The 142655-nt window shown below is 46.0% G+C and overlaps 4 protein-coding genes across 6 annotated transcripts; 3 read left to right on the forward strand and 1 right to left on the reverse strand.

The window, feature by feature from the left end:
• Positions 1–21177: 21177 nt before the first annotated feature.
• fam180a (family with sequence similarity 180 member A) lies at positions 21178–28958 on the forward strand. 2 transcript variants are annotated; one of them, XM_030113689.1, is made up of 4 exons: positions 21178–21404; positions 27410–27507; positions 27618–27964; positions 28822–28958. In XM_030113689.1, the coding sequence occupies exons 1-3, from the start codon at positions 21326–21328 to the stop codon at positions 27942–27944; spliced, it is 504 nt and encodes a 167-aa protein (XP_029969549.1). In that variant the 5' UTR covers positions 21178–21325; the 3' UTR covers positions 27945–27964; positions 28822–28958. The 2 variants fall into 2 exon arrangements, with proteins under 2 accessions (XP_029969549.1, XP_029969548.1); XM_030113688.1 differs by lacking the exon at positions 28822–28958 and having other exon boundaries at positions 27618–28085.
• A 23918-nt stretch (positions 28959–52876) lies between these two features.
• Positions 52877–94629, forward strand: sema3c (sema domain, immunoglobulin domain (Ig), short basic domain, secreted, (semaphorin) 3C). Its single transcript, XM_030113423.1, has 18 exons — positions 52877–53067; positions 57671–57829; positions 71823–71983; positions 72553–72615; positions 75577–75696; positions 77715–77805; positions 80173–80292; positions 80380–80522; positions 80596–80710; positions 81141–81210; positions 82304–82448; positions 83577–83799; positions 85857–85945; positions 86521–86562; positions 86794–86951; positions 88763–88830; positions 89885–90015; positions 91915–94629. The coding sequence occupies exons 2-18, from the start codon at positions 57709–57711 to the stop codon at positions 92335–92337; spliced, it is 2283 nt and encodes a 760-aa protein (XP_029969283.1). The 5' UTR covers positions 52877–53067; positions 57671–57708; the 3' UTR covers positions 92338–94629.
• A 957-nt stretch (positions 94630–95586) lies between these two features.
• cd36 (CD36 molecule (CD36 blood group)) lies at positions 95587–102019 on the reverse strand. The gene is made up of 12 exons (XM_030114030.1): positions 101829–102019; positions 101280–101440; positions 100561–100705; positions 99453–99608; positions 99275–99364; positions 98962–99013; positions 98800–98869; positions 98502–98689; positions 98279–98397; positions 98122–98195; positions 97894–97948; positions 95587–95793 (listed from the first exon to the last, which is right to left on the reverse strand). The coding sequence occupies exons 1-12, from the start codon at positions 101949–101951 to the stop codon at positions 95587–95589; spliced, it is 1440 nt and encodes a 479-aa protein (XP_029969890.1). The 5' UTR covers positions 101952–102019.
• A 2623-nt stretch (positions 102020–104642) lies between these two features.
• On the forward strand, positions 104643–117756 carry gnai1 (guanine nucleotide binding protein (G protein), alpha inhibiting activity polypeptide 1). Of its 2 annotated transcripts, none has more exons than XM_030113353.1 (9): positions 104643–105119; positions 112119–112161; positions 112859–113000; positions 113112–113269; positions 114432–114560; positions 115350–115479; positions 115551–115704; positions 115794–116028; positions 116627–117756. In XM_030113353.1, exons 1-8 carry the CDS (start codon positions 105002–105004, stop codon positions 115982–115984), a joined length of 1065 nt encoding a protein of 354 aa, XP_029969213.1. In that variant the 5' UTR covers positions 104643–105001; the 3' UTR covers positions 115985–116028; positions 116627–117756. The 2 variants fall into 2 exon arrangements, with proteins under 2 accessions (XP_029969213.1, XP_029969212.1); XM_030113352.1 differs by having other exon boundaries at positions 115794–116022; positions 116620–117756.
• The last annotated feature ends 24899 nt before the right edge of the window (positions 117757–142655 follow it).

Genomic DNA, 142655 nt, shown 5'->3' on the forward strand with positions numbered 1-142655 from the left:
GGAGTTTCCTGTTATTTATTTTTTTAATTGCATCTTTATCTTGAGGCTCTTCAACAAACCTGCGATCGCTGGAATCGATATTGGAAAGTTGACCTCATGATAAATCCTCATTTATTTATAGAGAGCAGACGACTGAAAGTAACACACACTTTTAACCCGAGCCGTAATTAGCTCTCCGATCACTGAAGTACAGAAACGAATCTCACTCGACGCTTCCATATAACTCGGCACGAAGAGAAACGGCTCCTATATAAGAGGAGGGCGGCGACGTGTGAGCTTTAATTCGAGCGGCGGGTGGCGGAAAGATGAATTTCACCCCCCCGCCCCCCCCTCTCCGCTCGCTCCGGAGGCCGGCGGCTCCCCGGGCGGAAATGGAGACTGCTTTCAATCTCCTGGTCCTGATCACTGCTCGGCGCTTTAAGATGAGATAACATACAGCAGGGAGGCAGACGGCTGCAGCAGCAGGAGGAAGAGGAGGAGGAAGAGAGCCAGTCTGGTAAAAATAGAATTTCAGCTTTAATAACACCTCCTCCAGAGTCAACCAAAGATTTGGGGTAAATTGCACCAGTTGCATAAAGTGGGACTTCAGTATCTGGCAGAAGCTGCCGCAGTTCAATTTGTGCACAGAAAGTGGAAATAGCCCGCCGCTCGGAGAGCGCCTGAAGCGACTTGTCTCCGTAACACCTCTACGTTTGGACGCAGCCGAGGAACAAAATCCACAGACGGTTCCGGAACAGCAGCTGCTGGCTGAGACTCCAAACAGAGCAGAGACAAACAGGCGTCTCCCTCTTCGTGACACAAACTCCCGATCGGGTGAACTCCTTCTCGCCCCAAACTGACGACTGGCAGTGAAAAGTCACGTCGCTGCAGATTAGAACTCGATGGCGAACGAACTCGCACGCGGTTTTGTTTTTTCCGGAGCCGCACAGATGTTCTGCAGCCTCCCGAAACAATCTGGCGCTCTGACCGAGGACGGGGAAAGGTCGGAGAGGAAACATGCTGACGGAGGAGCAGGTGGCGAGCGAACAGGTGGCCGAACGGGAGGATGAGTCACCGGCAGCGGGCGGAGGGAGGGGCGGAGTCAGGTCCAGACGACTCGGCTGTAGAAACCAGTGACAGAGACCAGAAGATGTTCTGGAACCAGGGGCTTTACATGTTTATTTACACTGGAAATCGGCTTTTTTCAATGTGTTCCAATGAGACCCGGGCTCTTTTTGAAACAAACATCATCACCCCCTGCTGGAATTTTCCCGTAATTACAGCTGTTCCGCACTTCAGCGTTCTCTTCATGTTTCACCGGTGGAGGTCGGCGCCTGGTTCAAGAGAATCCACGACGCAACAAAAGTTTTCCGTTTCCTCCTGAAAATGTTCTCTTGTAAAGTCAGATGGACTGAGAGGAGTTGGACTGGGACTCAGAACAGCTGCATTGTGGGTTTCTGAGAAGTTTCAAGCAGAAGTCGTGTTAAATCCTGATTATTTTTTTTTTTTAAGATTTCTGTAATTTTTCTCTCCAGCAACTTGAGCTTTTCCGATCATGTCCACTAAATTATCACAACTTTTATCTTTCTTTCTGACCAACAACATACAGAAATGCTGATTTCTGATGAAATCTGGGTCAGTATCCATAAATTGCACTGTTCCATCGAACATGGAAACATTAACCGTTTATTTCCTGAAATGAGCTCATCACTGGTGTAAAAGGATTATTTTATTTTAATCTCTCAACACTGCGATCGTGTTCTTCTAGTTCAGTCATTCTTCTTTTCTCCCTCCACTTGTCATTTTTCGCCATAGATAAAGTTCTCGTCGTTTTCTTCCTGAAAGTTTTTGTGTCTCACTTTCTGACGAACAAGTTTCTGTAATTTTTTTTTTTTTATGAGCACCGGGAAGCTTTTTGAGATTTGCTGCATTAATGAATGCTAAAACAAAGGACAAGCTGATGTTTTCATCGAGGGCAGGTACAGTAAAGCATAAACAGCCAAGAGGTGGGATATAAATAAGCAAGTATAGGTCAGGTTTAACATAGGCAACGCGCCCTTTTATCTCATTATGTATATGTTCTTGTTTCCGTTTGACATTTCATCCCTTTCGGTTAATTCCTTGTGCACGGCTCCGCTGCCCACCTTCACCTCTCACCAGACTTCCATTAACTCTGCACGGCCGGTGATTTATTGCCGTTTGCGTCTGGAGCGCCGCCGAACTCTGGGGATTGCGTGCGGAGACGGCGGGCGGTGGCGCGAGCGGTGCAGCCGGGATTCGATCTCTCCAAGCTTCCAAACTCAGGACGATGTTGAAGATTAGCTGGTGTGTCCACATGTGTGAACATCGGGGATTATGTGTCTTACTTTCGGTACTGAAGGACTGGTAACCTTTCCAGGACGGGACCCGTCTCCGTCCTCCGTCAGCAGGATCCGGAGCTCCGTGACCTTAAGTCGGATAAAGCAGGATAAAGCCGGCATTGTGTTCGGCTCGGCCTGTTTTCCTCTTTTCTAAGTCATAAAATGCTCCGACGTCAGCTTTTTAAATAGCACATCAGGGTGTCTGTGGTTCAGTCGGTGGAGTTCGTCTCCCAGTCGCGGGGTCGTGGGTTCAGTTCCCCATCCTACCCCGACCATATGTTGAAGTGTCAATGAGCAAGTCGCTCAGCTCCCGGTGGAGATGGAGGCAGCTGTTGTCATTGCTGTGAGAGAGAGAGTGTGTATCGGTGAGTGAGAGCAACTCTGAGACTGCTGAAGCAGGAAAATATTTCAAACAGGACCAAGAGTCCACTGGTAGAAAGAAGAGCGAGAGATTACTGGTAAATTAAGGGTTAAACGAGGCACCTTCACCCAGTTAGAGATGACTGGCTCAGTGAAGAGTTTAGAAAGTGTAGAAGATGTATGGATGGAGCCCTGGCGACATGATTGGTATTAAAATCACGTAGTAAAATTAAAGATGTGATGTTGAGTTTAATGTCACAAGTTTGACTGAATAGCAAATAATGAAACACTCGACTTGTCGTCAAGACCAAGACCGGTTTAGCTCGACACCGAGACCAAAAAAAATGTGTTTTTCTGCCATCTTGCATGAGTTGTAGACCAAGACCGGTCTCAAGAACTACAAGTCTATCAGTCGCGTTACTATTTCCAAACCAGCAATCAGATTAACGTTACTCTGCATTACTGTTTTTGTTGTTCACTTTATGCTGGTGACAAAGTATTATCTTGTTCCACAAAACATCTGGAGTCGCAGCTCAGTTCAGTTAAACTCAGAGAGAAGGTTCCATCTGATGCTGCGACTCGTTCAGGAAGTCACCAAAGACTGTCTTCATTTTATTTTCCAGAAAACATGTTAGTTTTTGTAGGAAATAATGTTCAGGTTCAATTTAAAGTGTCAGGAGATAAATTGTTGACGTTACTGTGAAAAACGCAAACTGCAATCTAATTAGTGATTTTTAAAATCAAGCAACCAGTGAAGCAACTAAGTTACTTTTTACAAAATTAATCAGTAATCAGTCTTCAGATTTGTTTTTCAAGTTAACGGTGAAATGCTACCAAGCTACCAGCTTGTTTTGTTGATGTGTGTCGCTCAGAGGCTGAGCCTCGGGTTTAATCTGGATTTAATTGCTGTTTAATCCGGGTCCTGAGGATGGATACATCAACACCGACGGGTTTAAATCACCAGCTGGGTTTAGCGTAGACGTTGGAAGTATCAGAAAACGGTCAGATTGTGAGATTTAAGGTGGAAGTGTCAGTTTCCACAGCTCATGCTGTGAAGAGACAACTTTTAATTACTGGTTAGAGCTGGTTCCCATTCTGTGCTTTTTCATTATGAAACTAACTCGGTGTCTCCGTCAATACTGGAAACAAACAAACACCACGTCGTCGCTCCTCTCCGCTCACCTCCAGCGGCGAAATATTAGAATTTATATGTATGTCAGAGCTCGTCGTTCTGTGAAAATCTGCAACGTATTGAACAAAAACCGCTCCAGGCGTCCAAACTGTATGAGAGAAATAGCACAAATATTCTAATGAAGCAGCACCTCATGCATAAACGGCTTTGTAATCGGAGAATAGCAGAATAAATCTGCCGATGATGAGTGCGGCGTGGAGTCTGCGGCTCACAAACTGTCCATAAACGCTTCCAGGATTTCCCTCATTTCTATTTCCTCGTTCGACTGCAAACGAAAAAAAGAGAAAAGAGCCGAGCCGGAGAGTATTTAAATCATTTGTTAAGACCGACTCCGCTGGCAGGAAACGCCTGATTAATCTGCAGAGTTTAGCAGAACGGCGCAAAGTTTGGAACAGTTGAACGCCGCCGCTGCCGCCGAGAAACCCGACAAGTATTGATTGCGTGTGATGGAGAGCTCGTTTGGAAAGGCTGGAGCCATGTCGCCCAACGGGAACTCCAGTCATTCTGTTTGTCTAACAAGCTGTGCAGCCACAAGTTGGTAATTTTTCTTCATTAAAAAAGCAAACGGTGGAAGGAAGGAAAAAAAGAAAAATCACAGTTTTGATTCATGTAGTATTCGCAGAAGGGGTTGAACAGATTTTCCATAAAAATAGATGCGGGGAGACAATTAGTCAGACTTAAAGCAGCATTACAGGTGACCATTATTCCCCCTGGGCCAGTGTGTGTGTGTGTGTGTGTGTGTGTGTGTGTGTGTGTGTGTGTGTGTGTGTGTGTGTGAGAGAGCCTCCCACCCCGAGGGGGGCTTCTATGTTCTGGTAACTGAGTCAACTGACCTGCTCCTGGTTTAAGCGGCGCTGTTACGTAACGCCGTCGCTTCGTCACACGTCAGCGCCTGAAGGTGTCTGAAGACCGAACGTCATCGAGGTTCGCTGCGTCTGAAGGACACCGGCGGCGTCCCGCCGTCCTCTGCACCGCTTTATCCTGCAGCCGACCCCAGACAAGCGATGGGCGGAGTCTGGAAACGCCCCGGATGGCTCTCAAAAACACACACTTTTCTTTGAGTTTTCATTTGTTTCACAAACAATAACTCCATGAGAGACACCGTGCACATTGAAATGCTTGGCTTGGATAAGTTTCCATGAAGAACTTGGAGATTATTGGTGACAAAGTCAAAAATTTTCGTGCAAATCAGGAGTCATCCTGCAACAAAGTCTACAAAGAAAAGTTGTGGCGAGCCAGTAGAGAAAATGCCTTTCACCACAAAAACATGAGACTGATCCAGACTCACATCACTTTTTCATATGAAGCAATAATAACGCAGGCATGCTCAGTGTTCATCTATGACCATAAACTCCTTAAAGTCTCAGACTGGCTGGATGAAACCGATCCAACGGGATGCAGGATTTGCCCCTTTTTTTTTTTTTTCTAATTTTCCAGAAGGTTTATTGTGAAGTCTGCCATTTACATGAGCAAGTAGGGAGATGAAAAGTCTTTTTGTGGCCTTTAGGTTGCAGTGAATCATACAGTAAGTACAACTTTAATATATAATTAGCTGTAAAAGGAGTAGCAGTGAACATTAAAGTTTAGTATTTCCATCGTCTAAAGGTTATTTAATGCGGTGCAGGTAGGAGAGCGCACTGGGTTTCTACTGGAACCAGCTGCCTCCTCTGCTGATGGAAATAAGGTGAAAACGGTGCGAGCAAACCAAAAATAGGAACGTTGACAGCTGAGAAAGCCCAAACCAGTGAGCTGAAAGATGCTCCGGCACTTGGTGGAGCCGAGCTGAGAGCAGCTGCAGAGCAGCCTGATGATCCGCTGTGGGCTCCTCGGGAGGAGTGGAGCTGGATTCACAGCTCACACACTGAGAGGGAGGGAAGGTTGATTTATCAGCCATCAATCCAATCTCATGCTCTCCCATGTCGCTGAGGGATGGAGCCCACAGCCCAGGCCATTAAAGAGGCAGACAGCAACCTGCAGCGGGGGTCTCCGGCGCCTCTGCTCGAAATCACGCATAAATAAACTTTGTTATCTCGTTTCGCCTTGCTGCGCAGCGGAAGATCTTTCAAAGGGACCCTCAAAGTTTATTCTTCGATTATTTGTCGACTAAAACGTCACTAGCTCTTCAGCGTTCCAGTGGCAGACGGTTAAATGTCGAGTTTTCACTGCTGGATGTGTGGAAACGTTTGGAAGCCGAACGCCATGACGAAGGCACGCGGTGAGAAAAGCAAATACAGGAATATCTGCAGCTGGACAAAGGACCAAAAATGAAAACCAAGTATAAAAAACTGTTACAGTATAGAAAACTTACAGTGGGATGAATATCTGGAATTATGGAAATTGCCTAAAAAGAAGAAATAAATAATTGAAAACAATTTCTGAATTGTTGTCATAAAATGTCAATTCTTTAAAGCTAGGGTTGGCGATCTTGGAAAGCTAGCGTTAGCACGTAGCATCTCCCCAAGGCTCCGCCAAGCTAGCTCCGCCCAGCTCCCACCCCATTGGAGGAGCTCCCGTTGGGAGCGGAGACGTTCGCGGCGCGCACGGCGCTTCCGCGTTCCTGGCGTAACCTGTCCTCAGCGCTTCGTTTCTGCGTTTTTCTTTATTTGCACTCAACGGTAAGTCAACCCCCAACACATTCGTCTCCGCTATTCTGCAACGACGTTCCGTCCTTCTACGCGCGCACTGAACCAGGGTCAGTGCACGCCATTGACATGTACGCGCAGGGGGCAGGTCGAACGGCGAAGGGATTTGATTGGTTTTAAAAAAGGTGTCCCGTCAAGACGATTGGTTGCTGTTTTTCCCGTTTTACTCCTGCTGTAGATAGCGGATATTTTCCAAACTACTTTAAAAACACGCTATGAATATTTTCCCATCGGGTCATAAAGATCATTTTAACCAGTATTTAGAAAAATGTATCTCATTCAAATCGCCAACCCTAGCTTTAAATTGTAGTCTTTATAATAAAGAAAAAAACAAGATATCTTCATTTTTACATCAAACGTATTTTCGGGTTTGAACAGTATGTTCAAATTCGTTACAGCAGTATCGCTGCACACCTTGAACCCTCGAGCCCCCGAAGCAGAAAGTCTCCACCTCCTCTCCAAGGATTTTACTTCACTTTAAAAATGCAGGTAAACTTAAAATTAGCGTCTGAGGGAATTAAACGGTGTCTGACGAGAAGCGTCTGGATCCATGGAGGCTTCGACCATCTGGCTCCAGACGCTCGGCTGACGGTCCTTCAGACACAAACTGTTGAAAAAGTTGCTGCAGCCTCCTGTAAACCGACCCTCTTTAGTCTGCGTCCTCCGTTTCCCTGCGCTGACACCAGCGGATAATGAGGGTTCAGCGTGAGAGGGGTTTTATTTCGGGACCGCCGGGTCGTTGTTGGAAGTTCTACGGAGACGGTGAGAGTTTATGGCGCTCTCCGCCCTGCCAGAGCACCTTCGTCTCCGCCGCGTTCCCCCTACTGCAGCCCTCGCTGTCAGAAACCGCTTTTAATTGTGCGGGGCCTCGGCTTTGGTAATTATGTTGTCAAACTAAAAAAAAAAAAGAGAGAGAGAGAGAGAGAGAGAGAGAGAGAGAGAGAGAGAGAGAGAGAGAAGTGAGAGCGAATAATGCGAGCGCCTGGCGTCTCGCTGCAAGGCTGATCCATCTTGATTGCGGGGAGACGTCACGGCGAGAGGAGGGAAAACGCAACCCGGGGAGCAATTGAGCATACAAAGAACACTGTCACCTCATTTGCAATCAGGAAACTGTGGAAAATAAAGAAGCCATATTTTCCTCCGTGTGCCAGAAATAGAGGCGGTGGAAGTCTGGCATTGTGCCGTCACCCCCCTCCCAAACATAAAAGGTCCGTATCAAGTCGTCAAGGAAAGCCGATCGTCCGGGTCTTAATTGCCGCGGAGCGGCTCGGACTTTAATTATACGGCACGCTTTGTTTATCTGGAGTTCTCCTCCGATCCGGTTTGAACGGAGAAAGTTTTTGCGCCGATGCTAATTCGTCCTCCCGGGTAGCGGCGCTCAGAGCGGCGGGCTGCTGGAGGAGGAGGAGGCGCTGCCTTTGTGCTCCACGCCGTTAAATATTTATGTCACGGGCAAAGTTCTGCGCCTTCAGGGAGGCTGTTTGCCTACCTGTAAAGTCAGAGGGTTGAATCGATGCAAGGCGCAGAAACCCAGAGGAGCCCGTCGGTAAGATCACTGGAATCTCACCGTTACGTCATGAGGTTAGATTTTCAGTTTGCAAAAATTTCAAGTTTTTTCCTGACAGAAAACTGCTTTAAATTTTCCATAAAATCGTAGAAAAGAGACAATTTTACCCTTAAACTTGTCTGGTGTTAGTGCAGCAGATTAAGCAACCAAAGAACACGCTAATCGGGTGTTTTTGACTGTATAACTATTGAAATGAATGGAATGATAAAGAAATTACATTAATTGCACATATCGGTATTCAAATTTAAACTTATTTTACATTATTTCTTTCATACTTGGAAGGAACGTTCCAGATTTCCTCATTTCAGGCTCCACTGCTTTGCTTCCCTGTGTCTGATTGCTGCTCTGGACCCTGATGTGTTTCACCTGTGCCTGATTGTCGTCACCTGGCGGCGTTGCTTCATCCTGGCCGTCTCCTGTGTTTTTTTATTTACTCCCTTATCTCAAAAGAATCAAACACAGAAACTGCATTTTGCAGTATTACAGGCATTCTGTTTTCTCTTCCGTTCTATAGAAAAAACCAGTTGTTCAAAATAATCATCACCGGCTGAATTTCACACCAACATGGGGAAGTTTGATTTGTTACAATGATCAGAAACGTATTCATTCATCTAAATACTCCACCTCAGTGTTTTGTGGGGTTTTTTTGTTCCGTTTTATTGCCTGTAAAATGGCTGTTATGTGGAATTTTCATCATAACACAAGCCGTAAAGCTCAAAGTTTATGCCCGTGCCTCCCAGTCGAAGTTGCTCCTGAGATATTTTCCGGATCTTTCTCGCCCACAACGTTGACATAAAACCCCCGCCCTTGCATGCAGCCCATGATAAGGAACACATTTGACTCAAGACGCATCATCAACATTATAAACTTCATTGACCGGAACATATAAAGAAAAAAATAAATGAAGAAAAAAACTCCTGTGCTCCATTTCAAACCCAATATCTTTCCTCTTCTATTGCGAAGGAATCCTGCTGGGACTCCGACGCCGTGGGAGCTGATAATGCCCACGGATTTAATAAATATTCTTTGTGTGATTTATTTTATATACTGTAGTAAAGTTTTATCAGCGTGAAGCAAACCCCAGTCGGGTGATTCAGGATTATGGGCCCGGCGCTGCCTGCATGCCCGAACATGAGCCTGGGAGTCCATCATGAGCCGAGAGACACTGCAGAGGACGACAGGGTGGCGGAGTGTGTGTGTGTGTGTGTGTGTGTGTGTGTGTGTGTGTGGGTTTGTTTGTTTACTGTGAGGGAGGTGATCAATGGGGATCCGTCAGGGTCAGTGTTCCCCGGAGCGCCGTTGAGTATCAGCAGTGGAGAGAGATCCATACCGCCCCGCTGGTGGCCTCATTCTCGCTCCACTCAAAACATGAATTCATAGACAATGCCTGCAAATCCCTCGCCGGCGGCATGTGGCAACGTGCACGCTCATGCAAATGAGGGACGAGCGTGCACAATGTGTGCCTGCCTGATGGCGGCGGGCAGAGAAAACAAGGACCCCGGGACCCGGAGGGGTCGTGGCGGTGGAGGAGAGACGACCTCAGGGTCGACCTGGGACAGAGCCTCTTGGTGGCTGCCGTGCAGCGACATCTAGTGGTCACAGGTGGTATGAACTGGGATATTTTTCATTTATGACGCTCCTCTTCGTCCAAATCAACGACAAAAATGAATAAAATGGTTGAGAATACTATCCACTGAAACCAGATCTGCAGGGTTTCCCCACATCTGGATCCAGGTGCGCACGGCGTCCGTCGGCAGCTATTGCGCCATGTGGCGAGGCGTCGCCTCTGACCTTCAGGCTGCAGTGGAGGAACATCCTCACGACGCCGGGAGGAACGATTAAAGGGACGGGAAACTGACAGAAAATGAAAGAAAAGATAAAGGCGGCGTTTCGGGGGGGAGGGGAGAAAAACAGAGGGACATAATGGAATAACTTATGAGTCGGCAAGATGGACAGATAGAGAGCAAGGAGAGATAAATAACAGGAACAGAGGAGAGACACATCTAGGGCATTGCCTCCTGAGCGCCGATAAGAAAAGTGAGGGCAGAGAAAGACTGAAATGAATTCAGGAGATTATCCTGACAAAGAAAATATGTGGCTTCATTACTTTGAGGACTTTTAGGGGATACATCTCTGCATTTCTGTGTGAATTTGGCTTCTCCTGATAACAGTAGGACGTCTTCCTGGACAGGAAGTGATACGTTAAAGTTAGAAACAAGCTTTTAGTTCAAGCGTGCCGTTAAAATCCATTCCGATCGATGGCAAAAGAAGCAGATTGGTTTTATATTTTGATGGAGGAGAAGCAGTTTGATTTGGCAGGCATGATTTTTTTTTTTTTTTTAAAGAGAAAAGGAAAGAGCAAATTTCAAGTTGTAAAACTGAAATCCTTAAAATCTTGGAACACCAAGTTTAACAAGAGATGAAAATGCAGTGAAAGTTTGGAAAACGACAGATAAGAGCCGATACTGTGGGCCACAGAGGATGACCTTTGACCCCATCTGCTCTGTCTGGTCATATTTTAACTGAGCTGAATGCTTCCGTTCATCCATCCAGTGTTTAACATGGACTGTGTCAGTTCTGTATGATATGTTTTTAAAACCTTGTTGTTATTGGAAGCAAGCTTTGCCTAAACAGACGTATCCAAATGAAATCAGCAATATTTCAACAATTATTTGCACACTGTGCATAATCTTGGTCTCAAATGACAGCTAAGACCTCACAGAAAATAATTCCATTGTCAGACACACGTATTTTCACATGGCTGAGCAAATCTTGATAAGTTAAAGGAGAGAAACTAAAATTTCTATTCTTGCCTAATTGTTTTTTCCCCCCTAAGGTTACAGAGTGGAAAACACCATGACAGCAATGAACAATTCCTAAAGATGCTACTGCCTGCATTCAGCAACTTCTTAACTACAAATGTACCAAGTCACATGAGAACAGAACAAACTACATGGACTTTATAAAGTTTTTAGTTTGGATAGTAACAGGCGAAATCTCTATTTGGCCACTTGGAGACCCAAACTGTGCCAAATGGGTTTTTCACCTCTCTGAAGGGAATCTGGCTATAAATACTTTTAATTTCCATCACAGGAGTCTGTATGTATACTACACACCATTTGACCCTGGCATTTAACCACTAGATTATCAGTTTCTACCATTGTGAACAATATAAAATCAATTTTAAAAACTAAGGAAAGGGAAAAGAAGCAAAGAAGTAAAATGTACTGAACTGAGCTGGAAATGTTTTGACTCTCTTGTTCTGCCATCTGCGTTTGTAACATAACGTGACGTCTCATCAGCATAAAGAGGAACATGAATGTGGCTGATTTGTTGAACTCAACATGAGAATGAAAGGAACTTCATTTCTGATGCTTCTGAACGGTTGTCTTGGTCCAGCTACTCGCGCCCGGGCCTCACGAGCCGTTTCCATGTAAACGGACACTCAAAACGCAAAAGAAGCTTTTCATTTGAAAAATGTCCAAAATGTCGGAAGCTTGGCTCATATATTTAAAATAAGATTCGACACGTTTTGGAAGTTTGGTTTGGAGGTTTCAGTTGAATCAAAACTGATAAAAATGGAAAAACTGGGATCATGTTTTGCAAACTTTGTTGGCAGAGCGGCTCTGAATGAGATGTGATTCCAAAATGTTCTATCTTTTACAGAAATCCAGTGATAAGTTTGATCCATTATGGAAAAAATATCACCAATTAATTATGAAATATGTGCTGTTTGGCCAGTTATACACCTTCACTACAGACTTTGAACGAATAAAAGGTCAATACGGCCAGTTTGTGGTGTGTTGTGCTTTCATCAAAGCTCCAAAAACTTCCAAAAACAGGACTTTTCTCATTGTTTAACCCAACATTTTCTTGGATTCGATGAAATACCGGATCTGGTCGCCACCTTTATAAAAAGTTCAGCAGAATCCGTCCAATTTGGACAAACTCAAAAAGAAGAGAAGACATTTGAAGTTTGATGAACTTTGAAGCAGAGATCTAAGCGCCTCCCCTCGGCGGTGTTTGATTGCGTCTGTCTCCGTGTGTGAAAAAGGCTCCCGAACTCCTGGGCGGAACAGAAATCGGCTCAGCTGCTGGTGTTCAAAACCCCCTGAAGACCGCCGCCTCCTCTGGGCTGTGGAGCCAGCTCCAGTCTGTCTGGACCAGGGAACCAGATTCACCTCCAAGCTGCTCCAAAAACCCCAGACCAGCTCCTATCGTCCACAGCCCTGTGTATAATCCTTATTTTGTCTCATGTTTGGAATAAAATCCATTCATTTTAGGTTATGTTTGTTGTTTGTTTTCCATCCTTAATTGTGAACTTGAATGGATTACCAGATTCACACTGGCACGAAGAATCATGACGTCTTCCACAAACAGCATATTTGAATTAGCTGGTGGGTGGCCGTTCTAACAAAAGAGACGTTTTTGTAATTTTCAACCAAATAAAAGTGATCTGGAGTTGCAAAACATTTTTTTTTTTTTTTTTTTTGCAATTCCAAACAGAAAGACGAATAAAAACAAATGAATGAATTCATTGAAAAGCTGAATGCAGGTTGAAAAGGAGCAGGAAGAAGCAGAAGCTAATTAAATCCTCCTCCAGTCAGTCTGTTTGCTTTTCAGTTTTTTAATTTGCAAAAAAAAAAAAAAAAAAAAAAAAAAAAGAAAATCAAATTGAAAGCCGTGTATCATTTTCCTTCCAGTCCACAATCAGGCGGCGCGCTGCGTTGGGTGAAAAGCCAGTAAAATAAAGATTACATTTGTTGTTGTAAAGTGACAGAATTTGCTGTAAAAAAGATGTTTTTGTTTTCAGATCTCGATTTTCTGGAGTGTTTTTCTGCGTTTTTGGCCGCCTCTCCTCCACTTTGACTCTTTCTGCTGATGCAGTTCGGCTCAAACCATCGAAATTCATTTTCTATCTGCACTGATCCGATAAGACAATGATAAATATTTAACCATTAAGGGACAGAATGACGTGTTTATAACTAGAAGATGATTTATTATATTTTTACGTTTTCTCTTCAACGATCCGTGTGCTCCTCCTAAAGAACATTTTTCTATAGAACAACCGCAAATGTAAACTTCTGCTCAGAGGGATTAAATCCTAAATCATCTCTGCATGTTTTTAGTTTTGACTCCACAGCAGAGAGAGTCGCTCTGAGCCATTGATTTGTTGGCAAGGAGACTTTTTTCTTATTATTTCTGAAAAGAGACGCTGCTGCTGAGGTTCTAATCGAGGTTTTATATTCCTGGCGCTGGGAGCACAACGGGCCGAGCGTCGTTCTCTTTGTTTTTATGGACGGAAGGCGGAGCTGGCCGTGTTTGACGGCAGTCTGCACCCCGGACTGATCAGCAGTTCATCACAGGACCGACGCAAAACTCACAGCCACGGCCGATTCTGGTCCTGTTTTTTAATCTAAGACGTTTACAGATTAGAAACGGCACCTCATACTGTTAAAAAGTCAAGCTGCATGAAGAGGAGGACGTGTTTGTTGAGTCTCTAGTAGCCTTCATAGCAAAACCATATCGACAGCCAGAGAGAAAATTACATTTTTAATCGTGTTCGGTTCATTTCCAGTCACTTCTGACACACACTGTCTGAGGTTTTGCCTTTCATTGCAGTAATTCTCTGCGGTGCATCAGATGTGAACTTCTGTCTAAAGGGACGGAGCCCTGAATCATCTTGGCACATCTCTTCATTTTGACATTTGGATGTGATCCCGGTCCTCTGGGTGGTCCCGCTTCCCGCTTCCTCCTCCTTCCCTAACATCCACCAGACAGAACTTTTGGACGTGAAGTAAAGTGTGCCGCCGCCGCCGCCGCCGCCGGTGGCTGAGAGGCGGATCCCCGGCCGCTCGCCGTCGCCGGCTGCGGTCTGGAGGATGCGAAGGAATCAGCAGAGCGCGGCTGCTTCAGAGGGAGGAAGCTCTGAGAGCTAATGAGACGGATGAGCGAGCCGGCGGAGGAGAGGAACCATCACATCCGCAGAAAACAACCCGAAAACAGGACAACAGAGAACCAGAGGGATGAACCTCGACGTGTTCCTCCACACGTTCACAGCGCTTCAACTTCTTCCTGCTCTTTGTTCCCGTCGTTCGTTCTCATAATTCCGCCTGTTGTTTGTGCTTTGATGAAGGGCTTAAAGCTTTGTGAAATGCAAAACTGGAGAGTTTAATTGTATAATCCAGACTTGGCTGGCAGGATAAAGGGCAACAGATCTGATCTAACAAGGCACTTTGCACCGCGGCCGACGGCTTTGAGAGGATTGCAGGAGCAGGAAAAAAAAAAAGAAGGAAAAATCGGAGTGTGAGATTTTAACAAGGGAGAGATTTGGATTTGCTCGGCTTTGTGACTGGCTGACTGTCACAAGGATGTAAGCAGAATAAAGAGAGAGAGGCAGGTTCAAGCGGAGCTCGCTCCCTCCAGATGTTGTTTTGAAATCAGATACGGAAAAAAAAAAAAAAAAAAAGATCTAAATCCAGTCGCAAGCCCCGGGATGAGACGTATCCGGAGGACAAACACATCAGATCCACACTTATTTCTTCTCGCTGTCACTATATTGACAGTTTCTAATGAAACACGGCGTATTGGTCGAATCCGACGTCCTGCGTTTGGATTCTGAGGAACGCCTCTTCGTGGAGACTCGATGGTTTATTCTCCCCTCTGCTGCTCCCATCACGCTTTATCTACAGCCGCCTGTCCTGACTGCAGATGAACGTCTCTGAGTGTGTGTGTGGGTGTGGGTGTGGTTTCACTTTGAAAACAGACAACAGCACCCACTAGTGGCCCAACGTAAAAATCACACGGTTTTCAGCGCTTCGGACATCTACTCCTCCTTCACTTACTTTCATCACCTTCTCGAAACCCTAACGCCCTGCGTCGTTTCTGTGTGTTCTGACAGCCGTTACAGAGTCTTTTGAGGGTCTGCGTCTGGACGGAGAAGCTACAGACGTGGGTCATCAGGCTAGCCTGACGTTAGCTTAGCTGCTAACGAGGCAAGGCATGCAGCAATGCAGCCCCGCTAAGATAACTCCAGCACTGCTAAACGTCAGAGGTAACATACGATTAAAGAGAATTAAAAGGCGTGAGTTGGAATTAGTGAGTTATTAAAAGGTAATTAAATGCGCTAAAAGGCCGAAGCTAGCAGTTGACCTGCGGTCCGTCAGAGCTAGCAGCACGCTGGATACACAGAGCTCCGAGCCAGCCGCTATAAAACTTTTTTTTATACTTATGTCTGTCTATTGCTCCAAAATATGCATTTTATCCCAAGTAAAATATACATTTACAAAAAGTTAATTTCGTAAAAACACTCTAAATAAAATGCCTTATATTACAATGACTTTGCCTCGACGTGTTTACAACTCTGTTTACAACTCTGACACAACCGATGATGTCATTAGGAACGCCCTATTTTTTTTTGGGGGGGGGGGGGGCAGATGGCCGCTACGCTTTCATTTTTTCCTGGGGGAAACCCTGATATTGTACGTCTCTCCTCCACCTGTTGATATGTGCGTCTCCATCAGCAGACCTGACCTCCTTCAGGGTCGTCGCTTCGGCATTTCCCCCAGCATCCACCTCTCCACCGTCTCCACCTTCCCTCTCTGTGATTGGTTAATCCATCCCCTCCCCGTCCGGCTGTCAGTAATCTGCATTCTTTACTCTTTTCTTTCTCCCCGTTGGGAAGGCGTTCTCTCCGTTCCCGGTTTTCACGCGGCTCCCGGCCACCTGCGGTCCGCTTTGATGTTTCCCTCCATCTAAAGGCCGAGAGCGAAGACCTCAGTCCGGCTCCTCCGCCTCACCTCCCACCTCGGTCAGCACACACACACACACACACACACACACACACACGTCGGGCCATCTGCGCTCCATTTCCCAGCCGTCCGCCCCGCAGCCTGGCCGGACGGCGGCTTTGTTCTGTGCAGGTGCAGGAGCATCTCCGGCCGTAAAGGTTGCAGAAGTCGCCGCAGGTGAGAGCCGGCCTCCGGTCCCGTTGTTTCAACTGTCTGAGATACAGTCGGCTTTTATTTTGGCGTTTATTCCTTCCAGTGAAGCACGCAAAGCAAAGCCCCGCCTCTCACGAAAAGCGCGAGTCAAGCCTTTGTTTAATATTCCAGAAGAGGGAAAGGCCTTCTGGGTAATCTGACGGGTCGTCTGGGGTCCTTCCAAACCGAGTTTTCTCGCTGCGCCGTTCTCGGCGCTCTTTGTTTTCCTGAACAGCTCAATAACTCAGAACTCGCCTGCACTTTAATCCCTGTTCATATTCAGAAACTTCTCCAGGTTTTTTCGCGTCCCTGTGCTGAGTTTATATGAAAATATCCCGCGCTGATCTCTTCAGAGCAGAACCAACAGAGCAATATCATCAGCAACGCAGACTGGAACATCTCAAATCAAGTTTCAGAGATGGATCTTATTTACCTTGAGAAAATAAAAATATAAAAAAGAGTAGTTTTCTCAACTTGTCCGTGTTTACACTCAAGTTTTCGTCCAAACTTTCAAAGAAGATTCGATTGGTTCTGAGGAGTTTCAGCTTCTCGTAGGTTCCACATGAACCCAAACACCTTTTGGTGTGGACAGCTGGGGTCAGGCGGCGCTCCGCTCGTCTCCGGGGTTCGTCCGCCACCAGGCGGCTGAAAACCCGTCCTGATCAGTCGTTGGCGGCTCGTGATCGTCGCCGGGAATTATGAGTCCGGTTCGCAAGTCAGTCCTGACGGATGTCGGCCTGCCTGCTCGTTTGCCTCGTGCCATCACTCCACGAGCGCCGCTCATTAGCGTTTAGAGGACCGCCGACACACACACACACACACACACACACACACACACACACACACACACACACGCACACACTCGAGCGAGAGCGCTGCGCTGATTATCCAGGAAATGAGCTACACGTATCCATCATTATTCCAGTTATTATTCAGCGGCTGCAGGAAGACGAGAATCTTTCCTCGGGCGGAACCTGCCGGCTCTGGTGACCCGGAGCTCTTTAAAACGTCACGTTAATTGTCCCTGCAGCTCCCGGTTTAACCCCGGAGGGCGTAAAGGTTGCTTTCTCAGCTTAACTTCAGCGTCATTATGGGAGGAAACCCGAAACAACAACAGAAAAAACAACTTTCACAACCCTCTTTAATCCAGTTTTAACTAATATTTAGAGTCATAAGTCAACTTATTAGAGTTTTATTGCTTTTTACATAACCAAATAATGAAATTGGATGTATATTTAAGTGATCCCTTAGGCCATGAAATTAAATAAAATATACTGGAGGTGAGTTGTGGTAGAAGAAGGTTTGGTTCCTGCAACTGAGAGGGAAATGTGAATACAGATGCAATAAAACAAAATTTTTAAATGAAAATGGAAAACTTTCTGCATGTTTCTTCCTGTAAAAAAAGTAAAATAAAATGTTTTCTTTCCCTCTGCTCGCTCATTAGGAATTATTGTTTTTTTCTTAATAAAACTGCCTTCAGGCAACCGTGTGTTTTATCTGGTGCTTTACAAATAAAACTGAAATGAACTGAATTGAATTCATGCAAACATTTGGTGAACAAGCCTTTGTTTATCCGTGCACAAACTGCATGACGTTTGCAATCATGAATAATGATTTTTTTTTTTTTTTTTCCAGTTCTGCCTTACCTTTCGGGTTAATTCTGATCATTATTTTCATGTTTCATCTCCTGTTGATCACCGAGCGCGGAACGCAGGAGACGTTTCTGAGCCGTCAGGATGAATGAAGTGAAATTAAATCTGACCTTTGTCTCCAAATCAGCCCGACGTGTGAATCCGCACTCATTCAGCACCGCGACAGTCATTAGCGTTGTTTTTCACTACAAATCGGCCCCCTTTAACGGATTAATTAGCGAAAACGGCGCGGGAGGAGAACCGAGCGGAATATTAGCGACGCGAACTTTGACGACAGCGATTCGTTCCTCGGCTGTCGAGAGCTTTGTTATTTATTCTGACGACTGATGGCGGCGTTGTCGCGGTGAGGCAGGTGGCCTCGTTGGATGAATCCGTCAGGCAGGTTTTCTTTTTGAGGCGTGGAGACGCTCCGGGGCCGAGAGTAAAACAAGACAGAGAATGAACACATGAACAACAGCATCCGTTCAGAAGGCTGAGTTGGATGTGATGCTCCAGCTCCTCACATTACTCGCTTAATCCGCTGTATAATGAAGAGTGTGTGCCAATTAAACATGTGTTAAATTCACTCTTCACGAGCACAAACACTCTGATTTACAGTAATAGTCTGAAGAAATTAAGCAGAACTTTGCTTGGAAATCAGCAGTCATTTTCAAAAACGCTGCCGGCGCGGCAGATGTGGAGCCGCCGTACGCATCTTACCGATACTGAGCGGCTCGGTTCGTAGCTGGAGGCCCTCTTTCTGGAGGAAGTGTGTTTTACATGAGCGCGCTCGGCCCCCTGCCGGGCTCGCCGGGCGGCCGCCGTCTCAGTCTGTCAGCAGCAGTATGCAGTATAACGCCAGTTTTAACGGCGAGACGTTTCTTTGCATGAGTCGCATTACCTTCACCGGGAGGAAACGCCCGAACCGCCAGGAGTGCAAATCACGGCGTTTTGCATATTTGCGCATGCAGATGAGGCGTTTACTTACCATCGTGACTCTCAGCATTGTGAGATAACGCAGCAGCTGCAGACTTTGAGCTTGATAGCAGTTTTCTGTTCCTCAAGGAAGCCCCGTGAAAGTTCATGCACGCGCCGCTCTCGCATCATTTAGCATATTAGAGGCATTCCACTGATTTACGGCTCAGAAGCAATTAAACTGCAGGATGTCTGGAGGGTCAGCACCTGGTTTGAACCCAGAGAACCCTTTGATCTGTGCTAAGTAGCTGCGTTTATGTTCCCAGACCTTATCTGAATTGGATTCAGTTATTTCTGAATTCAGGAAACAGTTGAGGAGCAGCAGGAATCTCTGTGTCCAAACACTGCCCCCTTATGGCCGCTGAGCGTCTGAGGTGGGTGTTTGTGTCTTATCACACACAGAGGTCAGCTCCATCATTCTTGTTTTACAGTAGTTGAATCTCCGCACCTTGCAGGCAAACACAGAGGACACCGGGCGCCCGGACGAATGTTTATGACTTCTGCTCTGCCCTTCAAAACGCCATCTGCCGTCACCTTCCCCGCGCGAATCACACACGCAGACAAGAGTTACGGCTCGTCCGCCCCGACTTTCTTCCGCGGTTCCCGTGCAATAGGGTGGGTGGGGGGGGGGGGAACGCCATCGGGGCCTGATTGCCCATCTGCTGCGAGCAAATCTCCAATCAGACGTACAGCAGCAATAAAGCAAAGTCATAAACCGGAGGCGCGGAGCGATCCGCGGATTAATCACACCTGTGAATGTCACTGGATTAACAAGATTAAGGCCGGTGTTTCATAACGAAGTCCATAGTGTTGTTAATCATCGCTATTGATGCACTCTTCACATTGTGCGTGTGTGTGTGTGTGTACGGTTGGTTGCATGAAGGGGTCGGTTGCAGAGGACGGTTGCATGCAGGGACGGGTGAACGTGTGGAAAAGTAGATTGTTGCATGAATGGATTGCTGCATGGGTCACTGGATCTCCAGATGGACCAATCAATGAATGAATGATTGGACACACTAACGTATGGATGGATGGATGTTTACCTGCATGGAGAGAGAGATGAAAACAGAACACACGGAACAGATTGCTGCACAGCATGTAGATGTTTAAAAAAAAACTTCACTCAGTATTCAAACAGCGCAGTGTTGATCAGGAAAGTCTTATCAATGTTATATTCTTAGAATAAACATTTCAGTTTGATATCATCAGCATCTATTTGAATAGTTAATTGCTGCTCTTTAATCTAATCTGCTGCCGGAGCATGAATGCCTTTCTTTTTAACTTTTTTCCCACCCAGAAACCATCCCTGGAATATTATTTCCATCCTATTTTAGCACGTAGATCCTCTGAGATTCAGGCAAGAATGCGAAGCATGTGAAAACTGGAGTCCCCAAACACACACACACACACACACAGGTGCCCAGAAGTGTGGCAGCGTGTTTGTTTTTGCAGAGAATGAGCAATATTGAGCAGAAAGTGAAATGGAGGACAAAAACAAGAGTTTGGACGCGGCGCTCTTATTGTTGTTGACACTGGCCGACTGCCGTCTGGATCTCATGTTTGTCTGCTTGATTCAGGCAACCTGCAATCAAACAGTCACTGTGAAGACGGGCCGATCGTCGGAGTTCCTCTCAGTCAACCCGGGATTTCAGTAAAAATCGGCAAGACTGAAATTGAACAACGGGACGGACGTCGGACCGATGGGTGGACGGGTAGTTAGGAAAAAGTTCAGTGAAGGCTTGTCAACGATTAAATAAGTTGTGTGAAGAGTTTAAATAGCGTCTGCTGTTGTTTCCATCTGTCTGAATGTCTTTAAAAAAGACCGTCTGCAATCAAGCCGTCGATTTGACGGACAGGACCTCGTTTGATGAACTGTCCTGGAATTGAGGGAACTGAAGCTGAGAAACTACATGAGGACGAGGTTAGAGGACTCCGACTTTGTCTGGATCCACATCTGGCAGGAGGAAAGCCAGGCCAGTGTGACATGAATGCTCATTTGGATCAGCTTTGTTCCTCAGGACGACATACGGAAGAAGTTTAGTTCACAGGCAAACGTCCGAATAAAAGACCACTGGAGTACCTGATGTTTGGACCATCAAGGCATCGACGCCCTCTGCCAGGACACTTGTTTGGTTCTGGCTCACCGGACGCCATCACGCCGGGTCAGTCTGCGGGCCGTTCAGCCGCTCGGTCTCTCGGCCAGTTGTTCAATCAGCCAGTTATCCAGCCGACTGAACAGTTACCGAGTTACCGAAGCAGCGGAGCAGTCATCCAGTAGCTGAGATGAGAGTCCGGCCAAGAGGGCAGGCATTCCCCCACGCTGACGACTTCCAGATGAGGCTGGCTGGCCTGAGAGGAGAATGTGCACACACACACACACACACACACACACACACACACACACAGGGAGGGTGGAGGCTACTGAATACTGTAAATCAAGGAATGATCCTTGACTTGAAGCCATTGTGTGTGTGAGAGATGAGGAGAGGAGGGCTCTCACCCACGTTAGCGATGCTCATTTCTGACTGTGATTGCATCCCTTGAGGCACTTGTCGGGAGGAGAGTGTGTGTGTGTGTGTTGATTCGTGTGAAGGACATGAGTGTGTGTGTGTGAGTGTGTGCGGGGGGATCGACACCATGCAGTGGCGGGCTCTCCTGGTCTTTGCGTACCTGTCTGCGAGCATCCATGAGGCAGGAAGTCAGCACTACGGGAAAGGTAGGTGGACGCACCTGTTCCGGCCACTTCTCCATAAATTTTACTGCACCAAGAAAAAATCAGCAACTTTAAGCACAGAGAGGAGCAGGAATAAAGACTTTACTTACAGGCTATGAGCTTCGGGGGAGAGAGAAAAGGACCGTGGAGTTGGTTTTGCTGCGTGCCGCCGTGAAAGAATGTGTTTATCAGGAACTTTTTAACATACCGAGCAGCAGAGTGTGAGTTCCAGTGAAGAGAGGGACCGGCTCAGGAAATTCCTCTCTGTTTTCACATAGCAAGAAATCCTTGGACAAGTCACAAGGCGATAAAACCAGTCGCACGGAGGAGCTGGGAGATTATTGATTTGTTTTATACCGTACTAGCTTTCTGCTCCGGTTTTCTAAAAGCAGCGTGCCGATGGGGTTCATGGATGCGGCGGCTCGGAGGGAGCAGAACAAACTCCGAGCTTAACTCCATCCATCCGTCTTCCAAATACATCCAGACAATGATGATCTGGAATCGAGCGTCTCTCAGGGGCGTTGAGCAGAAAAACAGGGTCCATCGTCCACAGTTTGAACTCAGAACGTCTTCCATCCGTCTTCTAAGCGGCTTTATCCAGATTCCGAACCGGTGGATGACTTCTGGGCCAGAACTCCACAGAAAGCCACAGCCTGGCACCAACTCACAAATCTGAGAAAATCGTTGCTGTTTTCCAAGAGAACAGTCGCTCCAATGCACGATTCGGTCTGTGTGAGGAAACCAGACCATCCAAGGAAAACTGACGGTTTCATCGGTAAAATATTCAAATATGGCGCCTAAAGAGCCCAACCTGGCCTCGAACTGGGGAAGTTATGAGCCGAGGGTGTTAATCACCGAGCCATCCCCATTACCCCCCATCTCACCCTCAATCCGTTCCTTCTGGGAAACCATAACTCCATCCATCTTCTTTATCCTTAGCATTGGCTAAAGGCTAAAACACTCCGGACTTGTCACCAGTTTATCATGTTAGATTCCATAAAATCCAGTGGAAAGCACATAATGAGTCAGCTTGTCTTGCTATTTGCGTGTCTTTCGTGAGAAGCCTGCCTGTAGAATCCGGGATTCACTCCTTTTCACAAACTCCCTCTAATTTCTCGAAGTACCTGCCACTTCACAGGCTCGCTCCTCCAACTCACACGCCGTCTCTCCTGCCTCAAACTTTCTGTTGACGGCAGCCGCCTGCCGCCGGAGTGGATGAGAACCGAAAATAAAACAAAAACAATGTGCTGATTGAAGCTGATTGAAGCGCAGAAACTCCGCAGAGATGCCAGGAAGTGTATACTTGGGTAATTATTCCGTGTTTGCTTTGTCACCATCAGCAGCTTCTTTCACATTACCGTTTGTCATTTGATCCACGCACAAAAAAACAGAGACGAAGAGCACAACAAATACTGATGAGCTCAGCTTGAATTGAGAAACCAGCTAATGAGACCAGCTATGAAACTGTATTATTCAAAGTAGTCCTCACACAGGAAGTACAGCGTCAGGAGGGCGGTTCTGGTCCGCCACAGTGCCGAAGCATCGCCGTCTTTCTGTAAACGGACGTCAGAAGTTATTTCAGCTGAAATGCTAACTTTCCTCTCTTTGTGATTCCTGCAAATCGTCTCCCGTCTCGATTCTTCCATTCGTCCGACATGCAGCGTTTGGTCGGCTTCGGCTTCGCTGCAGTTCATCTCCTCTCGGCTCGCAGTCCCGGCGGGGGCAGCGGTGCTGAGATTTCTCTCTTTACACAACAAATACTCAATGATTGTAATTTGTTTGAATTAACCGACATGAGGAGGCGAATTACATTTGAAATGTTGTGAATATTTTCCTCCTCCGTGTCCTTTTCACCCCCTTTATGCAATACGCCCGCGGCGTCGGCAGATCTGTTGTGTTTTTGTTGGTTTTTTATCTCCTGTTTCTCCCATCAAGACGTCCCTCCAGCCAGCACGGCCATTTAGCCCGGCTAATTAATGGATCGTTGTTGTTCCCTCATCTCCTCGCGAGCAGTTAGCAGGAGATTACAAGTTCCCTGCCTCGGCGTAACGACGCCGGGGGAAGCCTGCCCATCCAAACATTGATTGTATGAAGCAGCGGAGGAGCGAGGGGGGGGGGGGGGGGCATGGCAAATGGAGGCACTCAGAACGAGCAGCAGGGAAAGCTGAGATGTTCTGATAGACGACGTCTAAATCTAAAAAAAAAGCTCAGCTTCAAAGAGAAAATATAAACAGCGGGAAAAACCATGAATTGTGTCTCGGCTCATTTCATGTGTAAAAAAATAATAAATCTGCGTCACATGTGTGCTGCGTAAGCCTGAGCAGCGGGACATAAATGTATTGTGTTTACAGGCAGAAGTCGACTGAACGCTGCATTCGCCGCTCGTCTTTGCACAGAATTTGGCCATTTCCATAAGTTCCTCTCTCTTTATTTGCAGCCTCGCGTTTGAAATTCAAGTCAGGCCACTTCCACGTTTCGAACTCCTTGAATCTGAATAAGTTGTGTTGAAAAGGGTGAAGTTGACGGGGAGAAAAAAAAAAATCAACATATCGTCTTTTCAAATCAATTCCTTTTTATTTATACAGCAGCAAAAACAAAGAAGAGGGGGTATCGGAAAGGAGGAGCTTCTGCAGAACCAGGCCCAGAGGAGGAGAGGACTTTGGAAAAGACAGCGGCTGTTTGCGTTCCCCGTGAAATCAGCAGCGCCTGCAGGGTCTTTCCGCTGCTCGGGCTGGAGATGTCGTCGTTTCAGCCAAACTGTCTCGGGTCCCCTGACTTTATGTGCCGTCGCTGCGACAGCCACTTCCTTTTCTGCACCATTAACCTCCTGTAATTAGGCCGCCGGCCGTATTGTAAAGCGACTCCGTGTTTACTCTGTAATCCTGCTCTGTCGGGGCGTCCAGAGTCTCATCCAGCCTGAGTCCAACGCGTCTCCTTCACCGGCCGTTAGCATAGAAGATCATGACTATGCTGGTGTACAGAGGTTAATGCCCGAGGAAGAAGGTGATGTTTGGGACCAGAGCCTGGTTTTCCTGTCAGTCCTGACCTTGTTATCCTGCGGGCTTCACTTTATTTCCTGCCTCCCATCATTACTCGACCTGGAGCGGCACCTGTGCACCTGCTCCTAATCTCCCCATCAGCTGCTCTGCAGATGTTCCCGCCGCCTCCTCTCGCCTTCCTGCCAGAAGGCGTTGCGTAACGCAGCGGTCTATCACCATTTTTTTGTACCGTGGATCACGGGCGAATTTCCCCGCGACCCACTGGGAATATAACCATTTAATTGTCCATCTGATTTTCCTTTCAAGAAATTGCTTCGTCTCCACGAAGCACAGCAGTTTCGAGGGTTTCGCGGCGCCATTAGCGGATCTTTCTCCATTTAGAAGATTAATGCAGAGAGTGGGCGTGCAGGATGAGGAAGCCTGTCGAGATAAACCGGTGATTTCTGGAGGAATCCCAGTTTTTTTCTTTTAAAAAGCAGATTTGTTCAGATTGGCCCATCCTTGTAGCAAAGACGTTTTCCAGGAATATCAGCTGTTGGGACATTTGCTTTGTTTTTTTTTTCAAGATGAAAACCATCAAACATGTTGATTAAAGTCAGATTATTTAATCCTTTAGATTACATAATTCTCATATACGTTCCTGACGTACAGGCGAGACTTTAAAATACCCTGAAAGACGCACACAAAAGTAAGCGATCGACCGTCTTTACATCTGGCCCCGTAAAAAGCAAAACACACCCCGGTTGTCTTCCTCTCCGGCGGTGACAGAACGCTCCCGCCGTCTGAGCGTTAAGCAACAATCGCATTTTTATTCCAAACGGCTCTCGCCGGTGCCGCTAACATAAACCGGAGATCTCCTCCAAAACGCCAGAGGACGGCTGTGTCACGGCAAACAATGACAGAGAGTGGAGGACGGCCTTTTTTATGTAAATTGCAGATTATTAATTTTGGATGTAAATGGGCGCCGGGCGGGCCCCGGAGCCGCTCCGCCATCCTTTAACAGCCTAACCCCGGCTGTAATGAGCGCCGCTCTTCCCCCCCGAGTGCCGTTCTGTTTACTTCGGCGACGGCCCATTGAAGTCGCGGCGCCTGTCGGTTCAGTATCTAATCTAATGTTTGCTCAGGCAGTCCTCCTCCTCCTCCTCCTCCTCCTCCTCCTCCTCCTCCTGATAATAAAGCCTCCAGGAGTGGCTCAGTCAATGAGGAGTGTAACATCCTCAGCCGCAAGTTTACACGGCGGCTCTCAGGTGCACGTCAGCGTTGGATCAAGGGAAATAAATGTCAGTGCCGCTGTTTGGAAGTCACGACAGCTGCAGCAAAGTAAAGAGAGTTGATGTTGCATGTCAGGCTTTTTTGCAAATGAAGTTTATTTATTTAATTATTTTGGCTCATTAGAAAGAAAATATTCCTCTTGTGCAGAAGTCATTATAAAACTGGACCCGTTTAACCGTCTTCCATTCTGAAAGTATAGAAATCTGCATTTTGGGAGTGTGTGATTTAGCTGAACGAGGCTGTGACGGCGTGTTGGCTCAACGTGACCCGGCGCCCTCCGCAGCCTCGTTAAGCCACTTTGAAAACACTGATTCTGACGCTGAAAGTTCTGGATTTGCTGGATGTTTCCACGATGTGGTGAAAAGACTCATTTCATCATTTCATCTTCGGCGGCCGACGAAAAAGCAAAGGATCGTGGGAAAAAAGCTCAGACCGTATCGCTTTGAAGGGACACACGCTTCCTTCGGGATCAGGAGTCTGAAGAGCGAAGGCATCAAACCAAGAACGCATGAAAACCGTCCAATGAAAACATGAACTTATGTCCAGTTTTGATCATACGATCGAGGCAGCCTCTGATTATTTACTTTTTTATGATGTGTTGAGTTAATCGAGACACTTCAGGAGTTTTGTTCCATCTTCCATTGGGGGATTTTTCAGGTTTTTTTTCCTTCTGGGACTCTGTATCTGTGGAATCCTGGCTCTGGGTCTGTTTGGCTTCGGGCGCTGGGAAAGGTGAAAGGTTCAAGATAATACGCCGCGGATTACACAGATGCACCAAATATGTGGGGTTTATTATTCCAGCGACGGCGCCGAGCCGCGGGGTCTCCGTACGTCCCGAGCGGCGGCCGGACTGCTAAACGGAGCCAGGCGCCGGGGCTGGCGCCCCCCCAGGCGGGAGGCAGGTACACGGGGAGGCGGGCCGGCGGCGACCGCCGCCGCTCAGCCAACCTGGAACCAGCGGCCGCCGCCGCCGGGCGGAGGGAGGATCTGATCCAGATTCTGATGAAGCGCCGTGTTTATACTGTACACCTCATTAGGATCAGCGTGTGTGTGTGTGTGTGTGTGTGTGTGTGTGTGTGTGTGTGATACACACTGAGCCGAGCCAAGCACCGACGTGAGGCAGTGGAAAGCAGAGCGAGGTGTCTGGAGCAGCTCGGAGGAAGTTTTCACCTGACTTCATTACCGGCGCCAGATCAGGCTCGCTCCCGACCGCCGTCCAAGTCTCACACTGAAGAACCATAAAACGGGAGCATTGAAGGTGTCTGGCAGCGCGGCATTAAAGGTGTTTCTGAAAGGGGAAAAACAGACGTGGCGGCTCTGGATCCTCTCGCGACCCCTGCTGGACCTGCTGGACCTGCTGGACCTGCTGGACCTGCTGGACCTGCTGGACCTGCTCTACCTGCTGGACCTGCTGGACCTGCTCTACCTGCTGGACCTGCTGGACTTGCTGGACCTGCTGGACCTGCTGGACCTGCTGGACCTCCTCTTTACCTGCAGAACGGAGAATCTGCTCGGCTGCTCTCTCTCTAAATGAAGCTGATCAAACACTGAGGTGTCTAACCTCTGCATTCAGGTCCAGGACCACCGAGCCTCCTCAGCTGCTCAGATGTTTGAGCAGTAATGGATCTGCCGATCCCGCCTCTGGACCTCACACGTGCGCGTCGCGGAGCCTCAGCTCTCAAATCCCCGGCCGTCATCTGACTCTTCGATCCTCGTCTTTGCTCCTGTGCGTTTCAGCGCTGTTTCCGTCTGCATCCAGGATAAAGCGTGGGACGCCGGCGCTGATGAACCCCACATTCCAGCACTCGGTGGACGACGCCAATCTGCTCTTCGAGGTCAGATTTATCCAAATCTTGACTTAAAGTTTGTTTTTCATTGATACATTCATTTGTATTGTCAGGCTCCCGGTCCATCGTGTTCGTAACTGAACCAAAACCTCTTCCAGATCCTTCTGGCCGGGATGGAGATCCGAGGTGGCGGCCGCTCGCTGCTCATCCCGGACGAGGAGCTGGCCTCCCTGAGCTGCGTGGAGAAGCTGGAGGTCCTCTGCGAGGACGTCCTGCCCAAGACGCTCCCCGACGTCCGCCGGCTGGCGGCGGAGCTGGAGCGGCGCCGGACGCCTCTGAGCCGGGCGGACTTCGAGAGGACGGTGCTGACTCTGGTCTTCAGCGCCCAGACGGCGGCTCAGGTCGCCGACCGGCACCAGAGGGAGATGTGGACCGACGCGGCGCTCCGGCTGTTCAGAGCCGTTCGAAAAGACCTCGAACTCTAAGATAAACGGTCGAGATTCCTGTTAGTCTTGAATTCCTACACTTGGTCAAGTTCTTGACTTCAGGTTCTGATACTTTCATACATTCGTACATTTATTTGAAGATTTTTTTTGGCTATCCAGATGAAATATGTTGGATTTAAGTGAATTTGGCCTCTTTTCATGATTAAATGACCCATAATACTGTTTGACTTTCATTATTTCAAAACCGTCAGATCTCCGGTTTCAGTGGCTCACTCTTAATTCCCGCCGTGACTGTCGCCGCATTACGCCTGATCCCGCCTATTTGTTCAGGACGAGGAGCCGAAGCCGACCCGGCGAGGCGCCGGAGCTTCCTGAGCAAACCGGAGGACGGCCTCATTAATCCCCGCCAGCCTGAGCAAACTCCCACAACTCGCACTCGGCTGCAGCCTCTGAAGCTGCGCTCGCGCTTTTCAAACACCCCCGGAGTTTGTCTTCCGACTTCAAAACAGAAAAAAAAAATTAGAAGATACGACAAGCTGGTGATGCAGAGGAACTCGACTTGATTTGTCAGTCTGGATAAAAACTGTGTACTTAAGAGTGTGTGTGTACATCAATACCATTGATTGCTCATTTAGCCGGAGTGTGAGACGTCTGGTGGCTGTTTGCGTCGAAGCCACCCATTTCCCCCCACTCGTTTTGGGCAAAGAGCTCCTCGTCCTAATAAGCTTTTGTGCGCTCGGCGTGGTTTTGAGTGGATTTGAGAGCGTAGATGTGATTTGCGTTGCTTTCCCTCCTCCAGTCGATTAGCCTTAGCGTTCCTGGGACTGGTTTTGTCACTTCCTGCTGCAGTGTCTTTTTAAAAATGCATGCGTTGATCACAGAGAGTGTGTGTTGTTTTTTTCTTTTTCTTTCTCAGCATGTCGTGCGGAGCTCCGGCTACACTCGCTGACTGATGAGGAAGCAAAAAAGATCTCTGCGGCGAGGAGTTTCCTTCCAGGACAGACAGATCAGCATTTATCCCCTCGAATGTTCCAACGATGACGGTGATGATGAGATTCCAGGGTGTGATCGGGTCACGGCTTGACGGAGGGCGAGGAAAGTGGGATGAATGTGATTTGTCTCACAGAAATGAGAGAATATCACCTCACATCACCCCTTAATGTTTCAGCTATTACAGGAAAATCCCTCAAATGATGTAGAAAATCAACATATTGGTTTGTGTGGGAGGCTTCTGCTGATGCTACACGCCCGGATTTAATGCATTTCATCACTTGAAAATGAAATGAGATAAATATGGCTGAATTCATACTTTATGTGGCTCTCCACAGCTTATCTGGGAAGAAACAGGAAGTTTACTGAATGTGGTCACTTAACTGATCGAAGGCAGATTTGAAGTTGGGGAAGCAAACTTATTAATCTCAGTGTATTTCGTCTTGAGTGGATCAGATTGGTAAAATAATGCAACATCAACCTCCAAATTGAAACCTGTTTGTTGTGATGCAGACTTCATGTGATGGAAATTACTCTATTTTCACAAGAAACAAACAATTACAACAGAAAATTCCTGCAATCTCAACATAAAGACATTTTTAATTAAACATTCTGGTGCAAAACAGTGAAATGTCCTAAAAAAAGCACAATCTAAAATCCAAAAATCTATAAAATCCCTTTCAGCTTGCTCGGCAGTTGTGCAAAACTGCACCATTTAAAAACCTGTGATCAGGATGTTTCTGTGTCACAGAGTTTTGACAGAGTTGTTTAATTTTTCAGATTCATTTGGAAACTGCAGAAGCTCCCAAACCCCTTCTCTTCCCACAATCTGCTGTTTAATGGCATTAAAGTTTTAATCTCACTCAACGATGCTGCTTCTCCTCCTCTCTGATCGTGGCACAGATTTAATAATAGGGGGGGAAAGCGGGTCTTTTACACGGATTATCACCGCGCGTCAGGAAAAATGAGTCAGTCATATTTCACCAAGTTTGTGCAGTTATCTCCAAATGTCAGGAGCTCTGCTGCATGTCGAGCGAGCGCCACCAAGTGGCCGCAGGCTGCACAGCAGCCCTGCAATCAGCATCATCAATACTGATGCTTTTGGCAGCATTGTGTCATGCAAATATCTGTTTTACTAATCACCCGTGCACGAGGAGATAACCGCGGCGAGCAGCATAATCTGTTCCAATCCAAAAATACAGGATATAATTATGTAATCAGTGCAGTCTAGACATGTTCCAGTTAATCAGAGAGGTTGGGAGTTATTCTCCGAGCGCTCGCAGCCTGATCTGCATCAGTTGTTTGGTATTTCTTGTAAGAATTGATAGAAATCTGTGAAATCCATCTTATCTGGTGGGTGTGGGTATAGAACGATGCTCGGCACCATGTTTCCTGCTGTAAAGCTGCAGTTTATTCACACGTGCCTGAAACAGGAGCAGGAAATCAACTCAGAACTGAAAAAATATCTGGAGAGGCTCTGATTGAAAGACTTGAATCAAAACTCATTTGAATTTTTAAAAGGCTGCATGAAGCACATGTTAGTTCATACACTGCAGTTCTATCATGAGAGGGCCGAACACGTAAAATGGTGCCATAATGACCTCTTAAATTGAACTGTAAGTTTTTTCTTTGCTGTAGCATAGAGTGATGAAAATATCTATATTTTTGCACCAGAAGGTTTCATTAAAATTGGCTGAACATTTTTTTTTTTAGTTTTTCAGAGTAGGCTAATTGTTTGGTTTTTGTGAAAATATGGATATTTTCATTACATATGTTGTTTTTAATGACAAAGAAAAACTTCAAATTTCAAATTTAAAGATTCTTTTCTCAATATTTTACAAATCTGGCCCACTGGAGATCGATTTGGACCGAATGAACTGAACTGAACTGAAATGTGATGACAAAAAAAAAAGTGAATCGCAACAATAAAGACATGTCGTTACGTGCCAGGAGTATTAAGCCAGATAAAAACTGTTTGTACAAACAAAACACCGGGAGTCAAACTCAAACCTGGGACCGTTTTGCTGAGAGGTGAGTGTGAACCACTGCACCACTGCGCTCATGCAGCTTTGTTCCACAGAAAGTCTCGTTTCCAGAGTTTTTCTGACCTGTGATCTGCATCTGGACACCAGACCATGGCTGTAAGTCAGTATTTCTCCACTAGGTGGCAGCATTTCCAACGTGATGCTCATCCGTCGCTCCACCTCCGGCTCTTCGCTTGTGCAGTTTGGGAGATTCAACACATGAACCTGAAGGAATTCATGCAACAGTCTCATTCCACCCGAAGCCTTTGAAGTGCTCTTGAAAACAAGACAATGTGTTTTCAGATCGTTGAGATCAAAACCATGAAATCTGCCGTATTTAAAGCACGTTTGAGCGTGAGGCGGCCTGAGCGGAGCAGACGTCTCTCGTCTCCGTGATGGCCTCCAGCTTATCGTCTTCCCGCAGCTGCCGGGCCGGACGGGACGAACCGGGCGCCACGTCGGACGCCGGTCCTCCCGCTCTGCGGCAAATTAAACAGCTCAACATGCAGAGTTTAGGAGAGCGCAGGGAAATCTGCCAGAGCAGGGAAAGTTCTGCCTGTCAGATGAAAACATCCTCTTTGAAGTCTCCATCTTCACATCGAGTTCTCGAGGGAAAACAAAGTGTTTTATAAGCATCTTCCTTTGGAGATTTATTAGGCAAACGAATGTCGTTCCGAGTAGGAATCAAACCTCCAGATGTTCGCAGGATCTGGAATCAGCAACAGGCCGAGGTCGGGGAGTCACGGCCGTCCGTCCGTCCGTCAGCCTCGGGCACGTCGGCGAGCGACCACCCGGCGCCGAGCCTCGGGACTCGACTGGGAGTCTTCAAACGTCACCGCATGGTTCATCGGGTCAAACCACAGACGCTGGATCCCGGAGCGGCCGGGTTGTTCCAGCGAGGCTCCTGTGGCGAGTTTAATACCGAGGAGGAGGAGGAGGGGGAGGAGGACGGGATAGATGGACGGGCAGATAGAGGTAAGATGCCTCGGCGCAGAGCGGGAGAGCCAATTACACAGCGTGAGCCTCCAAAACAACCTCCTGCTCAGTCCGGCTTCCAGGAATCAAACAAGTTTTTCATAAAATAAAAACCTCACAGACTGAAAGACGGTGACGTCAGGAACTCTCCAGGGTTTCTGCTACTTTCAACACCGGCCTCTGCAGCCATGGATGAACTCTTTTCACATATTAGGATTTTCATTTTTTCCCCTTCAGATGTCAGTTTCTGACTCTAAAGGACACAGCATTGAAGTTAACAAATAAGACAGGTGGTACTTTTAGATTTCATCTGTACTCATAAAGGATTTCAGTCCTTTTGCAGGTTTAATCATTGTTTTTTGCATTTTGAACAGGATTACCCTGAACTGTTTACCCATCAATGGCAGAAAAGTTGAAAATGATGCAGTCTGCATGCTGCGGAGACAGAGCGGCAGCGTTTTCATAAAACAGAGTTTTCAGTGGCTCAGACACAAAAAAAAACCCAACAAACGCTTTCACTTGAAAAATCACCACAACTGGTGTAAGTAGAGCATTTTAACCCAAAGCAGTCGAGTCAAGACTGTTAATCAAATCATAAGCCAAGGACACTGCCATTAAAGAGAAAAAAAATCACAAATATTTCAGTTTTTTTATGAGTGAATCATGAAGTGATGAAATTCCAGGGCAACACTTTTTCATATATTCAAGCATTTCCAATGTAAACCGATGCTCGAGCTGGTAAATCTCCTCACAGAGTGCTGAACGGATTCTCCTGTTTCTGACGACGCTCGGTCATCGCAGCTATGAGCCTGTTTCATTAGCAGGATTCAAACCAGGCTCCCTCAAGGCCAGACCCCGGTGAGAAAGTCACTGGTAAAAACTCCTCGGCGTTCCCAGCGAATCACTCCCGGGCTGCGATAAGACGAGCGGGGCTGGAATCCGGCTGACGCTTTCCCACTCCGCTCGTTATGGGAGCCGCCGATTCTCGTGGGAGCGGCGGCGTTCTGCTCGGGGTGCAGCCCGGCTGCAGGTGGAGCGGTCTCACGGGGAGGCCGAGTGGAGGTGACAGGCGAGACGTGGACCAGCGACTCGTTCCAGGCCTGATGATAGCTGCTTTAAAAGATGCACAGAATGCGATGAAGCTCAGAACGTGACGCCTCTGTTTGTGTGTGTTCATCCAGATCTGACACACTGATGGTTTTCAGGACTACACCCAGTGATTTATGACTCCTCCTGGATTTACTGTTCCAAAAGTCCAAACTGAGCTGGAAAGAGACGCTTTCAGTTGTTTCTGTAGAAATAATGAAGAAATAGATGAAAAAGATCCGAGACATGAAGTGACTGTGATGCTTCAGATGAACATCTGCCTCTTCTGTCAAACACATCAAGGAGCTCATGTAATGTCAAACCAAAGGGGAAAAATCTCTTCAAAAATGTGCATTTTTGTCCTAAAAGACAGTTTTCAACAATGACTGTGGAACCAAGACGGATCCAGGAGGGACTCCGTGGATCCAGATCTGTGTGAGTAATGAAGCAACACTCGCGGTTTGAGAGCTGACATGGAAGAGGAGCGATCCGTCATGTGAGAAACACTTGATTAACGTTCAAACTGTTTGGGAAACGTGGATGTTTATTGATTCTCGGACAGCCTTCCTGTGAATCGTTAACGTCCGACTGTAAATCCACGTGCGTCACCTCTGCGTCTTATTTTCTTGTTTGGAGAAGAATGAATTCCGAAGCGACTCCGACGACCGGCTGTCAGCCAGTTCGGTTTTAACTCTTCCTGCTGATGTCTTGTTTTTGCTTCAGGGTAAACACACTCAGGAAGCGCCGGCCGGGCCGGGGACGGCGGACGATGGAGTCTGAGCGGCGTACGAAGTGTTTGCTTTCAAACGGACGGAGCTGAAGTGTACGGGGCCCCTGGGAGCCCGACGCCGACCGTTTACTCACACTTTGCGGGTTTCCCCGAGCGGCCTGGTTTGGCCATCATCTGGATCCGCTCGTCATCCTCACTGCGAAACTCACCGGAGAAGAAACACGCCTCGCCGGCCTCCAGTCGTGTTTTACAACACGAGACAATCTGAAGAAACAGATGTTGTGTGCCGGCGGAGAGGCTCGGCAGACGCTTTCCATTTGGCAGCTGGACGTCAAGGAGTTCCACAGTTCACCGCTCCGACACGTGCTAGGTTATTTTTCACCGTCGGCCTTCGTCTTTTCCAGTGATTCAGCTTCGTTCCTCTCAGACTGGTCTTCCTCTGCGTCAGGTGTGATCAGAACTGCCCGGATCAACGGGTTAAAGGAAACGAAGCTCTGTCACGGTGCTGCCATTCCTCTCAAAATCACCACTTCTTTACAGTTATAGTCTCTGTCGTAGAGGAACTGAGTGACAGGAAGTTATATTTACTACTTACTGTGGAAAAAAGGAGTAAAGCTACGTCAGTCAAATCAATCGTTACTGCTTTAATAGAACAGAAGTACTCGTAGATTTTGTATTTTGTCTCCAGTCTTCCAGTCTCCAGAAGGCCTCTGCATCTTGGGAGATGTCTCCATGGGGACCTGACGACTTCTTGCTGGAGGAAATTTACTCGTTACAGGAAATAATCTGTGGAAGTTTCTTAGTTGTGTTGTTGTCACGTCTGCGTGACACATCAGCAGTGGGGCAGTTTAACCACCGATTCACGTTCTAACTTCAGCCGAAGTTCCGGTCATGTTGGAGTCATCTTCTGGTAAAAAGCCTTCTTTGGATTAGTCACATCCAAAGAGCTGATTGGCGTGACTCACTTCATTTGTTGATCAGCTGGTCCGGCGTGGCGTGAGGAGCCTGTGGCCCGTTGCATTCCTCCTCCAGACCCCGTCCGGCTTTACCCAGGAAATCCTCGTCTGCTTGCGTTGCCAGGACTGCCCCAAAGTTACAGAGCAGGTCTGAACCGACTCCGCCGAGGTCGGGACATGTGAAACACAGACCCCGTGCTTCCACATCTGTGATCTATTTCCCAGAAAAAACTTTCTCAAACCAAACAAGACATTGAAAGCAGATCTGTCCCGTTGAAGGTAAATGAAAAGTGAAACATAAATTTACCAGAGAACATTCAGTTCTGACCCCATAAACAATAAACTGCATTTGCATTCCTTTTCAAGATTCTCTAATAATGTGCATGACTGGCTCAGTATGCCTGGATAGATGAGAACAATCAATTAAAACCTGTCAATTCAGCGAGGGCCGCCGTATACTGAATCTGAAATGACGGAAAATCAGAGTATTTAAATATCATAGAAACACAGAGACGGAAAAACAATCACTAACAACATCAAATCAAACAACAAACAGAGAAATTAAAGAATATTCTACTGGCACAAAAAAAACCACACAGAAAGAAAATAACCGCAAACACATAGCTACAAAGTTTCCAAACACAAACACAGCACACAATCATTAAGAAAAAGAAACAAAGTCATTAAAAATGAACATATATGGCAGAGTTGTCATTAAGAGTTGTTTTTATTAACCTGAGATGTTCCACACAAATACACTGGCCTTGCCTTTTTGATGTGTAATTTATCTCATACTGTTGACAGTCTAATCAGACTCTCCAATTAAAAGCAAGAAGAAATGGAAAGACTTCACAGGCAGAAAGACACTTTAAACTGGCAGCGACGTGGTTCCAGATTTTTGCATTACTGCAGCACAACAGGCATATTTAAGCCCTAATTCTCTGGCGCGGTGCATCTTTTATCTCTCATCTGTTGGAGCCTGACTGTAATATTTCTGCTGTTCCACTCATGTGCTTCCTCTAAAGCAATCTGAGTACACAAAGAAAAACAAAGATTCAAATCAGCTTGCTGTAAATTCCACTTTCAGTATTGATTTAAACCAAAGGTATTGCAGAATGGCATGAATGACGAGACATTTTTTAGCAGCTGGCCAGTTTTCTGTTGATGAATGAAAAATAAATGAAATGTACTCAGTCTGACTGTGGCAGAGATGTTAAGAGTATTCTGAAATTGTAAGTAATCTTTCTGCTAACTCATTCTCTGAAGTCTGCATTTTGCAGGAAGAGTCAAAGATCATCTGCATACAGGGATATCTTTCTGTTTGTATTCCTTTTATGTTATTATTGTGTCTGATGGCTGTTGCTCCTGGTTTGATGAATAAATCATAAATAGAGGGACTGAGTGGACATCCCTGGTTCCTGTCCACTCCCTGTAATGCTGCTTATTTGACTGATGTCGCCTAAAACTGTAAACTTGGTGGAGACTTCACTGAATCCCACAGTTGTGCTTGTGGCTAAAACTGCAATAGGTAAATCCACTATTACCATAACTATAGTCCACTGCTGATTTTCAGTTTCTGGTAAAGTCACTTCCTTCGTGCTCTAAACTGTCCTGTGAAGTGATATTTATGGAAGCTCCTTCACTGTGAAAACAAAGCGTCAGTGTGAGCGTGCTCACTCATCCACACACTCATCCTCTGTACTATTCACTGTTATAACGCCGACTTTAGAAAACCGACTAATTATTTATAAGCTGACGTGCGTCAGCGATGACACACTTTATGCCAACGCAGCAAAATCGCTCTTCTCGTGGCTTCGGAGTCGGCCTCCCACGCCCCTCGGGGAGTCCACAGGTTAATGCTGACCTGATCAATCAGAGCCTTGGATGGATTACCTGTAAGTAATCCTGATTTTTCACTCGGCCAATTAGTGCTATGGTCCCCTGATGGCCAGGCGGTCGAACTAATTAAACATCTTTTCTTTTTGCGACTCATTTGGTGAAAGCCTGGGGGCCGGACGGGGCGAGTCTTCAGGTTTTGATTATTGATTTGAACCATTTTAGGAGTCTATGGGGGGGCTGTGGTGCAGGAGTAATCAAGGAAATGGAGAATGACAGGTGACAGATGCTGCTGTAATTGAATTGTGGGACCGAGATGAAGAGGAGGGCAGATCGAGGTCTCCTCAGCCATCTCCGGAGAATTTAACTCGCAGCTCCGAGGGTAAAGCCTGAAGGCTGGAACATCAGCTCTGTGGACACCTGTCCTCTGGATAACTGGCATAGATATTGAAGATACTGAATTTGTCAGATAAACTCCAAGCCTCCACACAGCCTGTCTTGTTGTGTTTGTTTCCAGCTGGTAAGCGTTGCCTCTTTCACCCGCCGTCCACACATGTTTACAATCCTCAGACTGTTTGTTTTAATGAGCCTCTTCCTCGTGGCGAGCCGCCGGCCTGCTTTACGTGAAGAGAAGTCACATCCTCAACTCCTGGCAGTTTGACTGATTCAGATTCAGATTGATCAGAGAAGTGGATAATCTGCTTTTTTTTTTACCGTCACTCTGCGGTTCAGCTTCGGCAGAGGAAGCCCAGAATCCCTGCTGTAATGAGAAAATTCATCTAAAGCCGTGGTTATTGTGAGATCTACTTTCCTGGGAGGTAGTTTAATTAGCCCAAACTATTAGATATCGAGGTCTCCTTTAATTTATTATTCCTGTATGAACTGATGGGAAGGAGGAAGTCGGCGCCGTGCCGGCGGCGGTCACTTCAGCGCGCTTCCTTTATTACGGCGAGCGCAGCACTAATGCTAATTAGAGCTGGGAGTTATTCAGACGACAGCGTCTCACCTCCGCTAATCAGTGTGCCACTCAGGGTTCAACCCGGCCAATGAAATGAAGAGCAGGTAGCGTGATCCAGGATTCTTGTGTTTACCGCCGGGTTTTTCTCGTCCGTCTCGTCTTCTCGCAGCGCCAGCCTCTCAGTTATCGTGTCTGCCGTCCTGCTGTTCGATTCCCCTCTCCAGCCTTTGGCCGGATTTTTGCATTCTTCTGTTCTTAACCGTACCCGTCTGACCGTAAATCCTCTGGTTCTGGGATCCGTGCATGTGGCAGTGCCATGTTTTCTGCTTCAAAGCCAAATCCAAAGAATTTCATACGAAGCATTTTGGAGATTTCCTCTGAAATCAGGCGTCAGGTGATCTTGAAGGTAAACATTCGGTCGAACCCGGTGCATCTTCCACTGAGTGAGAAGAAATATTTTAAGAAATTCTCTCCACATGTTCTGGAGGCAGAACAATACCGACAGCGAGACAAACATCCAGTCGAAAACATCATTCTTCTGCCGTTTTATTGTCCACATCTGAAGGACAGAAATAAAACGATAGTCTGGCCCCAGCAGGAGGAAAAGGATATTTGAAACAATCCGCCCTGCGGGGAAACACAGGCCTGACTCGGTGTCTCAGAAATCCACTGAATCATTTTTGAAATATTTCACTGTAAACTGCAGAGAGAGGGAGAAGGTCCGGAAATCATCAAACTCATCGTGATGCATCAGAAGTACCGAAGATCACTGATTAATAACGTTTTTAGTGATTTATTGTTGATTCAAATGCAGAAAAGCGGTAAGGATTTCACTGTGTTTGTGTTCTGTTTTCTCAGCATTTCCTTTATTTCTGGTGTTTATATGATATTTTCTATAATACGTTAAGTGAAAACATGTTTTGTATGACCAGACAAATATGCATTGGAAGAACAGAAGATGGAAAAAAAAAAAAAGAATGTGAGGTTTTATACTCAATTTTTCATATTAAACATTTGAAAATTGTGACAAATCACGCAGCATTTGTCCGAGACCTGCCAAGAAAAAGAATTCCAGTCACATGATGTGTGAACAACCAGCTGCAGGAACATCCCAGCCAGTTCCCCGAGGTACTGACCAGAGGGGTCAAACATATGGTCCGTGGGCCAGAAGAGGCCTGCATGATGAATCCACGGCCTGATTTTTTACAGTTTGAAATCCAGAGAGACATTTACTGGATTTTGTTCCGTGAAATTTACTGCAACTTGCCATTTATTTTCTAGTAATTGCAGTGTTTTAGTTTAGAGGCGTGAGGAAAATGTCCATGTTTTTACAAATACCCAACAATTACTCTAGAAAATGGCTAAAATCTAAAATCAGAGCTGATTTTAATGATTCCTTCTGGTACAAAATACAGTGAAATATCCAGAAAACCTGCTCTATTATTCATGTTTTTTAAAATTCATCCTGACAGCACGGTGTGACTCTGGTCTGACAGAATGATGGAGCTGCTGCATCGACGGTTTCAGTCTCTCTGTGTTGATTTATTCAACAAAATCAATCTTTTCTTTGACGTTTTTTACAGTTTGCTGGGTGGTTTTGGCCGGACTGAAGCCTCTTGTGAGCTGGTTTTGGCCCACGGGCCTCATGTTTGACACCCTGCTCTACAGCATATTATTAAAGTCCAACAACAAACCACACTTCTGGCCCTGGAACCGTCCATTTCAGTGTTTTTTTGCCTTTTGAAAATGTTTCCGTCCAGGAAAATCGCGGCTTCGGTCTGAGGTTTGGACGCAGATCGTTCAGCAGAAAGAAGTTGTGGTGAAGAAAAGCGTGTTTTAGATGCACCAACGTGTAAAAATGTGACGGTTTAGATATGTTTTGTTTCCCCGAGGCCACAGAACCGGGCCACGCCGGGCTCTTTCCTGGTTAATCGGCTCCTCCTCTCACCGTCTTCACACCTGCGTCTCGTTGTGTTCATTGATTTTTCCGTCCTGCAGACGGGAGGAGAAGCTGAAATCCCTCTGACAGGTGAGAACCCCGTAAAACTTTAATCCGGCGTCGTCTCAGGACGTATTTCCGGCTAATGCGGCGTCCGCGGAGCGCAGGTTCCAAACCCGGCCTTTAAAAACATCAAGATGAGTAACAGCTGCGGCGGCCGAGGCATTTACACAATGAATTAGAGCTAATTGAATTCCGCTCCGGCGATGACAGAAGGCTTTCAGACACTGATTTATTTTCAGATTAGTCATGCTCGTCAGTTGACCTTTCACCCCCCAGGAAGCGTATAAAACAGCAGGAAGTTTACACAAGCCCTAATTTGGAGGTGATGGGCGACGCACGAGGCCGTATATTAGTGAGGTTCCTGCCATGCGGCCATGAATGGACCTTTGTTTTACTGTATGAGCAAATTCAGCTCCGTCAAACGCATAAATCCGTCCTGTGGCTCCACATTAAAGCCTTCAATAAGCCTCAGATTGATGGATTGTGATGGATTGTCGCCTTATATTGGACCGGCGATCACTTAGCTTCTGCGTTTTATCCATCAAACTAATAAATATCGATGAGAAGAACATAATTCATGATTAAATAGTTGCTGCTGATGCATGAAATTCAGAATCTCATTCATAAACAATGTAAATAGAATAGAAATACTTTATTAGAGAAATTCTTTGCAGTATTCCTCCTTGCAGAATAGAACAGATTAAATTGAAGAGAAAAGTAAAATATCAATATGACGGGATAAAAAAATTAAAAAAGTGATACAAATTCAAAAGTTACAAGAAATAAGTGTAGACAGTGATTGTTCTGTTTTTCTGTCAGTAGAAAACAGCTATTTAATCATGCAAAACATGATTTCATGCAGAAATGCAGAAGTTAAATAGTCAAAATGTGCAAGTGAAGCATGGTGCACGTCAAATTTGTGAATGATTTCCAACATATATCCAGTAGTTTGTCATTAATCAAGTAAATCTTATTCCACTTTTTCCTTTTTCTCTTTACGTGTTTGTTAATTTAATTTATTTTTAACTGCTTTGTTGCTGAAATGTGTGACGGATTGAAGCTTTCTTGCCTTAAATCACAGAAAAATGATGTTTAATTGTAGTGTAGTCAACGTTTTAAAGAAACCCCGTCAGAACTGGACTCAATATAAGCAGGGAAAATGTGATAATTTCAAATTTCCAAAAGCAGCATTCAAAAAAGTTGCGTTTTCATGCAGTGGAGACTTAAAATGCAACCAAAACTTAAGATTTTCACTGGAAAACGTCGTTTAAACGGATCCTGACAGAAGAGCCTGTCTGCCTGCTTCAGGTTTTTATTAAATCAGGCTGGAAATCGGAATTTGCTGGACTGATGAAGGTCAATGCCGCCGTGCGCAGCGCCGACCTCCGCCGCGTCTCTGCAGGTGAGCAGCTTCGGTGGGGGTCTGGGGGCCGGCGGGGGCCCCCGGGGGGCCCCTGGGGGGCCGGCGGGCTCCCGGGGAACGGCAGACTGGCAGGTGAAGGTGAACGGAGTACAGCGCTGGGATCCTCGGGGGCCGGATCATTTGAAGTGTGTATCTGGGACGCGGTTCGCCGCCGGCGGTCACGGCGGGCTCGCGGCCCCGCCGGGGCGGCTCTGGTATGCCGGGGGGGTTGGGGGGGGGGGGGGGGGGGGGGGGGGGTCTGGACTCGCTGCTCGGGAACTGACATCATGCGTCTGTGTCTAATGCCAGGGTCGGGGAGGGGATACGGCTTGACCTCTGACCCGCGGTGAAACGCAGCCATTCGTCATGCGCTCCTGGCACATCTGGTCATAATGCAGGTAGCCTGTTGGGGGGGCCGGGGGGCTCTGGGGGGGCTGCAGCTCCTGTGAAGCCCACCAATCTGCTGATGTGTCTGGATTGATGGCGGTCCGTCTCGGGGACCCCGGCTCTCCGTCTAATGAGGCTGTATATCTTTCTGAGTTTTATCCACACTGAGGCGAACGGCGCTCACCTCTGAACTTCCCAGGTCCCTCAGTGATGCTGATAAGACCCCCCCTCCACCCCTCCACCCCCTCCACCCCCCCCCACCCGGAGATAAAATGTTTAAAACGGGACGTCTTGTGCCCCACATCCATCTTCACACTTAAAACAAAGCCAGGTTTGTCCCTGTGAGTGTTTAAAACGCGGCGGACGAGCGTCGATGGAGCAGCTCTGCGTGTTTATATCCTCCAAGACGAACGACGCTGCGCTCTTCCCCCCTCCTTTTTGTTTCTGCTTCAACACTCTGTATACATCTTGCTTGTCGAATATCTTCCCGCTGACGTCTTCCGACTCTCAACATGCCGATCAGAGAGCAGAGAAACGTCTCAGGCCGGAGACTCTCAACTGGTTTCCTTTACGTACATTCACACAAAAACACCTTTACTTTAGTTTCTTTATTAAAAAGAGGATGAACTCTGGATTTACACTCCGTCTCGGGCTGTTTGGGGGACTGAACTGCAGGCAGGATGCCTCACGTCTTTACAGCATTTTGAAATATTTATATTGTCATTTTTTTCCTCTTTTTAAAATAAATAATCCGCTTGTAATGTAACACTTGAACTTTTTTCACATAAATAATTTAAAAGTGAACTCATCTATATTTAAGACATGAAAGAATATGTACAAGAAGAATCAGGAGCAGAGGATATTAGATTTGGATTTTCAGTCCAAAATCTGCCAAATGTTTGTGTTTTTTTATTCATATTCTGCATTTTAGAGGAATTACTGCTTTTTTATGGACTTAAAATCTGATTTCAGACATAATTGATTTGACTAAAGGCAAATCTTTATGTGCAGTTTGTTGAGTCTCAGAAATAGCAGAGCAAATATAGAAAAAGAATGTATTTTATATTTTATCCTCAGCTCTTTTAGGTTCATGTGTTCATCGCTGGGGTCTTTCTGCTCGTGGGACCTAAACCCTGAATCCTTCAGAATCCGCCTCGCAGTCCTGCTCTCGTTTCCTAAACTCTCGTGTTTTGGCTTCGTTTAACTTGAGCAAATCTAATTTAGGCGACCGGATCAGGTGAAAACACGCAGCCTCTTGTTTGAGATCCTGTAATCTCTTTCAGGCCTCTCAGGGGGTCCGGGACCTCATGTTGGGAACCGCCGCTCGGGATCATTTTACATAATTGTGACTCCTGAAAAGATCAGAGAGAACCTGTTCCGCCTGAGGTCAAACAAAGACTGAGGATTGATTCTAACGATTCCTCCCTGCAGTCTGAACCTGCTGTCAGCCGGATCATCCAATCAAGAGACTCCGTGCAGGAAAACCAGGACTTTATTATGTTTTCATGGTTGTTTTGGGCTGAAGACGTGAAACCGGTCCCAGTCGGGTCAGAGAGGTCACTGCGACTGCGACCGGGTCACCGATTGACAGCCGACCCCCGAAGATTAAAGAGTCGTCAATCAGGCGGTCCGGGACCGTCAGCGCCGGCGAGCGGCGACGCCCACCCAGCGCTTATTACCGCCAACCACCAGTTATTGACTGACGGGGGGGGGATCCGCCCAGCCCCGCGACCCGATTGGAATTCCTGTGGACGGGTTTGAGGAGGATCCCGAGTGGAGGCAGCGGTCCGCAGTGACAGTCAAATTACAGGAATCCAGATGAGGAAGATGAATATCAGCCTTCCCTAAAGCAGATGTTTATCTCCGACAAATCTGGCGCCCTCGTGTTCCACAACAAATATTAGGAAAGCCAGCTTCTCCCAAAAGCTGATCATGCAAATTTCCTCAAAAACAGATTAGCTTGGAGGAAAAATAATCCTCCATCAGGTTTCCAAGTGAAGCGGTTTTCGGTTTTTTTTTGTTGTTTTGTTCCCACTGCGTTCGCAGGAATCTGCTGAAAAAGAGTGTTTTCCAGTGCGGAGGGGAAAAAAGAAGAGAAATGAGCGACGGGATTCAATAAAATGAAGCAGAAGGCACAATAATGAGGCAGGAGCTAGCGTGGCGAGCTAATGAGCCGCCGCCGACGCGCCGGTGCGCCCTGATAGCCGGTGGCGTCTTGGGTGAAGCGTAATGCGCCGTTTGGAAGGATCCATTTCTGTCTCTGATACTTTTCTCATCCTGAAAAAGCATCTTCAGTGAGAGTTTTCACACGGCCAATATGAAGACAGACTGTTTTAGAGGAGCCGATCATTTCAGGCGTCTGACTGGATCACAAGTCCGACGCGACGCGGAAAATGTTGCTTCTTGGTGATGGTGCACGGGAAAAAGCAGTTCTGAAACTGCTTTGAACATTTTTAGCGCCTCGGTCGGCTTCTAGCCGTAGTAAACATCCAGCACGGAGTTTGTTTACAAGTTTTAGTCTGAAATAATAAAAATGCCAGCGCGATCATAAAGCTAAATATAATGCGGCAGCCGGTTTGAGCTTTCTTTGCCTGAAGTTTTTCCAACAGAAAGTCCAACACCCCCCTCAACGTGCATCACATTCCTCTGGACTTAATACATGAAATATGTATTGTATTAAGAGAACAACATTGCTGTATAATTGGACAACCAAAAAAAAGAAAAAAAACGGGTAGTAAAACTTTCCACTTCACAGTTTCTCTCTGAACTTCTGCAGGCAGAGTATTTACCTCCGTCAGGGGATCACCGACGGCTCTGCTGCTTTAACTGCTGCCAAGCTGTCCAGAAGTCTTTTATGATTATATTTAAGGATGAGTAACTGCTCCATGTTGCAGACTCTCAAAGTAAATCATATCTTTTGCTTTATTTTAGTAGAGCTACCTTTTTTCCCCTCCATACCCTCCTCATCCTTCAAACAGTCTCAGGCTTTAAATCTCATGACTTCTCGCACTATTAACGTAACGCGGCCTGGTGGCAAACACCTCCCTCCCTCAGATCCATCAACATGGCAGCGTTTCCTCTCCAGCCGCTCCATTATTCCAGGACCTGCTTCCAGGACTCCCCTCCCAGCAGCAGCTGTCGGCCGCTCGCTCCAAGTCCCGAACCTCTCCGCTGGATCGGATCCCCGGCGCGATCCGCGCTCGGCGTTGTTTCCGAAACACCCAGACGCGTTCAGGGACCGAACTGAATCTCCGAATCTCCGGATCTCCGTGACAGGAGTGGACGTTTTGATTTACCGCTCCGTAAATGTTGCCGAGGCGCGTCTGCCAGAGCTTAATTGAATCCCCGTTCAGACCGAACCGCCGGCCTGATCATTTATACCAGAGAAACTTAATCTTAAATGTCAGGCAATTTCAAACATGTCAGGTTAAACCTCGGGGAAATTAACGGCAAGTGATGCAAAAGATGTCCGACGGCTTAAAAATGTCAATGTTGCTTTGATTAATTAAGCTCAATGAAGGGATTTCTAACTAACTAACGCGTTGTGAATACATATGTCTGATGCAGCTTGAGGAAAACACTTGATTCTCTGTCTGGAGGCAGCTGGAGGGGAAAACCTAAATTCAAGGCAGAGACTGTAATCTTTTGGATGTTGTCCTGCTATTCCCTGCAGACACTGATAAAAATGATGTCTGCATAAAGAATCAGAAGCATGCATTTAAAAAAAAGGAATGTTTGTCTGTCCTGAAAGAGGCTTTTCAGGACCGAGAATGGTTCCTTAGAAACTACAAAACCCATAAATCCGAGGTGAGGCTTGTTAAAGCTGCCTCTGAAAACCACAGCTACTGCAGCAGCAGATCTTAATATGTAAGTTAATTACGTTTATTGGGCCAATAAAGTCGCGGGTGTGTTTGGTGTTTACCACAGAATCCATTAAGATCTGTGGCTTGAACTCCTTCCCACTGCGGCGCTGAGCTTCAGACGCAGGAAGCGGGAATAAACGGCGAGCGGATCCCATTAGTCCCCCCTGTGGAAGGTAATGCTTCGAGCCCAGAACTCCTCTAATATGATTTGCTGTTTTCCCCGCCTCCCGAGACGGGAGCGGCGAGGCGCAGGAAGCGAAGCGCCGAGACGGAGGCGGCCATGCGCCTTGCCAGTCGCCGGTGTTGTGTGTCAGGTAAAGCGGGGACAGATGGGCTGCGCTCTGGTCTGCTTCCAAACTCGGCTCTCGGTTTCCCCTTGTCAAAAAATAGCTCACGAATCCTCCGCTAAGCTCAGTTATAGGTGTGTGAGCTGATCCAGAGTGTTTCTTCTTATAAAAACATGAGCTTCTGGCTGCTAATGGATGCTGGAACTGTCAGGAATTGGTAATCAAGTAATGAATTTCAATACATGCTTGAAGAAAAGACTTCAGTGTTGATGTTTTAATGAGATTTTTTTCCTGCAAGGGAAGGCCGACACATATGAAAATAGGAACAAGTGTATTTTTGCATGTGGTAGCTGTTCTGCTACGACACCATAAGAAACACGATCCACTATCCATTTGTCCTCGTTTACACGTGTTGTCTCGGTAAAGACAGGTGGCTGAAGGCCCGACAAGTCGACATCCAACCTCAGAGGAAAACAAGGAACTTTTTTTGAACGTCTTCAATACCGAACGCCAGCTGTCACTTTCACTACAGCTTGACAAATTCACATTCATGCTGATGCAGAATCAAAGTGAATGGGCCAATATGCATAAGCTTTCACATAATTTAGCATCATATGGACATTTGCGAAACCTGAACTTTGGAAATAAAAAAACAAAAATAAAGATCTGATACATTGTTGAGTTTTTAACAATTCCGGTCTTTCTCAAAAACTAAAAGAAAGCACATAACATGCTCACATACATGTCCTTATCAACAGGATTTTGGCCCCATTTACGTGACGTTTCAAGTGAAAACATGTTTTTGTCTCACATGTGTCCAGTAGAATCATTTACAGCGGCCATGCTGGTCCAGTAGCATTAAAAATTTGAAATTTCATTTGCTCAGAGCACCGTTGTCATTTAAACAGACCTCCAAAATGTACCGGAAACCTTCCCTTTTCACTTTAAAATGTTGTGTGAACCACCTCTCAGTTGAAGTTATGACAGAAGATACTTTCTTCTCCTCGGGGGGAAATTTGTTTGAGCAGCTGCAGCAGAATCTCAAAATACAGGAAAAAAACAACAGGATTACTTGTCAACATACGAGATATTCATGTGCGGTAAGATCATTAACAAGCAGACGGATACAGAAAGTGCATCTGTGTGTAAAATGCATGAAAATAAAGCAGTTACTTTTAGCATGTTTGCAGAGTCTACTCAGTCACTTTAATTATTTTTGCATTTGAACGCTTGACGGCTTCACAGGGAAAAGTGCAGCTCTTCAGCGTCTGAAATATCTGATTTAACTTTCTCGTGTGACTGAGCCTCCGACTGATGCGCACGGCTAATTTGTTTTTTGTGCAAATGGAATCAATTTCCCTGCATCGGGGCAGCTGCTCTCGCCTCCACATGTTCGATCCATCTGTGTGGCCGTCATCGCCGAGGGAGAGGAGGGAAAAACAAAAGGCGGGGAGGTGAATAATGGCGTCGTTAATTAGCTGCCAGCCACTAAAGAGCAGATCTGATAAATGCTAAACAGGAATAGGCAGAGTCCTTCACGTTCAACAGCTCACTTTGAGAGATTAATCGAGAGAGAGCGAGAGTGAGAGAGAGAGATGAAAACAAAAGAAGAGAGAAAAAACCTTTTATTAAATGACTCTGTAAATGCCCCAAAATCCACCTGGTCCAACTAAAACCTTTGTAAAATCTGTACAGTTGAAGTTTATTGAATAAAATGTAGTAAAGTTGCAGTCAAGAAATGATTGAATGGTTTATTGACATTTTATTTGCATTTGAACATTGTTATCCTGGTGTTATACATTGCCAAAATTGCAGTTCAGTTTAGGCGAGGATTTAAAAAAAAGATTATTACACCTTAAATGACACTACCAATACAATTTCTGAGGTTTTACTTGTAAATAGAGAGCAAAATCATGAAAACAGACATGCTAAATGTGGCTCTATGTGTTCGTTCTTTAATGTTTCCACCCCAAGCACAAAGTGCTTGTTTATGTCCTCTTTTGTCTTCAGCATAGAGAAATTACCGTCTCACACTCCGCAGCTCAGTTCGATATTCAAACACACTTCTTGGGTGGCCGTCTCCAGTGTCGGACGGTGGCGACCGACTCGCATGACGGGGATTTATCACCAGCAGTTGTTAGTGTGTGAACAGACAACGGCTGCATTGAGGCCCTCAAACGGAAAACAGAGAACTTTCATCTGTTCACATGAAAACGCTGCCCTGAGCCAACGAAAACACAACTTTTCGAAAACGCCTAATTGTTGTCTCCATGGAAACTCACCAAAACGTATCCTTCATCTTTTGTCCAATCCCTGGCGTGTTGGATGACAAGGATCGGCTGTCGGATGACCTGTGACTCTGCTGCAGCTGCAGGGCGTCGAGCCACAAGCAAGATGCATCCGGTGGAAATACAGCCGTTTATTACAGTGGGGCTAATGCTAGCAGCTGTGTCTATGCTCGAAGCCCCTGCTGTGTAAATGAATATCGTTTTCAAAATGTTGCCATGTAAATGCAAAAAAATAAGTTTTTATAGCATTTGTAGGAAGTGACATTTCTTGGCTTCTCTTTCTTTTTCTATTTTTTCATTATTTTATTAATTTCTTGGAAAGTCTATATTTAAACTCGAGGGTTTTTCAGGAGGATCCAATAACAGACTCAGGCAGAGACTTTCTACAGAACCAGACTCAGAAAATGATCCGATCAGTTGGGATTCAACCCCCCCCCCCAAAAAAAAAAGAGCTTTAGAAAGCTTTTTCCTTTTTTTTTTTTTTTTTTTTGGCCAAACATATGTCCTTCACCGTCACTTACTGCCAGACATAATGTTCTGTAATCACGTCTGCTGTCTGTCCTGCAGCGAACGCTCTCCGCCGTCATTAGGCTAATTCACCGGGACGCCGTTTTGATTTCCCTCGCACCCACCGCCTCCTATTCTCCCTCCTCACCTATGAGGGGCGAGCAATCCAGTCCCGGCGCACCAATCAAACGCCGGCACGGCTCCAGTGGGCCGTCCTGACACTTTAATTGAAGAGGCATAAATCAGGCCCCCATTGTCAACGAGAGGGGTAATTATTTCCTCCTGTCTCGTCCCGCTCCCCCATTTTACTTTTCCTTTCAGCGGAGCGCTGGCTCACACTCTACCTCGCTTCCCTTTGTGGTGATTTTTCAGAGGAAAAGCTCATATTTTCCCCCCGTAGCCGAAGTGTTAAAGTGTAAAATTGCTCACATCCTGGCTCATACCTGCCGTGAAGTGTCATGTGACACCCAGCTGAGGAGCACAAGTGCATCCATTCATGGAAATGCAAACAGGGCAGAATATCTCTGTGGGGCTCAGTATGGAAATCCAGTTAAATCAAAGGCACATTGTAAAACACACCGGAGCAATAGCTCGGCAGCCAAGTCTTTCTAGACTCCTGGTTTTTTTGGCGCGAAACTGCTGAATCTCCACAGGGTTGTGCATTGGTGCTGATGCACGTTTTTGACATGGTTTGGATGGACATGGTGTTTTAAAACTTATATTCTGCATCGCAAACAAGAAAAACAGGTCTTGAAACAGGACGCTTCCAGAGTGTTGGAATACTGGGCGTCTCTGCCAGATCGTAACAAATAGCGGGAGGCTTTCATGCTAATAGATTAATGGTCAGAATGTGATTTATAATGTCCGACAGCGTGTGTTGTTTATGACCGTGTCTGTTTTCAGTCCATTTAAGAGGAGGTGTAAATCAGTAGGCTTCAGCAGAGAAAATGCAGTAATTTAAGATTTATCAGTTTATTCCATGAACACTTTCACAAAATATGTATTTCTTTAATTCTATATAGCTAAAATGAAAAGTAAATGCATAAATATCCATTCTATATGGTAAAATTCCTTTGTTTTATCATCACATTCATTTTTGAGTGACGCATTGTTGCACTTCAGATAATCAGATTTTCAAATTAAAGGTCATCCTCTCAACCTTTATATTAATTTATTCTTCAAAAACTGGCTGTGTGGCATCATGAAACAGGGGCTGCTCATGTTGGAGTTTTTGACTCTTCTGCTTTGGGCCCCATTTACACGACTAAGCTGTTAAGTGAAAATGCATCGTTTTTTTGGGTTTACCATAGGGGAGGGTGGGGGCATAGATTGACGGGTAAAGCAAGAGCTTCACCTTTCGACTCAGCTCCTTCTTCACCACAACGGACCGATACAACGACCGCATCACTGCAGCCGCTGCACCAATCTGGCTGTCAATCTCACGCTCCTCCTTTCCCTCACTCGTGAACAAGACGCCAAGAAACCTAAACTCCTCCACTTGAACCAGAGTCTCTGCACCGACCTGTTGAGGGCAGACCACCCTCTTCCGGTCCAGGACCATGGCCTCGGATTTGAAGGTGCTGATCCTCATCCCTGTTGCTTCACAAACGACTGCAAACCGTTGACAGTGCATGCTGCAGGTCCGGGTTCAATGGAGCCAACAGGACAACATCATCTGCAAAGCGCAAAGATGAAATCCTGTGGTCCCCAAACTGGACCCCCTCCGGCCCCTGGCTGCACCTAGAAATTCTGTCCATAAAAATGATGAACAGAACCAGTGACAAAGTGCAGCCCTGCCGAAGTCCAACATGCACTGGGAATAGGTCTGAACACTGCCCGTAATGTGGACTAGACTCCTACTCCGGTCATACAGAGACTGGACGGCCCTTAATAAGGGGCCCCGGACTCCGTTTTCCTGAAGCACTCCCGACAAGATACCATGAGGGGCGTGGTCAAACGCCTTCTCCAAGTCCACAAAGCACATGTGGGCTGGTTGGGCAAACTCCCACGAACCCTCTAGCACCCTTTGGAGGGTATAGAGCTGGTCCAGTGTTCTGCGACCAGAACAAAAACCACACTGTTCCTCCTTGATCCGAGGTTTGACTATCGGTGGAATCCTCCTCTCCAGTTCCCTGAAAGAGACTTTTCCAGGCAGGCTGAGGAGTGTGACCCCCCTATAGTTGGAGCAAATCTTCCCGTCCCCCTTTTTAAAAAGGAGAACCACCACCACCACAGTCTGCCAATCCAGAGGCACCCTCCCTGACTGCCACGCGATGTTGCAGAGATGTGTCAACCAAGACAGTCCCTGCACATCCAGAGACTGAAGGTAGTCAGGGCAAAAAAGGTAGTCTTTTTCCATGGCCTCCCTGAACTCCTCCCAGATCCGAGTTTTTGCCTACACAACTACTTGGCCTGCAGTTCGCTTGGCCTGCCGGTACCTGTCACAGCTGCTTCTGGAGTCCCACGAGCCAACATGACTCGATTTGACTCCTTCTTCAGCTTGACGGCAGCCCTTACTTCCGATGTCCACCACCGACTTCTGGGGTTTCCGCCACGGCAAACACTCGAGACCTTATGGCCACAGCTCCAAGAAGCTGCTTTGACAATGGAGGTGTAGAGCATAGTCCACTTGGACTCAATGTCCCCAGAATCCCTCGAGACATGAGAAGTTCTCCCGGAGGTGGCAGTTGAAAACCCTGCTGACAGAGGGTTCCACCGGCAGACCCTCACAACACGTTTGGGTCTGCCAAATCTGTCCGGTTTCCTCCTCCGTCAGCGAATCCAACTCGCCACCAGGTGGTGATCGGTCCACAGCTCTGCTCCTCTCTTCACCCGAGTGTCCAAAACACGAGGTCAGAGGTCAGATGACACGACAACGAAGTCAATCATCGACCTCCAACTTTGGAGCCCTGGTACCAAGTGCACTTATGGACACCCCTGTGCTTGAACATGGTGCTCGTTATGGACAAGCTGTTGCTAGCACAGAAGTCCAATCACAGAACACCACTGGGTTCATATCAAGGAGGCTATTCGTGCCGATCACCCCCCTCCAGGTCTCACTGTTGCTGCCCACATGGACATTGAAGTCCCCCAATAGAACAATGGAGTCCCCAGTTGGAGTACTGTCCAGCTCCTCTCCCAGGGACTCCAGGAAGGCTGGGTACTCTGCACTGCTGTTTGGCCAATAAGCCGAGAAAACAGTGAGGCATCTATCCCCGGCCTGAAGGTGCAGGGTCATGACCCTCTCGTTCACTAGGGAGAACTCCAACGCATGGCGGCTGAGCTGTGGGTCTATAAGCAAACCCACACCGGTCCACTGCCTCTCACCGCGGGCAACGCCCAGAGAAGTGAAGAGTCCAGTCCTTCTGGAGAGACTGGGTTCCAGAGCCCAGGCTGGTGTGTGGAGGTGAGGCGACTTCCCACACAGGCTCAGGCTCCTTCCCCCCCAACGAGGTGACATTCCATGTCCCTAGAACCAGTCTCTGTGTCCAGGGGTCGGGTTGCCAGACACCCTGCAATCAGCTGCCACCACATCCACAATGCACCCGGCCCCTACGGTTCCCTCAGCGAGTGGTGGGTCCCCCGGAGATCAGGTCAGTGTTGTCCCTTCGGGCTGAGTGGGCAAACGCCCGGCCACCAGGCGCTCACATCTGAGCCCCAACCCCAGGCCTGGTTCCAGGGTGGGGCCCCGGCTGCGCCATACCAGGCGACATCACAGTCCTTCATTTCGTGTTTCTCATAGGGGCTTTTGACCTGCTCTTAGTCTGGCCCGTCACCCAGGACCCGTTTGCTATGAGAAACCCTAACAGGGCCATGAAGCCCCTGATATCACTGGTTCTCGCGGGCGCTCAACCTCCCCCACCACTTTAATGTGGCAGGCCAGGGGAAAGTTTATCATTTGCAATTAAAACATTGTCTCTTAAATTGCTTTGGCTCATATATTGAAAACAGAATTGGACAAAAAAAAATTATTACTCCCGGTTAGTTTGACTTAATTAACAGATGTTTTAGCAATAAATCATGAAATATGTGCTGCTTGGTCAGTTATTTAAAAGGTGAAAATATCCTTCATGAAGTATTTCAATGTCCATTGGAGAACCCAAAGACGAGTTGCACGTGTAGGATTTTTCAAATCCCTGTAAATAATGACGAAGCCTGACTCTACCACTTTAAACTTCCAACATGAACACTGACAAGTTTGAGACCATTTGGGTTGGAAGATCACTTTTTAATCCCAGCTGATGTTCAGATCAGGTGAAAATAGACACACTATTGTCATGTCAAGCAACCTTTATTGGACAGAACTGAATGAGAAATGAGGAACTGGGTCAGAAAGAGGGAGATTGTTGCTTTAGTAGCTTCACAAAAGTAGAAACGTGTGGAAAAGGTCCAGCTTAATTTATTTAATCTGAGCTGAGTGTGTTTGGACGGCTGATTTGTGCATCTCCACATCAGGAGCAGCGTGAATTGTGGATGTCTGGCGGTTTTTCCACCCAGTGCAGCGAGGAGTCCTGCACATCTGTGATGTTTTGAGCGGTGCATGTTAAAGTGATCTGTTTGCTGTCTAGTTAGGAGGAGGAGGAGGAGGAGGAGGAGGAGGAGGAGGAGGAGGAGGAGGAGGACTTTGCTGGAGAGTGTGTAATAGGACACCGGCTCCCTCTCTGTCTTTTCCTTCTCCTCCCTCTCTCCTCTCCTGTCTCTCTCTCTCACCCAGTCAAGCCTGTGAGCTCTTGGATGGAATAACGGCGTTTTCCCCTCGCTGGTGTCACCGGAGGCGACTGGAAATAATCTGGAGGAGCAGGACAGAGCTGATCTGATCTGATCTGGTCGGGGTCCGGTCTTTCAGCTGGGACTGGTGAAGTTTCTCAGAGGTGAGTCCCGATCTGAGGTGGAGGTGGAGGTTTTTTAACCTGCTGCCCCGTGGAGACGTGGACGCTGGATGCAGGCAGCAGTTGGTAGATGAAGTTGGATGACAGGTGCAGCGCCGAGGATCGCCGCGAACGCGTGGAGGTAAACTCAACGTGACGGATGAGAGTGGAGTCAGCCAGAGTGTGCGTTACATCAGACTGCTCGGCCGTGCTTCACTTCCCCAAATCCTCAGATCAGACGGGACTTTGCTGAAGCTCTCAGACAGACAGGGTGGCTTTAATTGACTGGACGTGCGTTTAGTGAAAGAATAAATAACTTTCCTCTTGTTAAATGCTGTGAATTTCCAGTTTCAGAGAGAAAGAAGACACAGAGGTCAATGTTCCAACTGCAGGCAGTTCTTCTAAAGTTTAAATAGCTGAAATACACACTCGTGTGTGTATGTGTGTGTGTGTGTAATAGAGCTGCTGACAGTGACTGACGGGGTGTGGTATGAAACACACACTGTCCCGTCAGAGCCGGGCCGCGGGGCAACTTGTTTACTTTAATTTTCACGCATTTTTCTTCCATTAAAGGAATCTAATTAAATTTACAGGATCTGAATCCGACTAATAGATCCTTCTTTTCCCTTGAATTCGCCCTCGGCTGGAAGCCCGACCAGAAGCAGATGGCAGTGAAACAACTGCACTCCCATGTTAGGAAAACAACAGAAAATATGATTTTTTTTTTTCCCCCCTTCTTCTTCTCTGCTTTCATTAATATTAGTTTTTCAGCAGCGCTTGCGAGATGATGAGATGGAAAATTCATTAGGCCGTCAGCCAGACGGCGAGCACAATAAACGCAATTATCATTACACCCCACTGGAAACGTACCTCTGCATCCAGGCTGGCTCGCTCCGCTCACCTCCTTTGTGGAGAGACGTTTAATTGCTTGTTGCAGAGATTCCTGGCAGTCGCGGTCCTGGAATTTCTGGGCACAGGAGCTGAGCAAAGAAATTAATTGGAGTGTTTAATTTTTTGTTTTTTTTTTGGTTTTTTCTGTTCGTGGCAGCCGGGAGAGCCCTTTAAAGTGGCGGTACGAGCGCGACGTGGTAATGAGCTCATTGGCTTCTGCCGGGTGGCGAAACCGAGTGTCAGAACCTGACCTCGAGGGGGGGAGGGAGGGTGCCACCGAAACCCCCCCAGAGACGAGTTTAGCAGCTGTGGGACCCACATTATCCACGCTGGAGCGAGCAGAGGGCTTCAGAGGTGTGCATGTTCGCACAGGGTGGATCCGGCTGACGGCTGACGATCGGAAACACGCGGCAGAGTTAAAATGTCATCGAAGTCGGAAAACCATACAGCGCTCATCCAAAACCACGGAAGTGGAAAAACTACAAAGTGTTTTGAGATTTTGTTACATTTCAGTGTCATTTTAACCCTTTGACAGACAGTTTGGCTCCGAATTGGCCCATTTGTACAGCTATATAGAACATTTTTACTTTTGTATTCATGAAATTCAGTTTTAAATTTAATGTTAAAAATGGAGCATTGTTGCACATAGATGACATTTTCAAGTAAAAACAGGAAACGCACATAGTGTTTTGGAAGCCTGCTTTGCACGACAACGGTGCTCAGATTCAATGAAGACACAACTTTTTGAAAGCATCTCCCAAGGCAGAAATTATTTTTAAATGATTTCAAACAGAATTTTTATATGTTCAAATTTCTTCAGCACTGAAGGCAATACCAATCTGCATCTTAATGCATGTGAAATTAACATTTACAGTTGATTAAAAATGTCCCCAAATCAAACAAAACCAATGTGCTGTGTCTGTCTGGTATTCTGCAATATAATGTGCTTTTTAGCCACTTCGTTCTGTATGTTTGAGACTTTACATACTGGAAGTAGACTTAAGTCCAATCTGGTGTCGATGAAGAGACTGCAGTGGCTTCAAAACTCTGACCCATTTCAGAAAGTCAACTAATTTTAACATTACAGGGCGAAATGCAGAAGTTACCTCACACGGTAACTTGCTTGTTAAACAGCGAACCGAGGTTTAACGGTGTGGCTGCCTTTATAAAGCGTAATTGTCCCATTACTGTTTAGAACCTGGAAAGCCTCAGCAGTTTGCATCACCGTTTCCCGGACATGTGTACCAACAGAAGGACTTCGGTAATCCTCAAAGGACAACTTGAGGTTGACTTTGACTGGCTGGCTGGAAGCCTGGAGCGAATTAGTCCACTGAAACACTCAGTGTGTGACCTGGTAGAATCTTGGAGCGGTGAAAAAATAAATAGGATGTGAGCGAAGTGTCGCTCGTCCTCATTCCTCCGAGATTTAATTACCAGGCTTCTGCTATTACAGCCTGTTTTCATAGCGGAGACAACAGGGCTGATTGTTGGGGGGGGGGGGTTATATGTTTTGGGCCCTCTGGTGGTTGTGGTGATTACGACGGGAACAAGAGAGAAAGTAAGCATAAAGACAGAGCTGCTTATTTTCAGGTGACGATTCAGTTCTACCGAATCTAGTACCGTATATTCTGGACTATAAATCTCCTTTTTTATGCTTTGTATGGCTGGTCTGTGATTTTTTTATATCAAAAAATATGCTTTATACTATCTTTGACCACTAGTTGTCACTGTACGACAACAGAAAGAATCTATCAGCATTACATTGAAAGCTGCTGGACCAGGATTAATGGAGCACTACATGTGGAATGGAAGAATAAGTGTGAATTATGATGTATTTTCCTGTTTATAAAGCATTTTTTCACAGATGTGATTTATAATTTGGGAAATACGGTCGTTGCTTTCCTGCACTTATGTGTTTTTCCTCCTCATGACGTGTTTCTTGATTAAAGTGTTGCGTCAAATGTCATGAAATGAAGGAGATCTAATCCTTTTTTTCAATAGAACCGCAGGGTTGTTGTGTTCAGAGTTTGCATGTTCTACCCGCATCGTGCTTAAGTTCTTCTCGAATTCTGCAAAATCCAAAAGGTTTTCGAGTGGGACATGATAAATTGCCTATTAAAATGAGTGCTCGTGTGTTATCAGTGTGTTAAACTGTGCGGAACTGCCTTTCGTCCAAACACGACATGAAAAATCCATTTAGATAAAAAAGGTCAAACATCTTCCAACACATACGGGCAAGTCCAGCTGACTGGATGGAATCGCTTCCTGCTTACTATTTAATGAATGTTTGAGAAGTGACGGCCACCTTTACACTGAGGTGAAGGGTGTGATCTCCGGCAGGACCGCTTCCGGATGCGGTCCGAGTCGGACAGGAGGTCAGATTTAGGTCTGGAGCTGAAGGAGGAGGGTGTGTGTGTGTGTGAGGGTGTGTCGGTGATGCAGCAGGAGAGCTGCTGCGATGCGGCCCGTCTGTTTTCACCACATGCTGTTTTATTCCTCTCCAGATCTCGCCGCTCGCCGCTTTCTCCCCATATGTTCCCCCTCTGCACCTGAACTCCACTACAGCTGCACCGCACACACACACACACACACACACACACACACACACACACACACACACACACACACACACACACACGACATACATGTGTCTCGACCTATTTGTATGCTACACCTGAAATTTTTATTGCAATGATGCAGCTTTCTTATCTCCTGGCGATGAATTTTTAACGGCGCATGTATAAGCCATGAGACCGGAGATCCTGCTCGACAAGCGCCGCTTGTCTTCTTTGCATGTGGAGGAGATTCCAACGTTGAGTCGCGCCGGGTGTGTTTTCTGCTGTAGCAAATTACAAAAACAGCCCAAAATTCTCCAGTTCTGCGTTGCGGGACCCCCGCCCCCCCCCCCACCCCGGCCTGCAGGCTGTACAGTACCTGCCTCCATCAATAATTGAGCCGCCCTTGTCCTGCCGAGGACGGGAGCGTTTCTCTGGCAGCTCTTTTGTGCAGATTTAACTCATCCATATTTAACAGAGGTACATTTGCAGGGATATTGTGAAAGTGATGGATTTCAGCTGACATGTTGTGTTCTCATCTGTGTCTTAATCCGCTGTATTTTGTGCAATGTTTAGTTTAGTTTTTCTTTTTTCCTTTTTTTTATGTTGGATTTGGCATTGCTCAGCCTGCCGGCCTGCAGGACTCATCTGCAGACTGAAGATCGCTCGTGTTTCGGATTATGCGAGGAAATAACAGCGCGATGAGAATCCAGCGTGTTTCTCTGATATCAGCACGCATTAGCCTGGAGGCGGCGTCGACGTCTGCGGTTGTTACATGTGAGCAGGCGGCGACACGAGTCCAGAAAACCGTGATTGATGCGTCACAGGAGGAACACATTTCCTCTCGTTCCCTGGCTTGATATTCAGGACGTTACAGAGAAATAACGCCGTCATTCCTACAGCCTCTCTCTTTTTTTTCCAAGCATTCATTCCCAGAAGAAAAAGTTTACTACATGTCAAAATTGTTGTTTAATGATTTGTGTTGCACTCTGTTGCCCCTAGTGGCCAAAGAGAGCAAAACAATTTTAGATACTGTTTCTATCAAGTGTTTGAATCGTGATTCGCAATGAATAGTAATCGGCCCCGGACATTGTTTTAAAAGGTCTTTTCAGAAACTAACTCTGCTCCTTTTCGTTCTTTCCCCACACGCCGCCCTGCAGGCTGCCGGGACCGGCGGTCCTCCCTGAGCGCTGCAGCCATGCGCCGGCCGGCGGGCCTGGCGTCGGACGTGGCGCTCTCCCTCCTGGCTCTGTCCGTCCTGTGCGGCGGCGTCTCCGGCCTCCTGCAGCCTCAGCCCAGAGTCTTCCTCCCCTTTGAAGGTAAGGAAAAGAGCAACTGTTGTAAATCAGCGGCCTGATTGTGGGATGAGGCTGTTTTACGGCCTGTGTTTAGTGCAGGAACGCTAAAAATGCTAATCAGGCTTCAGCTGCAGGCTCCGTCTTTAAAGGAAGGTAGAGAGACTTGGCAGATGGTTTCCTTTGGATTTCTAATTAGAGTTTTGAAGCGCTGTTCGTCACTCTTGAGTTTCCTCATCGACTCTTTGACTAGTTTGGACGGCGTCTTCCCTAACTTCCTGGTCCCGGGTCGTTTGAGGTCACCTCGGCTTCGCTTTGCTCCGGAGTGTTTCCGCTTCCGCCGGAATGATGTTTCAAAGAGCAGGGAGCAGAGGTGTGTGTGTGCGCGAGCGATTCCTCGACGGTCGCCGCCCGTCCGTCGTCCCGCCGCTGCGAGTCACGCAGCAGTCAGAGCTCAGCAGGAGGCGGCGGCGCCCGTCAGGCCTGCCCTCAATCTGGTCCTGGTTAAACTTTAATCGCGCTGCTCCGGGTTGCTGCAGGCCTTGCGGGTATTGTGGCTGTCTCTGGTTCTGATTCTCCTGTTTTATTTAGTCCACCAAACCTGGATTATTTAATGAATTTTTGATATGAGAGCGGACTGCCGCGGCGCGCCGGCGTGCCTTGTCTTGTGGATTGGCGGTAACCTTTTCGCCGAGGGCCGAAGGAGACGTTTGATCACCTTTCACTCCGAGGCCGAGCGGAGCAGCTGAGGCTGTCCGTCAGACCAAGCAGACCTGCTCCGTCTTCACATGACTATATCCGTCTCAATATGTTGTGGCTTCGTCCCAATTTGGTCTGAATCCTTCACTTTCAGCCGGTCTCTCTTTCCTTTGTGCCAGTTTGGTTTTGATTCAACAGTTCTGAACCGGTTTTTGACCTCTTCTGGGCAGCCTGGGTAATCTTTATCAGAGAGACCATATGTGGTAACTTGGACATACTTCTGTAGATTTCCAAGCAAACAACAGAAAATAGTGTGATTAAATAAACATCATGGTGGTTTGCAACCTTGACAACGGGTTGCTTTTTTCCAACTGTCTAGCAAATATGATTCCTGAGTTTTTTGGTACGTTCTGAAACGGAGATACCAAAGCTAAATGTTAAAAATGAAAAAACCAAAACAGTGTTTTCTGTTGTTTTCAGCAATTTCTCACCATTTCGGGAATTTTAACCATGTTAGTTGCATTTGCTCTCCCTACTCATTCATCATGCTCCCTATTTATACATTTACGTTAACATTTTATGTTTTTTCTTATCTTAGCACATAATCGCATAAAGAACTATGTACAAAACATATTTCTGAATCTATAAATGGTTAAAAAAAGTGATGTTGTTCGGTTGTTGATCAAATTTCCAATCCACGCATTTGTTGAAAAGTTGAGGTTTAAAAGGTCACGATTTGACCGCCGTCCTGGCAAAACTCCAAACTTAATAAAACGGCAGGAAGAATCTGCACCATCTTTGTCTTTGGCTCCGCAGAATTCACGTCACACTTTTCCCCCTCTTCTTCCTCCGGGATGTTTCCAAAACTCCATCTTAATCTGTCAAAGGTGCTCAAGCTGAAAATCCTCATCATGCATCTATAGCAGCCTGATTCCCTCCCAGACGGCGGGGTGGATTTTCTGCCAAGTCATTTTCGTTAAAAAAGACCAAAAATGGGGTTATTTCTAGCAACTATCATTCTGATCACTTATAGACAGTTTTTTTTCCGTCTTAAATACTTGGCTTTAAATTAACAAGAAAAAGCTGCAGAGCTCACATTTTTCGTGAACGGCCCACTAAGCGGACGCCTTTGCCAGCGCTGTGCAGCAAACTTTCATCCTAATGAGCGCTTATCTCCGCGATGAGGTAGAGCTGTGCGCACAGCGGGGTATTTGCGAGCCAAATGTTTGTTCGAGGCCCGTCGGCCCACATCAGGTGTAAATTTACATTCCAGCTTTGATAGCGTGCGTTGTGGGAGTGTCGAGTCGGCGCACTTCTAGAAATCATTTCTCAAGCCGCGGTCGGAGCAGGTATTTTGGCGCTGCCGAGCGCCAGATGGAGAGAGACTCCTCAGGACCGAGGTGGAGGCTCATTTCCTACGTAAACACTGAAAGTCCTGCCTCGAGGGAAGGATTCAGGCGGTCTGGTCTCAGTCCAGAACGCAGGAGGAGACGTATGAAGAGTCAGATATGGCGAGCCGGGGGAGGCGGTGCAGGTGTTTGGCACCTGTTGAGTGTCCTTCGTTTCCCACATGTCAAGACCTGATAATTCTTTCGTGAAAGCATGAAAATAAACCTGCAAGCGATCGGTCCGGAGATCACAGAGGATGAGAGGAATATCCCCTCGTCTTTTTTTCCCCCCGTCGTTCCTGAAACCCGAGCCTCGGGGTACGGCGGGTTCACGGCGCTGAAGCCCGGCGTCCTGCGGAGAAGCTGCTGCCTCCGACATTCCTCCGCTCCCTCGCTCTGCTTACTCCCTTAATCTGGAGGCAAATGCAGCAAGATCTCAATTAAAGCCGCATAATAAACAGTGAGAAATGCAGCTAACCCAAATAATAAACTCTCGAGTGGCGGCTTTTTCATGTGTGGCCATGGTAAACACAGGGAACCGGTTCCCTCACAGCAGGACTATTCAGGGATCCCCGACGTGATAAAAGATAATTACCCCCCCTTAAGTCGCTTTTTATATCTCCTGCTCCCTTTACACATATTCTGACCTGATTCGTGGCAGGTTGGATGGATTTGCTTTGTCAGAATGAGGCTGAAATGTGAAGTTTAAAACAGTTTTCACTACTGGAAGGTCTTAAAAGGTTTGAGGTCAAATTGTAGGTTTCATTATGTTCATGTTGTTATTTTACTGTTTTGATTGAAAGTGGAACCCACCGGCTTAGTGATGTTGAGTTACTGTTGGCACCTCCTCATGTATAAGGTGTACATCTACTCTCTCCGACCAAAGGAAAATAGTTCCCCTGTTAAAATCTCCTTTCAATCAGGTCTGGAAGTCCCACATGTCACCATGGTGTCGGGGTCATGGTTCCAGGTCAGGGGTGGACAGGGACATCCGGTGGATTCCACTTCTTTAAGATTGGACTGTCGATCTGATGGATCGGACCACGAGGACCTCCAGGCTCAGGGTCAGCCCCGATGTAGAGACACAGGATTCACATCGTTGGTTATTTGACCTTCGTTTGGACCGGCCTGGGGGGGCGTCCCTCGTTTTTCCGCTCACCTGGAGGTGAGTTCTGGGAAGCGAGTCACTTCACCTCTGGGTCACAGGAGCTGCGAGGCTTCTCAGGACTCCTGCTGGTCTTTGGCCACGGGTTCTTGGAGGTCCCAGGGATCTTGGGGGCATGGGTTCTTGGAAGTCCTGCGGATATTTGGGAGCGATTGCAGTCGCTGTGCTTCCCTCCAGCCTGCCTGGACCGTGACACTCTGTTGACAGTCCGGTTTCCATGCTGGGAGCTGAACCCCGGCTCCTGACAGGACTCATTAAAGAGAAGTGTTGAGTCCCTCCAGAAGGCGCTGGACCACCCTCACTTCCTCTCACTCTGCTGAATTCCACTGGTATATTGCTTCTGTCTTCTCTGCTGCCTGCTTGTATCACATAACAAATCCCACTCTTTGGTATACTATAGTGACAAAGGTGCTAAAAAAAATAACCAGACAGCCTTTTCCAAGTTCTCTGCTAGTTTCATTTATTTAAAAACTACATTTATACAATGTCATCTTGTAAAGGCTGAAAAAAATTGGTTCATTAAAGAAATAAATAGCTTTGCAGATTAGGTCTAACATAAAATATCTTTATGAGTCTTTTTATTTGCTCATCTTGCCAAACCTCCGTTTCCCTCTGACCCTCTGAGCAGCGACATGTCTCTGCATCCCGTAAACTCACAGCCACTCTGTAAAAGCTTCTGAGAATAACACTTTTACTATGCAGCTCATCGGTTCCGCCGTATGAGAGCCCAAATTGCTGTGATGTATGCGAACGAGGGGTGAAAAACGTCTCATTTATTCCCCTCCGGCTCGACACGTGGAGCGGCGATCTGTGTTTTTGATCAGGATCATTTAACCTCATCAGCGGCCTCGCTCTGTCCTGGCTCACCTCCATATTCAACATAATATTAACTTAGAAATACACACAGAGGACATGTCAAACCATAAAGGATGTTTATTTTGAAAATTAAGCAGGCGTGCGCGGGCTTTCGCATGCTAAATGTCGTTTTCTGCGCATACGATTGAAATCCTGGTTGAGACGCAGGAAAGCGTGATTGAGAGGATTGTTTTTAGACTTGTGCGACCCACATGGACCGGAGCCTGACTGGGAGCAGATGAACCTCATCCGGCTCATGACTCACTACGACTTCCACCTCATTCAGACATGAACGGCGCTGCTCAGTCATATGTAGGTGGAGATCAGTCTGCTGAGGATGTTTACTCAGTCATGGCTTGTAGGAGTACGTACATGTCAGTAAATCTTGCTAAGAATGTGTGTGTCTGTGTGTCAGTGTGCATTCCTTGGCTTGATTGCATTTCGATGTTAAACTTTCTGCTGATTCAATGTGGAAGCCATGCGGTTTTCCAGCTTTGGAAGCGGTGTGCATTTGTGAAACATGAACTCTGTGGCCAAACGAATACCTCGAAGAGTGGAACACAAAGACAGCATGGACTGTTTTAATACTTAAATCAATCTGAAAATTGTACTCACTTAAGCCATTTGGTGGTAGATATGCCGCAGTGGTTCATTCATCTGCCATACCTCAAACCAGAGGTTCGGTTTAGAGTCTTATTCTGCAGAAACAGGAGACCAAGCCGTCAAATCACATTACGAACACTGAGAGTTCACCTTTGTCATCATCAGATGCTGATGAAGGCTGGCGTCTCTGTATTGATGTCTCTATTTGGGAGGAGCTGGATGTCACAGTATTAAAACATAATGGGATTGGTGTAGGGTTGACTAATCAGAGGATATTCATATTCATGTAAACGGTACAGTCTGATCTCTTAAACAGGAAGAGTTTAATCAGATTGACAAAGAAATGACTGTAATTGCAGCTAATCCTGACATAGTCCGAGGTGATAAATGTTCACTGCAGTGCGTCTCACTTTTAGGGGATGTTTTACAATGAGCTCTAAAGCAACATCCCGACTCTTCAGCCACACAGGAAACAGGCTTAGCGGGGCTATAGCATGTGGGATCCTGGAGGGTCAACGAGAGATCAATAGGTTGAAGTGTCCCAGTGACACAGAGCCAGACGCCAAGCAGGACGTCTTTGTCTTCGTCGGTTTATTAGCGCCGGTCAAACGAGGCTTTTGAAGTGCGATCAGCGACGCTCTGTCAGTAGAGATAAATCCCAAGAGAGTAAAGCTTGAGCCCGTCAGAGCCGTCTGCGCCGACACTCAGACCTGCTGCAAATAGCAGCGGGTTGGAATTGCGGGTTTACTCCCGTGAGGATGAACGCTAACGTATCCGTCGCATTGCAGCAAGCCGCATCTTGTCATATTCCTAAAATGTCCCTGTAATTACCACAGCTGCACGGATATTTCCTCCAGTACGGGACGGTGGCCGTGGGGAGTTCTGGCTCTGGGCCGAGATGTTTGACAGCTCTTCTGTCAGTCTGCCTCCCCCCCCGGTGTTTAGCCATTCCTGAGTCTGACCTTGCGAGCCTTGTTGAATGTTTCATTATTCCCACCCTGCCACATGCTGAAAGGCGATCGATGTTCCGTCAATACGAGCAAACGCTGTCTTTCTTCAAGGACAGAGGAGGTCACTGAGAAGTTGTTGAGTCAGACAGTAGAGTTATCACAAAGCGGCGATTTATTCCAACAACATGGCCTAAGTGCTTGTTACTGTTGAGCTACTCTCACATCCCGGATTTTCCATCAGCTCAGCCGTACTTATTCTTGTGCAGGTAAAAAGACATTAGCTACCTCCGGATTTAGGGCTGAAGACAGACTCCTTTTCCATTACTGGAAATGTTGCACGATGGAAAGGATTTGCTTCATAAGCCTCTGGCTTAAAAAATATGTAAACAGTCTTTCTTTTTGCAAATGTTCCAACAGGTGCACATGTCTTTGTTGCTCCAGCAGTAAATCTGCACCTTCACTCAGCGCCGCAGTGTCGAACACAAACAGCCTACGCCTTGAAGAGAGTCGGCGTTCCAACTCGTTGAGCTTTTCCCTCGTCCTCAATGACTAGTAAACACATCAGGTACAAAGATCCTCTGACCCACATCTCCTGCAAGCCCCCCTCTTCGCCCCGAGACACTCAGTGAAAGTAAAATTACAGAGATTTACTATCTGCTGGAGGTAACTGGCAACCAGTGGCTCCCGATGCGGCAGGTGAGAGGTTACAGGCCGAGAGGCGCGGCGGCAGACGGTATAGGTCGGGGGGCTGTGCGCCGGGGATCGGCCACGGGTGACATGTGAGGTGGAGGCTCGGCGCTAATTGGGGCGCTGGGAACGCAAACTTGCTGGCGGCAGCGGCGGCTTGACAGACAAGTTTACCATCTCGGGTTTCACCTCTTACAGGGACTATTAGCCGTCGGCTGAACGGGTCAGCCACGCAACCAGCAGTTGACATGAGTTCTGAATAACATCACTCCACACAAACACACACACACACACACACACACGCCAAAAGACAAGGTCTTGCGTGTCACGCTTGGATACGGTGTCAAGCCAGTGAGGCCAGCGTGAGACGAGGCATACATGAGAAGTCAGGCATTCTGGGAAGCCATATGACTCCCATTAACGTCTGCATGTAGATAACTGGTGACAGACGACAATCGGGAAATTAATAAGACGCAGAAGACACAGAGTGTCCTCTGTCTGTGCTGGATTTGGCTCCCGTCCTGGACAAGCCGTTACTATATGGCGCGTTCGGCCGTGCCGTTTGCGCTTTGAGCGCGGCATTCCTGGGAATGTGGGGTATGTCTCTCGGGCAGACAATCGGACGACTCCGTCGGCTCGCGCACGGCGTCCTGGGTGGTCTGGATCGACGCCTCGACTTCCCCCCTCTCCGTGTCCGTACGGCACCGGTCGTTAGCGGGTACGAGCGGGGGTCCCGTTCTGGCTTCGGCCATTTTTTATCTCCGGTGGTGGGGGGGGGCTTGTCAGTTGCCAAGACGGACTGGTTTACCAGCCCGGCGCTGTGTGTCGGTGAGTGCAGTCATCCAGAAGTGAACTCAAAGAGCTCTTAGGACAGAGAGCAATGGCATTTGGCACCAGGTTTGAAGTCAGGCCGCCGTGTGAAAACCCACTCCATCTTGTGAGGGGAGATGAATTGCGAGAGGGCGGCGTAAGCCTCTGCTCCAATATTTATCAAGATGGGTGGGTGACTGGGGGTCTTCCCACCAGCTGCCCCTGACAACCACAGAACAGGTTGTTCCTTATGTACATGGAAAGCAAGCCTCATTAGCATTGAGCTAATATATTCATGCTGGCCTTTCACACGGAAAGCTAACTGATGAGGCCTGATGTACATGCGAGACGCTAATCTTGGCGCGTAATTGGCCTGCTGTCTGACCTGGGAGTGTCTCTAATTGGTGCGAGGGTATTTTGGCTACTTTTCAGACGTGAGTAATAATCAAGAAGCCCAGCGCTCAAGGCGGCCCGTCAGTTTGATGAAAGCGGCGGCGCCCCCGCTGCGCAAAGGCTAAACCAATCTTCTGACAAGGCGATTGTTGCTCCTTCCTGATTGATCGCCCTCTTTGGTGGGAAGAAGAGTGTCCGCTGATGAATTTCTGAGGAGGTAACTCTGTTCAGCTGTTGTTTTCAATTTCTTACTTTCCCACTTCTTGCCATCTCCTGCTGAAGCAAGGCGTCCATAACCCTCCGACTCAGAACGACAGCTCCTTCTCTAATAAAGATCCCGCATACTTTCCAGTCGCTGTCAATTTCTAAACTTTCCCAACGCGGCATAACAACAAACCGCTCCTTGTAAGGACGGCCCGGATCAGAACCATGGAGGCGTTGTTTACTGCGGCCCTCTTCCATGTAAAACTCGATTATTTGAGCTCTGCTGGCAGTGCGGAGGAGCCGGTTCAGCCGGAGAGCCACGACCCGGGTCCTCCGGCGGCTGCTGCTCGTCCCGTCTGGGCTGCTTTATCAGAAGTGAAAGAAAAGCAGAGACGTGAGGACGGCAGACTCCGCCGTTTGCCAAACACGAGCACAATGACAGGTTTTTTTTCCTGCTGCTTTCGCCCCTCCTCCACTTCTACTCTGCTTTTGCATAAAAAAGGTTGCCTTTTTGTTTTTTTGTTTTTTTGTTTTTTTCACCCTCCTGGATGCTTTTTTTGTTATTACACCGGAGCCAATGAGCAATCGATTCTCTGACTCTGTGACTCCGGGTTTGGGAGAAAAGTGGAATTAATCACAGCCTGTCGCTGGAGTGTCTCTTCTGTCGAGGTGAACAAAACAAAAACACCACAAAACCGGACGTCAGTCAGACTTACAAGTGGAATGATTTGCATGCATCATAAACGCTCTTTCAGCAAAATGTCACGACACTGAACTCGATTAGGCCTCGCATTTCCTAAACAAAAGCATTACTGATGGGAAGAGTGGAGTCTTTTTTTTATTTTATTTTTATTTTTTTTTACCAATATGCTGCTTCTTTTTCTGCACTAAAGACAGACAGAAAAAGAAAGGTACTGTTTAATATTGAATGACCACTGTAGTTTCTTGGTCCAACAAAAGGCTTTTGTGTTTCTTCCGCTTCGCCACTTCTCACCAAAAAAGAGAGGAGGGGGAAAGAATCACATCAAAGACAGAATGTGGACCCTTTGGGCAGCACCTTGTCTTTCCAGCTCACACTGAAGTCGGTTCAAGTGGGTTCTCCTGGCGTCAGATCTTGTTGTCAATACAGTAGCTTCGTTTACAGGGAGTGCATCAATGATCGCGCTAGAAAAACGGCAAAAGATGTGATTCTAATGGCAGCTTGGTGACAGAGACTTCAGAGCAGTCTGGGTCACAGCGGCTTTTCCTCTGCGGGACACAGCAGGTCAAAGCTCAGCCTGAAAGTCAGCGCACAGGGGGGAGAAAGCCCTGCTGCACACATCCACGATAGAAACCCAGCAGCTGCCGGTGCTCAAACCACTTCCTCTGGTTTTCATGTTTCAGAAATCAGCCTAATGACAACACCTCACATCGGTGTCTTTATCGTCAAAAAAAAACAAATAATAAAAAGAAATGAAACAAGATGCTTGACGGTGGCTCGGTAATGACGTGCGCACGCCGTTCTCCCTCGAGGGCGGTGCGAGCTCAACAGCGAGGAATGCTTATAAACCCACGACTAACAAAGCACATGTGGTCCTGCTGGAGTTTTTCACTGCAGCCGTATAAACAGAACGGGGTGCGCCTCAACTCTTTGTTTTGGGTTCCTGGTGAAATATGGCTCTCGATGATTTTTTTTTTCTTTTTTTTTAAAAGGACACTGCTCCGGTGTGGTCCTGTGTGAACGTTAGGATGAACTTTCAGTAACTGAAACGGTTAAAAAACGGCTCCGTCATGATTCATTGTGTCACATTTATTGCAGAAAGCAATTCAGTTCAATCTTTATTGACAACACAGTCACAGTCAATCGCCCTTGTTATAAAAGGAAAGAAAGTTTTTGCCATTTCACTGCAAAAATTCAAAATCAACAAGTAATAGCAAGATAGATGGGCTCATTTAAAGACCGAGACAATTTTCACTTGTTCAGTTGGCAGATAGTTTTTTTCTTGCTTATTTCAAGGTAAAAGATAAAATCTTATTTGATTTAAGTCGACATTTTGACTAAAATCAACCAAACTTGGGAAGATGTTGAGTTTTTTTACCAGTTTCTCGTGTAAATGTTGCCGTCTAAACGCAAAACTGTTCTGAAACGACAAGGTGACAACGTCAACAGAATTTTTCTCCTCATGCAATATAATTTATCAACCTAGGAAGTCCTCGTGCAATAGAACTTATGGTAACACTTTATTTGAAGCCCCCTGTATAACACGTTATAAGTACATTTATTAAGCATTATAATGCCATTATAACACGTGTAGCTATAGTTATAAACATTCATAGATGATCACAATGCCAGGACCGAACCCTGACCCTAACCCTAATCCTATGCTGTATAGTGCTGTATAGTGGGTTATAAAGCATTGTGATCATGTATGAGTGTTTATAACTTCTTATAATGTGTTATACCAGGTGCTTAAAGTAAATTGTTACCTAATTTGTTAATCTGTGCGACAGCAACTGTAGATCAACATGTCACACTCAGCTTCTCAATCTCAATCAAAACACTGCTGTTCTTAGTATTTCCCGGAAGCCTTTTTTTGTATATATTTTAGGATATTGTATATTTGACAGCTTTTTATATATTATGAATTTACTTTCTATTTTTACAGTTATAGTCTATACATATATATATATATATATATATATATATATATATATATATATATATATATATTGTTTTTAGGGTAATTATCTTCTCATATTTAATATTTTATTCTTTCTTTCTGATTGCACAAATCTGACCGGTAAATCGCACAAGAATTCCAATGTACTTGTTGAAAACTGTTTTTTAACCTGTACAAATGGCAATAAACTCCAATCTAATCTCTAATCTAATAGAGACAATTAAGCTTTATTGATTCAAACTGTCTTTCTTTAATGTTTTGAACTGTTATTTCGTGATCCAGGCGATGAGCAAAGCTCTCCATCTTCCTCACTGATGAGAAATAAATGAAGATCAGCAGCAGAAATTGTGATTTTTTTTCCCGAGCTGAAACAGGTGAAATATGAAAGTTGAGTTCCTGCCGTGTTGTTCAGAAGGAGGCGTTGTTACATTTTAATGATAATAATCCCAACTATACCGGATGAATTTGACCTGAACCTGCTTGACGGCGGCGGTCAGTGAAGACTAATCCAGAGGTTACTTCCTGGCAGCCGCTCTCCAAACCCTTCTTCCTAACCCAGGAGCTGTGACGGTGGTTTCCAGAGCAGGTGCGAGAGCGCGACTCACGTTTATACGAGAGAGAAATCAGACGCCCGGGGCGACACCGGATCCCCCGGCACGCCGACCCCAGATCTCTGTTGGGTCCGGATCCGTGTGACGCGTCTCAGCGCCGGGCTGAACGCCGCCGCCGCCGCCCTCACCGGGGAACGTGAAAGTCTGCCGTCTGACCCCCGCTGGGAAAACAACACAGAGTTCAGCATAATATTAAACAGTTATTTCACCCTCACCACGCCTCTGCGAACACTCTGTTCCCCTCGGTGGAATGTTCTGGACGAGAACAGCAGCTCTCGCTCTGCTTTATGGCACAAAATTAGTATTTTAGAAACGTCACACATTTCTGCAGGAGCCTGGAGTTTGCATGTTCGCTGCTACTCCAGATTCCACCTTCATGCAAACACAATGCTGTCTGACCGGATGAAGGCTGAGATCTCCCAAACAGCAGTGTCCAGGTTTGGAAACCAAGCCGACGGCGCCGCCGTTGGCATTGGAAGAGCCCGTCGACGGATTTCTGTTGTTCAGTAAATGCTTTACTTTGCACTTCATCGAAAGTGGAACTGCGGTTTGACGAGCCGCTGAAAGTATTTGGGCTAAAACCAGCCGTGGCCACATAAACACCGTGCTCTGCCAGTTGGTGCGTTTCGATGTGCTGAAAAACATTTTTTCCCTGAAACACACACACAACCCGGCCTTCAATGTGTAAACACTGTTTTGCAACATTAAAAAAGTTATTGTGGCTCATTGAAAGCTCTACTTAAGACCTAGAAAAACACGTCTTTAAAGAACTTATGCAACCATTTGTAAGTATGTACAGATCCATCAGTGTAAAAGCGCTAGATAAATAGAATTAACCTGGGCTTTAACCTCCTGTGTTTCACAAGGTTCCCTCTTTAGTTTTCACCTCTTCTCTGTTTCGCCGGAGTGTCAGGTTAACGTTACATAACTTGTTTTGTAGCTTCTGAGATCATTTCTCTCTCTCCCACTCAGCCCGTCCTGCCCGTCCACTGTAAACAGCTGTGTGTTTAATGTGTGTGTGTGTGTGTGTGTGTGTGTGTGTGTGTGTGTGTGTGTTTAATGGCCGCTGCCACCTTCATGTTCCCCAGGAATCCAGATTGAGGAGCGTTTGAATTAAAAGTGCAAACAGAGAGTCACTGAGAGTCTCCTCCCGGCCGCCGTCCTGCGGCGATGCACGAAACCGATTGTTTTTCTGGCAGAGTTTAAAACCCGGCGTGTTTTTAATTAGTTGTAGGCGAGCGCTTGGCCCCTGGTGGCGTGCGCTCTGCCAGAACAATGCGTGTAATATCTCTTAGCCTCTGCGGCGCGGGGATAATGTTGCCACCACGCAGAGCTCTATCTGAGACGCCCGTCCGATACCATCTCTGTTTCTTTTTTTTCCCTTTATGAAACACAGCTCTGCTTTTAATTCGCCTCTCTGCATCCTCACGTGAAACGCGGATCATGTTTTTCATGCGACGCTCCCATTTCCACCGAGCCCCCGCTTTCACTTCAAGACCTTCACCGCACACGGCAATTTACCTAAACACAGAGCGGGAGCGCGGGGAGTCGTGGGAAAGCCGCCTGTGGCTGAAGTGGTTAACTTGTCTTTATTTAAAGTTAAACACTTCAGGCGAACGTAGCGAGCGAGAGCGAGGGGCTGCCTCCGAAAGGCCGCTCTCCCCTCCGGATAAAAGGCCCCGGCCTCAAAAGCATATGTCAGACAATAATGAAAATGTGACTTTGGCCTGAGGCGCTGAAGCAAGGCACCGGCAACCTGTTTGTTGATTAGAGAGGAGAACACAAAGGGAGCTCAGAGAGGGTCAATAGAGAGGAGGAAATGGAGGGCGTAGATCTACATCGGGCCCCTTCCACACGCCCCCTGCTCTCACCGCAGATTGGGAAAGTGATAAATATGCATGAGCTTGGCGGAGACAGTGAAGGCCTTTGATGGTATGGTGGAGGATTCTCCAGCTCCGGAGCAAACAGGCCCAAAATAACCGTCTGCAAGTGTTCGCGCACGCAAAAGTAAACAGTGTGCACTTTTAATGAACGGGGAGCGAAGTCCTTCATATGGGACACAGAGTTAATAAACCACGTCTCCAGCTTAATCAGCTTCCTCTGAACTGAAAGCATGCCTTAAAAACCTGCAGTACGTGTTGCAGTACCGCTGGCAGCTGTCGGGGGGCAGTGTTGAGATTAGAGGCTGCGTGACGCTTCCTTCATCTTTTTCTCAATAGATCAATTCTACTCGGTTTTGTTGTTGTTGTTGTTGTTGTTGTTGGTATTTGGCCATCTGTTGGATTGAACACCAGATGCTCTTCCAGTTCGACAGCAGAGACGTCTCCGTCGTCTGAAGCAGACCAACGGTTCTGTGTGTGTGTGTGTGTGTGTGTGTGTGTGTGTGTGTGTGTGTGAAGCATAACTGGATCTGAAGAAGTAGACCTTCCTGAAATATGAAGAAAGTATAAAAATCTGAGCTTTAAACCCACACCTTCATTCCTTTACTCCCAGTCTTTTGGTTTCCAGCCTGATTCATCATTGCAATAGCAACAGGCGCGATTCCTGAACACGTTCAGCCAATCGGACGGCGGCGCTCCGCCTGACACGAGACAGACGTCACGAGTCGGTCGTTGCGAAATAAAGCATGTTGCTGAACTGCTGAGATCCTGGATAAAACGTGCTAAGTTGCAGGTTGGGTTTGGTTGTGTTTTCATCGCTGCGAGTGGCTTCGAGTGCAAACAGGAGATCGGAGTGGTGGTTTTCCGTGCATCAGACCCGTTTACACTGCGGCTCCTGTGTTTGTTTGCTTGATTTTGCCCCGACTGATCCTCCACAAGCATAAAGAGACGATGCTGTGGAGTTGGGACTTGTTGGTGTTTCGAGCGCAGACATGATTCTGGCTTCATACATCTGTTTCTGTCTTCAGATTTGCAGAAATGGAGAAAACACACTCTGCCCTCGGTGTGGAAGCCGGCTTATTTGTTTGCGTTTTTTCTTTCTTTCTCCTCAGATCTGCAGGCCTCGCAGGCATTCGAGCACTACAGCCTCTCAGAGAAGGCGATGGACTACAGGATCCTGCAGATGGACGAGGATCAGGACAGGATGTATGTGGGCTGCAAGGACCACGTCCTCTCCATGGACATCAACAACATCACGCACGGCACGCTGAAGGTCGGCAGACGCAAACAAGCGCTTAATTCCTCCAACGCTCCGAGTGAAAAACACGACCTGCAGCCAGCGCAGCCCGCTCCAATGATATGCAAATTGCTGTACATTTACCACAATCAGCGCGGTTTTAGCGTGTTTCAGGAGAGCCGTAAAAATGCCGGAGCTCACTTACAACTAATTCTGCATGCAGTGAAGGAATTATCTCCTCTGTAATTGACAGGCATGAAGTGCATAAACAGATGGGAAAAGCATTTAGACTCCCCAAGGGAGCGAGCGCTGCAATGCATCCATTTTTTTTCTCTCTCTCTCTCTCTCTCTCAGAGTAAATTGCTTGATATATCCATCCAGCCAAACCTTTGAGCACCTCTCTGGGTGGCGGCTCGCTGTAATCATCGACGCCGCAACTTCCCCGGGAAGAGGAACTTTTTGAAGCGTTCATTTTCCGCCTGTGATGCGTGTCGGTCTGAACAGGATGGAATCAAAAACCCTCGCGAGCGTGTTGGTGTTGATGCCGCTCTCAGTCTGTTTCTGCAGGGATCAGTGGCTGATTGAAATGCTGTCTCCACCACCAGGTGTTCTGGCCGGCGTCCACAAGCAAAATAGACGAATGCCAAATGGCTGGCAAGGACCCAACGGTAAGAAGAGCGCCGCTTCATGGCAATTTAAAGATGAAAAGTGAGAACAAACCGGGGCTCAGTCGACGCAGAAAACCTTCACCGTGGTTTGGACGTCGGTTTACTGGACAGCTGTGGGCGGAGCTGCTGGAAATGGAGCTTTTTGGCAAAGCGTCAACTGGGGGAAAACGCAACTATTTTGAAATGCTGCCACAGAGATAGTGAGTTGGTCTCGAGGAGAAAAACAGTGATGGCCTCCAGAGTGTCAGGACTCGAAATAGAAAGCCAACTTGGTCTCCTGTCCAGCGCCAACTGGTGGCCGAATATGTTTAAACAGACATCGTTTTGTTTTGAAATGTAGCATTGAGACTTTCCTGGAACAAAAAAGCAAAAAAGGTCCACTGCTGTCATGTAAACGGGGCCAAACTTCCTGTTTCCTCCAATGTTAAAAGTGAAAAAAGTAAAAAAAAAAAGTCACTGTAATAAAAATTAAAATTCCCGTTTTTCACCTGTCAATGAAGAAACAAACATTTTGGACAATCTATCGTTTCCATCAGCAATGTCCTTACTTTCAAATGGAGCTGTTCTGAGACGGCGCAACCTCGGTGGGTGGGGTTAAACGTCACACTTCCTGGTTTCACAGCCAATCACATGTGAGCTCCTGAGGTTACCACACAGGAAGCACATTTTGTATTTTCTGACCAGACTGTTGACCGTTGCACCGGTTGAACCGTCTAAAATCACGTAAAGTCTCCCAAACTGGCAACCTTTCCCGCCCCATGCGGTCAGGATTACCGTCACACGCTAGGCAGCGCTAACTACGGCTTTACTTGGTAATGTTTAGTAGAACAGCGGCGCACATCTGTAGCAGCTGGCACTCCGTAAATCACACAGCAGCGGTTTGTTGTTGCTGTTTTTCTCCACGATGGTCCAAATCCAGGCTGGAGGTTTAGTCAGCTGTTCCTGGATCTGGGTCTTCAGTGGAACGGCAGCGCATGGCCTCCTGGGATTCCCATCGCATCTGCGATCCTGCGTCAGCTCCAGGCTTATTTTTGCGGCGAGCAGCAGATGTCCGCGGGCCGACCGGCCAGCCCGGAGTCGTCCTGGCAGAACGGGCAGCAGGCGTGGGAGGATCAGGAGGCCGAGATGAATTCAAGAAAAATAAATGAGCTGGAGTCAAATCCTCGCGAATGGAGGACGACTTGTTAGCTGCAACCTGCTTTAATGAAGACGAAGAGCGAGACTCAGAGGACTGATTCCTCCTTCGCCTCGGCTTTCCTCTAATTGGGTTCTCCTGGAACAATTAGGCTCCACACACGGTTTCCTATAGATCCTGCAATGCAGATTGCATAGGGACAAGAAAACGATGCTCTTCTCAGAAGATTTTTGCATAAACTGAAGCATCCCTTCCAAACGAGGACTGCTCATTTGTCCCGCATATCTCCGCCATCGCTTCATCCTGTGACAGCAGCTGCGTAATGGAGCCAGGGCTGCAGCAGAAATAGAGGGGAAGCTGTTTCCAGTCACTGAGTGATTTGTGCTCTGAGTCACAGCGCCGGCTGCAGACAGGATCCCACAAATATTTGGGTGAGCCGTGTCGGCGTGGAGCCGCTCAACGGCGCTTTTCCCCTCTGTCATCTCATTCTTTTACATGCAGCCCTGCCACTTTCCCCCCTTCCTGTTTCTGTAGCGCTGCTCTTTTTCGCTTGCTCCAGCATTTCTTCATTTGTTCTCACCGCAGTTTATTCGATTTTCCCGTATCCGCACTCTCCTCCGATAGAATCAGTGGTCAGGAAGACACTTTGTTTTCTCCTCACGATGGCATCGGGGGGGGAATTGAAGACAAACCGGAAAGTTTTCGTCTGTTTACTGCCTCCCCAACACGTCCCTGTGGCCATCAGCAGTGGCTGCTGTTTATATGACATGAATCAGAAGGAGGACATCCTTCCATCCATCCATCCATCCTCTGTACCACTTTATCCAATTTAGTGCCTGAAATCAGAAACATCTGAGAACATTTCTTGTTTTTAATGTATTTGTATGAAAGAGGCTCAGAGACGGTTTCTCAATTTGCCAAACATTTTCTGTGTTCTACCTTTTCTCGGGACTTTCAGTCTTTTCCTGAATCTTCTCTTGTTCTGCTCTTTTTTCATCAACATGTCAAACTTTTTGATAAACAGTTTTCGGCACTCTGTTCAATAACTTGATTGATTGATTTATTGACAATGACGCAGGGTCTAAAATAGGCAAAACCTTTCTTGGATTTTAAGTGAAAACTTATTATTTTTGAGTTTTCATTTCAGAAAAGATTCGCGTTTACATGGTGACGTTTTAAAAAATGATGTCTGTCATTAATCTGATGTAGTTTGCATGCCCGGCCACTAGTGGCTGCTGTAACTCCCAGGAGAATCTGGACTGGGAGTCATGACTCTCTGGAGGCCGCCTTGCTTTTTGCAGGATCTTAGTGAATCAGGCGGACGGGGTTCAAACTGGGGATACGTGTACCGTGCAGTGAGCGATCTAACCACTGCAGTACAGCATGTGAGGTTAGAATAAAACAGGATAAGGAGTCGCACATGTAACAGCGATACGGGATGTGATGAAATCAGCGGCTGATAAAACTCCAGACGGCCGCGGAGCAGAGGGACGGAGATAAAGAAGGGGAAGATAAATAACAGAAATGGGCGTAGCGGCGGTCGGAGCACGTTCCACCGACGACTCTCCGAGGAGAAGCCTGCAGCTGCCATTCCAAGTTCCTCCCCTCCCGCTCGGGAGTCGATCCTGCCTCCATAGATCACATCTTTCCACCGTTCGATTGTATAACCGCCATAACAAGTGAGATAAGTTTGAATTACCGCCTCAGGCCGACCGAGAAACTTCAAGGGCCATTTGGCTCCAAACCAGGAAGTAGACCTTTCCCCTGTGTGATTGATTTTCATTTTTCACTCACGCCCAGTGTTTCCCTCCGTCTCTGTCTTGCAGCACGGCTGTGGGAACTTCATCCGGGTGGTGCAGCCGTACAACCGCACTCATCTGTTCATGTGCGGCAGCGGAGCGTACAGCCCCGTCTGTGTGTTCGTCAACCGAGGCCGCAGACCAGAGGTGGGCCGCCGCGCTCTCTCCTTTCAACCCCGCCAGGGATGAGAACCTGTTTGAACGTCTGCTGTGACGGCGGTGAAGTGGATTCACTGGAACACGTTTAACAAAGTTCAAAGTAACTTTATCTCAGGGACAAAATACTCTGATTACTGAATTACTCAGTGGAATTCTTTGCTTTGAAGGCCTGTTTTACAAAATCATGCAAACGTCACTGCAGGATTTCTGCAACCTTCTCCAAGCAACTGATGTGTCGACTGACACCAATACTGCCGATACCAACACTCCTGATATCAGTACGTCCAATATGAAAACACCTGATACCAATACTCCTGATACCTATACACCAAGACCTCTGATACCAATACTTCTGATACCAAAACACCAGTACTCCTGATACCAGTTCACCTGATATCAGTACGTCCAATATGAAAACACCTGATACCAAGACCTCTGATACCAGTACTCCTATTACCAATGCTCCTGATAACAATACTTGTAATACCAATACTTTCGATACCAATACTCTTGATACCAATACTCCTAATAGTTACTTTTTGATACCAATTCTCTTGATACCAATACTTCTGATGCAGTACTCCTGATACCAATACTACTGACACCAATACTCCTGATACCAATTCTTGTGATAACAATACTTGTAATACCAATACGCTTTATGCCAATACTTTTGATACCAATACTCCTGATACAGATACTCTTTGATACCAATACTTCTGATGCAATACTCCTGATACCAATACTACTGACACCAATACTCATAATGCCAGTACTCCTGATACAGATACTCTTGATACCAATACTCCTGATACCAGTAGTGTTGACACCAATACTTCTGATGCAATACTCCTGAGACCAAAACACCAAACTTCCAATTCCAAACAATCAACCCTTCTGACCCCAAAATGCCAAAACAGAACCTCTTTCCACTCAGTATCGACACTGTATCAGTATCGTATTTGTGTCACCGTTTGATATCGTATCGGCGTCGCTGATCCTGGACATGGTTTATCATGGAATCAGATCAGTCAGTAGATCAGTGGTCTCACACATCATGACCAGTCATGTTATGACAGATAATCCCTCGCAGTGTGGATTACTACGTAATGCTGATGTAATGTAGTGTCTCATGGACCATCTCAGGCCTGCGGGCCATATGTTTGACAGCCCTGCACTGCCGAGGGGAATTGATATTTCAACACTCTGACCATCTGGCAGTGAGGAGCAATTTTCCAGTATTTGCACTGTGGATGATTTGTAAATGTAGCCATAATAAATAGACAATAATGCTGATTTAAATGAAGTTTTAAAAGCCTGTTTTGGCTTAGCTTGTGTTTTTTTCTACACACCTTGAGCAGCCTGCTGGAGTCGACCTGAGTGGAGTGAAATGAGTGTGAACACTGCCACCCAGAGCAAGAGAACAACATCTATTCTTTCAGAAAATGTGTGAAGTTTGATGAAAACATGAGCAGCTTCAGGCCCCGATGGAAGATTTTCACTGCGGTAGAGGAGGAGCGAGTTATAGATCTGCTTTATTTATTTATTCTTTTGTTCATTCCAGTGGTTTAAATGATATGGATCACAGAAATGTCTGATTGGGGAGGTTTAGCAGTCAGACACGCCGGTCGGGATCGAAGTTGTATTTGTGTCTTAGTGGTTCGTGCCGTTTTATCCCCAGGCCTGGGCTGCATGTTCTCCCTGTGCGTGGATGAAAGGTGATGGCTTTGAACAGGATGTGAGGGCAGCTGTGAGTGAAGAGTGTTTTTCCAGCCCAGGAGGAGAGATTTCCCCTCCTCCTCCCTCCTGGTCTCGTTAAGAGAATCCTTCCCCTTTACTGGATTTCAGACCGAAAGCTTTTTGAACATGATCACAGCGACACTGTGCAACATTTGTTTTGCTCATAGAGCCGTTTTATTGCAGCAGAGGCCACGAGCCTGACCGGCGTTCCACATAAACCCGTCTCCCGGATGTCTGATTTCCTCTTCTTTCTCCTCCTCTGACAGGAACAAGTTTTTCACATCGACTCAAAGACGGAGTCTGGAAAAGGGAGGTGCTCCTTCAACCCCCAGGTCAACACCGTCTCCGTCATGCTCAGTAGGTGCCGCTCTGCTCCTTCCTCTCTGCGTGTTTCAGAACCCTCAGACGTGACCTTTAAATAAATGTTTGGGTGGATTTCTTTGGGTTTGGATCAATGAAAACACGTTTTGCGCCGTCGCTTCGTTCCTGCTGGTCTTCCAGGCCTCTAACCAGGCGGGCTGCCTCCTTCCAGATCGTTATTTCTGCAGCGTTCAGGCCGTGTGGGATAATCGGTGGCGGAGCGGCTGATGCATGACTCCACAGTTAGTCACGCTGTTTAAAAATACTTTGCATTGCTTGTTGGGTGTTCTTTTTTTTTTTTTAGGGACCTCTATACACGCCGAGTCAGACGTGTGTGGTTCTCTCTGTGGTTTCACTGCTTCCCATGTTTCCCCATTAGCGTGCAGAACGATCGCCTGGCTCGCTTCCACGCCGCAAAACAGATACGTGAAATAAAAACAGCCAGTTCTGACCAAACCTCAGCTATTTCCGATGCAGGGATTTGATAACTGCGTCTGTCTGACGGCTCTTCAAGTGAAAACGGAAAGGTTTGTGGCGTTTTAGGCGTTTCTTTATTCATTCTGTTCTCAAAATCAATTTATTTCCATGAAGAAAAAACATTTTTTTCACCGCTGTTAGCAGCAGAGTGAGGATTAGTTGATTTAGATACAGAATCTGCTTTATTTGTTCTGCAGACTGCGGCTGTTTAAAATTAGGATAATCATCATTATGGAGCAAATAATGGGGAATAATTTGCAGTTTGTGTTTCTATTTCCATGGTAATCATCTCAAACTCAACATTAACACTGCTGGGTTCCCAGATTATTTATTAGATTTTCAACAAAAAAAAAGGAAATAATCTGGAAATTCTAATGAAAGGAAAACTCCAACATTTCATATTTACTTGCAATAGATTTTCTTTCTTCTTCTTTTGGCTGATGGAATAATTCCCCTTATTGTGACACCATCTGGCATAAAGTACAGGCCTCGTAATGGATGTTCTGAGTATGATGGCTTCCAGGCTGGCAAATCCATTTTGTCATTTAACATTTATTAGATTGGAATATTTTACATAATCAACTCAATTTAATTACATCTGACTGCCTGTTAGGTGAATTATTTGAAAGCTCAGACCCTGTAGATTTAAATGTTTACTACAATAAATCCATGTTTCTAATGCATAAATTCAGAGCGACGTACTTGACTGGACCGCCTGGAGAAGGAGTGTTAAACGGTTCGAGCTATTTAAAAGGAGGGGCGTCTGTCATGTATCTCAGCGTGAATTTATCACGCGGGGCTATTACTTACCCTGTCAGCGGAGGATCGCGAAAGTTGGCGACGAGCCTCAAAGTGATCCTGACTTTCAAATGTCAATCAGCTTTTCCATTTAGGGGGTCGGATGTCGGCGGCGCCGCATGCAGAATATGTCTAATGTGAAAAATGAGCCGTATTCAGAGCGGGAGCGACGTCAGTGACGGTTTTTCACACGGAGAGATGCCCGTCGTCCCCTCGCCTCGCCTCGGCCCGCCCGCCTTTGATCGGCGATGAGTCGGACGGGTGTCGGGTTGCCGCGACTCGGCTAAAGGTGACGCACGCCGCGCCCGCGGCTCCGCTTTCCTGACACCTGAGCATCGCCGCGTCAGCAGCCGGCGAGCGCCGTCGCAGGAGAGCCGACGGGAGGGACGGCCTGGACGGAGGGGAAGGTCTGCCAAATGCTGCCGGGGTCAGAGGCGAGCCGGTGGAGGCGAGCCGCAGAGGACAGGCCCGGCATTGTCTCCGCTCAGAAATAATCATTTAAAAAAAAACAAAAACCTGCTCTCCGTATCCCGACCCTCATGTTTTGGATTGTCGGAGACGGTCTGAGTGCTGTCGACACCCACTCCTTAGCGAGCGCGCCTGGACCACGGCCACATAGTTTTAATCTTCCCTTTTCGCTGCCACACGTCCTCCGAAACACATGGTCTGGAACTAATCGACGATGGAGCGAGAGTAAAGGGAATGGCGGAAAAAACCCGAGGCGGCGGCGGGGAGCGGGAGGCCGCTGATGAGCAGCAGGACACACGCAGACTGCGAACCCATCGCCAAGCCTCCGCGATCATTTTCACCTGTGTGAGCAGGGATTTGAAGTGTTGCCTGAAAGGAAGAGGACTGAATGGAGGTATTGAAGTGATGAAACCGCGATGAGGCCTCGAGGTCGACTCAGGCCAACCGGAGAGATTATATCTCCTGGCTGGCTCGAATCTGTAAACAGTGGATGGAGTCATCGGATGGATCGATGCTTCTATTATTAGCTCACGTCTTTGTGGCTGCATTCTCTGTTTTCTGTATCTTAAAGAAAACAAACTGTCAGGATATTGTCGATGTGACTTTTGCGCTCGCCTCCAGATCAGGAGCTCTTCTCTGGCATGTACATCGACTTCATGGGGACAGACGCCGCCATCTTCAGGAGTCTCACCAAGAGAAACGCCGTTCGGACAGATCAGCACAACTCCAAGTGGCTCAGCGGTGAGAACACACACGCCGCAAAACACCGTCAACACACTCCGTTCTTCTGGGTTCGTGCGCTAATTTTCTTTCTTTTCTTTCATTTAGAACCCATTTTCGTTGATGCCCACCTGATACCAGACGGAACAGACCCAAATGATGCCAAACTGTACTTTTTCTTCCGCGAGAGGCTCACAGACAACAATGGAAATACTAAAAATATCCACACCATGCTGGCCAGAGTGTGTCCGGTGAGTGCCTGGAGTGCATCGGCGCCGCCGGATGCCCGGTTTCAAGTTACCACCTGCAGTTTTCCGCCCGCAGAGCGACATCGGAGGACAGCGGAGCCTCGTGAACAAGTGGACCACCTTCCTGAAGGCCCGGATGGTGTGTTCGGTCCTGGAGGAAGACGGCACCGAGACCCACTTTGACGAACTCGGTGAGCGACGAACTCGTCTTCAGCTCGTCTTGACTGTGGTTCGCGGAACGAGTTCACACAAACCCAAAGACCATCCTCCGATCCGAGCAGCTTTTCCACAAACAGTCTGCAGAATTTCCCGTGTTTGGTCTGGATTAGGACCGGAGAACTCAGTCGGCTTTCATAACAATTGCTCTGCTGCTTTTTGGTCGAGCTGTTTTCATTTGCGGCCACATTAGTGCAGAACATTGCTAGCATCTGGCCTGCTGTTTCCATTCAGGTCATCGCACTCCGTCTGTCCGCACGCGCATTTATTTAATCGCTGCATTCATCATGTTTAGGCGCTCGTACCTGCTGGATGAATCGAAGTGGGATTTGGGGAATTTGCTCAGGGTATTAACCCGGAGGTATGTGCACGTCTGCCCGTGCACACGTGTGTTTTCCTTCGCAGAGAGCGTGTTTTTGCTGGAAACCGATCAGCCCAAAGGCCTGCTGGTGTTCGGGGTCTTCACGTCCACAAGGTGAGAGCGGCAAAGCCAACCGTAACATTCCAGCGGGCTTCTGTGGTTCTGCTGATCACCGGCTGCATCCCGGTGGGGGGGGGGGGGGGGGGGGGCAGTGCATAGAGACGTCATGTGTCATGTTGCCGAGCAGCTTCTTCACGGGATGAACTATCAGTTACAGCGTCCTGTCGGTTCCACCATGTGGCCTCGGTCTAATCTCTCACGGCGTTGCACATTTCTGCGTTTGTACTGCGCGTCGTTAGAAAATACGGCATGACGTGACCGTTGGATTTCTCCCAAAAGTTCGGGATAGAAGAGCTCCGAGTGGAGGGAAAATTTTATTAGACGGGATCGGGTTTGTCTTTTCTTATCAATTCCAAATTGAATTTACAGGAAGGTCATCTGAGCCAAAGGATTTCCCAAACGTTTAGCTGAAACCGCTAAATGATACGAGGGAGTGATGGATGTAGTGGAGGAGAGCAGCAGAGACGCCGAGTGTTTGTCCGAGTTCAGCCACATACGCAGCGTTTTGATTGTGTTCTGACTTTTCGCTGGCAGAGTTTGATCATTTGTTACCTTTTGGAATCCAGCGAGCAAAATCTGAGCATGTGCTGCGACAAGTAAAAAGAGGTTCTTTCATTGGGCGCAAAGTCAGAATCGCTCACATCCAGCGTGACAAATCTGGAGGTTTTCAGGAGCGGTCACCTGATCCTCCTCTTCTGATCTTTAATTGGGCCCCAGGCCCTCCATCCCTCCACTTGTTGCCTCGGAGAGCCGGCAGCAGCGTGTCCGGACTCCGACAACACATCCAAAGCAAACAGCTCAATATTATCCTTACTTCCACTCTGCTTCTCCTCCCGTTTGCACAAAGACCCTTTTCATGTGTTCAGCGGCGTGGGATTAAATGACCGAGCCAAGCCGCGTCAGGTCACCGAGTCACGCAGGAGGAAGTAGGTGAGCCGTCCTCGGAGGAGCGCGGCCGCGGTTTGCCCCCGGAATGGCCGACTCCCAAACTGTGATTTCAACAAACACCGGCGGAATGCTTCAGCAGGGCGGGGAACTGATCGCCGAGTCGGCGTTTCACTCGGATGCTTGCTTCCTCTTCCCTCAGCTCCGTCTTCAAGGGCTCGGCCGTGTGCGTCTACAACATGGCCGACATCCTCACCGTCTTCAACGGGCCCTTCGCTCACAGGGAGGGGCCCAACTTCCAGTGGGTGGCGTTCCAGGGACGCATCCCGTACCCCCGGCCGGGAACAGTGAGTTCATTCTGAGGTCGCTCAGTCGTTTTTCTGCTCGCTATGTTAGCATGAAATCCTCAGCAACAACAAAAAAACGACACTCCAGGATTTTAATCCTGAAAGAGGTGACGCTTCATCCTGTTGTTCTCATAAAACCAGTATTTATTTCCCAAAAATGAGTTAATTTATCATGGAGTTCCGCAAAAATCCTTTTTGATTGTGATGACAAATAACAAATAGTACTGCTATTTTCAGCATGTAAAATTAATATTTTCAGCATTTTCCCTAAAAGTTTTTACTTCCAGATGCAACTCTTTTACTTTGAAACAACTAGCAAGTAATTCCAGCAAAATAATTTCATCTTCTTATGTAATTTTAAAAAAAAAAGTATTTTTGACATGCAGTCTTAAAGAAAAAGGTTTTTTAGCATCAAATTACCGCAATAACCATTTTGTAATTCTCCAAAAAATTATTCCAGCAGTGATGATTCTCTCTAAAAATTCATTTATTTTAGAATGTAAACCCTTGAATTATGATTAATCTCAGCATATAATTCCTTTAAATCGGTTATCTAACATATGACTTCGTAAAAAAATGCTTAGATTCCCAAGAACCTCATCCAACCTTCAGTTATAAGTATTAAATGATAGTTAAATGAACTAAAGGCACAGGGAAAGTAATGACAGAGATCTCTGAAGAAATGTTTTCTTCCTCAAAATGAATCATCTGGAACAGAAATAACAGACAATAACACTCCTTCGAATTAAGAGCCCAGTTTATGATCTTCATGAGTCCTTGAAATCAAACAATGTAATTTTCTTCGACTCAAACGTTTTATCTGCGTGACATAAACGTGCGTGAGAACGCACAAACTCTTATCTGCGACTGGATCGTAAAATATGCTGGCAGATTATTCTCCAGGAAGGACGGCAAGTGTCATGATGGGTGGGATGGCGGATGACTCCCAGAGTATCATAACCGTGTTTTCACTGTGGAAAAATCGCACGATTCTTGACGATTATTACGAATTCCCGCCAATAACAATGATTGTTGTGGGACCTCATGTGTGAAAACAAGCCTGAAGCTTCATAAGTGTGTATTGAAAGGAAATAAAAGGTCTTCACCCACGATGCATTGCTTCCCCAGTGCCCAGGCGGCGCCTTCACGCCCGACATCCAGACGACGAAGGAGTTCCCGGACGACGTGGTGACCTTCGTCCGGAACCACCCGGTCATGTTCAACCCCATCTACCCGGTGGGCCGGAGGCCGCTGGTGGTCCGAACCAACGCCGACTACAGGTACACCTCGGTGGCCGTGGACCAGGTGGCGGCGGCCGACGGGAACTACCAGGTGCTCTTCCTGGGCACAGGTACGTACGGGATTCTCACCTCGACTGTCTGACAGCTGCTGGTGTGAGAAAAACAAGTCTCAAACGCCGCTTGATTTCATAAGAAAACACTTCCCAGAAAATCCCTTCCTCAGAGCGACTGAGCGAAGCAGAGCTGTCGCTTGTCACTCTTTGATTAGCTCTGAACTCCGTTTGTCCCACATCCATCCATCCGTCCATCCATCCATCTTCTTCACCACTTCATCCGGCTCGGGGAGGCGTCGTGCGCGGGAGGGTAACAATGGGCGCCAGTCCGTCACGGGGTAATTCATTCAAGGAAAATTAGAGACACCAACACGCCTGAACCACTGCGGGGATTTCTTTCCATACGTTCTCCCAAAAAATGTGTTTGAAAAGGAATTAAATGGGAATTTGCATCAAGATCTTTTTTTTTTTAACTTCTTCTATAGTGGCGGCTGCCGTGCAAGATGCTCAACTTTCCATCGAGAACGTGTTGCGCGACGGCGCTTTGACAAAAAGACAGGGACATCCAGTGTTTCTGTAGAAATGTAGCAGCGTAGTCGGGAGCAGATTGTTCAAAATGTCCCTGTGTGTGTTTTGTTTTACACTTCTTTTATCAGAAGAAACAACTACAATGACATTGAATCATTTTTTACCTGTTTTATTGCATATTTAGCTCAATGAATAGTCAGCGTTTCACTATTTTGCTGTTTCTTTCCATTTACTGACTTATTCATATCGAAGGCCACCTCGCGCCACTCCTGTCATGTTAGATTCACCCGTGTTTGAAGCCTCGTTTCTCCAGAGCCACTAAATCGAGCCGAAACATCTGCACGCCGCCGTCGACGCTTTAAAATAAGAGATCCCGAAAGCGGGAGCGGCGCCGCAGCCTTGTTACCAGGCAGGTAAGCTAAAAACAGCCCGAGGAGCAGCGACATGGAGGAGAAGGAAAAACACCAACGCAGCGCCGCTTTATCGCCCGGGGGTTTCATAAGCACATCATTTACGACTCGGGACCGATTGTTTCGGTTGGTTATCAGATAAGATATCAGGGAGGATGGGACAGAGAGTGTGTGTGTGTGTGTGTGTGTGTTTGTGTGTGGTTTGATTTGATCAGGTCACAATCAGGCTACAGCTGAAGATCCTCGATGGGAGGCGAGAACGTAGACTATGCATATTTGTTCGCTACGAAGTCCGATAAATAAAAAGAATGTCGCAGCACCATGTTTTCAAAGTCAAAAATCATTATATACCTGTTTGTATCCGGTGTTAGAATAACAGGAGAGTGTGTGATTATATGCAGAATAGTGCATGCTTGTGTGTGTGTGTGTGTGTGTGTGTCCATGTGTGTGCATTTCTATTCAGAAAGTCGCTCCGTCACGAATCTGCTCGTGTTTGTCGAGCAGCTTCTCCCTTTTTTCCCCGGGATTCTTGAAGCAAAGCCAACAGCGTCGCCGCATCTGCTCCCGAAAAAGGCGCTTCGTCTCCCGGCCGAGGGCGACGCTCTTATCGGGATTTTCCAGCAGACGTCGGAACGCAACGCCTCCTCCCTCCTGGAACACTCACTTCTATTTTATTACATTTTTTAAAATAGTTTTGTTGATAAAAGCAGTTTCCAAATGTAAACCATACATTGGTGTTCCAGTCGTACCTCTTTACATTCACTCTTTCAGAAAGAGAAGATAGAGAGATTAGAATTATGACATTGGATTTACAATGGAGGAAACTCGGATTAGGAGTGTTTTCCAGAAGTTGCGGCTTTCCTCTGTTTCCACGGAGGCGAAATCGGAGTTTTCCACTTTTAAATGGGTCTTTTTAATTAAACTATGACCCCAAACACAGTTAAATTTCAGGCAAAATGTTTTTTCCATGTTTCGCCCCTTTCATCGTCGACGTTCCCTTCTCCTTGTTGCCACAGATGATTTTTCTTTCTAACTCAAAAGCAAACAGAGGAAAACAGATCGGAGTTCAGTTTTTCTCCCACCAGCAGTACTGATTCAGTGTGAAGTGAATTCATCCGTCTGTGTGTGTTTCTGTGTGTGTTTAACACTCCCGACGCCTCCGCTTTCTGCCCCCAGACAAAGGTACGATACAGAAGGTGATCGTGCTGCCGACCAATCGCTCCCTGCATGAAGACCTGATCCTGGAGGAGCTGGAAGTCTTCAAGGTTTTCTTGATTTTTCCCTCTTTAATCCTTTTCCTCACACAAAGGCCGCGGGCCGGCAGACGAAAGCAGGGTGGCACTCAGGAGGTGGAGGTTCTGCAGCCGTCTGGACGCCGTTCCCGGCTGAACCTCCACACGTCGTTTCATCTTCGCTGGAAAAGCCAATAAAAGGAACGGACGGACCTGCGATCAAACGTAAAGGCCGTGGCTCTTTGATCTCACCGCCGCACCTGGAGCAGGAAATTCTCTGCATTTTATTCAGTAGAGAAGAAAACAGTTTTCAGATTTGTTTCATCTCTGCTGTCCTTCGCCGGAGGCCGTTCGGTTTTGGACCGTCTGTCTGTTCCGTCCTCGTAAATAAGCGAGAGACTTGGCCTGACCTCGAGACGCTGAAACCATCGTTCAAAGATGCAATTTATTTTCTTCCGAGTATGTTTTCCAGAAGAAAAGAATCGGTGAAAAATGAGTTTGTCGTGTTTCTTCGAAGACAGTTCGCCCTTTAACCAATATCTAGAAAAAGGTAAAAAGAAAGAAGGATAAATCATGATAGTTAAAGTTGGTTCTTTTCTGTGTTTCAGAACCAAGCCCCGATCACAAACCTCCGAATCTCATCTAAGAAAGTAAGTATCCGGCACGTATTTGCATTCCAAAGACCTGTGATAATATTTCAGTGGATTCATTGTCTGTTTCCACTAATGCGCCAAGCGGAAACCTCCGGCGCACAGCTCGTCCCCCAGAGGGACGGGAATAATAAGCCATAATTGCTCGGGCCCCGCGCCTCATTTTCCTGTCAGCCCACCACTTATTAAGACAAACAGGGCGGCTGACATTTGAACCGCTTGCCTTGGCAGCAACAGCTGTACGCCAGCTCGGAGCTGGGCGTCTCGCAGGTCTCGCTGCACCGCTGCCACGCCTACGGCTCGGCCTGCGCCGACTGCTGCCTGGCCAGAGACCCGTACTGCGCCTGGGACGGCGCCACCTGCTCCCGCTTCTACCCCACCGGAAAGAGGTGCGCACGCTTTTCACGCCTTTTCGAAGAACTGTTTGGGATTTGCTCTTCTGGGTGTTAAAGAGAACTGATTAAATCTTCCTTTCACACAGACAGCTGCTCACACGTTATGATTTTTTTTAAAAATTCATCTTCACTTTCTCAGATTTCTCTAAGAGAAAAGTGACATTTGGCATTTCTGACAACAGAAGACCGGATTTATGACTTGAATCCCGGGGACAGTAAGATCTATTGAAAATGTAATGTGATATATGCACATACAATATATTTCAGAAAATATTTAAATAAAATAAGAATTACTTCTAAAAATAAATGTGCAATTTCTGCCCAAAAAAAAAAAAAATTCACAGCTCTCATTGTTCCACACTTGAAAACAGAACAAAGGTCATAAGCATTTAAAAAAAAAAAAAAAACAAGTAGAATTTATCAACAGCAGTGTTGGAAACTTGTTTGGCTCCTGGTGGAACCACAGATATGAAGCAGAAGTGGGAAAAACAAACAAGAAAATCAGATATTTGTGGTTTATAAATGATATTACAACAAAGAAAAGGCTAAATAGGACGTATTTCTCACTGGACCTCTGTAAGAGGTTATAAAATCCTAATCGAACGTCTCAATCAGTTTGACGATCATATAATGATTTACAGTCTACTAAACATGTCCACAAGTCAATAAAGGTTATTTTTTATTGTACTTGACAATAACCTTTACTTATCCAAAGCATTTTATATCCATAAAAACACAATAAAAATGAAAAGGACGAATAAAACTGGACCAAACTAATACATAAAAACTGCTGTTAAATAAAAAAACAAACACAGGGAATTTATTGAAGTTTAACACACTGAAGGTCTCAACAACTTTAGGCTTTAAAGTCTTTCTCTGCCTCCTGTTTTCACTGACAACAGTTCCTGCAATACCATCTTGTACCAGAAGGTGGTGTATTGAGTGTCCTGTGTTTTATGGGGAAAAAAATGGACAGAAAAACAAACCAACTGGGAGCAACACCAACGAAAAATGGAAAAACAAACATCGATTAATCCGAGTGATTTTGTTTTTCACGAAAAACTGCTTTGAATGTTTTCTGCAACTTCTATAAGTTTTAACTATATCTGATGCCTGAAACGGCCTCTTTAAATAAAAGAGTTGCTACAATACCACGTTATGCCACAAGATGGTGCATTGAACCAAGTGTGTTTTCATTCTGAAATGAAATGAAGGAACAGAAAGCAGAATATTTTATTTTCATTAAAACTGCTTTGAATAAAGGTAGTTTAACACCAGTTTGAACCACAAGATGGTGTTTTCAGTCCACAAAGCCTGTAAGAACCATCAGGAGCCAACCAGCCGGCCCCACACACTGTTTTCACCCCTTTTTGTACCTTTTGAGGCCACGGAGATCACATGACTGGCGTCCTTCACGCCGCTCTTGTCAAAAAATTGAGCTTTTCTCCTTTAAACAAGGAGACATAACCCAGACGGGGATTCTGCGAGCGACGCCTCGCCTCCAGACCGATCCTGCCGTGGGCCTGTCGAGGTTCCAGCTGCACGTCTCTTGACATCTCATTCAGACACGGGTCAAGTTTAGTTTGGTCCCAGAACAGAAAGCCCGTCTCTGTTTCCCTGCAGAGAATGTGTCTGAGATGTGTCAGCTGTTTACGTGCGCTTTCCCTCAAGCTGTTCCGCATGAATGTCCTCCGCTGAGCGGAAAAGCACAGTAAGACTTTCCTCGCTGTGTTTTGGCTGCCTGTGCTTCTGTATTTCACTTCGCATTTCACATTTATTCATTTTTTTTTTTTTTTCTTTTAAAGGAGAAGCAGGCGGCAGGACATAATCCATGGAAATCCACTCACCCAGTGCCGGGGATTCAATTTAAAAGGTAATTAACAAAAACAGATTTGATTGTAACACTAGTTTTTTGTCATTTTGAGTAATGTGAACGATACTCAGCCACCGTTTGTCCGCTAAAAACAGCATTATGTTAGCATCAGTTCTGTTCTCAGCATACATTAAAATATAGCAACAATCTTTTACACTAAATACTAAAAAGTAGCAGTTAGAACAGAGTTGCATAGTTTTCTAATACTATGTGTTTAAAATAAAGTCATAATTTTCCAGTTATTTGTCGTTGAAACAGCTATTTTGTAATTTTTTTTTTCAAAATTTTTATTGAATTCAAGAGATTTGAAGTTATTTTTGGTCTACTGATTATCGCAGATAGATTATTTTTTGATGTATTAAGGCGTACTGGGAAATTTTCAAGGAATCTACACAAATTTGGTTCTAGAAATATATCATTTTATAATATAATTGTCTATTTGTACAAATGTCATGACTGTAAATATATCCAAAATTTAAATAATTCTTACACTCAAAACAAGCTGTAATATGTTAATTATCTTTAAAACATTTAAAATAATTAAGAAAATCGTTTTTTTCATTATTTTATTGGAATATTTCCATTTTAAAAGCTGTGCAATCCTGGAGAAAACGTTCCTCGAAGGGTTTTAGGCTGAGATTGGACCAAACAGATGTTCCTGTGAGGTTATATCTGATGGCACGGCGTCCTTCGTGAGAGCAGCGAGGAGAATCTACTGTTGGTTGGTAAAAAAAACATTTGTAAAAAATGAGCGTAAGAGTGGGAGAACAGCCATGAGACCATGAACCACTAATTAGTCGCACCCGAAACATGTGAACGCAACAGAAACAGCATGGTGGACGAGGAGGAACCGGAGTGGGGAGGATTGTTGTGCTCGTAGGACGGGTGTTTTTTGTTTTTTTCGGTTGTGCTGCAGGTGTCAGACTGAGCTTCATGTCAACATTTTCACTCTCACAGATCCGACTCCATCTGTGGGCTCTGTGTCTGTCAGCGACTGACGTCTGATGCCTCTCCCTCTGCTCTGTGTGTGTGTGTGTGTGTGTGTGTGTGTTAGCTTACAGAAACGCAGTGGAGATGACGCAGTACGGCGTGAAAAACAACACCACTTTCCTGGAGTGCCTGCCCAAGTCTCCTCAGGCGTCCATTCGCTGGCTGATCCAGAGGGACAACGACAGGAGGAAAGAGGTTCGTAGAGAGGTCGAAGGTCAACGTCACGGCCGGGTTATTATGGCCATGTCTAAATACTTCAATAGAATCCCACAATGGCGAGTGAAAATACAGTGAGGCAGGTTATTTTTAGGTTTTTCTTGGAGGAAAGATGAGAAAACCCTCAGTGTCTGTACAGCTGTTGTTGTTCATTCCACATGGAGACGTTCAGTTATCCGCGATCAGCGGCTCCTCGTTGATAAATATGAAGAAAAAAGCAATAAAATGAAACAACACCAAGTATGTTTTCCAAGTATTACAATGATAGATATTAAAAATATTTGCTATGTGTCCAAAACTTACAGTTGTTGTCGTTTAGATTTTGTGTAATCTTTGAGTCAACCGAGGTATGCTAGCACATTAGCTATGTTCGATCTCAGAAAAACTCTTTTCTGGACTGAGTTTGGCCCGTGGCCCACATGTTTGGCACCCAAACATGCAGTAAAAGCCTTTTGCTTCTCAGGTCTCACAGTTTCTGAAGACTTTAGCGTTGTTTTCGCTCCTTTCCCCTCGCAGTGTAGCTCTGATGCTAATGCTAATTATCTTACCACACGATGTTGCTGCAGCTTTTAACTTGGATTTCAGCTCTCAGTCTTTTTATATTTCAGATACTCTCACTTAAACAGTGAATGCATTAGGTTTAGATGTTCCCTTCAATGAAAAATTGGAGTTGTCTCTTTTTTAGGGGTCGTTTTTAGGCTCGGCAGCGTCGTCCGTCGAGCACAGTGAGACGCTTTAATGAAGTCTTGCTGGAGAGCAGCCGCCTCATACAGACACATCTTTTATGGATTTATTCCTCCTCGCAGCCCAGCGGTGTCACAGTAATGGCCATTTAATCACCGTTTCCTCAAGAAAAAAAGAAGCCGGCCCCTGAAATAAATCAGGGAAGTTTTTACGACGTGTAATCACTGCAGTCTTCTCCAAAGCGACGCCTGTCTCATATTTCAGCCGTCAATAAAGAAGAAGCGGACTGCATTTATTTAGATTTATTATCCAGACAAGGCTGTGTTTTCATTATGTATATGTCCTTATTGCACAGTTCTCACAGCGTGTGCTCCTAATATAATCCAGAATGACGCATGTTTGTTTTACATGAGTCTTCAGACATTCAGAGCCAAATCTAAAGGATATCATCTGCCATGAAATACGGGGTCATCATTTTTCATGGGTTATCAGAGGTGAACTCGTGAAGATAAAAATGTGAGGAAAATGAAGGCATAAACGAACTATATTTATCGAGGATATAAAATTTCATTGCCTCTACAAAATGGACAAGTGTCACTGAGTGTCTACCAGAGATACACCGTAAACTATTGAGTGACTCAGAATAATCAGTACTGTCTGCCCAGATATGACTGATTGGATGGATGATGATTTACCCAGGACTGCAAGAGAAATGTGGAAGGTACAAAATATAGTCGGTTGCCTGAAAGAAGTTCAAATATGAATAAGAATTATTGAGAAAATCAATCCTGAAGCCAGTAGAGAGTGTTGGTGAAGTCCAGGACTTCCTTGGAGAGCGGTTCACTTCAAACACAGATCACTTTCTTCTTCATTTTGAACCTTTGAATTAAGTCACCTGGATGTGGAAGATGTTTCACTGCTTCATCCATGCATCTTCCTAGACCTCTGACCTAGTCAGACTTTATATAGGTTGAGATATTTGCTCGGTTCTGAACCAAGTAATATAGTCTTTAGGTATTTCTGGCCTGATCGAACCAATTTCTCAAAGTATCCTAACGTAAAGTACCTTAAGAACCTGAAGGCCCTTCTTGGAGTCTAGGAATGTAGAAAACTTTCATAAGGTTATTTGTGGTTCTCAAAGAGGGAACTTGTGAAGATTTACTGAATTTTTGCCGTATTTTCGGCTTTCTGCAGGTAAAACTTAGCGACCGCGTCGTGTCCACCGAGCACGGCCTCCTCATCCGCGCCGCCCAGCTGTCCGACCAGGGCCTGTACTACTGCCTGACCACCGAGAACGGCTTCAAGCGCACCGTCGCCAAGATCCGGCTGCGCGTGCTGAGCGAGGCCATGGTGAGCGTGCTGACGGACAAACAGCGGTCGCCTTGGGCGTGGGCCAGCTCCCTGCATCCCAAAGCGCTGCTGGCGGCCTTCAGCCCCGCCGAGACGCTGGCCGTGCAGCAGTACTGCAAGGAGAGGAAGGAGCTGCAAAGCCTCCAGCAGAGGCAGCAGCAGCCGCCGCCGCCGCCCGGACCCCTCAGGGGGGATCTGGCCAAGCTCAAGCCCCTCCTGGACCGGAGGAAGAGCCGCAATCGACGGAATCACTCCACCGAGGACTGAGGCAGGGAGCCGCAGGCTGAACTCACACAAAAACTCTCACTTTCCGCCTGATTCAGAGTCAAGCTGATCCTTTTCTTTTCTCATCTGGACTGCAGAGCCGCACTGTGGATGTACAGTAAACCCAGGAGGTGGGTGTGAGGAGCCTTTTCGGCAAAATCCTTCTTTTTTTTTGCATGAAGTACTGTGGTGCACAGATGGCTGTGACGTACACACACACACACACACACACACACACACACTCAGCGAGTCATTCATTTGCAGTCACACAACAAACTGAAGTGGATGCAACTGATGAACTGTGTCCTCGGCTGACATTTCTCTGAATAACACACTCTGTGACGCAGTTTTCTGCATCGGACTTCAGTCTCGGGCTGCTCGCTGAACATGCGCTGACGTGGTGGAGAATTGCAATAACGATACGATTCTCGAAACATGTCAGGGACGGTCGCGTGTTTTCACAGTGGGATTTCTTCCAAATAACAGTGCTGTTTCTCTTGCCCCAAATTTACAACAAACTGGGATGTATTTAGTTCATTTTTGTTTGTTTTTCCAGGCAGCAGCGTTTCCCAACACTTAGGGGATTTTTTTATCTTTATTCTTAAAATGTTTGTCTTCCACATCCAGAATTCTGTCATTTTGAACATGCAGATCATGAATGCACAGTGCATAAAAATGCAATTCATCATTGTTTAGTCAGTTTGCTGACTAAACAAATACTGCAGATATATATGTCTAAACTATGATAATTTTGCGGCATAAATGGAGGATGGTACACAGTTAATGCCCTCATTAGTGTATCATTATTTCAAATACGTACTTACTGAAGTGTTTCTGTTCTATGCCTGCAAAATATAGTGTGCATTTTTCGTTATCTCAATATTGACACAATAGAAATACACTGTGGGAATGTAAAATGACAGTTTAAAAATATTTAAAAATGTTTTAAATATTTTCATTAACAACTCTTGTTTACTATGTGGAAGAATTCAAAATCAACAAATACATCAGTATCGTCGGCGTAAGTGTTTATATTTATCACAAATCGCAGCGTTATTGTGACACTCTTCAACATTATCGCATGTTTGTTTCATAAAGTCGTTCAGCTCCACTCCACTCCGATGACAAACACAACTTGGAGAGCTGTGTCCGGGAATAATAGGGAAGCAGGTTATGTTTAATAGCGCAGATGTTTTTCGAATAATAAAAAAAAAAGTGTTGAAATTGAAGGAGTTATGATCCAGAGCTAAAGTTACTGAGCAGAATATGAATTCCATGTGAGCTGCTACAAAACCTTTCCCAGGTTTTTCCTCTGATGTACATAGTGGAAGCGCTCGTGCCTGAGCTGCGTTCTCCACCACAGCTTGTTTCCAGCACTCGTGCACGCCTCTAGAATTCCATCGACCATGTAGAAAGTCTCTGAATTGCTGCCGGGTTTAGATTTTAGCAGCCAAAGCAGCTGATACGCACATCTTAGCTCATGAGAATTAAACGAGGCGCTGGAGCACGGCGGTATATGAGCTTTTTCCACACTTTCCCCCATCAACATGTACAGAATCTCAGTTTAAATGTAGTAATTGTCGGTTAGTGAATCAATCTGTGATTTAGACCATTTGACATATGTGAATAGGCTTTTTCTTTTTTAACGTAGCTAATGTAGATAGTTCATTGTTTGTGTACAAAGTATTTTGTCATGCTTTTAATTTAATGTCGCGTGCGGCTTTGTGAAAGTGTCATATTGTATATAAATTCACCACATTTCAGCCACTAATCGTGACTGTATCTGCAAATTGCAGAGGTATGCAGTACTGAAGGACCGTTTACGCCGCCGTACAGTTCCCTGCTGTGTGACCGGTAACATCAGTGTAAACTTGGCGTTTTGACATCTGCGTATTTCTATTTATTAATGTGATGATAGCCTGAATAAATATGTTCAGATGAATTTCCCGTTTACAGAAAGAAATGAGTTTATTGTAAGACCTCTCATTCAAACTGTGTCAAAATGTGGATTTTCTGTTAAATTTACCATACCGTTTGTCACATTTTTGATTCATTTGAGAAATTATTACAATAAAACATTTGCGTTAGCATGCTAACTCTAAACTTTTAGGGTGTTTTTAACGTTTACTGTAAGTACATTTAGATAATATGCTAATTCCAATATTGTAGCACAATTTAAGGAACTATTAATGTAAAACCCATGAGAACGCATGCTAACTGAAATGTTTCTAAGAGTAGGTTTAGAAAATACAATTAATGGTATGTATTAGCCAATTCGGTTTGTTACTATGGGACAAGTTATAATGCTAAGTAATGTTGTAACGTCATTTTAGTAACAATTACTGGAATAAATTAAAGTTAGCATGGTAACTGTAACCATTTTTGGAATTTTGGAGAATTATTGCTACGAGACTCAATTTTAAGGTAGTGAAAAACTCTGGATAAATCCCTTGCCAAACAAAAAAACAAGTGTAGAAATCCAATTTGTGGCTTTGCTGAAGGTTATTTGTAAAATCTAAACTGGCTAAAAGTTGTGTACTGAAGCTATGAACCTATTGACTTATATTTCTTATTATTTCATAGTTGATTCACTTGTTTGTTTCACACAATTTTAGCTCTTTTAGTCACCTTAAATGTGCAATTTCAGTCATCTTATCCGATTCAGTTGACTTAGTTTTTCGCTTTTTTAACTCTTTTACCTTTTCAAGTCTACTTAATTAACTTTTAGCCATTTCAGCTGTTTTACCTTCGTAAAAGTGATTGTGTTTTTTGTTTTTAATGAAATTTAGATGTAGAAAACTTTATTCAGTTTGTGAATTTGTGCCAGTTCGGTGCAGGATAGAGCAGCTTTCAGGACACCCAGTGAGAAAGTCACTTTTTCAGCTTTTATTCGTTTGGATCACATCGGTTCAGCAGGGTATACGGACGTTTGTGCAGTAGTAGCTTCATGTACATTTCTTTCACAGGAACAAACTTGAGTTTGGGCGGATCACCCGACAGTCATGAGGAGTCGCTACGCCCGCGCTCCTCAGAAATCCCTGATTGAGTTAACGTTACAGTGTCTGCAATTAATGGAACGCTCGGCAAAGGAATTCGGCTCTTGAGCTTTTACAAAATCACAGTATTCCTCCCTCGGAGTCAGAGGAGGCGTCACATCATAAATAACATTGGAATACCTCCCAAAGAAAGTGCAAGTCTATATCAAAAAGGTTGGCTGTCACGTAGCAGCTTAATGGCGCCGTGCTGTGGCGTTCACGCCAGCATGTTCTTGGTCTTGGTCTTGGTCTTGGTCTTGGTCTTGGTCTGGCAGCACCTCACCACGACGTACGAGACGAGGCACAGGACGAAGATGCCGGTGCCGGTTCCCAGCAGCACCCACTGGATGATATCTAGCATCTCCATGCGGGACACCAGCTCCTCCTTGAACAAGTCGGCCGTCTGGTCGTCGAGCTCGGCCGTCTAGTTCAACGAGAGATACGGTCAGTATGAAGGCGGCGTTACCACGGCAACAGAAGTTAACGATAATGATAAGCTAACTGGGAAAAGAGAAAATGTATGTAATGATATTCTCTATGGGAATGGCTAGTGTGACGTCACAAGTCACTTCCGGGTCCAAGGCTTCTAGCGCGCAATGTAAACACAATGGCTGTTGCCAAAGAACCGGTCACTTTTTTCATGGTAACAGTGAATTTTGCTGACTTTCCAAAGTTAGTGAAGAGGGGTTTAAATCCTTACAACTCAAACCGAGTTGTAATTGTTTCTGTGGTGACAGGTGGAAGTCTGAAAGGGAAAGTACAGGCTTCAATGAAAAACAACATTTACGAGGTTGAGGTGAGTGATTAAGTAGCTAGCTAGCATTAACACGAGGGTGTCAGTCGTCGCATCATGCTGTGTCACTTAACTATTAATTAATTAGCTATGTTAGAATTGGGTTCTGTCTGTCTGCGGTTTGTGGACAACTTACAGTTTATTCTAGAAGTGTCATCCAGGGAAATAATTTTAAACCAAACCTCAAACACGCCATAAAGCAGAAGCAGCACACATTCAGTACAGGTTAAAAAGTAAAAGAATAACAATAATAATAATAATAATAATAATAAAAAAGCCCTTACAGAATATCTAATAATATCCCCCCTTGTGGGATTAATAAATGATTATTAACTTTGGATAACTCCGCTGGTCCATCCTGCCGGAGAGGAGGCAGTTTTAACAGTGAGAGAAGACACACAGCTGCTGCAGAGCAGCTTCAGATCCAGCAGGGGAAACGCTGCTGTCCAGCCCTGAAAAGATGTGGGACTTTATTTTGTCCTGTGCTGTTTTACACCATATTGTTCTGGCCGATAGAGTTACTGTTGATGCGCCGGCGCCACGGGAGGAGCTGATGTGGGAACCAGCAGGACCTGAAGAACCGCGACTGACATGTAAATAAACTCTAAAGTTTAGCAAATGATTTATTTAATCAGTGATGTGAAGCCAGCAGCCTAGAAAATAATATCAGCTAAAGGGAGATTAAATACAGACAGAGGACGTTTAGCCAAAAATTTTATTTAGACTTCTATAAATTGTCTTTAATTAATTTAAGCCTCGTGGACTGAGTCCCGGGTCCGCTCCGTCCTGTGTCCTGCTCGGTCCGGGGTCCTGCTTAGGACCGGGTCCGGTGCTGGGCGTGTGTGTCTCGGTGGAACCGTCCCGCTGTGAGGAGGAGACCAGGCTGCGGTGCCTCTGCTGTCTGGCTCAGAGACATAATTAAATGAAACAATAAAAATCTGATCAATTTAACGTGAGTCCGCCTCATTATTTGTAATATCAGTAAAAATAATATAATGATGTAATATCAGAGGAAAGCAGTAATAGGATATGAATAGTAATAGGATAGAATATGGTTTTGTTGACATCGTTCCTGTTGTTACAACACGGGACACAGCACTGCACCATCGCACCTTTGGACACGGAAGTGACGTATTCAGCTTCGATGACGTAGCTACTAGCCATCCCCATAATAATGCCTTTTTAGTCAGTATTGGCAACATTATTGATTTCAGCTGATGGATTTTCTTTTTTGTTTTCTTATATTTGCATTGTTGTCTCTTTTTATGTTTATTTTTTTTTTTTTAACAATTCCTATTCGTCTAAGCGCCTTTTGTTCATTTGGCGTCTTTATCTGGTTTGCCGATTGCAATATTTTCAAACCATTTCTTGCTCGATTCAGCCATCAGCCCAACTATTTTTTTCCTTTTCATATCAACATTTCTTAGCAGTTTCAGGGGATTTATCCATTTTAGCTGCTGTAACTTTTCGGCATGTTTTTTAAACCAACGTTTTTACTGTTTGCCTTTTTGTTTTCCTACTGAAAACTAAAGTATTTTTTTAACAAAGTATCTTTGTTCATGTTTATTCAGATCAGTTTTCTGAAATGCTCAGGCAGCTCCAGGTTGCAGACACAACCAACATTAAAAAAAAGAAATTGCAAATGAACATAGAGACAGCACAGATTGAACATAGCCTCTGATTTAAAAGCATCTGGAGCAAACAGACTGCAAGATTGTCTTGTTTTCTTACCTCGTTCATCCAAACAAGGGGGAATATGGTGTAGTCTTTGACTTTCTTCAGCACCCTGCAGGACGAGAGTCTGTTACTTGACATTCGCTGCACGATCCTGCCTCATACTTCGCCTCTTTGACTTGTTTGCCTCTTTGGGAATTGTGCCTGCTGTCTTTCTTGCGAGGAACAGAGACGGAGCGAAAGCAGGCGTCCCACAAACCGAAGCCGGGAGATAAAGCAACTCACGTGATTTTGTCCGACGGTCCGTACATCATGTTCACTTGGATCCTCTTGGCGAACTTCAGGGTGAACCCGGTGTTCTGAGCGAGGAGACAGAACAGGTCAAGGCAACGAGCGAAGGTATTTCTGGTGTTTCAGAAAGCAAAGGAACACTTATCCGTACGGGCTCGACGTCCAAGTAGGTGCTGTGGTGCTCCTCGTTGGGGCTGAGGCCGAGGACGTCCGTCAGCAGCGACGGAGAGCCGTGCAGGAAGTGGGGCAGCGACATGTAGATGGGTCTTCCTGTCCAGACGGCCGAGCACAGAGCAAGAGGTCAAAACGGCGAGCAGAATGACAGAGCAGCAGCGATGTGGGCTGCGACTTCCAGCTGACTCAGCGGGACTGACCCTCTTGACAGGAGCTGAGGTCCAGCACTCCGGCCATGGTGCAGTTCTTCGTGGTTTTGAAGTTTCTGCAGAAGCAGCGGTTGTCCGGGTTGTCTATGGGAGACGCCAGCGTCGAAGGCAGGAGGCCGTAGCGGTACACTTCGATGTCCTTCAGGCTGTAGCTGCGCTCGTAGCTAGCAGACACCGACCTGAAGAGGACGCAAGGCAACATTGGTCACATGGATCCCATCCAAAGCAGACATACTAGGTATCGATACCTTGGTATGGATTTGCACTACGGTGAGATGAATGTCCGTACCTGCAGATGTCTGAGGAGAAGAAATAAAGCGGCTTCTTCTTGTCCAAACCGGGAGCGAAGGCAGAAGCGTCTGAGAAAAAGACAGCGACATGAAATGTTCTGACCGTCTGGTCGACGATACAAACGTTCTGCTTCTGGTCTGTTTCAGTCACATCGCCGTACCTGTGCCGTTGATCATGTCACAGTATGGGTCGTTCCAGAAACTCAACTTCCTGTTGGGACAAAATCAGATACATCACAAGTGATTTGCATATTTTGATGAAACGACCCAGAAAAAAAAAAAATAGATCCTCGTCTCGTCCTCACTTGTCAATATCTGTGCGACCCGATTCAGCTCATTTTGTCTTAAAATTTCACAGTTTGGAAAGAAAACAGGATTCTCGCGTCTCAAAATCACACCTCTGGAAGTGATTAAAAGCTTCTTTTCCTTTTTTCTCCTTCCAGTGCAGTAATAATCTGAGCGCTGTACTCACTGCTCTCCCTTCCACCTGTCAATTATTCCCACTTTGGAGATGTCGTCTTTCCCAGTGAAGACGTTGTAGGGTCCGTCAAAGGTGCCGTTGTACTGCAAGAGACACGCTTGATGAAATCACTGGTATTATTTTTACTTCACTGAGTGAGTGGGTTGGTGGATTGTGCGCAGGCTTTCATACAGGTGCAAAAAGTCCCAGAGTGCTTTTCAGCAGCGGATCATGGTAGCCCCACAGCAGTTCCTTGACCGTGCGGCGCTGGAACAGGGACGAGTTGCTCATTCTTATCAGAGTCTCCAGGAGGCCGTGGAACTGTTCAGGCGCCAGCGAGTACGCTCCCTGGAGGGTGAAGGAAAACCAGTTTGAGCTGTTTTTTGGGTTTTTTTTTTTTTTTTTAATCAGCAATTTAGAATTGAAATTTGTTTGGAATTTTAAGCAGTTCGATCTTATTTATCCTTTGAAGATGGTTTTTGGAGATATAGCTATTTTGGTTTATTTCACGTGTTTGAGGCCTCATTTACAGTGTGCTGTTGGTTGTTTTCGTAATGGAACCACACACACACACACACACACACGCACGCACAAAACAATACATTTCAATTATACATTGTTTTTGCGTATTTTCACATTTGTCGCAGTTTTAGCTATTTTTTTTAAGCCGTCTTAGTTGTTTTAAAGCATTTTAAGTTTTTCACAATTGAGCCTTTTGTTCCCTCTCAGAGATTTGTTTCATGTGTTGTTGTTTTTTTTTTTTTTTTTTTTTTTTGGTTTTCTTGTTTAAGTTCTGCTTTTTCTTAAGTACAGATTAGATTGACACACCTTGGGTTAACCTACGCTAAGCTGATCACAAACAAAACACGGAAAATTTCAAAAATATGTATGAATTTCCTCAGAAAATCAAGATTCAACCAAATGATGATACAGATAAAATAATCGCGACGGTACAAAAACCTTATATTTAAAAAAGTCGTGTTTTTTCCTTCAAAATTGCAAAATGTCTTCATCATCAAGATATCAAGTTTAAAATAGTCACTATATCTCCCAAAAATCTTCAATGAGGAAAGAAAAAAAAAAAGGATTGAAACACCCTATCAGGACATAGAACTGCTCTTTAGCCACGTTTCCAAACACAGACGGATGTAGGTGAGGAAGGTCCAGTAAAGCGAGTGATCGCAGACTAAAGTGACCCCCGGCCGGCACAGCTTGCTTTGGCTTCACTCGCATCGCTCACAACAGGAACCAAGAGAAATGTTCAGAGTAAAGTCGCTGGCCTCGCCAGGCAGGAACTCACAGCCACCGCCAGGTTGAGGGAGGTGATCTTGTCTTCCTCTGATCCCGCCGACATGGACGGCTCGAAGATGGCGCCCAGCGGCAGCACGAAGGACACCGTCATGTTGGGGTTAAACATGATGTTGTCTTTGGGGAGATAGCGGGTCCTGAAAATGGAAGAGTCCAAAATTGGCAAGTTGTGTGACCGCAGGGAACTCGCACATGGATCGACATCGCAATAGCTACATGCTGCAAAAGTCTGCCTGAACTCCGATAAGTTTGATACTTAATTTTTAAAAATGTTGGTAACTTTGAAAACTTTCGATGATCAGATAAATATAAAAAAAATACAACTGCTTCACTTCTTAAACTGAAGAAAACCATGTGATGATAGAGAGTCACATCGTCTGCATACGTGTTTGCTGTATCAATACTGCAATAACGATAAAGACTGAACTGCATAAATTAATTTTCCAGCCACTGTGTATTCAGTCTGAAAGAGAAGTGAAATTAATATTAATTTACTGACAGAATTGTGCAAAATTTTGCAATTTTGCCGATTTATAACGTTAAAAATTAAAAAAAGATGACAAACTCCTTCGGTCTCAGACTAAAAGTTGGCTGAAAACCAAACCAGCTGGCGTCATTTTAGGGCCAAGAGAAAGAGCCGAACAAATCGGAAAAGCACGTAAACAATCACATCGTCTGCATAAGAGTGGATCTGCCCACACTTATACTCACTTGTATGTGTACGGTCCTCGTTCGATCACCACCGGCGAGGTGCCATAATTCAGGACCTCGATGGGGTTCTGTACGTCGAAGAACCAGAACTGCCGGTACACCACTACCCCCGCCGCCGCCCAGTTATCGTAGGCTGTCGTCCCCGGCTCAATCACGGCTTCCTAAAACCCCACAGACACAGAGACAAGTCTATTTTTAACACGCCTCAAGACTGCCAGCAGGCCGGCGGCACCACTGATAACGTGGAAAAAAAAAAAAAAGAAAGAAAAATGTCATCTGAAAGGAAATTAGGTTTTTATTAATCGTTCACAAAAATCTCCAGCGTGAGGGGAAAAAGCACAGATGTTTCACAGGCGCACTTTCTGCACAGCTCCTTGTTTACCATTTAAAAGCAGCTTTCCAAAAAAAGCTTTCTCCTCATTCACCTTGATCCTTGCATATGGCACACACGCTCTCTCTCTCACACACACACACAGAGATACGCACACACTGTTCAGGCATCTCTGTCACTCCCTGTCCTCTAATCTGGGGTGAAAGTGAGCACCGTACCGTCTCCACAACGCTCTCGATGAGGATGTCCCCCACTGGGATGAGGACGCCACCCAGGATGGCCACCAGCGCCCCGAACACGGCTCCGGTGATCAGCCCGCACCTCCAGTTACAGCAGCCCATGGCGGTGTGCGTTCCCCCTCCTCTCTCAGCCGTCCGTCCGCCTCTGCTGCCGGTTCTCCTTCTGTCTCTGTGTTTGCCGGCGGAGAGCGTGCTTGAGCGTGCGAGTGTGTGCGAGTGTGTGTGTGTTCTGAGCTCGCCTGTGTTTGCGTCCCAGCAGCAGGAGCGGCAGACTCGGGCGGGCTGAGCTGTCGGAGATGCTGACGGCGCGGCCGAGGCCAGGTAAAGGTACACACACCTCTGGCAGGTGCCCAGGCGCCTCCTCTGCTCCCCGGTTATATAAGCACATGTGGAGTTTGAGGGTCAGCTCGCCTCTTTCCCTGCAGGTATCAGCAATTTCCCCCGGCTGATAACAGCAATAATTACATGAGGATAAAGGTTGACAGTGAACCTGATGAACACACATGGCAGCACTCATTGCCTTGATTTTATTCCCTATTGCATAACTCTATTAATAAACTATGGTCCCAGAGTTCTCACAACTTTTAATTTTTATTTACCAATTAATGAGATGATCCTGATTCACCCTAACCCGAACCCCTCACCACAAAGTTCCCTCAACACACACCAGTGATTGAGTGTATTCCCATTGTGCAGACACAGTCACAAAGCCTTATCTTCCATCTTTCCATTGCTCTTTATCAGTCCCAGATACCCCCTCCCGCTTATCGCCGGTCTCTGTAATGACGGGCAATCGGCCGGCTTAATCCCTGTTTGCATAACAATGTTTTCCAGAGAAGACGGAGAACTTCTGCCACGTTTCGGGGGTTTGTTTACACGGCAGACGGTGCAGAAAGCAAAAGTTTTGAAGATGCTCTGGCTGGGAAAGGCGAAATTTTTGAAAAGACCTTGACTCCTTCTCAGTGTAAATGCGAGAAAATGCAACTTTTCTGAAATGAAAATGAAAAAAAGACTAAATGTATATTCAGTTGAAGCGTTTTTGTGTAAATGGGCCTTAAATAAGCAGTGAAATAGCTTAACTTTTACCCAACATGAAGTATTCCCAAAGGAATGTAACTCAAATCTGTTCCTGCCAGTGGATGTTGATGCAGTGTTAAACTCTGACGCTTCACTCAAGAGCAAATCCCCGGTTCGAGGACAGTTTCCAGGCTCCCTGCATGTGTGGCTTTTCTCCCACAGTCCGAAAACATGTTTCAGGTTAACAGGAGAAGGACAACATCTGTCCTCAATGTCCCAGAATGCAACTGGCCTTTCAATGAACCCAGCATCTGCAACTTTTACCATCCAAAAGATCTCTTTTGATTGGTCCAAATCTCTATTTAACCTTGAAAAACTATGAAAACTTTACTCTGAAACTGCAGTTTGTGTTGCAATAATGAAATCAAGGAAAAACAATTAAGAACATTGTATCACTGTTTTCAGCTGTAAAAATAAAACTTTCTTATATAGATTTAAAAGCTGCACTGGTATGGAAATGCATGCTTTAAAATACAATGACTATGTCAAAGAAGTTTGTTTGAGCCTTAATAAATGAAAATGAACTTTTTTTTTTTTTTTAAGAAAATACATGTATTTTGTGAAAGCAACAGGCGTCAAAGAGTCTCCGGGTTCCAGACTGAAGCCGTCCACATCTTTAATAAAGTATTCATGATTAGAACTTTTCTTTGAAGTCTAAAAGACTCTCCAGGAGCTGTTTGAATGCACCCTGACCCGCCTCTGTCAAACTAACTGCACCTTTAAAACGACAACGTGCTCACTTTTTTTTTTTTTCACACTTTGAAGTTACATGTTCTCACCACCAGAGGGCAGCACTGGCATTGTGAAGGCCCAGCTTCCACTCCACTGTTGATCCTGTCAGTGCATCCTCTGGGGTTCAGTGTGTGTGGAAACAGAAACACGTAAGATTGAGTAATAATTCAATACAAAGACAACGTGCTTCTCAGCAAGGTCAGTATTTTGGCTTCTGTGCTGAAATGTTGCAAATGCGTGTTTTCTTCCTATCAGACATCCTCAACAAGGCAAAATGTGGAAATACGTTTGCATGATGTTTACCAGATTAAATAAATCGACCCTAAAGGTCACGCATGTACAGATGATGATCTGTCTTTAAGTGTTTGTCCAGGCCAGGATGGATGTGTGTAAAGACGAGCTCCAGATCCAGTTTAATGTGTGAATGGATGTTTAAAAGAAGAAAAATCTGCTCATACGTCTCCAGAAACTATAACTCTTTCACACATATTGGAAATGTGTGCAGTGCAGCGCCTGAAGTGTCAACTTTTTCACATATGAATGTAATTCAAGGAAGTGAATCGGTGGGTCTTTGGCTGTGTTTTATGCGTTAAACGAAATAACATAAGTCTGAAAGTGTGTGTGCCTGTGTCGTGTTGTGCATGTAGATCTCAGAGGCCCTCATGATGTGTTTGCCGAAGCTCCTAAAAACAAAATGTTGATTATTTGGAGCGTTTGCTCGGCTGTCTTCAAAGGTTTTCTGGAGAGAGCGCCTTTCTTGTGCTTTTGGATGAATGATGGATGATGATAATGATATCTACTCAGTTTCTCATTTTTCCAAACCTTCATGCATGCAACCACAAACTTTTGCACAGGAGGACTTCTAATCTCCCAGTAGACGGGGCTGTTATTTTGCAGGGCGGACGTCCGGGGAGCGCGTGCGCCGCCGCAGCTTTACGCAGCCTTTTACGCACGGGGCGCAGCAGCAGCAGCGCGTTGCGCCGCGCGCGGACGATCCTGACAGTCGCCGCTGCAACGAATGGAGGCGGACGGGCGGGAGAGGCAGCGCCGAGGAACCGTTCTGATCGCTCCCTCCGTCGGATGCTGTGAGGATTATCTTCCCGGAGCGACGCCCGCCTGGAGATAACCGGCACCGTTTTTATTTTTTATTTTTTGATCTGCCCTCCCTCTGTTTGTTTTTCTTTTCCTCTTTTTTTTTTTTTTAAAGCCCCGTTTAAAAAAAACAGGGCGTGTGTGTGTGCGGGTCTGAAGCCAGTCTCGTGCGCCTGGACGCCGGGATCTATGGTGTTTTAGAGGCGTCGCGCTGGTTTCCGCTCGGTCTGGCTTGAAGGACGCGGTGGAGGATGGGCTGCACGCTGAGCACCGAGGACAAGGCGGCGGTGGAGCGCAGCAAGATGATCGACCGGAACCTGCGGGACGACGGGGAGAAGGCGGCCCGGGAGGTCAAGCTGCTCCTGCTGGGTGAGGAAGGAGGGAGGGAGGAGGGGGGCGGGGGGGACGCTCCCCGGAGCCACATCACACTTTGCCCATCTGTAATATTTGGTGCGCTCTGGCGCACTCCACACTCCACTGTGTCACCGAACCTCATTTCCTCTGTGAAAACTGCACTTTCTGTCACATCGATGGCATTTCCCCTTCTCTGACTGTTCAGCTGCATCCATCCAGACCGCTTGTGTTGACTAAATCCTCCCAACAATGGCACATTTCCTCTTGTTTAATCCACTGGAAATGGGCTCGGTGGCTCAGTGGGGCCCCAGGCCTGAACCGGGGTGACAAAAAACTGCCTTTCACTCAGTTTCTGCAGAATATAGTGGAATTTAAAGGGTTTTTTTCCAAACTCAGAATGAGAAAGCTGCTCAGAATGCTTCTTTACTGGCTTTCATGGAAGCATCCCTAATATCTCCGCTCTGTCTCAGGGTTGAGTTACTGTAAAAGTTCTTTAAAAACAGTTTATTTGAAGAAACAAATTCCATGTGGTGGACCCTACTGAAGCCTCTGACACCCCTACTGACGCCCATGTCTTTTTAGCACAACAATAAGTTAAATAAATTGATCCAATTTAATGTTTTTTAGCTTTCTGTTAAGTACGTCCGTCCCTAAAAGCCTGAATTCATCTCTACACTTGAAACAAATACAGCCACACAAAAAGCAGGAAACTTCAAGTTCAGTTTAAGTTCATTATGATTGACAGGAGTGTTTTCAGCTCATCCCTCAAATGCATCAACTGGAAGAACTCAAGCAGGGTTTCCAGCGGATTTATTGCATGGATGCATTTTTACAAGAGAGAAATGATCCATCAGGCGCATTTCTTCACCTGTGTGTTCACATGCAGACTCACAAAGGTCATGAACCCGCTGAAAACGCTGGGCTGCAGCTGATGTCTGTGTATTTATGATATTTAAACTGCTCCTCTCAAGCATCTTAAACCACTTTATTTCAAACGCAGAATTTGACACAAACAGAGCTTTTTATGAGTCAACTTATGAGGGGATCAATGTTTCTGCTGCTAGTCTGTTTGCCAATTGAACTGAACGGCTGTGATCCTCTTAAATAACCAATCGCTTTCCTAAAGTGAGTTGTTTACTTCATAAACCTCATTAACGCTCAGCTGAGGGCAGCTTTTTATTTATTTATTTTTTTCCTCGACCTTTGTGCATTCCGGCTCTTTTGAAGACCGAAACAATCGAATTTAAATTTCCCTCGAAGTCTTAAGTGCCTCATTACTGCAGCGAGTCCCGCTTGTTGTGCTTTTTTTTTTTTTTTTTTTTTATAAACAGTTATATCATTCGCTGGCAGTCAGGAGGCGGCGGTGTGTAAACAAACAGCCTTACTTAACATTTTGAGGGAACTCTGTTTCACTCATAAACAAAGGCCAGAGGTGAAAAACTTTTCCATGGAGCTTTGGAGAGTGTTGACATGCCCACACACACACACACACACACACACACACACACTCGGTCTGTGGGTTACCAGGACACAAAGCCTGTAGTCAGTAGCAGAGGCGAGCAAACACCTGACAGAAGAGCCTGTCTGCAGCTTTTTGTGGACTCGAAGTGAGATAAACAAGAATCGCTCCGCCGTCTTTCTGGAGCGATTCAGTCAAATGAAGAGTCGGGGTTTCAGATCCCGGGGATGGACCTGAGCCGGGGTCTCCAGTCCCGTGGACGGACCTGAGCCGGGGTCTCCAGTCCCACCTGACACTCGCATGCCAGTGTCGTTCTATTTGAACAGGAATGTACATATTTCCCAGCATTCCTCGGCTGCCTGCAGGCCAGACGGGACGAGTCGGCTCAAGTCTGTGCTCCAACACGACTTTTCGCCCGCCGTTCCTGTGCGGCCTGCTGGGTGTTGTTTTTTTTTTTTTTTTTTTTTGTTTGTAGCCAGGTAACCCGCTCAGCCTCTTCAGGTTTCTCTCCTGAAGCGACATGCCAGGAGAAAGGAAGCCTGTAAGCCGAGCTCGCCGCCGCCGCCAGCGGCCGGAGCATTAAAAATGAAGGAGCTGCCCGGCTCCAGCTGTTGACCGTCCAGATAAACACACACTGAAGACACACTTTTTTTCTTTTGAAGTTTGTGAACTCTGTGTGTACTTTTCTCTAAACGCGCCATCGTTTGGCGGGACGGCAAACGGCCGGCGGACGTGTGGTTAGAAGGAAGCTAGTGCCGTCGACCAAATGTGGAGGCGTTTCAGGCCAGATGGCCCCAGTTTAGTGTTGATGGTGGCGTCTTCCTTTCATCACCTGGAAAACAAAAGAAACTCATGAGAAATTTGGTTTTCTCAACTCAAAATATTGTATACTTGGACTCACGAGTTCATCTTGTGCTGAGTTGTTTCCAAAAAATGGTATTAAACTTACAAGAACAAATAAAGTTCAGAGGTACAGGCAGAAGTTAGCACCATCCATCAAAACATTAAATAAAAGAATTTGGAGCTGGATTCTGTCAAAAACCAACAATTAAGTGTCTTATTTGCATAAACTTGACCCCTTCATTGCTCATTAAGTTCCCGCTTCACCAGACGCCTTCATCAGGATGTTGTTGGGTTTGTGGTCGCGGTCACGGCGCTGACCTGGAGGTTAGAGAAGTGGACTTGTGATTTGAAGTTCACACTCCGGCTAACTGTGAACGGGAGAGAAGGAATTCCCCCAACGAGCTCGGTCGAGTCTTCCTCCTTTGTTGTCTTCCCAAACGTTTCGCACCGTTTGTGTGTTTTTCCGTCTGCTGTGTGGAAAAAGTTCTCCAACATGTCCAACCTGAAGAGCTTCAGGTGTGGAGAATGTTGTAGAATCATCAAAATGACAAAAAAAACCCAGTCAGAACGTACTCCTCTTCAAGCCCTTCAGTCTTTCCTTGACTCTCGTTTTATTCCCACACTCTCCAGGAGCCAATTACCCTTCTATTCATATCTACGTGCTGAAATAGATTACAATCACCTCGGCCTAATTACTCGCCGCGCAACTTGTGGGAAGGTTTTTATTAATAAAACCTGGAGGCAGATCCGTCACTGTTCTGTTTCCCGTCCAGCGTCCGTTGCGTAACCGTCGTCCGGCCTCATGACTGCCGCTCGTCCTCCAGACGAGACGCTCCTCCGGCCCGGGACGGAGTCGTCGGATCGTCGGAGTTGAGGATAATGAGCCGCGGGCGGTCGGGCGGCGCCGGCGCGTGTCGGGAAACAATCTCCGGTGGCGGATCGATCCCCGGTGATTTAGCGTGACGGCGCTGAATCGCTGGATGGGCAGAGCGGCCCGGACGCTCCTGGAGTCCTTCAGCAGTGACTCATGCTCACATGGGGGGGGGGTGGGGGAAGAAAGAGAGGCAGAATAAATCATGAAGAGAGGATGAGATTGGAGAAGAGGGTTGACGGGCTAACGTTGTGTCACTGATGTGTTCGGCAGATTGAGCCAGAACCTTCTGAACCTTGAACTGTCCGTCTAAAAGCGCAGAGTTCACGACCCCGGAGGGATTCTCCCCGACACCGACTGTCTCCGGAACCGTTTTTTCTCACATTTCTCTGCATTCGCCATTGTTGCACAACATTCCCCGTCCTCTCCGGCTTCTTTCCCCCAAGGAAAGACGTGTTTGTGGTCAGTAGATAGAAACCCCTCTGTTCTGTGTGGAAGAGAAGAAGAAGAAGAAGAAGAAGGAAGGAGCTTTTTCCACTGCGAGGGTTCCTCTGAATCCTCCCTAAAAATAGTTTGAACCGCCAGAAACAGAAAGCAGCTGGTTTTCGGTGTGTTGTGGTCTTTGGGGTGGGCGGATCAAAGTGAGTAACATGACTCTCTGGTTCGTCTGAAACCCTTGAAGGCCTGCGTGTGTGTGTGTGTGTGTGTGTGTGTGTGTGTGCAGTCAGACCTCCAGGATCTGAGCAGAGACACACCCGAATGATATCAGCCGCGCTGAGAGGACTTACATAAACACCAGGCTCGCGTCTCGCTGGCCGTAATAAAGGCTCACGCTCTAAATTTATGGGATTTGTCCGGTTTTACCGAACCGAGCGCCTGAAATTAGAGGTCAGGTTCGCTACGGGAACGTTTGTACAGCTGGCTTCGTTTAGAGTCATTTCCACCGGGATTTATCTGACTTCACTGTTTACTTTGGCTGAAGACGGGTTTTTCTTTTTGTACGTCATAATCCTACGTACCGTTAATTAAAGCTCAAATATCATGGAAAAAAACCTTGAAAACGATTAAATGATTATCATGAATGAAGAACCATCAGCTGTTGACTCGAAGGTCTTCGTCTCAGACGGGTCGGCCTCCTCTCATCGCGGCGCCGTTGAGCTTTCCTTTATAAGGAGCTTCCTGAACTTGGGAATTTGCCCACTGGCAGGCCGGAGTAGCCGAGCAGCGCCGGCATGTGAAGTGTCGGAGGTGTGGTGGAAACGGCCGCGGGGGCGCCGGCGTCCCTCCGGGGACTCCGGCAGCCGAGCGTTCGGAGACGCGCAATTAAAATAATGTGTCCTCAGGTGACTCCGGCCCAGTTGTCCCGGAGGCGGCGACCGGCGGAGGAATTTAGAGCGACGGTGGGCACAAGGCGAAGGGACGGTTCAGCAGCTCGGTGCCGGTGGAATCGCGAAATGCTGAAGCAACAGATATTAGATAAGGTAGAAAAAGTGAAGAAATAAATGATTTCTGCTGGAGGCAGAGGACAGAAGCACAGTGTGAGAATTTGATGTGAAAATACTGTAATGCTTCTGGTTTCTTTGCAAATATTTGGCACAAACCAAGAGAAATAAAGCAGAAGAAAGTGAAATACGTGAAATGTAAATGTCTGTTGCATCTGCCTGATCACTTTGCCAGAAACTGGAAGGGTTTTTCTCATTTATCCCATTAAACATTCGGTCTCAGAGTGTAGAAATAAAACCCAGTGAGTGTGTTTTGTTGGCTGTTATGTAATTGGAATTAAATTCCAAGCCCCAAAAGCAGCCAGACACAAACAGAAATGTTTTTTCAAGGGATTTCTTTGTGGTCTGTTGGTTCGAAGTGGGACGGTCCCCCGTTCGAATCCGGTCTGTGGTTTTGGGGGCCTTCACAGTGACTCAGGACCAGAAGAAGGCGGCGAGTGGCGTGCTTTGCAGAAGTGGAAGCAGATCTAGGCGGATGATTTGAGCGCGCGGCGTGTCGTCTGACACCATCACGAGATAGCGACCGGCCCGGCGGCAGATTTCCTGATACGGCCGCACTTCCTCTTTCTGCTCTTTCGAGAGAAACTGCGAGTGTTTGCTGAGAGAGCAGGGTTTGCGAAACCCTCCCCGGCGTGGCGTCTTTCCTGACGTAACGCCCTGCTGGCTGGAAGTCTCTCCTGTAATACGAGATCATCGATTCCACGCGAGCGGATCTGATGCAGTTCGTAGCGATGCCCATTATCGCCGACGACGGCTTACGGGGAATCCGATTGGTAAAGTGAAGAATTCCAATAAAAGAGCACGTCCAAGGGTTTGAGCACCAAAGGGGAAAAGAGCAGCAGATGCATAATGCATAATGGGAGTTAATATATCACACACACACACACACACACACTGCACAGATCCTCCTCAGGTGACTGTAGGCCCACTCTGGAGGTGTCCTGGTTATAACCGGAGCAGTTGCCATGGCACTGTGACGTCTGAGAGATTCATGGTCTCGTCCTCCTCCCAGTCATGTCAGCTCCAGCCAAGTAAACAGTCTTTTTTTCCTTTTTTTTTAATTTTTTTTTTTTCTGGAATTATCTCTTCTGCCGTGAGCGGTGAGCCAGCAGCCTCCCGGCCCGAAACATGAGGTGAAGCCCTGTGAGCTGATAAAATTCCAGACACACAGCTCAGTTTGTGCGAGAAGAGACTCGCTGGCATGAAAAAAAAAATCCCCGATTTATCAGGAAACGGTCATCTGATTTAGCTTTTTTTTTTTTTTTTGGCTCTGAGCTCATTTCTCTTCTGAATTGCGTTTTGAATTGTTTTTACCCCCCAGCGTCAGTGGTTGCCTAACTGTTCCTCCTTGGAGCTTGTCTTGATTGGAAAAGGCTGTGGACCCCCCTGTCTGGTCTCTGAAGCCAAAACCCCCCGTCACGAACATTCAGACGCAGGATAGTGCTTCTCACTTCTGCTCCGGATTGTCCAAAGTGTTTCATTCTGGTGAAACTTCATTCCGCGCTCCCCCAAGGCGGACTTGAACCTCAAGTCGGGAACCGCTTCAGTCTGTTCTCCGTCACGATCGGACGCCTCGCCCGGGTCGAGGTTGTACTTCGACGCGGCGGGACGCTCTCGGACTGCAGTCCGACCCGTCCCAGAATGCTTTAGACTGCCGGGAGGAAACGAGGCTCCCGGAGGAACATCTGCTTCTCCTCACCGTGTGCGGTTGCCGCTCGGCGTCGACTCCGCCAGTCCAGGATAGCAGCACAAAGCAGTTCCGTCATCGGCTTTGAGAAATGGTGCCTGATGGTGATGTGGAGGCAGGAGGGGGGGGGGGCGTAGCTTGTCTTGTGAAGACTGAACCGCCGGAGGACTGACCGGTGGTTGTGAAAGACGCCTTGTTAGCTAGAAAACCCAAGTCATAAGCAGAGCTGAGGTCAAACCCGGCCTCTCTCTTCTCGGTCGGGTTGTGATTGAAGTGGTCGCTCGCCGGCGTCGCTCTCGGCCCTCGTCCTGCCTTCTGGTCACAAAGAATTCACATGTTAGAGCGACGTATTCATCGACGGGGAGTCAAGATCGGCTTTTGTTTAAGTGGCCTCGTTCTGCGATCTGCGCATTTCTTCTCGTCTGTTTAGAAATGTTTGACAAATTCAATAGTCCTTTGTTTGAAAAAGCAGATTACATTGTAGGATAGTACGAATCCAGTGAGAGTCACGCTGCATTTCTTTGGCAAAAGCAGTGAAATGTCAGACTTGTCGTATTTCTCGATGGAAACGAGTCTGAGCTTCGTCTACATGAATCTTCTATATCTTAGAATGTTCACACCCTCTAATAAACCTTTCTTCTGTGTGTTCCAGGTGCTGGCGAATCAGGGAAAAGCACAATCGTCAAGCAGATGAAGTGAGTTCACCCCCCCCCCCCCCCCCACCCGCCACACCGTGACGTCTCCTATCAGATATGCATGATGGCGCCACAGTAGATTACACACCAGAAAAAGGATTCATTTTCCAGAACGCAAACAGTGTCAAACACCGATCAGGCGTTGGTAGCGTCTCTCTGGGCAACGCCACGCTCCGCGGGTCGCAGCACAAAACAGAAAGCATGCATAATGCATCCTGGAGGCGTCCCAGCAGAATACTTTAATAGAGCCCTTGCCTATGTGTGTGTGTGTGTGTGTGTGTGTCCTGCATAGGAATTACATTTGCAGTACAGTATCGTACAGTGCCGTTTGTTATTTTCTGCTTCCTCTACCAACTTCATGTTATTTCGTTCTACATTTTATATCAAAAAACGCCAGAAGGACCTCGTCCCTGCTGCGCTTGCTCTGATTGATGTAAAGACTTTGGATCTCCATCTCAGTCTTGGCGGTGGAATGGGTTAAAGACCAGCCTTCGTGGGGCCGGTTTGTTTCCGCGCAGACGGAACAATTAGCGCTCAAGGTTCTTCAAAGTGAGCTGAGCCCAGGAGACACGCATCCGTCATTTCCAGTGCTGAAAACTAATGAACCGCCGTCCGGCGGGGAGGACGGTGAAAATGACTTCCACGTCTCCAGACTCGACTCCTGACCGGTTTTTCTTCTTCTTCCTCTTCTCTTCAGGATCATCCACGAGGCGGGCTACTCAGAAGAGGAGTGCAAGCAGTACAAGGCCGTGGTCTACAGCAACACCATCCAGTCCATCATCGCCATCATCAGGGCCATGGGCCGCCTCAAGATCGACTTCGGCAACGCCGCCAGAGCTGTGAGTGACGGGGCTTTTCGTGATTTCAGTTGAGAAAGGAGGAGATTTAAATTGGTGTGTGTAAACGTTGAGGCTGGTTTTTTTGACCCTGACGTTTGGCGGCTCCGGCAGGACGACGCGCGGCAGCTGTTCGTGTTGGCCGGCTCGGCCGAGGAGGGCTTCATGACGGCCGAGCTGGCCGGCGTCATCAAGCGGCTGTGGAAGGACGGGGGAGTTCAGGCCTGCTTCGTCCGCTCCCGGGAGTATCAGCTCAACGACTCCGCCGCATAGTGAGCCTCTCTCACACACACACACACACACACACCTCCGCCCAAATTACCATCATCTCACTTCTCAGAGGCCAGTTTGGACTTTCACTCTGTCAATATTTGCCTTCCTCCACCGAGCCTGGAGAGCGGCGGCGGCTCTTTGACCCGACGCTGGAACATTCGCCACGTGACAGAAAGTCAGAATACTTTCGACGGGAAACGGTTCCCATCTTTACATCAGCTTTTGGAATGATGGTGCCAGGCGGACGACGCTAAATCTGATGGGAAATGAGAGAAAAGAACGGTGTGTGTGTGTGTGTGTAGCGGTGTGTGTCCTCCCGAGTCCGTCCCAGAATGTGGGACGGCACTCTGGACATGTGGAGAGAACATTACAGGCCCCGGCGCTCAGAGACAATCAGGCTCGCACGTGAGGAGTCCCCAGTGGGATTGTGGGAGGAAAGCCGCCGACCGCAGGCGACACGGAGAAGAGAGCAGCTGGGTGTTTAAACCGCCGTAAAGCTGAAATCAGCGATCGCCGCAGAGGCTCTCCGACGTCTTCCCGGTCATTTCGAGGCCGCTCGGCCTCTTGGGTGGTCGGCTCACACGACGGCGGCGCTCACTCCAAGATGACTTCAGAGAGATTTCATCCTGCTTTAAAGAAGTCAAAAAATCCACAATCACACGTGATACTGATCTAGATACTTTCCCAGCACTATTACTGTATTGTGAATATAGAATTTAAAAAAAGAATAAATACAAATTATTTCTGAAAAAAAATCTACATTTAAATTTCTGTGAGACTTTTATTTTGAAAAACACTTAACTTCCATCAGCGCTTCTTTCCTGAACTTGACACTGTCAGATTTTTTTTTCCTCTCTTTCCAGTTTTTAATCGATCTTTAATTAGCGCACATATTGGTCGATCGTGCAAATCAATCAAAAGCGTTCAGCAGAGGGAACGGTCCGTTTCACCCATTCCCCACTCAGCAGAAAACTCCAACGAGAAAGCAAGAAGTATTTTGGACCAAAAATTCCGTCCACATTCATTTTTTTAAACCATTTTTCTGCAGAATTCCTGTTAATTTTGAGCAGCTGGTGGGTAATAAAAGCCCCTGTGCTGCGGTTTGTCGGTAACTTTGACCTGATTCCCCCCTCCCTGGGTTTCTCCTCCTCCTCCCCTCAGCTATCTGAACGACCTGGACAGGATATCCCAGGCCACCTACATCCCCACCCAGCAGGACGTCCTGAGGACCCGGGTCAAGACCACCGGCATCGTGGAGACGCACTTCACCTTCAAGGACCTGCACTTCAAGTGAGGATTCCTTTTTGACTTCAAAGGGCCGTTTTGGCGCTCCTGATGAAGTAACAGGAATTAGACTGAACCCGGCGCGCTCGTCTCCTCAACAAGGTGTGATAAAGAACCGTAAAACACAGTACGGTTTGTGAGAAATCATTAGGAACTGAAACCTGAAGCCTTTCATCAAGAGGAGGAAGAGAAAACGACTTTCTTTGTGTAATGAAAGGTGTTGAACCTGCTGAGCTGGAAGTCCGCCGCTCGCGTGTTTTAACAGGTCCAGTGTTTTTATTGCTTCCACTTGAGTTTATAAAGTCATCAGTCAGTCCCTCCCGACAAAGTCATATCTTTCGACGCAGATGAAACAAACCCTCGGGTTCCTTGGCAGGGATTTTATTTCTGCTTGTTCTGTCGTTGGCAGTTTTCCACTTTATCAGTTCTTACAATCGATTCAATACAGAGCTGACTGAACTTCAGAGTAATTTCACATTTCCTAATTATAATAAATGATCGTCTGCTGAGAGAAATAAGATTAACCAAGAAAACGAGTCATTTATCTTCACTTTAGGACATAAAAAAGTCAAAACCCACAGTCAAAATGTAGAAAAACAGCTTTGAAATATAATGAAAAGCTCCTGATTTATGTTTAAATGTTGACAGTTTTTCGTTGTAAGACATTATCATGAGTTTCCATTAAAAGTATTCGCTATTTAAGTGCTTTTAATATGAAATACGGAGAACTAAGACGTGGTCATCATGACTCCGTCTGTAATTCATAAATGAAGTTGTTCTTTCTGTTATTCTCAGAATGTTTGACGTTGGAGGTCAGAGGTCAGAGAGGAAGAAGTGGATCCACTGCTTCGAGGGCGTGACCGCCATCATCTTCTGCGTGGCGCTGAGCGACTACGACCTGGTGCTGGCCGAGGACGAGGAGATGGTGAGTGTGGACCCGGCGGCGGCGGCGGCGGCTCGGTTCGGCCCGGGACCCAGTTTCTTCTCCCCCCTCAGAACCGGATGCACGAGAGCATGAAGCTGTTCGACTCCATCTGCAACAACAAGTGGTTCACCGACACCTCCATCATCCTCTTCCTCAACAAGAAGGACCTGTTCGAGGAGAAGATCAAGAAGAGCGCGCTCACCATCTGCTACCCCGAGTACGCCGGTGAGTCGCGCCGGAAATCTCTCGCTGCCTCCTCGGTTTCCGTCTTTTTTTTTTATCTCACTCCTTTCCTCCTCGTTTCCCCGCCGCAGGCTCCAACACGTACGAGGAGGCGGCCGCCTACATCCAGTGTCAGTTCGAGGACCTGAACAAGAGGAAGGACACCAAGGAGATCTACACCCACTTCACCTGCGCCACCGACACCAAGAACGTGCAGTTCGTGTTCGACGCCGTCACCGACGTCATCATCAAGAACAACCTGAAGGACTGCGGCCTCTTCTGAGGGCGGCGGGGCGCCGCAGCGGGACCTTTTTACTCCTGGTGAGGAAAACGAGCGCTCCCAGAGCCGTGGCGCTCAGTGTGGGGGGCAAACGTCACGGCTCTGAATGATGTCGGGATTCTTTAAAAAAAAAAAAAAAAAAATCGACATTTTGTGCTGTTTCCACAGAGAGTGAGTTAGAGAGTTTTCAAAAAGTTGCGTTTTCCCATTTCCACAAAGACTGGAGTTTTCAAAAAGTTGTGTTATTTCCCGCCGAGTCTTGGTGTTCAAAAACTTGCATTATCCCCAATTTCCATGTAAACAGAGTTAGAAGTTTTTCAAAAAGTTGCGTTACCCTCCATTTCCAAGGAAACAGTCGAACTATTTTCAAAAACTTGCTCCCTGTTTCTGCAGAGACAGTGTCGGAATTTATAAAAAGATGTTTCCCTCCATTTCCACAGAAATGGAGTCTAAATGTTCAAAAAGTTGTTCTCCCATTTCCAAGGAAACAGAGTCGTAGTGTTTTCACAAAGTTGCATTTTCCCATGTTTCCATGGACAAAGAGCATTTTGGAAAAACAGGAAGTAAAACCACTCGTTTCCAGAGAACCTTCTGCCTCTTCTTCATGGATCCTTCGTTCTGTCTTTTCCTCTCTTCAGGCGCTGAAGCCAGATTTTCTTGCGTCTTGGGTGGAGAAGACGAGACGTTCGGGGAGGATCAGTCACGGACCAGTGCTGTACTATGCGCCACTTTTAAAAACAGCTCTATTTATGTTTTCGCCTTGGAACGTTTTGAACTTAGCGTTGCAACATTTGTGTAGGTTGTTTGTGTCATTGTAAAAGCGTCTTTTTGTTTTTTTTGTTCTGGAGGAGAAAGAGGAGATCAATCTTACCGTTTCTCACTGTCTTCTGGAAAAGGAACCTTTGCTGTTGGTGGAAATGCTTCTTTTATTTCCTCCCTTTATGTATACATATATAAAAAAAGAAGAGAAAAAAAAGGATCGGGGAGGGGGGGGTAAGAAAAAAGGAGGCGCGGCGACCCGGAGTCCAGTCTGTTGGTTCTTGTGCCTTGGCATGAATTTCCCGCGGTCGTCGTCCCGATGCTCGTTCTGTTGCCTGCTGATTGTTCTAGACCTCAGAGGTGAAGTGTCTTCATGTTGGTGTCTCTGCTGTCTCCTCTGTGTCCCCCGCCTCCCCCCGCTGAGCTGTCAGGAGGACAGTGGTCTCTCCTCTGCAGGTACATGGGTCCTCCTCCATCCTGACCGGCATGTAGCCTCCACAGACCCCCCACCCCGCCCAGACCACCCCCCCCCCCCCCCTCAGTACCATGCTGAGATGTACATCCTTACTTTTACTCCACAAACGTGGGCTTCTGGTTTTTAAAGTGTATAAACTCACATCCATTGGGGAAAATGGCGGCGATGCTCAAGCGTTTATAGTACAAAGCGCCGAGTCGGCGCATTTCACTGTAAATTTTAAGGCGTTGTGAGGAGAGAAGCCGAAGCACAGAGGAGATCATCGTTCAGGTGAGGTCTGGAGTTCAGACTCTGCTCCGTGATCCTCACGAGCGATGGCAAGGGAAGAGTTTAACCTCAGGTAACAGAAGCTGAGAAGGTGGATGAAGCCGGGTCTGTGATTCTGCTTTTACCGAGAGAAGTGGTGGAAACTTCGGTCCCGGATCGGTTCATGGAAAAAGAAACTGCCACAACCGTAAATGTATGTGTACGTTCTCCGAGAACGGAGGATCTTTGTAGACTCATCTCCCTTATTTTGCTAATAAAAAGCATTTACAAAGCAGATGCTGTGTTGTAGTCATTAACTTCTTTGACATTCCTGAACTCTGACACTTAAAAAAGAAAATCAAAAGAAAAACGGGTAAGAAAAGAAAAAGAGGAAGTTTACCCAGTTAAATTCAGTCGTCAAACGTGTGAATTCCCAGCACCATTGAACGCATCATCTAACAGCCTCCTACACAGAAGAACCTTACTTCACGAGGGCTCCGCGGGATAATGTCAACGAGGAACAGGTGAGCACACGGAAGAAGCTTACTTCATGAACGGTGTTTACTGAAAAGAATAATGTTGCTTCATGAGGAACAGGACCAAAGTTTTCCTGAACTGACAGTTACTTATTTTTAAAAAGTAAACCAGTTCTGAGATACCTTGGTTTAAAAAAAGACTCAAGCAAATAAAACATGTGGAACCTGTGGAGAAGGAAAACCGAATGAGCTGCAACAACTTGGAAAAGAAGCATGGAGGCCGGTAAGTTTCACACCATCACTCACCTGCCCCTTAAAATCACTAATGTTCCTACAGCAGCGTTTCAGAAGTAAACTTTGAAAGTTTTCCTTGTTTTTGTGTTTTTGTTTGCCACCATGTTTGTTTATTGATGTTTTCTAGACTGTTGGAGGCCTGAGTGTGTATGCTGTTTAAAATCAATCAATTAATCAATCAATTAATGTCAGTCATAGACGCTGACTGACAGCCCGAAGCCCCGCCCCTCAGCAGCTATTCACCACAGAGACATTTGTCACATTGTGGAATCATTAATGTCAAAGTTCTATTTATTTCAACAGAGCTAATTTATGAAATAAATGCAATTCAAAAAGTTATTTGAAAAAAAAAAAGCTTGAATTGCATCATGATTAGACTTGATTTGTCAAGTTAGGGACCTGAGACCTGATTTGACCTGACACTTGACTTCAGACTTCAATACAAAGAGACTTTCTTGTGACTTGGAAATTATCATCTTGGTCCCAATATTAAAAATACTATTTGATCAAACTGTCGTCATTGATCGGTGGCGTATCTCCCATTCCAGTCATGAAAATCCTCGTGCCCCAATTGATTCATCGAAAACAGTAAAATGGTGTGTTTTTAGGGGGGGGAATAAAACGAGGATTTATAGTAGTCTTGAGAAGGTTTGTTGATGTTAAAATCATTAATGTCCGTGACGGGCTGTTTACTTGCCGACTGGTTTTGTTTTCGGCTTCTCGATAAAGGTCGGATGACCTCTTGTCTTGCCTGACGGCGAGTTCAGGGTCACGTGCGCTTTCTCATGACGTCTCTTTTCGATGTCAAGCTCCTCTCCAGAAGGATAAATGAAGAGACGCCTTCTGAGCACTGACCTGAGAGGTGTCTCTTGCAAACGAGATCAAATACGCCTGTTTCTTTTATCGAGAATCTCACGATAAAAGAAACAGACGTACTCGACGGTGGATCTCGGTGTGGCTCTCGCAGACGTTCTTTGATGCCTTTGGAGCTGGCCTGCCACGCCGACTCGCTCCCTCCTGCTGCATGCATTCCTCATGAAGCAGGACGCCTTGTTATCTCCAAGCAGAGAGTCCCACAGAGGCAATTAGAGCCGCTGTTGTCAGATCTGCCCGAAGCCTTCATCGTATTTGTATTCCGCTGTGGACTCCGACGACGCCTGAAAACTGCATGCATGGATGCACTGAAGGTACCTCGATCCTCTCTTCTTTTTTGTCTTTTTTTGTAAAGCCAGCAGAAGACTCCTGTCTCTCACCAGTATCTTTCTTTTTTGTCATCCTGACTTGATTTGCATTGTAAATGTTCGACGGTGTGACTCAGAAGGCCATCAACTACACAGAGGTTTAATCCAGCTGCAAATACAATAATAGACCCCGTTTTACACAGAAATGCTTAAAAATTAAGTATTACAGCCAAAGTGTCATCAATCAGCTTGGAAAATAATTGATAAATGCACAATCCAGCATGCACTAAACAAGCTCTCCCAGCTGGATTCATGAGAAAATAAAGATCGATGCAACTTCTGTAATAATAATTGACAGTCAGACCAAGCTGCACACCTGTACAGGTGAACAGATGACCACAGAAACATTCTTTAAAACTTTAAAATAGAACTTTTGAATGCTGCATCAGTCCACAAAGTATAATTTTCTTTGCAGATGATTCCACTTTGATCATTTCATACACAGCGTTTCAGAAAACTCAACTTTTAAAGTAAACACGAAGGAAAAATATCAAACATGGTGTTCCTGTTGTTGAAAAATACAACTGAATGCAAACTTGAACCTTTTTAAGTCTGTTTATTCCATTTTTGTTCTATTTAATTTAACATTATCAATTTAATATGTTGAGTTTAACATTGCTGCATGAATACAGTTAACACAAGTCAAACAGAAACCTATATGGGTTTATGCCACAGTTTATGGTCCTTGTTCCTGCAGTGTCTATTGTGTAAATGGCCGACCACAATTTCTATGATGGCATTTATGAGCCTTTATTTACGTGTGGTTATATATTTCTGCCCACAACGCTGGAAGAAAGCTGCGACTGCACAAACAGGTGGAGTCACAAAGAGGAATAAAGTCGGCGTATTTACCTAAGGTCTGCTAATAATAGAAGCAATAAGGTACAATGAGATACCTGTGTCACAAAATGGGATTAACGGTGACTGCAACATGTTTGTATCACAAATCATCACATTATGACAAAACTCAACATTATTTTATTCTCACCCGATGCCAGTGCAGCCCATTGCAGTATGTCGCCATTTTCCCTTGATAGTTTGAGCATTTACCATTAGAAGCAGGAAAGGAAATGAAGGAACAGAGTTTTTCGATTAATTTAATTTTTGCCGCTAAAAAGGTTAAACAAAATATAGTTGAACGTCACATAACATCTGATTCAATGTAGTACAGTGAGATATGACAACATGTAGAAATGACACAGTTCACTTCCTGTTCCTTTGGCAATAATGGTGCAAGGATCGTTGTTTTTCCAAATCTCCACTGTGGCCCAAAGTTTCTGCTTTTTCGGGGACGTTCTCAATCGTTTCCATGAAGACAAAATTTCCACTCGCATTGAAATATCACCTTTTTTACTGTTGTTAACGGATCCTGAGATGACTGGGAGAAGAGTGTGTTAAATCAGGTTTATGTTGCTGTTTCTGGACGGGGGAGCTGAGCTGTATTTCTAAATGTGAGAGGAGAAGAAGAAGAAGACGACGGGCGGCCATGATGGAGCAGCATGAAAAGCTGCGGGGGCAACGGGGCTTTTGGCTGCGATGAAAGCAGAGAGCGGGGAATGTGTGTGTGAGGGGGAGAAAAGAGAGGAACAATGGAGGCTTTATTTCACTGTTGTTCCGCTGCTGTGTTTGCTGTCTGCTCTCTTTCTCTGGGGGCAGCAGTTGGCTGCAGAGATAAGAAGACGGGCTTATCAGCTCTGCCGCCGTGTTGGACACCATGGCACACACACACACACACACACACACACACGCACACGAGCCCATGCACATTTTTCCACAGCGCACTGGACGTCTTCTGCATTGTTTGTAGATTATTTACGGTTGAGTCATCCATCCATAACTCGCTCTATCTGTCGAGCATTTTCTATTTTCTGCCGCTTCGGCCCTGCGCCGCGAAGTGGCCTCTCGTTCGCAGAGAGAGACGTTTCCCTTCCAAAAGGTCACGGCACTAATATTAACATGTTTTCCTTTCTGCAAACGATTTTCTCCTCATTTATAATTCAGAAATTGAGCAGCGTTGCTGTGTCATGTGACCCAGAGCGACGGCGAGGGTTCAGACCCTGATCGTCTCTTCATCCGTCGACACCGACTGGCTGGTAAAATCTGCTGTTTTTGTGCTGATCTCCAGTTCATGTACAGAAGAAGACAACGTCGGTATCGGTGTTGGCTGTTGATTTTAGCACAACCCTTCTTTTTGAGATCGATGCAGAGACTTTTAGAAACGCACGGCGGTGGGTGGTCCGACCTTTCACCCCAGGTTATTCAGATGGGGATGAGTGTTCAACTGCAGGTGGAGTTAAGTTTTTAACGCTTTAAAGCAAAAAAAAAAAAGAGGAAAAAAAAAACCTGTATTCCCAGGTTAAGGAAGACGGTTCTTCATCTATTGATCATTCAGATGACAGAGAGAATCAGTTCAAAGGAACACTTCTACAGCCCGGGGATGTGTGTTTGTCTCGGGCGTTTTTCTAGAAGAAATCTTTATTTCAAGTGTTCAGATTTCATGTTTAACAGCTGATAACCTGAAAAAACATGAAAGAAAACAATGTCTGCTGATCTGTGATGAAACACGCACAATCAGCATCTTTAATACAGGTGTACGTATGTGTGTGTGTCTGTCTGTGTGTGTGTGTGTGTGTGTGTGGAAGGCTGCAAAAGCTTGATGTGTAGATTTCTGGAGGCGTGTGTGTTTTGTGTATGGTGCAACATGTGTGTGTGTGTGTTTTGTTCCTGCACCTGTGAGACAGTGTGTGTATGTGCTGCGCAGCACTCAGCATGCTTTTCCTTCCGAATCATATGTATGTGCGTGCACGCCTGCGTGCCCGTGTGTGCTTTTGTTCTGCAGCACACATGCGTTTGTGTGTTCATCTTTGTTTGATGCATCGTGTTTGTCTATGTTTATGTTCATGTCAACATGTGTGTATTGTGCATCAAACCTGTGTGTGTGTGTTTGTTTGTGTGTGTGTGTGTGTGTGTGTGTGTGTGTACCGAGGATTGTGCTCTGCTGTGCACACTGTGCAAGGCGGAGTGCACGCGTGCGCTCGTGCACGTGTCTTCTGCTCGTCACCTGATATTTACCGGCCATGGTCATCCAGCCTGCGGACTGCTGCTTTCATCTTCGCACGCACACACACACACACACACACACACACACACACACACACACACACACACACTCTCGCTCCTCCCTGTGATGTCACTGATTGGCTCCATGGCAACAGTGAGCGAGGAGACGAGAGGCGAGAGAGGAGGAAAATGGAGAGATATTCCTTCATATGAGGGGATAAAGATGTTATAAATAGCCTTGCGGTGGGCCGGGGGGGCGCGGGGGGGCGCGGGGGGGCGCGGGGGGGCGCGGCGGTGCACGGCGGTGCACGGCGGTGCACGGCGGTGTTTCGATGGGAACATTGTGTCGTTGTCAAGTGGCAATTTTGAGAGTTGTCCGCGAAGAAACTTGTTGTCGGAAACGGTTTTATTGCGGAGCAGAGCGGCGTCTGAACGAGGCGAAAGCTCCACAGTAACTTCCTGTTCTCCTCCCGCTGTCCTCAGGTTTTCTCCTGCTCTCTGCCCATATGACCAGTCTGAGTTCCCTCCAGCTCTCTGGTTTGTTCTGCCTCGTTCTTAGTTTCTCTGATCTGAATGTGAATCTCGTTGTTGGGAGTCAGTGTTCAGCCTGAGGAGTCGGACTCTCCCGGGAGGAGATTTTAACGCCATGAGAAGGAAGTAGTTTGGGCTGCTCCATGCCTGATAATGCAAACTTCTTACTTACACTAGTGGAAACAAAATTGCATAAAAGGAGACTGATTCCAGCGTTTAACCTCTGCCAGATGTTTGTGTGTTTGTTTCTTTTTCTGTTCACAATATATTTCAAAACCTCAATTGGTAGACAGACACATGACACACAAAGGAAGAAGTAATTTAATTAACAAACCAGATTAAATTTTCATTGATTTACACGTCTTCAGAGGTGTTAAAAACTCAGTCTCAAACATCAACATGTCTTGAAGCGGAGTAAACTACATGTGCATTGCACGTTATTCCATTGATATAAACCCTTTTGAGTGTGTCTGCATACACACACCTGATACGATATTCATGAATTCAAATGAGCGACACTGATAGTGTGTGAATCTACGCATCCTGTTAATAGACCTGCCTCCAAATGTGTGTGTGTGTGTGTGTGTGTGTGTGTGTGTACGATATCAATTTAAATATGTGATGCCCTTTAATAGACCAGGCCCAAGTACATTAAATGTGTGATGCAGAAGCCCCCCTGTGAGCAGTACGGAACAGCAGACCGCAGTGGATTCGTCGCAGATGTACGGACGGGTCTTAAAGTAAACCGGATATATCCAGTAACTGCCCCGCTGGCAGAGGCAGTAACAGCGGCGTTAGCGAGCATTAGCCTCCATAAACCCCGGAGTCTCATCAAATGTTGCATTTTACTGCATCTTCATTCAATTTTGCATTTGCCAGAGAGTTCTAAAGTTAGTCACCTCATCCAGTCTGTTCAAACAGTTTGCATGAATCTCCAAGAATCTCCCCCCAAAAACGGCTTTAAGTGCAATAATTTGACCGTCCCATGAACATTCGGTTGTAATCTGTTACTTTTATGAACCCTGAAAACACGTGACGTTTCCAGTCAATCGTCCTTTCAGTGGAAATCATGAGGAACTCAGAAAAAAACATGCACGATCATAATGACCTGTCTCTGTTTCATAACAGGCCAAGCTGCTTGAAATCAGCATCATCTCATTTTCTGCTTATTTTGGTCTGTCAGAGAGGATTTTGACCGTTACGAATTTCTGTTTAAGGTCACAGCACAGCTGTTTAGGAGACTCTTTTCTTCACCTCCACTGCAGACGATATCTGTTCATCATGACAAACCAAACTTTGTGGGAATTAATTTAATCATGGAAAGGACTTCCTCCCTCAACAGAAGTGATTGCACTGCAGGTCCTCTTCCAACATGGCGGCCAGACAAAATATTTGAAAAGTGCATCGAATGAAGCACCAAGAATTTTTTTTTTTCAGGTGTAATCAAATAATACAAATTAATGCATTGAAGTCCCATTAATCTTGAGTCTCATAAATATTGGAATCATGTGGGCCTCTCAGATCATTGCTAATGCTATTAGGGTTAACGTATAAGGAAACTGAATAAGCCTTCAGCAGAGATGCTGCTGTTATTTTGATGAGCCATTTCCTCACCTGGCTCTCCATGGCTTTTGTTTGTAGATTTTATCATAATGACATTTGATATGTTTCTACTCTGCACTCTTTTTTGAATCTTCTTCATTGGGTTACGGTTCATTCCTCTTGTCAGATCTATAATTTTTTAGTCAAATTTGGATCAATTTGCTGCTATGCTCCAATGTTTTTGGCAACTTTCTTAACACGTCCAATGTTATTGGACATTTTTATTGCTTGTGGAAACTCAACACTCCAGTTGATCAAACCATGGTGACCATAAGGAAACCGACACTGATGCAGTACAGATTCCAGAAGATTCGTTTGCGTCTAAAATGGGTCAAAATCAAATCCTCGGCCGTACATAATACAAGCATTTTTCCCCTCATAGCATGATGTTATTAACAAACAAAAGGCCAGAGCTTCAAAGCTCTGCTCTCCTTCACTCTCCCCCCTTCTCCAACACGAACAATGGTCCAGTGAGAGCAGCCCTGCCAGCTCTGATGAGGATGTTTGGGATTAAACGACGCATTTCCCTCCCTCTTAACATTCCTGCGTCCGGCCCCCGTCACATGAGCGCAAAGCTGCGGACGACACCTGCCAACGGGTGAAGGTGGCAGTAAATCTGCTCGGTCGGAACAAGTGATGCAAAACGGCGAAGCGTTCAGGGCGGCGAACAGAGGCCGATTGTGTGTCAGGACGTGCAAACCCAAACACTGTCAGGTCAGCGTTGTGCAAGTTACTGAAGCCGTCAATACAGTAATTAATTCTTCAAGAGGTGGTGGAGTTTAGAGAAACTGCAACCAAACAGCGGGCTCACTCAGATGTACGTTGTTGGTTTTCATAACTCTATTGGTGCCAGAATAGTGGAAGTCCAGATCATGGATGAGTAAGTTGATGAGTGACTCGGTTCATGCTAATGTTGCCTCCAGTCTGGAGGATTGAGTTGGTTCGGGATTATTGAGGCGCTCTCTGAAAGTCACCAACAGTTTCAGGAAATTGTTACCGTAAAAATCTGGCCGCTTTGGCTCTTGTCAAAGCTACAGAATCGGTTGAGTCGGTGCCTGAATGTCTCAACCAGGGGCGGTCTGGACGTAAACAAGAGTTTCATGAAATAGTAACACTCAAGACATCAGCTTTGGCTAATGCTAACGCTAGAGAGAGCAGCTTACGAATGAAAGATTTCTGTTAGGAAAGTCCATGACACTGTTATCCAGCTCCCTAACTCTACGGTGGTGAGAGGAGAACGCTGGAGGGACTCAAACAGTTAATAAAGCTCCGTCGCCTGTCTTCGTGGTTCTGCTCTCTCCCCGGTGGACCCCCCCCACCCCACCCCCCACCCCCGTCTCACTCAGCCGGTACGTGGGCAGCGGCCTTCTGCTGCTCTCGCTGTGAATGAATCACACTTTATTCATAAGATCGCGGCAAACAAGTATTGTTCTGTCCCGCTGTTTTGTCTTTGTGCGTCCGTAGAAATTTGCACATCCAGCAGCAGTTTCGCCGCCTCGGTGTTCCAGCGCTCAGAGACCCGGGCGGTAATGGAACAGTCCATCTATATTTAATCCCCTAAATGGTCATTTAGAGGCACTTCCAGTGGAATCCGAGGCCTAATTACAAAGGGGAAAAACTCTCGCAGAGACGAGGCACATAATCGATAGGAGCCGTAATTATCAGCCACTCTTCCATCTGTGTGTCTTTCTCTGCCCACATGTTCCTGCATGTTTCCTACTGTACAGCAGGCTTTAATTACCCAGCTCTCGTGTTTGTGGTGACAGTGTAAAGAGGAGGAGGAGGACAGTAGTGTTCTTTATTTATTTATTTATTTTGGGCACATTTCATTCTACTTATATTTACTGCAGCTTTATCACACAGCAAAAACTTCACAGTACGTTTTCATATGGCACATTGTCATAATGTAAAGAAATAAAACTGTTGCCATTTGAAATGTGACATATCCCAAAATTCTTTTTTTTAAAGTCAATTTAAGCAGTAATGCAATACTTATGCATTTTAAGAATGTACATATATATTTGATGATTTTAATACTTATTTAAACATTTTGTAAATAGCTTGTGACAATGTAATAATCGCAGCCAATAATGTAGTAACAATTGATGGTACAAATCGGCCTAAAAATTGAATGTAGTTGAGTATGAAATACTCTATACAGCTATCTGGATAAATGTTGATCCTAAACTGATTTATTTGATTTAAAACATTAACAATCAGTCCAAACACTTTTAGATTGAACACTATGTGACTTCCCGTCATTTCTGCCTCCCTGGCTCCTTTACTGTAGCTCCCCCTGGAGGCCCAGCCGTGGCACTGCGCTGTTGTTTAACATTCTGGTTTATTCACTTTATTAAAGTTGTGCAGGAATCGGTGAACTCATGAATCTATGGGGGAAAAAAAAAATGTTACATGGAACAAGAAAACCCATGAGTATTACTGTTTCAGCCACTATATCTATTTTTTATCAGAAATATGTACAGATTTCCAAGAAATGCAGTTTTATCATGCTACATGACAATAATGCCACTAAAATATTAGTAAAATATTAAATTATGCTTTGTATTGAAAATTTAAAAAAAAAAACATGTTACTGTTTTCATTCCTTTTTAAAATAACCAAAATTATTATGCTTTTGTCTGTCTAACATTTAAAACAGCTCATAATATCACTATGATAAAAAAAAAAAACAACAACACATGACTGGCTTCATTACATTAAAAATGTTGCGTTGTTGTTTTACGATCCATAAATATTGTGTTTATGAGTGGTGAGTACATGCAAAGATTTTATTTATAGAGCACATGGACCAAAATGCTACTACAGCACACTAAAATATGAACAAATTAAAAAAAAAATCACATTAACAAAGACATGATAATACACTGCATTAAAATAATAGAATGGCTTTAGTTTTTACTTTTTACTTTTTAAATTGCCAACCAGCAAAAAAAAAAAAAGAAAAACTAATTTGTGGATGAAACGAGTTATTGGAGTCCTCGAGTAAAACATCCTATTTTCATAATTTCACCACCGCATAATCTATTTTCCGTCCTCACAGCGTGTAATGAACAAACGCTCAGCGTTTTGTAAAGTAGCCGTTGGACGTGTTTCTCTCAGAGCAGCATCATGAATCAGCTGGAATAAAGGAAGCGGCGTGAGAGTCATGAGAAGGAAACTGAAAACTAATCATCATCATCATCATCATCATCATCATCATCATCATCATCAGTGTTCCAGCTCGTGTCGATTACCCAGACGGCTGCAGGGATTCATCCCCGCAGCGTCTCAGTCCAACTTTTCCTCCATGGATCTCGTCTTCGTGTATTTTTAGAGACGGAGGCAGAGCAGCTCTGTCGCTCGGTAATTAGTCCGAATGTTTCGAATAACTAATCCAGCTTTCGTTTGACATTTTTCCGTTATCTTCTCAGAGGATGTGTCCACGAGGAACTCGCTTAATAGCAGAAGGATCTCTGGCGGCAGAGAGAATTCAAAGCGCGTTATATTTTTCCAGATGTGGGGCTCCCAGCTCCAATCCTGGTCCGGCACATTTACTAAACCTAACTAAAAAAGAAAAGCTTTTATTTTGAAATTTCAGAAGGAAATGGACAGAAGGAAAACAAATATATTGAAAAAAAAAATCAGACTTCAGTGTTTATAGAGTGTGAATAATCACTTTGCAAATGATGGCGGTGTAAATAGTCGGAGTTAATGGTGTGTGTTGTGTTATTTAAGAACTCAGTAAACCTCGGCGGTCCTTTCGCCTCGCATTGAGTGATGCCCCTTTAGTCGTTTTTGGTGCTTTTGAAGTGGCGCCGAGTTATTCATAGAAGTTTTTAGCCATATTGGAATAATATCGATATTGTAATACCAGTGCTGGCCTTCTCGTGTGAGCTGATCGTGTGATGTGTGTGTGTGAGTGTTTCCTGTTTGTCCTGAGACGACCTGCTGACCTCTCCGGGACGCACGCCGCCTTTCGCCATTCTGATTTCGTCTCGGCTCTTTCTTTCTCTTCCACATCTTTCCTTTTCTGCGGTGTTGACTCCCCCCTCGGCGTGCGGCCCTCGGATAGCTGTGCTCGGGGAACCGTTCCACCCATGTGAGTGTCCTCCATGCCGTTACTGCCGGGGTGAGAACGGTGAAGCCCCCGCGTTGCCGTGGAAACGGCTCATCAACCAAGGACACGTGTGGCTGGCATCCGTCCGGAGGGGGGGTCTGCGCCTGAGCCTGAGCCTGAGCCCGCCCCACCTGCTTTGTAATCTCATTTTTGTGAGTTTTGTTTGTTTTTTTTAATGACTTCCAGAAGAGGAAAACGAACAGATGCTCAGTTTAACGGCGGCTTCCCCGCGTCTAAGATAAGCAGTTCGGCCCCCGCCCCGCGGCGCCGTGCAGCGAGAAACTGTGTTTTCCCATTAAACCAAATCACTCCGTCAGTATCCCGGAATCAATATGTCATCTGTGGCTTTGGTCTCGGCGCCCAAACCCCGACTCTCCCCCCCCCCCCCCTCAGAGAAGGGAAATGGATCTGTGTGAGAGTCAGAAGAATCTCATTGAGTCCGTGTGAAATAGGGTTAGTCCGCAGACTTCTGGGTAAACTGCTTCGTCATGTTGTGTTTGATGGGCGGAGTGATGGTGAAAAGACAAATCCTAAAACCTCCCGCGCCGTGAAATAAAAATGAAATGTGTGTTTGGAAATCCCGTCGTTTCAAATCCAAAAGAAGAAGCTGTCAAAAAAAATGAAGGAAACGGAGGCCAAATGATAATAATATATAAAATAATAATAATCCTTCAGCATAATAGCTTTTTTTTTTTTTTTTTCATTCAAGCTGTTATACAATTCCACACATTTCATATTTTCACAGTGAGGTGCCGAATAATTTTCAGTCACACTAATGAATCATATAAAGTTAGAAAAACAAACATCCTGTCTCGTATAGATGAATGAATAACTGTATCTTCTCAGTTTTGCTGAAATTTATTCTTTGTGAAAATGTCCTCTGAGACAGAATAACGTAAACACGAACCATTTTCTCCGATTTGAGAAAGATTATGAATATAAAGGCTATTTTAGTGTGACACTGACCGGCTTAGCATTCTATTTAAAACTTTTTACGAAAAAAGGATGCTTTCTGTGAAAGGTGGCAGCGAAACAGGTGAACCAGACAGGACGTGAGGAAAATGAAAATAAAAGAATGGGAATTATGTTCCCTTTTCTGCCACACTCCAGTAATTAGGAAAGCGTGAGTGAAGCTGAGGGACCGCCTCGGGTGGCGTCTCCGAAATTTATCTCCAGTCGGCTTTCTGAGGCCGGAGATCAATACCCCAAAGTCACTGAGGCCTGGAGCTGCAGGATCGATACGACAGTCACTCAGCTCTGCGTCTGCGTGTGTGTGTGTGTGTGTGTGTGTGTGTGTGTGCAAAACTTTGTTGATACAGCACAAGTGGACTTCTAACACAATGGGTGTGTTTCCATCGAGGAGTCGTCACAGTTTGACTCATTCTCGGTTCGACTCGGCTCCTCCGAGATTAGAGGAGGAGATTTACTCCTGCGGCTCTTCATAACTCCGCCACGTGTCCTTGGACCCGATTGTGTGTGTTTATCTCCTCTCCTCACCCACCAAACCCCTGCTTCCCTCCCTCCACCAGCAGATGGCAGCATGGCCGCTTCACTGCTGTCTTTCACCATCTTTCCTTTTCGTCCTGCTGTGTAAACGAGACTCAACTCAGTCACCTTAAATGTCCTCGTATTGGTCTTTGAATCATTAATCACATCAGTGAGTTTTAAATAATGCTCGGAGTGCACGCGCAGATTTTTAAGCAGTTTTCAATTAAAGTTGCAAATCAAAAATTTTAAAATAAAGTGTGCATCCAGAGGTTGGATGTGACTGAAAATTGGCGACATATTAAGATTATGTAAGTTGTTTATTCATAATAAATCCCAGCTATGGGGTCGCATTGCATCTTTTTTATTTACCGAGTGAGATACGGTTCTAATGAGTTTGTAATGTAATTTAAACACTTGAATTTTGAAAATCCAGTGACATTCTGGAACTCTCCACCTTAATTTATCCTTTAATCTACTTCGACTCAACTGTCGTGTTCATGGTCTGAGCAAACAAAGATTAAATCACCCAGTTGAACTTGGTGAAACTGCAACTGCAGACCCCGAAAATGCAGTAAGAATTGTGTGTATTTTGCTGTGGAGTGGATATTTTCATATAGATGAGCCCAGCGCGTTGAAGGAAGTGCAAAGAAGCGATAAATGCAAAGTTTCAGTTGCAGTTCTTCGCTGATAAAATGCTGCAAGACATCAAACTCGGTGTTTTTCTCCACAACTGCTGAGTCAGGTGGAGCCGAACGGCCTTGAAGCTTCATCTGCTTCAGGATCCGCAGAGGAAGATAAAGTCACCCCCGTCTCCTCTAAACTTTAGAGCGAAAGCCTTCCTGAGGATGAATACGTCTTCCAAAAAGCTCTCGGTGGTGTCCTTGCAAACTGTACTGATTCTGTCTTCCTCTGCGGGTCCAGAGCTGATGCTAGCTTCGAGGCTAACTCCTTTAGCTTGGAGTTTGTTATTGAGAAAGTGTTTCACTGCCGTTTTCTGTTTTGTTTTTGTTGGAACTACCGCCGAAAGACAAGATTTCAGCTGAAAACGCATCGTCTTTGAGTTTTATTTTGAGAATATTTTAGCATTTATACAGGAATTTTTTGAAAACGACGTCTGTCGGAAAAGGTGGAAACTCTAAAACTGATGTAGTTTTCATGGCGGGCCACTAGTGGGTGCTATTTTATGTGATATGTTAAGGCCAGGTGTAACGAGGGATCTCAATCCAAGTAGCCAGAAGTTAGCGACGTGTAGCTTCAAAGTTGGAGCTGTTTTCAGACTTTTCCTCAACCCAGACATAAAATGGATAAACATGTATTCATGTATTCCAAAGAGAAACCAGCCTCTTCTGTCACTGCAGTTTCAGGATGTGTGAAAAAAAATTCATTTTCTCGATAAATCTGTGAAGATATCATCTTGTTTTGAAGAAAACCCGGCATCAGCCGCTGGAATATATTCATATTAAATGGTGTTGCGATGCTATCGTCTGGCAGAGCCTGGGCGCCACAGCATAAAACTCAGTGGGGAAAAAAAAAATCCCGAAGAAATCAGTCGAGCTGATTTCCATTTCTGAATTCTCTGCAGTCCTCTCAGGTCAAATCTTTAGGAGACAGAGGTGGAAGTCTTTGTCCAGCCAGCAGTGTGTGTTGATTCGGCTGCCAGCGGCCGGCTTGTCGACAGCGGTTTTCATGCTTCAGCGGAGCGTGAGAGGAACACGCGTTCTCCTCATCGGCCGAGCCTCGCCCACTCCGGCGCACACCAGACGCACACAAACAGAAGTCATCGCCATGTCAGACTCGTACCGCCGCCAAGTGGGACCAGACTGCCGCTCCTCGCACTCCTCACTCTGTTGTTTGGGCAGTGGTTGATTTTATAATCCGCCTCGGGCTGTAATGACTTTGTGATAAGCATGAGTAACTTGTGTAAACAATATAGATTGCCCCGTGGAAGCAATTTAGACACCGCAGCGCCTCCACGTCCCATCGCTGCCAACTAATGCGGCGCTTGCCAGCTTCCACGCAAAGACCGAATGATTAGAAATGAATAATCGTCTTTGCCGGCAGGTAATCGTTCCCCTTTAAACTGATACCGATAAGTGGCGCGTCAAATCTAGAGGAGACAGGTTTTCCACAGAGTCTCAGCTGAGTTCCAAGATGTTGAGTAAGTTACTAAAAGTGTAGATATTATGCTATGGTGCAGTTGGGTCCATTTATTTGGACGACTTGGCAGCTGTGGCGCAGCGCAGCGGAGGCAAATGGAAGTAATTAGGCGACTTTAAAGCCCTCAGGGGCGGCCGGCGTCAAAGTCTGTCATAACTCTGTGCAATCTGAACATACAGACACTGTACACATAGAATTGGATTAAACAGGGCTCCAACTGTTTAATGAGATCTTATACTCCCAGCGAGTGTCAGGAGCATCGCTGGTTTCAGACCACATGCGGTCGCGGGTTTTCTCATCCAACACATGCAGTTTTTGGGGCAATCCAACTTTGGTTCATGGGACAAACAAGCTAATCCAAGCTGAGCAAAAGGCAGTGTCACGTAAGAATCACATACACTCACATGGGGGGGAATTTGGAATTAATTGTCAAAGAAAACCAGGCAACCTTTGCACGTTCTTATCTGTTTCAGCTGAACCACGGTTGGTCATAGTTGTGAAATTAACTTTTTGTTGTTCAGTATTTGACCTGCGATGATCTGACAATCTGGAATTGGCTCGCTCTGCTGCCTGTAAGATTATATATGTGGATTTTTCTCCCCTTGGCAAGAATGGCGAGACTGAACTCAAAGTGTCTTCAGCATTTTACTATTTGCAGGTCAGGAGGAAAATTCTGATGGAGAGTAAGAAAAAGGGCTCCAAGGAAAATATTGAAAGTGATGTTTTATATAACAGAGTAAAACTGGAGGGTGGGAACAGGCCGAACTGCTTTCCAGAGCAATAAGACTCTCCTATGAGCACCGAAACCGTCTTCAACTGTCAGCATGTACTTGCCGAATCCTTTTGCCTGTTAGAGAGATCAACGAGAACCAAAGGTCATCGCTTGTTATCCACGCGCTACGCTTTGCTCCAGGACCGCCCAGATTTATTGTTGGTTTTGACATTCCTCTGGTGAATACGTCCTCGTTGGTGCGTCCAGATCTACCTTCTGACTCACAGCCAAGCTGCTGATGGTGAAAAAAGTCTTAATTACATCTTAAGTTGAGTGCACGATGTCAGGGTTTGAATAGCCTTCATGTGGTGCTCGCAACTGTGAATATATTAGAGTGAAAATATAAGACGGCGCGTCGGCAAAGCTTCATTCAAGGGTGAGTAAAATATTCCTCGACCTGATGCGTCTTTCTCCGCGCTTTGAAAAGAACAGCTCCTGTAATTTTCCAGGAGAAGAATGACTTCGGTGTTCGCTGCCGTCTCCAGCAGCGGGACTGACAGGCGAACACGGCGGAGATCGGCGGCGGGTTTCACACGGGGACAAAGGGTTTGGGAAAGCAGGCGAGCGGGATGGATGATGAGAGAAAACTAATATATTGGCATCGGTGCGCCAACTCTCACCTGTCAGAGCGGCGGGGATGAAGATCAGTCATCCGTCCCTGCTGGTCGGGACTGCTCCGAGTTACACCTCTGGTACTGATTCCTTATGATTCTCGGTAATCTCTGTGGATTATTGTGTCATGACTCACCGAGATGAGCCGTCGGCTTGTGCACAGGAGGTAAAAAAAAAAGGTCTAGAGACGTGAATCTGTGGCAGTGGAATGTATTCTTTCATACTGTAAAGGCTATCATCGTCAGTGTTTTGCTCTTGGCAAAATTGCAGCCAGATATGGATGAGACAGGTGTCAAATTACAAGCCCTTTTCGTTGTGTTGCAGTATCACGGTGGTATGAAGATGGTGTAATGTGTTTGTTTCAATCCGTCTCTGGCTTGTTAAACCACACAGTAATATTGGGCTGGGAGCATTTGGCAGCATTAACGGAGTGTGTGTCCATTTGCCCATTACGGTGTGTAAAGCGATGCAGATTTAGGTAAACGGCGAGGCCGGAGTCGGGTTGTGAACCTGCGAGGGCACAAATCCAATCACAGTGGAAACAGTGACACAAGACAAGAGTGGCCCAGAGCAATAACTTCCCCTTTATAGTCATTTATGACAAACTGTATGATGATGAGAAAAATTAATTTGAAACGATCTTGAAGGTTTGTCCTTCAACTTAAAGCTGGAGGTCTGAAACTCAAGGATTAAATTTACATGCCGGGGTGACTTCGGTAGATGGACCTAATCATCCCCGCGCCGTTTGAGAGTCATTACAGAGTTGAAGAAGTCTTTCCCAGGTTTACTGAAGGTCGCCAGTGCTTTTATCCCATCGTTAAAGTGCTCCAACTATCGCAGCCTTGCAAGAGATTGAATTCATTTGAACTTCAGAAGTTATGTTTTACACAAATACAAGTCGGATGTATTCAGTTTCAATTTCAGTTTGTATTCAAGGAGTTAACCTCACTGCCAGAAGGATTCCTGGTTCAAATCTCCTCTGTGCATGGGTGTGAATGATCTTTATGAGTTTCCTGTGAAGCTTTTCTTCAGGTACCTCATTCCTGTGAGGTTGATTGCCGTCTCTGAATGGCCCGTCTGTGCATGTTTCTCCGCATTAACCCGGTGATTGATTCACAACATGTCCAGGTTGGACCCTGCCAATTGCTCAGAGCCAGCTGGGCTCGGATCCAGCTCCCGGCCCCAGTATCTGGTATCAAGCAGGTACATGAAATGGATGGATGCAAGAGAAATCAACATTCGGGGAAACTTTACTGGCACCAACAATATAGCCGTTTGGTTAAAACACGTCATTACATTTCCCATGAAAGCCATCCCGTTGATGCATAAGCTGAAATGTGATGCAGCGAACCGCGAAAAGGCTGCCAAGCCTCCCCGAAACGGTCTCGTTTTGTCACTTTAATTATAATGTGGAAGCAGAAGAGCTGCCGAGATTAAAACTTCCTCGTGGACACCAGACGCTGCACAGTAACTTTTCATGACACAGTTTCTTCCCCCCGATGCTCACATCAGCTGTTCACTTTGATCTCTGTCTTCCACACCATTAGAGTCTAAAAATCAGAAGCCTTTTATATTTGTTTTATTTTGTTCTAATTACTGCTTCACTTGGTATGCATAGAGGACTTTTTTTCTTCCAAAATGAAACTGAACATTTAGCTTCCACTGGCATACATAATGGAGGATTTTCTGACCTACTCTTCGTGCAAGAAATGGAAATTGCATCTTAAAAGACCAATTAGTGACATTTCTGAGTGATCAGGAACCCAGGGTTTTGTTATTCGCTTGTCTAAACCACAACAAACAATAAAACTTTAATGGTCGACGCCCACGGAGCTGATTACAGGCTGACTCGGCTTCACGGCGAGAAGACAAGATCCCAAATTATTGAGCAGTTCAGTGGAAATCCGGAAGACAGTGGTCGTCCGTAGAGGCAGTTTTGATCAACCTCTCGGTCCCGTTGGAGACATCAGGCCACGGTCCTGCGTCCCCAATGAACCGTGTCCTGAGCTTTGGCTTCGGCCCACGCCGGACTCATCTCTTCCAGCTCTTTCATCTCGGTGCTTCGCCAGGTGGCTTCTGGCCTCTTTCCCTCCTTCCACTTCCAGTCCGGCTCATGGAAACTCTGGCCGTCCTGGCATTTGGCACCTTTAAGACATGACCACTCCTTCGCTGCCTGCCATCCTCAGGCCTCGTGGATATTAATCTTACTGCTATTATGAAAGACATCAACCTTTCTCATCCAGATGTTAAATGAAGGAACGTCTGGCCTTGAAGTCTTTCTGTGCTCCATTGTCGCTCTCATTGCTCATGGCGAAGGCCCCCAAAATACAGTCTACTCTCCCAGAAGGCCGAAGTGTAATGGGCTCTTTAACAATGTAGGAAAATGTTGGCGACCTTATTAGATTAAAATGCATCCCCTGGATCATTTCCACCTCAAAGTGCATTTAGTTTTGCGGGATTTACGGAGCGGTAGCGAATGATATTGGGGTTAATTGTGGCTAAATGACCTTTTCAGAAATCATCCTGATAGCCACAAAGAATTCAGACATGGGAGATCCACCGGTTTTCAACAGTGCTGTTAAAGAAATGGCTGTGTGGTGGCTCGTGGGTTAGGGTTATTTTTGTGTACAGTCTACATGTTCTCCCTGTGCCTGTGTTGGTTTCTTCCTCAATTTCTGTGTAACTTCAGGTCGATAAAGACGACTGGTCAAATGTCATAAAGCAGAATTGTTGAGGCTCTTCTAACTGGCTCCCCATGACTTTTATTAGCAGACTTTATTATGAGATATGCTCTTTTCCATTTTTCAACACACAGAACTCTTCAGAAGTCGTTTGGGAAACACACACAGTCAGTCAGTGTACACGAGAATGCAGCTCAGGACTTTTTATACAGGATCTTAGTAAATTTACATTCACTGTGTCTACCAACGCCGAGCATGTCTCAATAACAAGACAACCAAAGCAGATATAACCTCTATTTAGACGTCTGTGTTCCGACAAAAAGCCATCCAGCAGACGATCAGGAAAAAATACTGCAGAGATTTACAAACAAGCAGACCTCGAGAGGCCAATTCAGCTCAGAGCGTCACACTATAATTCCCTTTTTCTATGGAAATCATTCCTTTTAGTCACTTGCTAGTGACTGGCGCTGTGTATTTGGAGTCTTGTTATTAAAAGTATTGTTATTCCTCACACTCTTCTGACTTTTTTCGTAAAGCACTTCAGGATCTGGGAATCATATTTTATTTATCGGCATATTCAGAGTTCTTGCCGTTTTAATGCGTGATCAGTGTTGCGGGAAGAGGAAGACTTTCTCTCTTCGGCGAGGCTCAACATGCGGCTCCACCCGGCGGGCCGCGGCTCTTTGACTGTTGTGAATGTTCGGGCCGGACGATAAATGCTTCACGGCGTCATTAATTAACACACTCCGGTGTTATCGGCCCACACAGAGACCGGAGCCGTGACAGGGAAGGACAGACGAATCCGTCTTCCTGTCCTCTGAGCTCCAGGGACACGCTGCCACCTGCGTCCTTGTGTTAGAGCAGGAGTGTGTGTGTCCATATGTCAGCATGCGTGTCCTTGTATTAGTGCGTGAGTGTGTGTGAGACTGTTTCTCTCCTGAACAAACCTGCGGAGCTTCATGGAATCTTTCACTCTCCCTCTTTAAGCTCCGCCCAGGTCCAGACGGGGGACGTCTGGACGCATCGTCTCGTGTTTTGTGACAGAAGAAGCTGCTGCCCGTTACCATGAGCGCTGGCACACCTCGGCGTGCACGCTCCCATTATTCCACGACTCATCTTTAATGCATGGCGGCCGGTGTTGCTGCATCCAGCAGCCCTCTGCTCTGGAGAGCAGCACTCAGCAGAAAAATAAAATAAAAAAGAGACATGATGCAAAGTGAAGAGGAGTGAAGTGCAAGCTGTTGGTTCAGGTTCAGGTGTTAACATCTGTTTCTCTAATCGGACCCTTTCTTTGCTTTAGTTGAGGTCAAATGATCGACATTGTTTTCAGTAGTTGATCTTTTCTGCCGCAGTAGAAAAGCCAAATCCGTGCTTCTGTAGCGGCTCGCAAAGTTTCCACAGGGTTATTTCTTAATAAACACAAAAAGAAAAAAATGAAAAAGTAGAGGAACGGAAATGAAAAGATTGCAAAAAAAAAAACAAAAGTTTGTCGGAAAATTGGAAGAGAAAAAAAATTGAACAAAGTGCTAAAATATAGCGTAGCTTATACTGTCTTAAAATCTTGGTCCCAAAATCTAAAAATGTGATAAAATGTAAATTGTATCTGACACTTTATCAATGCAACCATTGATGCAAGACATTATTATTACACATTACTCCATTTCTAAATCAGTCGGTCCTCCCCCGCCCCCCACCCCGCCCCCCCAGGGTGCAAACCGTTGGACCCCTGGCTTCCTGTCAGTCAGCTGATCCCGTGGTGGCCGAGCCCTCAGTGTTGTCACAGTCTGTTTTTAATCACGAGTCCGTGTTTGTCCAGACCCGATTCAATTATTCATGGCGTTTGCTCAGCGAGCCGCCGCACCGCGGCGACGCTGCCGACGTGAACCGAAACCTCAGCGAGTCCAGATACGACAGCTAATCCAGACTGACGGCGCTCTGATTGAGGGAAGAAGTGACATTTATCCCCCGGATCAGATCTGGCTTCATCAAAATGAACAGAAACCGTGCAAATAGAGGAATTATTGTCATCTATAAACATTGATGCACATGTAAAAACCACAGAAAGAAGTAAATACATGGAAATCAATGTCAGTTGTGGAGAGCATAAATGTTTCTATTCTCGTAATAACTGAGCAGGTACATAGGATGATCTTTATGTGAATGAAAAGGTGTAAAAATATCAGTTTGTTCATGCTTATATAGATTATCAACAAGTTGAAGAAAATGATGTGTATATTATATGTACATACAAGCATAAAAACTGACAAATACTGTTTGAATATAAAAATGTGTGTTCATAAATAAGTTCAAATTGTTATGGATCCACACACACACACACACACACACCAGCTGTATGTATTGATCGCAGTAATCAGATCCATGTGTGAGACGTTGCACTCCGGGAGGAGTGAGGGGTGGAAATCGACCCGAGAGACGTGAGGCTGAGAGCGCAGCCGGAACAAAGTGAAAATATATGCAGTGTACACACACACACACACACACACACACACACACACACACACACACGCACACCCTCTGAGAGACATATGACAGGGAGATTGGACGTGGCCACGTCTGTCCCATCCCACATCCTCACACTGGATGTCATTCATGCGTTTCTCCATCTCTGCACAAGTAGGTCACTTCAGGAAGACGGCTGTCGTGACGGAGGTGCAGCTTTATCACTTCTCACCTCTTCACTGGAGGAGGGGGGGGTTCCCTCCATCCCTCCCTCCCTCCCTCCTCGACGTTCTGTTTGCATGTTTCGCACAATCCGCCGCGGCGCTCTTCGCTCTCCACCCGTTTGTCTTCTGCTCTGCAGATGCAAACTGTCATAATTCTCGCTGCTCTTTGATAACAGATACAAATCTGCGCGGCGCAGTCAAAGGCGATTTCATAATGAGGCATTCAGGCAGTTAATAATACGGCTCACCGGGGGGGCTGTAGGGGGGGTGGGGGGGGCGGGGGGGTGCTGAAACTCATAATCCATTTGAAATCCCTCTCATCTGCTTCCTGCACGGAGTGCCATGGGGGAGAACTTCCTCCAAATTACTTTCCTCCATTCCTCGCTGTAACTCCACAATTAGTTTTTGGGGGTAATTTCCATGCAGTAACAACAAGAACAACATTGCTGTTGCTGTGGTGGCGTTTGATCATTTCTTTGGCCATTTGATTGTTTATATTTTTGGTAAATTACTTTTATTTTTTTGCATCAGAAACTTCAGAAAAGTCCTCAATCCGACAGATTGATGTGCAGAAGTATGTCATGTTTAATAAAAAGAAGAGTTTAATGCACAAAACCTGCATGTGTAATGATTTAAACTGTCATAACTGATGTTAAATTTAATCTGGGTTAAAGAGGACGTACATAATGACATGCAAAAAGAGAAAATCATTGAAATCATTCAAAATGCAACAAAATGAAAATGAAATCATTTTCATGTTAATGCGAAATTACATGCTGAAGGCATGTAAAGAATTTCCCTCTGGGTTTAATCAAGTATTTCTATCATTTTCTATTTTATTCTATTTTATTCTATTGCATTCTACACTTTTGACTTGATATAAAAAATACAAACCATATCTGATCAAATATTTGTCGCATTTATTTGATTGACTTCTTTGTTTATTTCTTTGTTTGTAGTTTATGTTCATCTGTCTTCTGTTATTTTAGCCGAACATAATTTTTTTTAACTAAATAAGATTTGAACAATTCAAAAATGTTGCCTTTATTTTGTGTTTAAAGGGACTTAAAGGTGCTGTAGGCAGGATTCTGCATCTCCGCCATCTTGCTTAGGTCTACCTAAGCAAGATGGCGATTTGACCCATCTAAGATGGTGATTTGAAACCCAGCACAGCCAATCCTGTTCTGTTTTCTCTGACATCACACCCTTACGCAAGTTAAGCCCCTCCCAAAAGAACGTGTGACGAACGCCCCTCGACCAATCACGGTTAGAGCCTCATGGGCTCTTCTGATTGGTCAAAGATACCTGGAGCTGTCGAGATTCCTTTTCAGCTCAGAACAGAGACAGAAACGCTGTGCCCTCACAGTAGTGCAATTATACTACACTCCTAAAGGATTATCAGTGGATACTCTAACATTTAATCCAAAGAAAACACAGAAAAATTAGCATTGACTAGCAAAATCCTGCCTACGGCACCTTTAAGGCAACAAAATGTACCTCAGTGCTGCCGCGATAGGCGCTGGGTTACTGCAGCCAGCAGCCGAGGCGGCACGGGAGCGTGCACGGGAGCGCGCACAAACACTTCAGACTGTCCGTCTTCACAGCGCTGCACCAGGGATGCTCATGCTGTTTACTAAGTCGCGGTTTACTGCAAGACCACAGCGCATGTTATGTGATTCTTGTCAGCATCCGTTTTCACTCCCAAATGCAGCTGAAGTTCCCTCCATGAATCAAACGCATATCCAATTTTTGTTCGGGTGCCTGCCCGGCTTTGGTCATATATTACTGTTATTTTTTTTACTCACGAGATAACGCTGATAAAGTCCTTTTTTTCTTCCTGGTGGCACTTTTTTGTGGGCTTTGAGTGGATGCAGGTCGTTTGATGGCTGCTGAAGAATCCACTTGTATCCCAGTGTTTGAGTCCGTGTCCACGGCGGCCATGTTCTTCCTGTTCCATAGCTGTCGGCCGCGCGCAGACAGCGTCAATTTACGTCACTTCCCCACGATTGCGCGGGAAATTCGGACCCGAACTGCAACAAATTGTGTGGCACACAGCCTGTATAAGGCAGCAGACAGATGCGCGGATTGGCCTGTTATTTTAGGTTTTTAATGCGTCACGGCCCGTTAGCATTGAATAATGTGTAGTTTTTCACAAATCTTGCCTTAAGTCCCTTTAACTTTTATTCCATTAAATTAGATCGATTTTCTTCTATTTTTACTGTTGTTTTACACTTTTTTCTATTTGTTTATTTAATGTCTTCATTTTTTTTAGGAATTCTTTATTTTATTCCACGTTTTTGTGCACCATTCATTTTTAACAATCGATTGGTAGTTCTCTTTTTTTTTATCATTCTTTTCTTGAATTTTTTTATTACATGGGCATCACAGTGGTGCAGTGGTTAGTACCGTCACCTCACCGGGAGAACATCATGGGTTAAAACAAAAAAAAAAAAAAAAAACTGTATTCCAGTTTTCTCCCATGTAAGTTATTTTATCTCTGCACTTTCAGCAAAGATCTATACATATAAATGAGGAGTGAACTTGGTTTGTTTGTGCAGTAACAGAGACTGCAAGCCTGATAAATGCTCCTCTGTACTCCTCAAACATCCTTCTGAAGGGTTCGCACATTGTTTATTTGACAGTTTTCACATTTCTTCAAAGTTCTGCGGTTCTCCGAAAGCTTTAGAGTCGAAAGGTTTTCAGGCTTTACGTCAAAAAACGTCACAATTAAGAAAGAAAAAAGTCCAAATGATCCTCGACAGTGGAGTGGCGGAGCCGACTCGGTGTCAGACGTCTTTCTCTCTGCCGCCGTTGAGCAACAGAGTCACACGTTTGACTGAATTAAGCCTCTGCGGGCGGCGCTCGTCCGTCTAGGTCGCCGCTCACGTCGCACGCTGTGACGAGGAGTGTGTACATCACATTGGACACACTGCTGCCAGTGTGACGTGTGTGCGTGTGTGCGTTTCACTGTTTGCTGCCTATCATGTTGACGGGCTTCCGTTTCACTTCAGATGTCGGCCTCTGAGGCTTTTCATGTCTTTTTTGCAGACAGTTGTGGTGAAGTGAAGGTGGGGCTTCAGGGGTGGGGGCGCTCCACATGTGTGTGATGTCTGATAGAATTAGTGATGGAGCTTCTGGTGCAGAAAGCGATCTGTCAGTGTGGTTTCAGGAGGGTAGGCCTCAATACAGTGTCATCAGCGTAGAGGTCTTACATTCCCGTCCAAAGCTTCGTAAGCAGATTTCTTTTTGTTTGCATCCAGAAAGAAATATCCCATTTTGTATTCGTCCAATTGTTTCAAAGGAGTTTCGATTCAACCGTCGGACGACCCAAGATCCGTCTTTGTTCCCTTCCAGCTGCGTTTCGTCCACAGCTGAGGCAAAACCTCCCCGAGTGCCCTGCCTGGCTCTGATAAGAGCCGCCGCCGTCCACTGGACCGCGGCCATTTAGCCCGTAATTCTCCTTTTCTTTATTCCACGGA

This window comes from Salarias fasciatus, chromosome 17 (genome assembly GCF_902148845.1).
Source record: "Salarias fasciatus chromosome 17, fSalaFa1.1, whole genome shotgun sequence".
Lineage (NCBI taxonomy): Eukaryota > Metazoa > Chordata > Actinopteri > Blenniiformes > Blenniidae > Salarias > Salarias fasciatus.

Excerpts from the sequence above, each read along its gene's own strand:
- gnai1 (XM_030113353.1), top strand. The coding sequence starts at position 105,002 with ATGGGCTGCACGCTGAGCACCGAGGACAAGGCGGCGGTGGAGCGCAGC. Across the intron at positions 112,162-112,858 it reads ACAATCGTCAAGCAGATGAA|GATCATCCACGAGGCGGGCT; the intron begins GTGAGTTCACCC and ends TCTTCTCTTCAG. Across the intron at positions 113,001-113,111 it reads TCGGCAACGCCGCCAGAGCT|GACGACGCGCGGCAGCTGTT; the intron begins GTGAGTGACGGG and ends CGGCTCCGGCAG.
- fam180a (XM_030113689.1), top strand. The coding sequence starts at position 21,326 with ATGCAGTGGCGGGCTCTCCTGGTCTTTGCGTACCTGTCTGCGAGCATC. Across the intron at positions 21,405-27,409 it reads AAGTCAGCACTACGGGAAAG|CGCTGTTTCCGTCTGCATCC; the intron begins GTAGGTGGACGC and ends TGTGCGTTTCAG. Across the intron at positions 27,508-27,617 it reads ACGCCAATCTGCTCTTCGAG|ATCCTTCTGGCCGGGATGGA; the intron begins GTCAGATTTATC and ends AACCTCTTCCAG.
- cd36 (XM_030114030.1), bottom strand. The coding sequence starts at position 101,951 with ATGGGCTGCTGTAACTGGAGGTGCGGGCTGATCACCGGAGCCGTGTTC. Across the intron at positions 99,365-99,452 it reads CTCTGGGACTTTTTGCACCT|TACAACGGCACCTTTGACGG; the intron begins GTATGAAAGCCT and ends TGTCTCTTGCAG. Across the intron at positions 99,014-99,274 it reads TTGACAGGTGGAAGGGAGAG|AGGAAGTTGAGTTTCTGGAA; the intron begins CAGTGAGTACAG and ends TTTTGTCCCAAC.
- sema3c (XM_030113423.1), top strand. The coding sequence starts at position 57,709 with ATGCGCCGGCCGGCGGGCCTGGCGTCGGACGTGGCGCTCTCCCTCCTG. Across the intron at positions 71,984-72,552 it reads TCACGCACGGCACGCTGAAG|GTGTTCTGGCCGGCGTCCAC; the intron begins GTCGGCAGACGC and ends CTCCACCACCAG. Across the intron at positions 80,293-80,379 it reads CAACTCCAAGTGGCTCAGCG|AACCCATTTTCGTTGATGCC; the intron begins GTGAGAACACAC and ends TCTTTCATTTAG.